The sequence below is a fragment of the Rhinoderma darwinii genome, chromosome 2 (genome assembly GCF_050947455.1).
Source record: "Rhinoderma darwinii isolate aRhiDar2 chromosome 2, aRhiDar2.hap1, whole genome shotgun sequence".
Lineage (NCBI taxonomy): Eukaryota > Metazoa > Chordata > Amphibia > Anura > Rhinodermatidae > Rhinoderma > Rhinoderma darwinii.
In genome coordinates, this window is record NC_134688.1 from 333,278,914 (window position 1) to 333,407,422 (window position 128,509).

The 128,509-nt window shown below is 43.9% G+C and overlaps 2 protein-coding genes across 2 annotated transcripts; both read right to left on the reverse strand.

The window, feature by feature from the left end:
• Window positions 1-43,543: 43,543 nt before the first annotated feature.
• On the reverse strand, window positions 43,544-106,619 carry LOC142741837 (olfactory receptor class A-like protein 1). The gene is made up of 2 exons (XM_075851166.1): window positions 106,428-106,619; window positions 43,544-44,524 (listed from the first exon to the last, which is right to left on the reverse strand). The coding sequence occupies exons 1-2, from the start codon at window positions 106,617-106,619 to the stop codon at window positions 43,544-43,546; spliced, it is 1,173 nt and encodes a 390-aa protein (XP_075707281.1).
• A 17,470-nt stretch (window positions 106,620-124,089) lies between these two features.
• On the reverse strand, window positions 124,090-125,052 carry LOC142741838 (olfactory receptor class A-like protein 1). The gene has a single exon (XM_075851167.1). The coding sequence runs from the start codon at window positions 125,050-125,052 to the stop codon at window positions 124,090-124,092; it is 963 nt and encodes a 320-aa protein (XP_075707282.1).
• Between the last annotated feature and the right edge of the window lie 3,457 nt (window positions 125,053-128,509).

Here is a 128,509-nt window from a genome sequence, read left to right on the forward strand (position 1 = left end):
AAGTCCAATACAAGTAAGATAATAATATAAAAAAAAAAAAAAAACCTAGCTGGGCTTTGAACCAGCAACCTTCCATATGTAAGGCAGACAAGCTGACCACTACACTATAGAAACCATCAGAGTCAATGATTGTGAAACTGTAGTAGTTGAGGGTTTATTCAATAACGACAGGCACTATCAGTCTATCCTGTCTGTCTGCTGCGTGTGGGTGGTGACTGGTCAGAGACTCAGTCAGACTGGCAGCCGCTGCTGCCACATGCAGTGTGCACTGGGAGTGACTGTGAGACTCACCAATCACAGTCCAGCTTGTAGCTTTCCCACGCTAATTAAGCACAGGAAAGCTACAAAGCCGGGAGTATACTGCATGGGGAGGGGTGGTCTGGGCGTTTTACTGACAGCAGAGGGCTCTATAGTTGGGAATTATCCCCCCACCATAGAGCTCTGACTAGTTACTATACTGAAAGGTTAGGGGGGTCTGAGCATCTGACTGACTGCTCTAAAGGGGGGGCAGAATCCCTCCCTATAGAGCTCTCTGCAGTAAGTCAGACAGTCAGACGCTCAGACCCTCCCCCACCCACGCTAATCCTTCCATTATAGTGATGTGAGGGCTCTATGGGGTGGATTATTCCAGCCCCATAGAGCCCTTTGCTGTCGGTAAAATGCCCAGACCCCCCCCTTGCAGTATACTCACGGGTCCCGGTCCCAGCAAGGCAGGAACTTACCTCGTGCTTCTCGTCGCTCGACTGCTCCTCCTGCAGACTTGCTCCTCTCCGGCGGCATGTGCTGCATCAGAGAGGAGGAGGAGTATTTCAGACGTGGATAAAAATGCCGCCCCCCCGTTTGGGTAGGTGGTGCCGCCTAAGGCTGTCGGCTCACCTGGCCTCATGGCAGGTGCGGCACTGGCTGAAGTGCTTGTGTGATTGCTCAGCTGCTTTGTGTCTGTTCGGCTATTTCCGGAAATAAATGTATCGGTATACGGACTCAATAGAAAGTCTATGAGCCTGTACACAGATACATTTATTTCCGAAAAATGCCGAACAGACACGAAGCAGCTGAGCGTTCACACGAGTGCTTCAGCTGCTTCGTTCTATCGATTGGTGGGTGTCTCCGTGCTCGGACCCCCATCAATCCAAACTTCTGACATGTCACTATGACATGTCAGAGGTTTGTCGAACGTTTAGCTACACTTTAAAGGACGAGTGTCGCGGAAAATATTTTTTTTATATCAATTTGCTTTTAGTGTTTTATTCAAGTCTTTTTTATTTATTTGTGTGTTTGTGTTTTACTTTTTTTTATTTTTTCACTTTTTCTTGTCCATGGGGGCTGCCATTTTTTTTACCATCTTTGTATGTGTCGATTAACGACACATACAGACATGGAATACGGCACATACAGTCCCATAGTGAATGCGAACGGGGCCCGTTCCATCCACTATGCTGAACGCCGTCTGTGTGGGAACGGCGCATGCGCCGCTCTCACACAGTCCAAATTGAAGGTCTTCGTCCGAGCGACGTCCGGCGCCATTTTCTTGTGGACCGGAAGCCGCGGCTGGACAGTAAGATTACTACTTCCGGTTGTGGCTTCCGGACTTGTGCACTTGGAGCGGAGGTAGCAGACGGAGCGGACGGACCGGAGTGAGCGGCGGCGGCAGGAGCAGGTAAGTTATTTCTGTGTATGTAAGTGTTTTACTGTGTCTTTACTACTGTATGTTAACCTACTACACTATGTGTTAGCTCAAAAAATGGCGACACACAGTGTAGGAGGTTTGACCGTTCAATCCCCTCCTTTCTCCTGGCACTAGCCAGGATAAAGGAGGGGAGATTCTGTGAGCTCACTAGAGCGAGTGAGTTTTTTTTTTATGTCTCTGTTTTTGAATACTTCATTACCGCCTTAGTAATGGCAGTTGTCTGATTGAGAGCATCCATTACAAAGAAGGGGCTTAGTGTTAGCCAGTAAAAAGGCTATTATTACCCCGCTACCCACCACCACCAGGAGTACCGGGAAGAGCTGAGTACGATCCAGTACCCGACCATCTGAAGTGAAGGGTACTGGGGTGGCCGCAGGCTGGTACTATCAGGCTAGGAAGGGCCAAAAACCATGGTCCTTCCCACCCTGGTAATGCTAGGCTGCTGCTGCTTTACTGTATCTGGCTGGTTATGAAAAATGGAGGGGATCTCACGTAATTTTTTTTGTCAATTTTTTTTTAAAAAATGACGTGGGATTCCCCCTATTTTTCAGAACTAGCCAGATACAATATAGCAGCTGCAGCCTCGCATCACCAGGGTGGGAAGGGCCACGTTTTATTGGCCCTTCCCAGCCTGATAATACCAGCCTGCGGCCTAACCTTCATTTTAGATGGCCAGGTACTGAATCGTACTCGACTCTTCCCGGTATCCCTGGCGGCAGTGGGAACCGGGGTAATAATAGGGGTTAGTGATAGACTTTTTACTGGCTAATGCTAAGCACCAGCCTTAGTAATTGAACCCTGTCAATCAGACAGCAGCCCTAAGGCCATAATAAAGTATTAAAAAAACAGACATAAGAATTTTTTTTATTGAAATCAATACTCCCCCATGCAACCCTTTTTCACAACCTACCAAAAAAAAGTTAGCAGTATAAAATTTAAAAAAACTTACATTTGCCACAATAGAAACCCCTGCTCGGCCGTTTGCTCTTGTAGGCCACAGCCTGGGTAAGGCCTGATGCCTACAAGAGATCGGGAGCACGCTGATGACATCAACTGCCCGGCACGATGACGTCACTGCATCATGCCTTCCACGCCGGGCCCCTGAACGCAGTTAAAAATCATAAGTCAATTAGGTAATAAAAAGGGGGCATAGAAGATGTGTTAAATCATTTTCAGTGTTAATGCTGCATTGCTGATCTATGATACTAAAGTAACTGTTAGGGATCTGCCAGGTACTTCATCTAGCTATACTCCTGGGATTAATCAATCCACACCTGAGGCCAGACCTGTTCGACTGACACCATCTCCCACCAACCAGGGTGGCAGGCTCAGGAGTGGGAGAGCCTATCGCGGCCTGGTCTCTCGGAGTTAGCTCCGCCCCCTGCCCTTTATTACCTGCCCTGTGCTCTCCCTCAGTGCTTGTAATTCCTTTGGATTCCTGGCCCCACTGCTGCTTGCTCCAGCCTGCTTCTGCCGTGCTTCTGCCTTGCTGCAGTTCTGCTTGACCTGCTTTACTTTGCCTCTGGCTTGCTTCTGTCTCCGTGCCCGCTCGGGTGTACTCACTTCGTCCTGGTCCTGACTGTTCGTTCGCCGCCCCGTTTCCTCGTGGCGTTCCGTGGTTACTGCCCCTTCCCTTGCGTGTTCCCTGTTTGTCTTCCTGTGCACTTAGCCAGCGTAGGGACCGCCGCCCAGTTGTACCTCGTCGCCTAGGGCGGGTCGTTGCAAGTAGGCAGGGACAGGGCGGTGGGTAGATTAGGGCTCACTTTCCCTTCACCTCCTTCCTGCCATTACATAATTACAAGCCCTTACCTAGTCTACCATTTCTCCTACGCTGACGCTATCATGGACCCCCTTGAGACCCTGACCCAGCAGATGCAGGGCCTCTCCCTACAGGTCCAGGCCCTGGCCCAAAGGGTCAATCAGGGTGACGCTGCTTTAGTAGTACCCCTCACCTCACCTCTAGAACCTGACCTCAAGCTACCTGACCGGTTTTCAGGGGACCGTAAGACGTTTCTCTCCTTCCGGGAGAGTTGCAGACTGTATTTCCGCCTAAAGCCCCACTCCTCAGGTTCCGAGAACCAGCGGGTGGGTATCATCATATCCCGACTCCAGGAAGGGCCCCAAGAGTGGGCCTTCTCCTTGGCTCCTGACGCCCCTGAACTTTCCTCTGTTGATCGTTTTTTCTCTGCCCTCGGACTCATTTACGACGAGACTGACAGGACTGCTTTAGCCGAGAGTCAGCTGGTGACCTTACGTCAGGGTAGGAGACCGGTTGAGGAATACTGTTCTGATTTTAGGAAGTGGTGCGTAGCTTCTCAGTGGAACGATCCGGCCCTAAGGTGCCAGTTTAGGTTAGGATTATCTGACGCCCTGAAGGATCTGCTGGTTAGCTACCCCTTGCCTGACTCCCTTGACCAGGTTATGGCCCTAGCAGTACGACTTGACCGACGTCTCAGGGAACGTCAGCTAGAACGCTGGTCTCTGCTTCTACTGTGGGGACGACAAGCATCTACTGAACACCTGTCCCAGGCGCAAGAATAAGAAGCCGGAAAACTTCCGCGCCTCAGTGATCATCGGGGAGGTCACTTGGGCGCACAGGTATTTCCCGTTAATGTGAAACGCAATAAAATTTTGCTTCCCTTTCAGGTCTCGTTTGCTGGCCGGTCTGCCACGGGCAGTGCTTTCGTGGATTCTGGCTCATCTGCTAATATCATGTCTGTGGAATTTGCTATGTCTCTAAAGATGCCTTGTATTGATTTACCTTATCCTATCCCTGTAGTAGGAATCGACTCAACCCCCCTTGCTAATGGTTATTTTACTCAGCATACTCCTGTTTTTGAACTCCTGGTTGGCTCCATGCATTTGGAGCAGTGCTCTGTACTGGTGATGCAGGGATTATCGTCTGATCTGGTTTTAGGCCTTCCCTGGTTGCAGTTGCATAATCCCACATTTGATTGGAATACTGGGGATCTCACCAAATGGGGTAATGAATGTCTTATGTCATGTCTTTCTGTTAACTCTATTTCTCCCCGGGAGGAGGTAAACACGCTTCCTGAGTTTGTTCAGGACTTCGCCGATGTGTTTTCTAAGGAGGCCTCCGAGGTGTTGCCCCCCCATAGAGATTACGATTGCGCTATCGATTTGGTGCCTGGTGCCAAGCTTCCTAAGGGTAGGATATTTAATCTTTCATGTCCTGAACGTGAAGCGATGAGGGTGTATATCCAAGAATGCCTGGCCAAGGGTTTCATTCGCCCCTCGACTTCTCCTGTAGGTGCTGGCTTCTTCTTCGTGGGGAAGAAGGATGGTGGTCTTAGGCCGTGCATTGATTATCGTAACCTGAATAAGGTCACCGTAAGGAACCAGTACCCACTTCCTTTGATTCCGGATCTTTTTAATCAGGTTCAGGGAGCCCAATGGTTTTCTAAGTTCGATCTACGGGGGGCATATAACCTTATCCGCATCAAAGAGGGGGATGAGTGGAAAACTGCGTTCAACACACCCGAGGGTCATTTCGAATACCTGGTCATGCCCTTTGGGTTGTGTAATGCCCCTGCTGTCTTCCAGAATTTTATTAATGAAATCCTGAGAGAGTACCTGGGTAATTTTCTTGTTGTGTACCTTGATGACATACTGGTGTTTTCCAAGGACTGGTCCTCCCACGTGGAGCATGTCAGGAAGGTGCTCCAGGTCCTTCGGGAGAATAATCTGTTTGCTAAGACTGAAAAATGTGTCTTTGGGGTACAGGAGATACCATTTTTAGGGCAAATCCTCACTCCTCATGAATTCCGCATGGACCCTGCCAAGGTTCAAGCTGTGGCGGAATGGGTCCAACCTGCCTCCCTTAAAGCGTTACAGTGTTTTTTAGGGTTCGCCAACTATTACAGGAGATTTATTGCCAACTTCTCGGTCGTCGCTAAGCCTCTTACGGACCTTACCCGCAAGGGTGCCGATGTCCTCCATTGGCCCCCTGAGGCCGTCCAGGCCTTTGAGACTCTCAAGAAGTGCTTTATCTCGGCCCCCGTGCTGATTCAGCCCAACCAAGAGGAGCCATTTATTGTGGAGGTTGACGCTTCCGAGGTGGGAGTGGGGGCCGTCTTGTCCCAGGGTACCAGCTCCCTCACCCATCTCCGCCCCTGTGCTTACTTCTCTAGGAAGTTTTCGCCCACGGAGAGTAACTATGATATTGGCAAACGCGAACTTCTAGCCATTAAATGGGCTTTTGAGGAGTGGCGGCACTTCCTGGAGGGGGCCAGACACCAGGTAACGGTCCTTACGGATCACAAGAATCTGGTTTTCCTAGAATCGGCCCGGAGGCTTAATCCTAGACAAGCTCGGTGAGCACTATTCTTTACCAGATTTAATTTCTTGGTTACCTATAGGGCTGGGTCCAAGAATATTAAGGCTGACGCTCTGTCACGTAGTTTCATGGCCAATCCTCCTTCCGAGAAGGATCCTGCTTGTATTTTACCCCCTGGTATAATCGTCTCTGCCACGGATTCTGATTTAGCTTCTGATATCGCGGCTGATCAGGGTGCAGCTCCCGGGAACGTCCCTGGGGACAAACTGTTTGTTCCCCTGCAATACCGGCTGAGGGTACTCAGGGAAAACCATGACTCCGCTCTATCTGGTCATCCTGGCATCTTGGGCACCAAACACCTCATTACCAGAAACTATTGGTGGCCTGGGTTGCCTAAAGATGTTAGGGCTTACGTCGCCGCTTGTGAGGTTTGCGCTAGGTCCAAAACCCCTAGGTCCCGACCTGCGGGCCTACTACGTTCCTTGCCCATCCCCCAGAGACCTTGGACCCATATCTCCATGGATTTTATCACCGATTTGCCTCCATCTCAGGGCAAGTCGGTGGTGTGGGTGGTAGTCGACCGCTTCAGCAAGATGTGCCACTTTGTGCCCCTTAAGAAGCTACCTAACGCCAAGACGTTAGCTTCTTTGTTTGTGAAACACATCCTGCGTCTCCATGGGGCCCCAGTCAATATCGTTTCTGACAGAGGGGTACAATTTGTTTCCTTATTTTGGAGAGCTTTTTGTAAAAAGTTGGAGATTGATCTGTCCTTCTCCTCCGCCTTCCATCCCGAAACTAATGGCCAAACGGAAAGGACCAACCAATCCCTGGAACAATATTTAAGGTGTTTCATCTCTGACTGTCAATTCGATTGGGTCTCATTCCTTCCCCTTGCTGAATTTTCCCTGAATAACCGGGTCAGTAACTCGTCAGGGGTCTCCCCGTTTTTCTGTAATTTCGGGTTTAACCCAAGGTTCTCCTCCATCTCCCCTGGTTGTTCCAATAATCCTGAGGTAGAGGAGGTTCATCGGGAACTGTGCACTGTCTGGGCCCAGGTTCAGAAGAACCTAGAGGCGTCCCAGAGCGCACAAAAGATTCAGGCGGATAGTAGACGTTCTGCTAACCCCCGGTTTGTCATCGGGGATTTGGTCTGGTTGTCGTCCAGGAACTTGCGCCTTAAGGTCCCGTCCAGGAAGTTTGCTCCCCGATTTATTGGACCTTATAAGATCATTGAAGTCCTCAACCCTGTATCCTTCCGTCTGGAGCTCCCCCCATCCTTTCGCATACATGACGTCTTCCATGCCTCCCTCCTTAAACGCTGCTCCCCGTCCTGGTCCCCCTCGAGGATACCTCCTGTTCCCGTTCTCACCCCTGAGGGGGTGGAATTCGAGGTGGCCAAGATTATGGACAGTAGGATGGTCCAGGGCTCCCTCCAGTACCTGGTCCATTGGAGAGGATACGGGCCGGAGGAGAGGACTTGGGTACCTGCCCGTGATGTTCACGCTGGGGTATTGATCAGGAGGTTCCACCTCCTCTTCCCCACTAAACCGGGTCCCCTTAGTAAGGGTCCGGTGGCCCCTCATAAAAGGGGGAGTACTGTTAGGGATCTGCCAGGTACTTCATCTAGCTATACTCCTGGGATTAATCAATCCACACCTGAGGCCAGACCTGTTCGACTGACACCATCTCCCACCAACCAGGGTGGCAGGCTCAGGAGTGGGAGAGCCTATCGCGGCCTGGTCTCTCGGAGTTAGCTCCGCCCCCTGCCCTTTATTACCTGCCCTGTGCTCTCCCTCAGTGCTTGTAATTCCTTTGGATTCCTGGCCCCACTGCTGCTTGCTCCAGCCTGCTTCTGCCGTGCTTCTGCCTTGCTGCAGTTCTGCTTGACCTGCTTTACTTTGCCTCTGGCTTGCTTCTGTCTCCGTGCCCGCTCGGGTGTACTCACTTCGTCCTGGTCCTGACTGTTCGTTCGCCGCCCCGTTTCCTCGTGGCGTTCCGTGGTTACTGCCCCTTCCCTTGCGTGTTCCCTGTTTGTCTTCCTGTGCACTTAGCCAGCGTAGGGACCGCCGCCCAGTTGTACCTCGTCGCCTAGGGCGGGTCGTTGCAAGTAGGCAGGGACAGGGCGGTGGGTAGATTAGGGCTCACTTTCCCTTCACCTCCTTCCTGCCATTACAGTAACACAGTAAGTAGAATTCTTTAAATCTTTTCTATACCTCAAACAGCACTTTAGCAAATAAACAATTTTAAATTTAATTTTTTTTATATATTTTGCGTGTTTGTTGTGTAAAGCTAGTAATGAGAAAACTCTGATAGATTGGTCGGGGTGTCTTTTTATAGTTCTCCTCAGGCAGCAGAGGGGCTAGGTTCACCCCTGGACCTCGCGTCCTGGCTGGAAGCGATATTTATTAACTCTCAAGACACTTCAGTAACGTTAATGTTTGAGTATGTGACTGCACATCATGATCTAGCAAGATCACTATGTGCTCCACAATGCCCACTTGATCAAAAAGTAAAAACACGCCCAGTTGTCTATTAAGAAACTCATTAGCATAAATCTAAAATAGGTCAGAACTCTGTCAAAATTGATAGTTTTTCTAAATAAAAAACACTGCTGTAATCTACATTACAGCGCCGATCACATTATGTAGACGATAGACCACTAATAATGTGGTGACAGAGGCTCTTTAACATGATTACAAGCTAATTCAATAATCTACAACTGTGTTGAAAATTAAGACTGCAAGACCACTCACCAATCAGGAACCTGATGCTTAATTCATGTAAAAAGAATGATGTTGTGTATTCAGTCGATGCCATCATTATTCCTCGTTCGCCGATGTCAAAAGCGCATGTGTCAAACTGATGAAACCGGAAGTGATGTACATGACTCGTTGCCAGGTTACAGGCCGCCTGTAAACATATCTTAACAAAAGAAAAACTGGAGAAAACATGATGTTGCCTCCAGTTATTTATTGAATTAGCTTGTAATCATAATTATTTAATTAGCTTGTAACCATGTTAATTTTCTGCTTGTTATTTCGCTCATATTAATATGTTATATTTTTATATGTCACTTTTCACTTTCTCTATCAATATATAATTTTTTGATACCTTAAGAATAATTTTAACACATTGTAGTGCATTTTATACACTTTTTTTAATTATTATAATGAGATTGATTATCTGTAGTAGATACACGCTATATAAACCGCTATTGATGTATGTATCACCATGCTTGAAAAAGGTCCTAATGTTGTCCTAAAGCACATTTTTTCACCTTCTCTATTGGAGTGCTGCAAGATTTGCTTGGATATATATATATATATATATATATATATATATATATATATATATATATATATCTTCAACCTGGCACTTTTCAATGGAGTTAATTTATATATGATTGGTACTTTCCTTAAAATCCACCTCAAGAAGACCTTTATCTGCCTCCTCCGAACTAACACACTCAACTGTCACTTCTCCCTCCAACTGACGTCAAGACGTTTCTCTCTAACGTCTCTATGCCAGCCCCAGCAGCTTACCCAGTTCAAGGCACCAATCAGTGTTTTGCTAAATGATGCGATCTGGGTTCTCATTGGTCTCTGGCTTCTGCAAGCACCGCGACCGGAGACCGACTAAATCCCTACTTTTCTCTCCACCAGCGAGGTACAAAACCTATGCTATCTAAAACATTAAGATCCCACCTTCCCTATTCTATCAATACAGTGGCTCTTCTCCTACCAACCTGAACAACATGAATAACATAGAGACTTTTCAGGTATGTTAACACAACTTATACAATATATAAATTCTTGCCTTTACAGGATTACACCTTTTTGGCCCTGAAAAGCTCTCTTTTCTGCTGTGCTGCTCCTACCCTTGGCATGTGGACATTATATGATTTGATATGTGAATTGAGGTGGAGTTTCTTTTGGTGCGTCACATACCTTTACAGTGTATTCTATTGTGGATCACTGTATGTATCTTTGATTTGTACTTTTTCGTGTCAATAAAATGTTGCCGCTTTTGATATTATATGGATGTGCCTATCACTTTTTTTTTACATACTCTTTTGGTAGTCACAGGTGTTTAGGTGTTTCTTATAGGTCAAGGACTGTGAACTGTTATGTACTTAGGATGCCCGCCCATCTCTTGTTATTTCTTGTATCAGCCTTAACCCCTTCCCTCTTTGGCCACTTTTGACCTTCCTGTCAGAGCCTCATTTTTCAAATCTGACATCTTTCACTTTATGTGGTAATAACTCCGGAATGCTTTTACCTATCCAAGCAATTCTGAGACTGTTTTCTCGTGACACATTGGACTTTAAGTTACTGGCAAAATTTGCTCGATATGTTCAGTATTTAGTTGTGAAAAACACCAAAATTTAGCGAAAAATTGCAAAAATTAGCATTTTTCTCAATTTAAATGTATCTGCTTGTAAGACAGGCAGTTATACCACACAAAATTGTTCCTAATTAACATCCCCCATATGTCTACTTTAGATTGACATCACTTTTTGAACATCCTTTTATTTTTCTAGGACGTTACAAGGCTTTGAACTTTAGCAGCAATTTCTCACATTTTCAAGAAAATTTCATAAGGCTATTTTTACAGGGGTCAGTTCAGTTGTGAAGTGGCTTTGAGGGCCTTATATATTAGAAACCCCCAAAAAGTCACCCCATTTTAAAAACCTTACTATTCAAAACAGCATTTAGAAAATTTCTTAACCCTTTAGACATTTCACAGGATTTAAAGCAAAGTATAGGTGAAATTTACAAATTTCATATTTTTTTGCAGAAATACATTTTTAATACAATTTTTTTTATAACATAGAAGGTTTTACCAGAGAAATGCAACTCAATGTTTATTGCCGAGGTTCTGCAGTTTTTGGAAATATCCCACATGTGGTCGTAGCATGCTACTGGACTGAAGCACCGGCCTCAGAAGCAAAGGAGTACCTAGAGGATTTTTTTGGGCTTTATTTTTATTAGAATATATTTTAGGCACCATGTCAGGTTTGAAGGGCTCTTGCGGTGCCAAAACAGTAAAAATCCCCCAAAAGTGACCCCATTTGGGAAACTACACACCTCAAGGAAATTATCTAGGGTTATAGGGAGCATTTTGACCGCACAGGTTTTTTACAGAAATTATTGGAAGTAGGCTGTGAAAATTAAAATCTACATTTTTTCAAAAAAAATGTAGGTTTAGTGATTTTTTTTCACATTTTCACAAGGACTAAAGGAGAAAACGCACTGCAAAATCTGTAAAGTAATTTCTCCCAAGTAAAACAATATCCCACATGTGGTAATAAACGTATGTTTGGACACACGCAGGGCTTAGAAATGAAAGAGCACTATTTGGCTTTTGGAGCTCAAATTTAGCAGGAATGGTTTGCGGAGGCCATGTCACATTTACAAAGCCCCTGAGGGGACAAAACAGTGGAAATCCCCCACAAGTGACCCCATTTTGGAAACTACACCCATTGAGGAAATTATCTAGGGGTATATGGAGCGTTTTGACCCCACAGGTTTTTTACAGAAATGATAGGAAGTAGGCCCTGAAAATGATAATCTAAATTTTTTCAAAGAAAATGTAGGTTTAGCTAATTTTTTTCTCATTTCCGCAAGCACTGAAGGAGAAAAAGCACCATAAAATTTGTAAAGCAATTTCTTCCGAATGAAACAATACCCCACATGTGGTAATAAACGGATGTTTGGACACACGGCAGGGCTTAGAAGGGAAAGAGCGCTATTTGGCTTTTGGAGCTCAAATTTAACAGGAATGGTTTGCGGAGGCCATGTCACATTTACAAAGCCCCTGAGAGGACAAAACAGTGGAAACCCCCCGCAAGTGACCGCATTTTGTAAACTACACCCATTGAGGAAATTATCTTGGGGTATAGGGAGCGTTTTGACCCCACAGGTTTTTTGCAGAAATTATTGGAAGTAGGCCCTGAAAATGACAATCTAAATTTTTTCAAAAAAAATGTAGGTTTAGCTAATTTTTTTCTCATTTCCGCAAGCACTGAAGGAGAAAAAGCAACATAAAATTTGTAAAGCAATTTCTCTCGAATAAAACAATACCCCACATGTGGTAATAAATGGATGTTTGGACACACGGCAGGGCTTAGAAGGGAAAGAGTGCTATTTGGCTTTTGGAGCTCAAATTTAGCAGGAATGGTTTGCGGAGGCCATGTCACATTTACAAAGCCCCTGAGGGTACAAAACAGTGGAAACCCGCCACAAGTGAACCCATTTTGGAGACTACACCCATTGAGGAAATTATCTAGTTGTATAGGGAGCGTTTTGACCCCACCGTTTTTTTGCAGAAATTATTTGAAGTAGGCTCTGAAAATAAAAATTTACATTTTTTTCAAAGAAAATGTAGGTTTAGCTAATTTTTCTCATTTCCACAAGGACTAAAGGAGAAAAAGCACTGCAAGATTTGTAAAGCAATTTCTCCCGAGTAAAACAATACCCCACATGTAGTAATAACCGGCTGTTTGGACATACGGCAGGGCTTAGAAGGGAAAGAGCACTATTTGGCTTTTGGAGATCACATTTAGCAGGAATGGTTTGCGGAGGCCAGGTCACATTTGCAGAGCCCCTAAGGGGACAAAACAATGAAAACGCCCAAAAAGTGACTCCATTTAGGAAACTACACCTCTTGAGGAATTCATCTAGGGGTGTAGTAAGCATTTTGACCCCACAGATGTTTCAAAGAATTTATTAGAATTGGGCAGCGAAAATAAAAACAATCCTTTTTCTTCAATAAGGCGTAGCTTTAGTGCAAAATTTTTCATTTTCTCAACAAATAAAGGAAAAAAAGAACCCAACATTTGTAAAGCAATTTCTCCTGAGTACGGCAATACCCCATATGTGGTCATAAACTGCTGTTTGGGCACACGGCAAGGCTCAGAAGGGAAGGAGCGCCATTTGGAGTGCAGATGTTGCTGGATTGGTTTCTGGGCGCCTGTGGGCCCAAAACAGTGGAAACCCCCCAGAAGTGACCCAATTTTGGAAACTACATCCCTCAATGCATTTACCTAGGGGTGTAGTGAGCATTTTAACCCTGCAGATGTTTTGTAGAAATTAGTGTGCACTCGATGTTGCAGAGTGAAAATGGGATTTTTTCCATAGTTATGCCAATATGTGGTGCCCAGCTTGTACCACCATAACAAGACAGCTCTCTAATTATTATGCAGTGTTTCCCGGTTTTAGAAACACCCTACATGGGGCACTAATCTTTGCCTGGATATTCAACCAGGCTCAGGAATGAAAGCGTACCATGTAAAATTGAGTCCTAATTTGGCAATTTACAAAGTATTGGTTCACAACTGCAGAGGCTCAGATGTGAAATAATAAAAAGAAACCCCTAAGAAACGACCCCATTTGGAAACTACACCCCTCAAGGCATTTATTAAGGGGTATAGTGAGCATTTTCACCCCACAGGTCTTTTCCATAAATGATTGCACTGCGGATGGTGCAAATTACAAATTTATATTTTTCCCTAGATATGCCATTTCAGTGACAAATATGTCATGCCCAGCTTATGCCATGGGAGACACACCCCCCAAAAATTGTTAAAAGGGTTCTCCCGGGTATGACGATGCCATATATGTGGAAGGAAACTGCTGTTTGGGCACATTGTAGAGTTCAGAGCGGAGGGAGCGCCATTTGGCCTTTGGAGAGCGGATTTTGCTTGGTAGTAGATTTGTTTGAGTATTGCTGGTGTTTCCATTTATAATGTGGGGTACATGTAAGCGGAGTATATAAGGGGCATAGTCAGGTGGTATAATAATGGGGTAAAAAAACAATAAAATGATCCATAGATGTGTGTTACGCTGTGACACAATCCTTTCTGCACAGACCGGTGTCGCACTGACATATGGCGTTCTTTCTTATGCCCCTTTTGGTCCACACTCCGCATCTTTGCTGTTTGGGGTATTTTGCTGGGAAAGTGTTGTCCTGGTATAATACGCTCACCCTTCCAGCATATATGTTTGGGCCCTCCCCTTCCTGGTTCCCTAATTTTAGGTCATTGATAAATCGCCTCTTGAAACAGAAGAAATATTCCCCTCGGGCCGACACAACTGCATATTTTTTATTTCCTGACTTATTGGAGCCTTAACTAATTTTATTTTTTCTTAGACATAGTGGTATGAGGGCTTTTTTTTTGCGGGACGAGCTGTAGTTATTATTGGTACCATTTTGGGGTACATTCGACTTTTTGATCACCTTTTATCCTACTTTTTGGGAGGCCAGGTAAACAAAAAAACGCAATTCTGCCATAGTTTTTTCTAGGTTTTCTTATATAGCGTTCACCATGCGTTATAAACGACATGTTCACATTATTCTGCAGGTCAGTACGATTCCGGCAATACCTAATTTATAGAACTTTTTTATGTTTTACAACTTTTTGCACAATAAAATTACTTTTCGAAAAATAATGTATTTTTTCTGTCGCCAAGTCGTGAGAGCCATAACTTTTTAATTTTTTTGTCGACAGAGCTGTATGAGGGCTTGTATTTTGCGAGGCAAGCTATAGTTTTTATAGGTACCATTTTTGGATACGTGCGACTTTTTGATCAGCTTTTATTCCAATATTTGTATGGCAAAGTGACCAAAAAACAGAAACTCTGGTATAGTTTTTTACGGGTTTTTTTTACGCTGTTCACTGCGTGAATAAATAATATCATATTTTGATACCTAAGGTCGTTATGGTCGCGGCGATACCAAATACGTATGGTTTATTATTTTTTTTCCAAAATAAAGGACTTGATAAGTGAAAAAGAGCGATTGTGTTTTATTTTATTACTTGAAACTTTTATTGTTTTCAAACTTTTATATTTTTCACTTTTTTTTACACTTTTTTATACATTTCTTTTACACTTTTTTTCAAGTCCCACTAGGGGACTTGAAGTTCCTATTGTCTGATGTTTTTTTTCTAATACATTGCACTACCTACGTAGTGCAATGTATAAGATCTGTCAGTTATTCACTGACAGCAAGCCGATTAGGCTTCGCCTCCTGGCGGGGCCTAATCGGCTTCCGTAATGGCAGAGCAGGAGACCATTGTGTCTCCTGTTGCCATAGCAGCAGTCGCCAGTCCTGATTGCCTGTCAGGGCTGGCGATCTGCTAGTAACCGCTACGATGCAGCAATCGCTTTCGATTTCTGCATCGAAGGGGTTAATGGCAGGGATCGGAGCTAGCTCCAGTTCCTGCCATTACAGGTGGATGTCAGCTGTAACATACAGCTGACTTCCACCGCTGATAACGCCGTGTCAGCTCCTGAGCCATCTTGCCGGCGGCTACGGAAGTCGATCAGGCTCCTCCACCGGGCGGATCTTGACCGGCTTCCGTGCTAGGCAGACCGGGAAGCCAGTATTAGGCGTCCGGTTGCCATTGCAGCCACCGGAACCCCGGCAATTTCATTGCTGAGGTTCCGATGAGCTGCAAACAGCTTAAATGTTCACGTTTGAACGCTGCATTGAAGGGGTTAATGGCGGGGATCTAAGCTAATTTCTATCCCTGCCATTACAGCCGGATCTCAGCTGTAAGAGCCGGTGCCAAACATTTGTCGTAAGTATACGACTTATGCGGGAAGCACTGTCTTTCCATGACGTATACTTACGACAAATGTCGGGAAGGGGTTAAAGGGGCTTTCCAGGAATACATTTTATTTATATTTTAACTTAATGTGACATGTACAATTAACTTTCTAATATAATGTCTGTTTATATCTTGTGCCGTTACTTACTTCTAATGTGTGGTCACGTGACCGCACCAAGAGTACATTTTTCACTTCCTCTGACGTTTTATGTCTTTGCTCAGCCAGCACTTCCGGCAGAGCTGAAGCACGGCGCGTCATCAACTAGGTTTATAGCCAGTGGAACCAGAGGGGGAGCTCTGAAGAGCTCATGAACCATCCAGCCGGCCCGCTGCCTGTAAACCTTGTTGATGACGCGCCGTGTCTCTGCTCTCCCGGAAGTGCTTGCTGATTGCTGAGCATAGACAGGGAATGTCATCTCTGCTAGTACATGGCCCCTCCTCCTCATTCTCAGAGTTCCCGCACTGCCTGCCAGTCTCCTATCTTCGCCCACGACCCCTACCCCCTTGGTGCCCCCCACCCTGCACGGCGCCCTATATGCACAAGCATGTATCTTCATTGATTTTTACCTACAACCTCTTGTGTTGAAGTTACCATCCTATGTGAGGGATTCAAAGAATGTCATTGAACAGCTTCAACATATTTGTTTACCTCCAGGTACTTTGATTTTACATGTGATGTTGAGTCACTGTACCCAAATATTAGACGTCAGGATGGAATGCATGCAGTGGGATATTTCCACAACAGAAAATTGCCAGAAGCAACCACCCATAATGCATTTTTGCTGAGTCTTCGCTACTTCAGTTTACATTATAACTACGTTGTTTTTTTATAGGATTTTCTACCAACATATCTCCAGCACCATGATAGGTGCACGCTGTGCCCCCTTCTATGCCAACCTCTTTCTGGGAGGTGGGAGGAGGAACATTCGTGGTCATTCTGGGAACATGCCATTGGATGGCACTGTTTTATAGATGACATTTTTGTTTTTTAGAGGCATTCATGATGTGTGTGACATTTTCTTGGCCAACTTTAATCTCAATCCATATCATATCTCTTTGACTTCAAAGATCTCTGTTGAATGTGTTGACTTTTTTGATTTGAGAATACAATTGAATGGTACCCAAATTACAACTGATACTATACCGTAAGACCACGGCGACAAATAGCCTATTTCACTTCTCAAGTTTTCTTTCCTCAACAACTGAAACAGGAATTCCAAAAGGTCAGTTTCTAAGACTTTGGTGCAATTGTTCTCGCATGGATGATTTCCAAATAGCTTCTCACAACTTGATATCCAGATTCAGAGCAAAAAGTGATCTTGTCTGTCTTTGAAAAAGCACGTAACTGTGTGTGTGAGAATCTGGTACACCCATTAACACGAACAACTGACAACGAGGTTCGATTTGTAACGAAATACAACAACCAATGGACTAAACTGCATCAGATTTTGAATACCCATTGGCACATCTTACAGACCAAGCTGAAATTATCAGGGTATAAGACTTTAAGACCCCAATTGGTCATCAGGAGAGGTACTGTTTATACCCCTGTGTCCCAGTGGCGAATCATCATAAGGGGGCCGGGGCCAAAAGCTCCCAGTGGCCCATGGCCGCCCAAAGTACATTGTAGTTTTGTAGCGTTTTTTTTGCCACGGATCGCGGAATAAAACGCAGCAGAACTGCATTGTGTATGTCCTGCAAAAGGATCTGCAGACATGTTTGCAGTTCTTGTTAATGTTGAGAGACTTTCAGGTCATATGACCATGTAGGCAGGTCCTAGAACACCTGCAAGACCCCATAGAGAAAACTGTGAGCTGCTATGTAAATATAAGGAGGATTAATTAGGGTTCTGTATTTACGGGGTCTGGTCTGGGGTCTATATTAGTTTAAGGAGTCTGGGCTCTGTATTTATCTGTATTTAGGGGGTCCGGTCTGGGGCCATTATTTAGGGGGTCTGGTCTGTGGTCTGTATTAGTTTAAGTGGTCTGGGGTCTGTATTTAGGGGGTTTTGTCTGGGGTCTGTATTTAGGGGGTCTGGTCTGGGGTCTGTATTAGTTTAAGGGGTCTGGAGTCTGTATTTAAGGGTCTGGTCTGGGGGTCTGCTTTAGTTTAGGAATCTATTTTTAAGCATCTGTATTTAGGGGGTTTAGGGTCTGTATTAGTTTAGGGGGTCTGGTCTGGGTCTGTATTTAGGGGTCTTGGGTCTGTTTCAGTTTAGGGAGTCAGGTCTGGGGTCATTATAAGTTTATTGGGTCACGTCTGGGGTTTATATTTAGGGGTCTGGTCCGAGGTCTGTATTTAGGTGGTTTGGTCTAGGGTCTGTATTTATTTAGGGTGCTTCTTCTGGGGTCTGTATTTGTTCACAGGGTCTGGTCTGGGGACTTCAATAGTTTAGAAGGTCCGGGGTCTGTATGTATTCTAGAATCTGGTCGGGGGTCCAAATTTTTTAGTCTCAGTTAAATGGGTTTTCTGGGCACGGACTGGTTTTTCATACTGATGACCTTCTCACAGGATAAGGTCATCAGTATATGATCAGTGGCAGTCCCCACACCAATCAGCTGCTACGGCTGCCTCCAGGCACCGGATGTCCGTGCCAGAAGCAGATGGTTCCGGTCACAGTATAGTGGTCGAGCTGCAGTACGGCAGCTCTGCCCCTTTTCAAGGGAATAGGAGCAGAGTTGCAGTTCTGCAGCTTGGCCGCTATGCAGTGTACGGAGCCATCTGCTTCCGGCACCTTGGTCACTCAACACTGCATAACATTCGGTGCCCGGAGGCAGCCAGAACAGCTGATCAGTGCGGGGTCCGGGTATTGGACCCCACCGATCATATACTCATGACCTATGCTGTGGATAGGGCATCAGTATGAAAAAACTGTCCGTGCCCGGACAACCCTTTTAATGTATGGGCCTGGGGTCTGAATATGCTTAGGGATTTGGTCTGCTGTATGGAGGAATTTAGGGGGTTTGGTGTCTGAATTTTTGTGTTTCTATAGAGGCTGGAAATGGCTTCAGAAGTGAGGGGCAAAGATGTCTCATTAGGAAACTCTGCAGTCATCAGGAGAAGTCACCATAGCCGTCTGTGTCAGATGGAGAAGAAACGAACAGATAGCTAGGGTAATGGGGCAGTTGCCCACGGCAGCACCGTGAGCAACGAGAGTAGTGAACGAGCCGAGTCAAACCAGAAGTATACGAGGTACCAAACGCAGAGCAGGAGAGTAGTGAACGAGCCGAGTCAAACCAGGAGTGTACGAGGTACCAAACGCAGAGCAGGAGAGTAGTCAGTAAGCCAGGGTCAAAATGAAGCAGAGGACAAATAGTTCAAGCAGAAGCAGAGCCAGGAAACAGGCAGAATCACAGGCACTGGAGGAGCAGGAAGTGAAGGTATAAATAGACAGAGGGCAGGAGCTAGCTGACTGGTAGAAGATGGAGTCACTCTCTCAGACTTAGGAGCAGGTGCAGACTGATTACCCACGGGCGTCGACACAGAAGCTGTGTCTGGCAGATCCTTTACAACTAATAGTCAAATGCGTGTTACCATTCCTCTTGTCAGGAGGATGTGTCCCTGCACAGTTTAATACTGTCAGATACGGTTGGAGACTGTAAATACGTAGGGACACAGTCCTTTGACAAGGGGAATCGTTCGTAATACCCATTTGCCAATGCTCGCACAGAAAGATGTTGCCCACTATAGACATGGCACGGCAGGGCTGCGGTGGAGAAGGAGGGCCCAAGTTTGGGGAACAGCCCAGGGCCTATGGTCTACTTAATCCGCCACTACTGTGGCCGATGCAACGTCTGTCAATATATGATCTCTGACAAACAACTTTTTCATTCACAGAGTGGGGAAATTATCCGATTGAGGCACTACATCAATTGCCGAAGTAGGAATGTGGTATATGCCAGAAAATCTATATTGGACAGACCATGCAAGTGTTACAAAAACATAAGTAGAAACATCTAACAATGATCTCCTTAGCAACTAGAGATATGGCCAAAGACAAAGGTTTAACCTCAAGCATCATCAGAGTAAGTACCAGGGGATGAGGGTGGTTGGCTTTGAGACATGATGCCCCAGTATAAGGGGAGGATAGGAATTCAAGTGGATTTACAAATTAAGCAAGGTCTCTCCGAGTGGAATCAATTTATTTTCACTGGCTTTAACCCATTAGTGACCAGCCTATTTTAGGCCCTAATGACCAAGCTATTTATTTTCGTTTTTCTATCGCATTCAAAGAGCTATAACTTTTTTCTTTTTCCATCGACATAGCTGTATGAGGACTTGTTTTTTTGCGGGATTAGTTGTACTTTTTAATGGCACCATTTTGGGGTGCATATAATTTTTTGATTACATTTTATTAACTTTTTTTGGGGGTAATGAAAAAAACCCTGAAATTCCACCTCACGTCAGTCATTGTGCGGTGTAAATAACACATTAACTTTATTCTACGGGTCAATACATAGTTACATAGTTACATAGTTACATAGTTAGTATGGCTGAAAAAAGACACATGTCCATCAAGTTCAACCAAGGGATGGGAAAGGGGAAGTGGGACGGGAAAAGGGAAGTAAAAAATTACTACACATAGGAGCTAATACTTTTTTGTTCTAGGAAATTATCTAACCCTTTTTTAAAGCCATCTACTGTACCTGCTGTGACCAGCTCCTACGGTAGCCTATATAAAGTACAGTGAAGTTTACCGCTCAGACGGCACTGGTAACAGTCCAATATCATTCAGTATAGACACTCTCTCCCAGAAAAATGCAGTGGACAGTCCGCAATCCAATGAGGGTGTGGATGGTAATTCTTATCCTTGTAGTTCCACCAAGCTCCTTATCGTCTCCCTCCACATTCAAAGAACTCCTGGTAGGAAAAGGATCTTATGTCTCTAATAGATGGAAAAAGGAAGACACATAGTGCAACACCCTCTGAAAAAGATTGCTCCACGCCAAGTTTAATCCATACTCACAGAAGTAACAAGAAATAAAAGCATCAAGGTAAGTAAAAATCTTTAAAATTTCTAGACGGCACGCCAAACACTCTCGCCCGACCCTGGGTTTCGCCCTTCCGGCTTCCTCTGGGGCATGTGTGACGTGTCTAATTAACAGGTTTATATAGCCGCATATCATTTAAATTTACATAAATTTACATACATAAAAAATGGTTAAAAAAAACATATACACCCACAATGAGCTCTGCAATATATAGAGATAATCTGATCTTACCATCATAATCATATACATATATATACACTTTTATTATTTTTATATAAATGCCTAATCTCTTTAAAAAGTAAAAAAATATATATAATATATTATGCTAAACAAGCCTATTTGCCACCTTTATAGTTGGTTAGATTCCACATATCATCCCATATCCATTATATTGATTTATTTATATTTTATCAGTTGTTTTATATTTTTTCTGTCTCTAATTTTCCACTTAGTCTGAACTGTGGCCAATCTCTAAAGCTTCCAGAGCTTCAGTGAGCTGCAGCTAATCAGAACAATTAAGTTCTGCTGAGACAAGATCCCTTGGTCATAATGCTATGTGTGAACAAGTCTCTTACTAATACTATACATAGGGCATTTTTTGGCATAATTGTTTTCATAACATGGAACTACAAATATGGACCAGAATATCTATCAGATGGTATCTCACCAATATTAATAAATACTTGTATAAACAAAACAAAAAAACATTTTTATAAAAAACACTTCAATTCGAAGTCTGAATTGAGTCCTAAGGGCTGAAGCGTTTTTAATTGATAGATCCAAAAACTTTCTTGCTTGCTCATTTTTTTAATAAAATCCTCCCCCCTCCAATGATTATCAATTGTCTCAATACCAAAGAATTTAGTGTCCTTGGGATCTTTATGGTGGAATTTACAATAGTGTGCTGATACACTATGGTCCATCTTGCCTTTTCTACGGTAGCCTATTCCATAGATTCACAGTTCTCACAGTAAAGAAGGCTTGTCGCCTCTGCAGGTTGAACCTTTTTTTCTCCAGACGGAGGGAGTGCCCCCTTGTTTTTTGAGGGGGTTTTACATGGAACAGGATTTCACCATATTTTTTGTATGTGCCATTAATATATTTATATAAATTAATCATGTCCCTCCTTAGTCGTTTTTCAAGGCTAAATAGGTTTAATTCTTTTAATCTTTCCTCATAACTTAAATTCTGCATGCCCCTTATTAGCTTCGTTGCTCTTCTTTGTATTTTTTCCAACTCCAGGGCATCCTTTCTATGAACTGGAGCCCAGAACTGAACTGCATATTCTAGATGAGGCCTCACTAATGCTTTGTAAAGTGGCTCTATTACATCCCTGTCCCGCGAGTCCATGCCTCTTTTAATACACGACAATATCTTGCTGCCCTTTGAAGCAGCTGCTTGACATTGCATGCTGTTATTTAGTTTATGATTTACAAGTACACCCAGATCCTTCTCAACAAGTGACTCCCCCAGTGTAGCTCCCCCTAGGACATATGATGCATGCAGGTTGTTCGTACCCAGGTGCATAACTTTACATTTATCTACATTAAACTTCATCTGCCAAGTGGATGCCCAAACACTTAGTTTGTTTAAATCTGTTTGCAATTCATGAACATCTTCCATAGGCTGAACTATATTACATAGCTTGGTGTCATCTGAAAAAATAGAAATAGTGCTATTAATCCCATCCTCTATATCATTGATAAATAAGTTGAATAATAGTGGTCCCAGCACTGAACCCTGGGGTACACCACTTATAACCGGGGACCGTTCAGAGTAGGAATCATTGACCACAACTCTCTGGATACGGTCCTTGAGCCAATTCTCAATCCAATTACAAACTATATTTTCTAAACCTATAGTCCTTAATTTAGCCATTAGACGTCTATGAGGGACAGTGTCAAATGCCTTTGCAAAGTCCAAAAACACTAAATCCACAGCGGCCCCTCTGTCTAGGCTTCTGCTCACCTCTTCATGAAAACAGATTAGGTTAGTTTGACAACTTCTGTCCTTAGTAAAACCGTGCTGGCTGTCACTTATAATGCTATTTATTGTCACATAATCCTGTATATAGTCCCTCAATAGCCCCTCAAACATTTTCCCCACGATGGATGTTAAGCTTACTGGTCTATAATTACCCGGGGAAGACCTAGAGCCCTTTTTGAAAATAGGCACCACATTTGCCCTGCGCCAGTCCCTTGGCAATACGATTATGGCGATACCACATATGTATAGGTTTTTTATGTTTTACGACTTTTGCAGAATAAAAACTCTTTTGAACTAAAATTATTTGTTTTTGCATCATTGCTTTCCATTTTCCTTCAATGTAGTTATATGAGGGCTTGTGTTTTGCGGGACGAGACATAGTTTTGATTGGTACAGTTTTGGGGTACATGGGACTTATTGATTAACTTTTATTATGACTTTTTTGGGGGCAATGGAAAAAAATAGCAATTTAGCCATTGTTTTTTACATTTTTTTATGGTGTTCACCTTGCGTTTTAAATTACATATTGACTTTATTGTTTGAGATATTGCGGTCACGGCAATACCATATATGTTTATTTTTTTTATTTTTTACACTTTTACTAAATAAAACCACTCTTTATGGAAAAAAATAAATATTTATTTTTTTACTGTAATTTTTATCAATAATTTTTATTTCACATTACTTACTTACTTTTTTAGTCCCACTAGGGGACTTTACTATGAGATATTCAGATCGCTGCTATAATGCTTTGGTATACTTGGTATACCAAAGCATTACTGCCTGTTAGTGTAAATCTGACAGGCAATCTATTAGGACGTGCCTCCTAATAGGCATATGCCTATGGCAGACCTGGAGGCTTTTATCAGGCCCCCAACTGCCATGACCCCCCATCGGAGGCCCGCAATTGCATTTGTGGGCCGCCGATGAGTGACAGAGGGAGCTCGGGTTAAACGGCCATGATCGAAGTAAACTTCGATCGCGGTCTTTGGAGCAGGAGTCCGGCTGTCATAAGACACCCCTGCAGGGCTTAGACTGGGACACCGTGAAAAGGCGTATTGGTGATCACTAAGGGGTTTGATTATTAATGATTTCTTATTTTTCTCCTTTTTTTATTATACACATGACATACATTTCTAATTTTTTCATTCTTTATTTACATGCCATTTCATAAATGTTTATTTACACACTTGTCACTGTGCAACATTATTTATTTCATGTTATGGTTTAATTTTCCTTACTCACTTCACTTTTTGCCCCAGAGTAGAACCTGTTTTTTTTAATACATTTTTATTTTTGTTTTTCTTTGTTGTAGTTTTTGGATACTTTCTTCATTTCTTTACCTCTGGAGTTAATCCCCTTGAACCACATCTTAATAAAAGAAGAGACACCTAAAGTAAAGACCATGAAACAGAAATATAAAGGCCTGAAGAAGAATAACGACAAGACAGATATGTGCTTTTGTTGTCACATGTTTAATGATTTATTCGGTACTTATGCAATTTTTCAACATTTTCTACGATCCCTTTTAGGTCTTATAAATACATTTTTTTAAACTCTTTACACTTTGTACTCGTGTCATCGGCACTCATTAGTATTTTCAGCATATTACACGTTAAATGTTACCTCGCAGCCTATAAATTTTGTTCCTTGACTATTGTATACATTTTTGTATACATAGTATGAATGACATTTCGGATGTCTGCCTAAATAATAGAAATTCATTGGATGTTGGGGGCGTATAAACTTTAAATGGGCTTCTCGTACAAACTACAAGTTTGGTTTTTTTCGATGTAATTGAACCCTTTATTCTATGTGATCTTGTGTCTATACATATGGGAATTATGGCAATATAGAACTGATATGAATTAAAGGGAACCTGTCACCAGCATTTTAGCTATAAAGCCAGCAATACCTGGTGAAAGTGGGTGAAAAATCATTGTCATCTAAGCTATAAATATGTTCTAAGTAAGCTCTGTAGCTTTAGTATTCCATTTTTCAGTGGTCCCACACCGTATGCAAATGAGCAGAAAAGAGTCAAATCTTCATCTGAAAAGAGTCAGGTTTTCATTCCTCCAGCATCTCAGAGTGGACTCCACCTCCTTCTTTTTGATTGACAGCTCCTTAGCCAGTCAGGGCCGGACAGGTGGTGGCAGTGGGCGTGGTTAAGAAGCTGCATCCCAGAGGGAAAAATAATTACCATAAAAGGCAGGAAAAGTTTAAACGACTATATTTACTGACAGAGGAGGACTTCAGGAAAGAAGAGAACAGGAATGAACTCTGGACAGCTGCGGCCATTGAGGGGTCAGGTGAGTTTAACAGGTAAGATGTTGATGACACTATCCCTTTAATGTTTTCCAGATATATATTGTATTGGTCTAATCTTCTCTATGTGACTTACTATGTATGAGTTGCCATTGAGGACATAACAATTACTTAAAAAATACATGACACTGCCAGTCCCCTTTTACGAGTTGGTCTTTTTAATTCATCTGGGTTGGTCAGACCTATTCTGTGAATAGCACCTTCTCGCTTATCCAACCTGGACTATTATCTAAAACAGAAAGAATTTTCAGCAACAGTATAATTTTAATCAGGGCAACCCTTGCTGTCAACCATAAATTAAATGTTTAAATTTTTTTATTTTAAATCTTATTTCCTGCAATAATGGAGATACTCATCCAAAGCAAAAGCAAAAGAGTCAAATACTATCATATATCTAAAAATGCCATATTTTATTAAGTAACCTATCGAACTGACGTTACACTGTATAAAAACACTGATTTATAAAGTGGACTCCAGTACAAAATCACAGATTGATTAACAATGACTCCTGCTGGTTTGTGAATGAACTAGGAAGGGCACAAAAATATGTTCTGCAGACTATTCTATCTATCAGGTATATGTCAACCATCAGCAAAATTCAAAGATACATATCCCCAATAGGGAAATCTAAGTGCCAGAAACTGCCTAGCAGTTCAAAGAATAGGTAAATAATAAAGATGTGCCTTGCACATGATAATAGGTGGTCAGCCAGTCAATCTAGAAACAGTTTGCTCCCCAACGAGCATTTTGCGTGGATGTCTTTTTCAGGGAGTTACTTGTGTCCTAGTTTTACCCTCTTTTATATTCTATGTGGGGAATAGGTGTATGGAATTTAGGGATGGCGCCGATGGTACTCCGACGCATGCGTTTGGTGCGACAAGAATCAATGCATTCCCCACTTTTGTCCCTCTGCGCTGTTGCAAACGCCCGGGTTCCCGACATGTCATAGGAAGCTCAAGCATGCGCAGTGTATTAAAGAGGGTCAAATAACACATGCCCTGCCCCTCAACAATGAGCATGTGTACCCCATCAGTGCACATCAAAGGGCGATTTGTAATACTCATGACATTTATTAACCTTTTATATCCCACTAATCTAGTAACGTTAAGTGTAGGCCTTAAGGGTACTTAGGCTTTGTTCACACGAAAGGGTCCAAGTGTTGGTCAGTTTTGCATCCATTTTGCATCCGTTTCCTGTCCGGTCTGTGTTTCCGTTTTTAATGGCCGACTATGACCCATTTTGCATCCATTTTTTCCCTGTCCATTTTAAAAACAAATGAATTTATTGCCATAAACTGCCCTCTGCAGATAATGCCACACAATGCCCTCTGTAAATAATGCCACACACTGCCCTATGTAGATAATGCCACACACTGCCCTCTGTCAATAATGCCACACACTTCCCTCTGTAGATAGTGCCACGCACTACCCTCTGTAGATAATGCCACACACTGACCTCTGTAGATAATGCCACACCAAGCCCTCTTTAGATAATGCCACACACTGCCCTCTGTAGATAATGCCACACACTTCCCCTGTAGATAATGCCACACGCTGCCCTCTGAGGATAATGCCACACACTGCCCTCTGTAGATAATGCCACACACTGTACTCTGTAGATAAGGCCACACAGCCCCCTGTATATATTGCACACCGCCCCCTTGTAGTTAGTGCCACACAGCCCCCTGTAGGCAGTGCCACACATCCCCCTTGTAGATAGCACCCCCTGTTGATGCCCCCTGTAGATAGTGCCACTGTGCACCCTGTAGGAGCAGAATCCCTCTGGCCGGTGATTCTGCTTCAGGAGTTTCCCCCTGATATCACTTTCCATACTTGGATTGTGAAGTCAGGGGCTCCATCAAGGAGTGGAATCCCTGTCCAAAGGGATTTCACTCATACAGGGAGCTACAATGGTGCTATCTACAGGGAAGGGGTGTGGCATCTACGGGGTGTGCTATCTACAAGGGAGCTGTGGCACTTCCTAAAGCAAAAAACTCTCCTCCTACTCATATGCACTTTGCACTGAGAGGAGGAAGAGCGAGCAAGAGGCCCCATAGCGAGAGGTTTTACATGGCCCCATAGACTTCTATGGGAGCCGTGCACCCTTGACAACGGCCCAAAATAGGGCATGTTCCATTTTTTTACTTGCCAGTATACCGGGCCGTCAAAAAATTGGCCATGTGAATAGCCCCATTTGGGATCTATTGTTTTTACTGTGGCCGGGTGAGGGCCGTTAAATAAATGGCCATCACATGGCCAAATATTCCTGCCATGTGAATAGGGCCTTAGGCTATCACGAAAATGGTGCCATTACTAGTAAATAACAATCTATACTTAACCCCTTAATGACCAGTCTATTTTAAATCTTAATGACCAAGCCATTTTTTACGTTTTTCCATCGTCGTATTCCAAGAGCTATAACCTTTTTATTTTTGCGTCGACATAGCTGTATAAGGTCTTGTTTTTTGCGGGACAAGTTGTATTTTTTAATAGCATCATTTTGGGGGACATATTATTTATTGATTAACTTTTATAAACTTTTTTTTGGGGGGGAATAGAAAAAAACCTGAAATTTCGCCACTCTTTTCTGCGTCCTAAATCTACACCGTTTACCGTGTGGTATAAATAACACAATAACTTTATTCAGCGGGTTGTTACGATTGCAACGATACCAAATTTGTATCGTTTTTGTATGTTTTACTACTTTTACACAGTAAAAACGCATTTTTTTTCAAAATCATTTGTTTTTGTGTCTCCATATTTGAAGAGCCGTAACGTTTATATTTTTTCGCCGATGCGGTTGTATGAGGGCTTTTTTTTGTGGGAAGACTTGTAGTTTTTATTGGTACCATTTTGGAGTAGATGCGACTTTTTGATCACTTTTTATCACATTTTTTTAAAGTCAGGATTCACAGAAAACAGCAATTTTTCCATAGTTTTTTATTACATTTTTTACGGCGTTCACCGTGCGGGTTAAATAATGTAACAGATTTATAGTCGGGGTCGTTACGGACGCGGCGATACCAAATATGTGTTACTTTTTTTCTTTATTTAGTTTTTTTAATAGTAAAGCATTTTGTAAAGGGAAAAGCTGGGTTTTTCATTTTTTTTTCAATTTTTTTTTTTTAATTAACTTTATTAAACTTTTTTTTTACTTTTTTACTATTCCCACTAGGGGACTTTAATATGCGATTCTCCGATCGCTATTATAATACACTGCGGCATGATCTAGCAGGCAGTCGCTCCAGGCAGACCTGGGGGCCTTTATTAGGCCCCCGGCTGCCATTAGAGACACAGACACTCGGCGATCGTATCGTATCGTGTCGTGCACCGCATCGGAGGGGTTAAACGGGTGAGATCGATACTAATATCGATCTCACACGGCAGGGCAGGGACGCCCCCAGCCCTCAGCTGACTCTGGCAGCTGAGAGCAGGCAGATTTGACGCTCCCTGCGTAAAAAGGCATATGCATCAGAATAAAGCCTGTTAGTGGCCGCCGTTAAAAGGCGTATTGGCGGTCACTAACGGGTTAAGGGACAATGTTATGTACTACTTATGTCTCATTAATGGACTGGACTGGTAAATGACATAAGGCTCTTTTACAGGGGCCAATTATTGGGCAAACGATCGTTCATTGAACGCTCATTGTCGATCATTGCCCTGTGTAAACAGGGCAGCAATAAGCAGATGAATGAGGAAACGCTCATCCATCTGTTGTTGATTCAGCCAAAGGCTCCCTTAATTCATCAACCGTAATAAGAGTAGTCAGAGATGCTCTAAATTTATTAAGAGATGTTCGCCTCTTGATAAATTAGGTGCATTTTACTCTGTACTCCAGCGCTCTTCATAGTAAAACTGGCAAATAAAAACCATAAGAAATACTCCTCCATGTTTTAACACAGCCTTAGGATTAGCCAACACAATGTGGGAGATTTATCAATATTGTCAGAAAATGCATCATTTTATGGGTGCCAAGAATGTAACAAATTGCAAAAATGTATCAAAATGGTTGCATTTTTTATAAATGCAGAGTGATGACTGGCATACTTCCACCTTGTATTTTGTGCAAAAAAAATCTAATATTAAATCTGGCGCATAATACAACTCCTCTTAGCCCACGTCCTAGCTACTTTAAAAAATGTGGAGGAAGGTGCAAAAAATACATGATAAATTTGTTGCACGTCATGTAGCCCACTTGTTTGGTAGTATTTGTGCCATAATTGTTTTCAAAATCTTCTTCAGTAAGCCATTGGTTCACAGGAATGATGGTTGCTGATGCTGGGACTTTATATACCTATGTTGCTACTCTGTTAAAAAATCAGTTGTTTCCACATATAAATGGCATTTAAAACATTTTTAGGGCAGGATCACACATGCATTTGTTGATGCAGTTTTTGGTGCAGTTTTTGGTGCAGTTTCTGGCTTAGTTTTTGAGCCCAACACAGGTGAGGACACAAAAGAAAGAAGATGCATCAGTTTTTTGTTTTTTTTACACCTCTACGCCAGGTTCACACGAGAATTGCACATCTCGGATGTGAAAAACATCCGTGCTCTGCGCTGTGGGACACGTAGACTAGAGGAGGGATGCATGAAGCGTGAAAAAATAGGACATATATTTTCTCGTGGACCTTTCACACGGTCCGTTGAAATAATGGCCGTGTGAGGGGAATTATTGAATTAGATAGGTCCGTGTGACGGCCGTTGTTTTAACGGCTGTCACACGGACGTATAACACGTTTGTGTGAATTAGGCCTTACTTCCTTTTCGATCCACTCCTGGCTTTGGCTAAAACAAAACTGAGAAATAAACTGCACCAAAAACTGCATCAAACTTTGTGTGTAATCCCAGTATAACAATGTCTAGATGTTTTTGCGTGATAAATGCATAAAAAAAGTGACAGACACTGTAAATATAAAATCTAAATTCTATAAAACTACGGCGATTCACCCAATAGGTGACAGACCACTGATATCACTGTGTCTGTCACTTCTTTATGCTGCTCTCAGACAGGGCAGCATAAATATATGACAGATGTTTAATGTTCCTTTTTTTTTTTTTTTTTTTTTTTTTAAATAATAGTGAATTCCTTTAAAGAGCATGGTCATTGCTCAGTGATTCTAAACCTTTGAATGATAGTGTTTCAAGCACAGGATAAGGTTTTATTTGTCACTCACTATCACAGTACCAATAGACAATATATGGGTTATTTCTACAAAATAAGCCATTTTGGTTTAGAAGACATACTAGCAGCAAAATGGTCTATTGAAGTGTGTATAAGTGATAACACTGTAATCAGAGACAAAAACGCTTGTTTATTTCAATGGAAAACAGGGAAAAAGCTGCTGCCGGACACCTCTCGCAGCTGCTTATCTCCTATGGAAACAAAGGATTTGGCATGTTGATATCCAACATACCCGATCCTTCTTTCTCCCAACATCTGCTGCTGGGGAAAGTTGGGTGGCACACATAAATATCGGATATTGCACTCGATCTTGTGAAAATAAGCTGGCTTGGCCATGTTTTGTCTTATGTGTATAGGCACCTTAAGCCTTATACATAACATAAACATTTCTGCACTGGAGGGGGCCTGGGCAGAGAGGAGAAGAATGGCATTTTGCAGCAGCAGGGCAGAATGATTTAATATCAATGCAATAGTGCAGTGGGTGCACCTATTATCACTTGTGTTGGGCAGTATATGACTTTAGGGAGGTTTAGTCCATATTTATTGAATTGTGTTTATGCCAAAAGTAATCCTCCTCCCCCACGTCTGGTGCAAAGCTTCTGAGGAGCGACCCCTCCGCACAGTAAATTGTAGAAATAGCAGGAAAGCAGCACTCAAAATATAGACATTTAATTCACCAAATATCAATCACAACGTTTCCCCCTCTCTATGAATGCTTAAAAATGCCCTCATAGAGAGAGTGAAACGTTGTGATTGATATCTGGTGAATTAAATTTCTATTTTTTGAGTGCTGCTTCCCTGCTATTTCTTCTATATACAGCACCAGAACCAAGCTCAGTACATATATACAGCACCAGAACCAAGCTCAGTACATAAATACAGCACCAAAACAAATTATTATTTTTTAAATACTCACCTTAATCCCGTTCCCGCGCCATCCGGTGGCAATGCAGACCTGCCTGCTCTCTTCTGAGCAGGCTGCTGGGGTTGAACGACGCAAGTGTCATTGCGCCGCTTGCATCTATGAAAGGCGCTGATTGGCAGGGCAGAATGACTTGCCCTGTCAATCAGCGCCTTTCAACAACGCAAGCGGCGCATATAAATAATCGTGCCACTTGCGTCGTTGAAAGATGCAGGTACAATTAAAGTATAGGAGGGGGCGGCGGCGGCTGGTTTCAGTGGTGCCGCCCCCCCTCAACAAGACAGCAGGCCGCTGTCATTGATGTTGCAGTCCTGGCGCCCCCCCACCTTCCCTCTTAGTTGCACCAAGGGCACATGCCCCACCTGCCCCCCCTAATCTGCACCCCTTGGCCGGCCACCTGGGATGACGCTTCAGCCAATCACAGGCTGCTAGCGGCGGTTTCCTGGGATGAAATGTCATCCCAGGAGGCCGAACTGCTAGCAGGCTGGCTGGTGCTGCAGTTTTCCACAGTGGACATTCCGGGCGAAAAACTGCACCACAGTTTGGTGCAGTTTGTCGCCCGGAATTCCCTGCGGTGCACAGGACAGATACGCTGCATAAAAGCATCCGTCCCATGTGAACTCAGCCTAAGGCCGGCTTTCCATGTAGCGTAAACACTGCAGAATTTCCGCAATGGAATTCTGTGCGGAAATTGCGCAGAATTTACAGTAGCAGAAAAGTTGATGAGATTTAAAAAATCTCATGCCTATACTGCGAAAAAAAAGCAGCGTAACTCAGTGTAATGGTAGCGTTTTTGTTGCTTTTCCGTTGTGGATTTTCCCCATGGAATTCAATGGGGATGCAAAACCTGCAACAGAAAGCCAAGTTTTGCGGCTTTTGTGGCGCATTCGCAGTGATTACACCACAAAAATCACAGCTACGGAAAAAAAAATTATACTTACCCAGACCACCCTCCTTCTTCCTGCAGTCCGGCCTCCTGAGATGACGTTGTATCCCATGTGACCGCTGCAGTGTCACATGGCCTGCAACGTCATCCAGGGAGGCTGGAGCGGACGTTAGAGGAGGGAGGGGATAACTATGAACAGCTTTCTTCCGCAGCGGATATTCCGTTCGAAAAACCACACCACAATGTGGTGCACTTTTTGGAATTAATGAACTGTGGGTTCCAGGTCGGATATGCTGCGTGATTTTTATGCAGCGTATCCATCCCGTGGGAAACCAGCCTGAATTCCAGTGTGGTACAGTAATAGGATGCCCCCATTGCAACAAGTAAGTTCGTGAAATTTATTTCCTCCCAGATATTCGACGATCAACTACAAGTGGTATTATTGCAAAATTCAAGCATTTAGGAAGCATAGCAACTCAAACAAACAACACAAATTGAAAGACTACATAAAGTTGAAGAGCAGGGTTGCCAAGTGCTGAGGTTCATAGTGCATAAAAGTCACCAACGCTCTCTGCTGACTCAATAACTGCAGAGTTCCAAACCTCCTCTGGCATTAACATCCGCACAAAAACTGTGCCCCAGGAACTTCTTAGCATGGGTTTCCATAGTTGAGCAGCTGCATGCAATAACCTACATAACCAAGCTCAATGCCAAGCGTCAGGTGGAGTCGTGTAAAGCACGCTGCCGCTGGACTCTGGAGCAGTGGAAACCTGTTCTGTGGAGTGACGAATCACCGTTCTCTATCTTGCAACCTGATGGATGAGTCTGGGTTTGGTGAATGCTGTGAGATTGTTACCTGCCTGACTGCATTGTGCCAACTGTAAAGTTTGGTGGAGGAGGGATATTGCTATGGGGTTTTATTTCAAGGGTTGGCCTATTCCCTTTAGTTCTAGTGAAGGAAAAATCTTAATGCTTCAGCATACCAAAACATTTTGGACAACTGTATGTCTCCAACTTTGTGGGGACAGTTTGGGGAAGGCCCTTTTCTGTTCTAGCATAACTGTGCCCCAGTGCACAAAGCAAGGTCCATAAAGGCATGGTTGGGTGAGTTTGGTGTGGAAGAACTTGACTGGCCCGCACAGAGCCCTGATTTCAACCCCATCGAACACCTATGGGATGAACTAGAATGGAGATTGCGAGCTATACCCTCTCGTTCAATACCAGTGTCTGAACTCACAAATGGAGGAATGGGCAAAAATTCCAGTAGACACACTCCTAAATCTTGTAGAAAGCCTTCCCAGAAAAGTGGAAGTTGTTTTAGTGGCAAAGGGGGGGGGGGCAACTCCATATTAATGACTATGGATTAAGAATGGCATTTCATAAATGCTCATATAGGTATAATGTGTAGGTGGCCAAATACTTTTGTCCATAGAGTGTTGTAAGTTTGAAAATCCATAACGTGTCTTAAAATGTATATAGTTTTTTTTACATTAAATGTGAAAAGGATTTTGAAAAAGCTCTTTACCTAAATGATAGGTATTTTTTGGTGCTACACCTCAAAGTCATTATGCCCATTAACCCCTTCCCTCATATTGGCGTAACTGTGAGTCCATTTTAACCGTGCTTTAATGCAAATGGGTGTACAGTTACACCCTGAGGATCAAGCCGGCACAGGAGCTGTTCCCACACCATCCGTAGTGGTTGCCAGCTGTAATATATACATACCTCCCAACTTTTGAATTTTAATTGAAAAGGGACATTTTTAAGCCACGCCCCCCTAACCACGCCCAATATCCCGCATAAGCACATCAAATCCTGGCCAGATCCTTCTTCATATAAAAAGAGCATATTCTCACTGCGGATCTCTAGATTTACAAAACAAAATAAAACTATGGATATCACCAATTTTATGGATCAGGTAATGTCGTCTTTATGTTACTTTTCCTAACTTGGGTATAAAATTTGCTCATCACGGCAGCAGCGGTTGCAGGACAAACCAAAAGGCTGAGAACAATGAAAGTCAAGAGGGAGACCCTGTGGTGGATAACTTTTCAATTGACAGGTAGCAGAGTTGTGTAACTCTGATACCGGTCATGGGAAAAATCATCCGCCAGAGGGAAAAATATTTCCCCATGGCGGAGTACCACAAAAAAACACCTGCGAATCAGACATGATGGGGAAACATTTTTCCCTGTGGTGGATGACTTTTCAGCTGACAGGTAGCAGAGTTACATGAAGGGGAATTATTTTTGATTGATGTCTAGTTTCTATTGCAGCGCAGGGAAGAAGACAGAAGTCGCTGGAGGTGAGGAGAAGTTGTTTTATTCTTCAAACTACTAACTTCATTTTTTTTGTTTTGCAGGTTCCGCTGGGCTGTTTGGACTATGTCGTAGATTCGTTGGACTACTGCAATGATCTACGTTTTTTGTTTAATTAAAATGGTTAGCAAGGATTGTGTGGGGGAGTATTTATTTCAATAAAATATATTTTCTTATGTCTCTGTGTTTTATTTATTTACTTTATTAGCACCTTGGTAATGGCATTTGTCTGATTGACAGCGTCCATTACTAAGGTGGCGCTTAGTGTGATCCGGTAAAAAGGCTGCAACTAACCCCCCATTATTACCCCTTGTAACCACCGCCACCAGAGATGCTGGGAAGAGCCGCGTACGATCCAGTACCCGACCATCTGTAGTGATAGGTGGGCACTGGGGCGGTTGCAGGCTGGTATTATGAGGCTGGGAAAGGCCAAAAACAGTGGCCCTTCCTACCCTTATAATGCTAGGCTGCTGCTGTGTTGCATCCGGCTAGTTATGAAAATGGAGGGGGACGCAATGTAATTTTATTCATTTTTTCTTTTTAAAAATGACGTGGGTCCCCCCCATTTTTCATAACCAGTCAGATACAACATAGCAGCAGCCTAGCATTACCAGGGTGGTAGGGGCCACGATTTTTGGCCCTTTCCAGCCTCATAATACAAGACTGCTGCTGCTCTAGTGCCCGCCCATCACTACAGATGGTCAGGTATTGGCACCCGGCTCTTCCCAGCACCCCTGGTGGCGGTAGGTAATGGGGGTTAGTTGCAGCCTTTTTACTGGCTAACACCAAGCCCGCCTTAATAATGGATGCTGTGAATCAGACAAATGCCATTATCTAGGTGCTATTAAAGTATTAAAAAAACACAGAGACATTAGATTTTTTTTAAATTGAAATAATAACTCCTCCACACAATCCTTGCTAACCATTTTATTTAAAAAAAATGTAGATCATCAAAGTAGGCCAACGAATCTACGGCATAGTCCAAACAGTCCAGCGGAAAATGCAAAACAAAAAAATAAAGTTAGTAATATTTACATGGGGGGGCTGTGTAGATAGCGCCAGACACAGTCTCCCTGTAGATAGCTCCACACACAGCCCCCCTGTAGATAGCACCATACACAGCCCCCCTTGTGGATCACTTCACACACAGCACTCCCTGTAGATAGCGCCTGACACAGCCCCCCTGTAAATCGCTCTACACACAACCCCCTTGTGAATAGAGCCACACAACCCCCCTTGTAAATAGCGCCACACACAGCCTCCCTTGTGAATAGCTTCACACAGCCCCCTTGTAAATAGTGCCACACAGCCCCCCTTGTAAATGCACCACACAGCCCCCCTTGTAAATAGCGCCACACAGCCGCCCTTGTAAATAGCGCCACACAGCCCCCCTTGTAAATAGCACCACACAGCCCCCTTGTAAATAGCACCACATGACCCCCCTTGTAAATAGTGCCACATACAGCCCCCCTTGTAAATAGCGCCACACACCCCCCTGTAGATGGCGCCACACGCAACCTTGTAAATGGCTCTGCACCCCCCCTCTCTTCTCTACCTACGGGGGCATCGCGGCTCCCAGCAGGACATTTTTAACACCGCCCGGGACGGCGGGACAGCGGTGAGAAATCGGGACTATCCCACCGGATCCGGGACGGTTGGGAGCTATGATATATAGCCAACATCCCGCTGCAACAGCGGAGATCAATGGCAACCAGGTAACCTAACAATGGCCTCCTGGTCGGCCATGTACAGAAGCCTATTAGGTATTGCCCTATATTATTGGTGGTTTATTATACAGGGGATCAGAAGGTCAGGCCTTCAAGTCCCCAAGTAAGTGTAAAAAATTTATGTTTTAGAAAAATAAATAAATAAAAGTTTTAAGTAATAAAAACAAGAATATCCGTGTTTCCCTGATCCAGTGCTTTATAATTAGAAATAAATTAAATAATAAAAAAACTATACATAATAGATATTGCCGCGTTTGTAACAGCATGAACTATAAAAATATGATATTATTTATAATGCATGGAGAACACTGTAAAAAAAAAAAAAATGCCTTGGCAGAATTTCCTTTTTTGGTCACCTTGTCTAAAAAAAATGGAATAAATAGTGATCAAAAAGTCGCAAGTACCCAAAAATCGTACCAATAAAAACACGTTTGCCACGCTAGAAACAAGCCCTCACACCGTTCCGTCAACAAAAAAATAAAAAAAGTTATGGCTCTCAGAATATGGTGACACCAAAACATTATTTTATTTAGAAAAAGTGGTTTTATTGTGTAAAAGTAGTAAAACAATTAAAAACTATATCAATTTAGTATCACTGTAATCATATCAAACCATAGAATAAAGTTAATATGTTGTTTATACTGCACAGTGAACAACGTGAAAAATGTATAAGAAACAGTGCCAGAATTGATGTTTTTTGGTCTCCTCACCTCACAAAAAATGTATAAAGTAACTGATCAAAAAATCTAATTTACCCCAAAATGATACTAATAAAAACTACAACCAGTCCCATGAAAATCAAGCCCTGTTTTAGCCTTGTGGACACAGATGATTTTTTCAAATCTGACATGTGTCACTTTATGTGGTAATAACTCCGGAATGCTTTTACCTATCCAAGCGATTCTGAGATTGTTTTCTCGTGACATATTGTACTTTATGTTAGTGCAAAAATTTGGTCGATAAATTCAATATTTATTTGTGAAAAACTTGAAATGTTAGCAAAAATTTGCAAAAACTTGCATTTTTTAAAATTTAAATGTACTTGCTTGCAAAACAGATAGTAATACCACCCAAAATAGTTACTAGTTAACATCCCCCATATGTCCACTTTATGTTTGCATCATTTTTTTTCACGTACTTTTAATTTTCTAGGACGTTACAAGGCTTAGAACTTTAGCAGCAATTTCTCATATTTTCAAGAAAATTTCAATAGGCCATTTTTTCAGGGACCAGTTCAGTTTTGAAGTGGCTTTGAGGGCCTTCTATATTAGAAAGTCCCCATAAGTCACCCCATTTTGAAAACTGCACCGCTCAAGGTATTCAAAACCACATTCAGAAAGTATTTTAACCCTTTAGGCGTTTCACAGGAATTAAGGCAAAGTAGAGGGGAAATTTACAAATTCATTTGTAATAAAAAAAAATCTGTAACACAGAAGGTTTTACCAGAGAAACGCAACTCAATATTTAGTGCCCAGATTCTGCAGATTTTAGAAATATCCAAAATGTGGCCCTAGTGCGCTAATGGACTGAAACACAGGCCTCAGAAGCAAAGGAGCACCTAGTGTATTTTGGGGCCTCCTTTTTTTAGGAATATATTTTAGGCACCATGTCAGGTTTGAAGAGGTCTTGTGGTACCTAAACAGTCGAAACCCCAAAAAAGTGACCCAATTTTGGAAACTACACCCTTCAAGGCATTTTTATAGGGGTATAGTTAGCATTTTGACCCCACAGTTTTTTTGCAGAATTTAGTGGAATTAGTCTGTGAAGATGAAAATCACCTATTTTTCTGTGGAAACATAGAATTTTTTCATTTTTACAAGGAATAAAGGAGAAAAAGCACCCCAACATTTGTAATGCAATTTCTCCCGATTACGGCAATACCCAATATGTGGTCATAAACTGATGTTTGGACCCACAGCAAGGCTCAGGAGGGAAGGAGCGCCTTTTGGATTTTGGAGCGCGGATTTTGCTGGATTGGTTTTCAGTGTCATGTCGGGTTTGCAACGCCCCGGAGGGACCAAAACCGTGGAAACCCCCCAAAAGTGACCCTATTTTGGAATCTACACCCAAGGAATTTTTGTAGGGGTATAGTGAGCATTTTGACCCCACAGGATCTTTTTTAGGGCTAAGGTGACCAAAAAACAGCGATTTTGGCGCTTTAAATTCTTTATTTCTTACAGAGTTCACCGTGCGCAATAAATTAAGTTTTACTTTATTCTGCCGGTCGGTACGATTACGCCGATACCATATGTGTATAGTTTTTTTTACGTTTTGCAGCGTTTGCACAATAAAATTAAGTTTCTATAAAATAATTTATTTTCTGAGACACGCTATTCTGAGCCGTAACTTTTTTATTTTTTCGTCAAAAAAGCTGTGGGAGGTCTTGTTTTATGCAGGACGTGTTGTAGTTTTTATTGGTACCATTTTGGGGTAAATGCGACTTTTTGATCACTTTTTATTTTATATCTTGAGAGGGGTGGTGACCAAAAAATAGCGATGCTCACAGTTTTCCGTTTATTTTGTTTGCGGCGTTCACCGTGCGGAAAAATTAACAATATAATTTCATAGTTTGGGTTGTTATGAACACGGTGATACCAAATATGTGCACTTTTTTTTAACGTTTTCATTTTTTCCCTATAATAAATGACTTATTATAGGAAAACAAAACTTTTATTTTTACACTTTTATAAAACCTTTTTATTAACTTTTTTTTTACTTTTTACATTTTTTTTTTATTTACCTGCAGCTCTGATCGCTGCTAGAATACATAACACTACCTAGGTAGTGTAATGTATTCCAACTGTCAGTGTGACGTCACAGTCACTCTGACAGTTAGTCTACGAGGATCAGCAGAGGCTGATCCTCATAGGCTTCCATACATGGCAGACCCGGAGGCCGTTGCCTGGCCCCCGGGTGCCATCACAAGCATCAGCAGCCCCCACAATTTCATGGGGGCTGCTGATGTGCTACAAACCCCCTACATGCGGAGATCGCAATCGAGCTCCGCATGTAACAGGTTAATTGCCGAAATCAGCGGTGATGAGCCGCTGATCGGCAACACTGGAGTTTCAGCTGTCGGGGACAGCTGATCTCCAAGTTCCCGATGCACACCTTGTCGCCGATAGTGTGCATCGGGAACGACAGTGACTTCCTGTCCCTCTGAGGAAGGTTGGTCCTGATGGGCTTCCGTCCATGGCAGACACGGAAGCCATTGTTTGGCTTCTGTTTGCCATACTAACTATCGGCAAACCCCGCGATTTCGGACCGGGGTCTGCCGATATGTTAGAAACCCCCAAAATTCGGCGATTGCAACCGATCGCCGACTTTAAGGGGTTAATTCGCCGAAATCAGCGGCAAAGGACCGCTGGTCGGCAAGAGTGGAGTGTCAGCTGTCGGCGACAGCTGACCTCCCGGTTCCTGGTGCACACTGTCGCCGACTGTGTGCACCGGGAAAAACTCCCATAACTGTAACCTCCCGCAACGACATACAGTTACTTCCTCGTGCGGGTAGGGGTTAACAGAAAAATAAAGAGTAATAACTCTCGGAACGCAATGATGCAAAACTATGGCCCAGTCTAATTTATATGTCCAGCAGTTCTTCATCTAAAATCCCACGTCATCATTTGCTAGCCACCACTGGTAGACCCTGTAAATGCAACATATATTATGTTGTGTTAGGGTCTTGTTCTGCATATGGGGCTAGTGAAGAAGTCAAAGATTAGGCAATACTGGAGTGCGGCTATTTTGTACAATACCATGGACACCCTTCATAAGTGCGACACCTGCCCCCAAAAAACTTGACTGTATATAAAGGTTTGGTTCAAAGCGTACATCAATATCCATGGATAATTAATTGTATTATTTATTTACTCCATTATTATACCTTCTTATTTTGCGCTGATATGAACCACTAAGCTTACATATGCCCCCACATTATAAACTGAAATACCCGTAAAACCCTAAACAAAACTACTACCAAGCAAAATCCGAACTCCAAAAGCCAAATGGTAGTGCTTCCGAGCCTGGCAGTGTGCCCAAACAGCCGTTTATGACCACATATTGGATATTACTAGGGAGGACCAGCTTAACAATCTTTCGGGTGTGTGACTCCAGTGGTACAAGCTGGGCACAACATATTGGGCACTGAAATAGCATATCTGTGTAATAAATAACAATTTTCAATCTGCAATATCCATTGTGTACTGTTTAGTGCAAAACACGTGTGGGGTCAAAATACTCACTGCCACTCATGATAAATTTCTTAAATGAGCTTTGTTTCCCAAATAGGGTCACTTCTCAGGGGTTTTTACTGTACTGGTACTGCAACATGGTGTCAAAAAAACAATTTAGCAAAATCTTGACTCCAAAAACTAAATTGCGCTATTTCCCTTTAGAGCTTTGCCGTGTGTCCAAATAGCCGTTTACAACCACATATGGGGTATTTCCTTCCTCGGGAGAAATTGTGTAACAAATTTTGGGGTGCCTTTTATCCTGTAGTCCTTGTGAAAATGAAAAATTATGAGCTAAAACTACATATTATACAGGTGAAATAAAAATTTTCATTTTCGCGGCCCAATTCTAATAAAATCTATAAAACACCTGAGGGGTCAAAATGCTCACTACACCCCTAATTTAATTATATGACTGGTATAGTCTCCAAAATGGGATCCCATCTGGGGAATTTCTACTTTACTGGTACTTCAGGGGCTCTGCAAATGCGACATGGCCCACAGAAACCAATTTAACAAAAGCTGCGCTGCAAAAGCCAAATGGCGCTCCTTCCCTTCTGAGCCCATCTGTGTGCCCAAACAGCATTTTATGATCACATATGGGTAATTGCTGTACTCAGGGGAAAATGCTCTGCAAAAATTGGGGTGGTTTTTCTCCTATAGTCCTTGTGAAAATGACAAATTTGAGCTAAAACTACATCTTATTGCCAAAAAAAATAGGAATTTTCCATTTTTCCAGTCCAATCCAAATAAATTCACTGCTTACTACACCCGAGATGGATTACTTAAGGAGTGTAGTTTCCTAAATGGGTTAACTTTTTTGGGGTTTCCACTGCACTAGTACATGAGGGGCTTTGCAAATTCTTTTATGAGCCCTGCCATGTGTCCAAACCTTAGTATATGACCACATATGGGTATCGAAATGCTCATGAGACATTGCCTAACAATTGTTGGGGTGCTTTTTTTTCCTGAATTCCTTGTAAAAATGAAAAATTTTGAGCTAAAACTAGATAATGTTGGAAAAAATTTAAATTCTCATGCCACAATACTATGATAGACCTGTGGGTTCAAAATGCTCAGTACACCCCAAGATGCATTCCTTGAAGGGTGTAGTTTCGAAAATGAGGCCTTTTTTTGGATGTATCTAATGTTTTGTCACTTCACGGCCATTTCAAACATGAAATGCTGCCTGGAAAACATCCTAATCAAAAGGAGGCCCCAAAATCCACTAGGTGCGCCTTCATTTCGGAGGAATCCTTTTCAGTCATGTAGCACACTAGGGCCACATATACAATATTTTTTAAAACAGCAAAATCTGTGTAATAAATATTGAGTTGTGTTTTTTCATTAACACCTGCTATGTTACTGAAATAAATGCATTAAATTGAAAATCTGCCAGAAAAATTCCTATGAAACACCTAAAAGGAGGAGTTTCAATTATAAAGACCGCTCAAAGCCACTTCAAACCTGAAGTGGGGCCTAAAAAAATATGTTTTACAAATTTTGTTGAATATTTGAAAAACTGCTAGTAAACTTAAGCCTTATAACGTCCTGAAAAAACTAAAATGATAGAAAAAAAAATTTGCCTACATAAAAAAGACATAGTAAACCTTATTTATTTACTAATTTGTGTGGTACCTTTATCCATTTTAGATAAAGGATTTCAAATGAAGAAAAATGCACATTTTTCAAAAGTTTCTTTTCATGTTAGGTTTTCTTTTAAAAATAAAGAGTAAAGATATCAACCAAAATTTACCACTAACATAAAGAACAATGTGTTATGAAAAAACTGTCTCTGAATCACTTGTATAAGTAAAACCATTCTAGAATTTTAGGACATAAAGTAACACGTTAGATTTAAAAAATGGGGGTGGTCCTGAAGGCCAAAATAAGCTTGGCCCTGAAGGGGTTAAAGAGTAACTGCTTTTTCATAAAACTTTTGACATGTCATAGTGTATGAGGCCCCCAAAGACAGAGGGGCAGAAGCACTCAGACAAGTGCAGGGCCGTTTTGGCTGTAATAGTATAACTTCGACTCACCAAGTTGAAGAGGGGCTCATAGAAGTCCACGGTCCCGTCTTCAGCTAAGGTTTTGTTCACACTTACATCATGTTTTCCATCTTTAATGGCACTATGACAGATATGACATATCCGTTGTGATCAGTTATGACGGATTTACTTTTTTCTTTCATTGACTTATAATGGATCAGTCATGTTTCTGTCATGTATCAGGTATTGTGTTTTTTTTTTTTTTTTGCTGGATACAACACTGCAGCATGCTACTCTTACCTGACCTTAAAAAAGTAACTAAAGCCTGGCAGAAATGAACTAGCTGAGGTGTAAAGAGAGCCTAACTCCGTCTTTCCGAAAAAAGCTGAAAAAAGCCGAAGTTATACAATTGTAGCCGAAAAAGCACTGCACTGAACGATTTCTCCCTCTCTGTTTCAGCGATTGGCAGGGGTCTCAGAACATGGACTCCCACCGATCAAATCTTCTGACGTGTTTATGACATTTGAAAAGATATATGAAATAGCAGTTACTCTTAAAGCCCTTTTGTGACCTCCTTGCAAAGATGTTGTATACAAAAATAAGTAAAGTCACAAATGTCACAGTGTTGATCTTATGCGGGGGGCCATTCAAAAGCTAACTAGTTACAGAAGATTTAAGAGTAAAGCGAAAAATCCCTCTCCATATCCACCTCTGTGAGTGGCAAGTCTATGATAACAGCTGATCGCCAGGGAATTCTAAAGCTGGTGCTGCATTGATCAGCTGATTGCCAGGCCAGTTTAGTTTGCAAAAGAGTTGTTTCATGAGCCAACCCCTTTCAAGGAAATGTCTCATGTACTGTATTTAATTTTCATTTATTTATTAGATTTAAAGAAGCACTCCCACTTGTAAATGTGCCCCCCCCATTTGTAAATGTGATTGCTTACTTGATACTGCGGTTAAAAATACTTACTGGTGCGTCATCTTCTATTTTCAGCCTCCGCATGGTCCTTTCGTCGGACCACGGTACCCCCAAATCCTACAGTGTCTGCATGGACCAGAAGTCAATCTGTCTATTCCAATGAGAAACTCCATGTGAGTCTCATAAGGATGAACAGATGAATACAGAGGTTGACTTTTGGTCCACACAGCAGATGCTGTAGAATTAGGTTTGTCAAGGCGGGGGTCATGTGGTCCCATGAATGGACCGAATGGAGGTGGAAAAAAGAAGATGAAATGTTAGGTAATTATTTTTATCCGCAGCATCAGATAAGCAATCACAAACAGGGGGCACAACTATTTGCGGGAGTGCTTCTTCAAGTATGTAGAAGAGAAATATTATGTTCATTTTTAAAAATGGAAACTTAATGTTAGAATTTAAACTGTCTCTTAACAACTATTTGCTTACACAAGACACTTGAACATTTCTTTTTGCAATCTTTTGATGATTCCATAGTAGCGAAGTTCTCATTTGAAAGTTTTTGGCATGCTGATGGAGTTTAGGGTTGGTAGAGATAATTACAATGGGACTGAGAGCTGAATAAGAGCAAGCTAGAATTATCCTCGCATCATTCATGTTGGCTGTCACATTGGATAAAGTCAAAGTGTAGATCCACATTGAATTATCAAGTCCAAAAAGTACAACATACAATATAACCATGAAGATGACAGCTCTGGAAGCTATATATTCTACAGACCTTCCTTGGCCTTTATCTGAACTCCGAATTCCCTTTATTAATCTCTTATGACGTTGTAATCTGTACACAATGTAACTGCTTGCTAGGACCATCAGCCCTACAAACAAAAAGTCTCTAAATGCAAATATTGCTCCATTAACAATATAGGTATAATAGGTCAAGTAGTCCATATCACAGTAAATTAAGTGTAATGAGTAAATTGAGGTTGTAGAATTGTAGTTAGACTGCGCATACTCAATAGCAGAGTAATAAAGGACAAGATTGAAGCAGAAGATAGTTATAATAATTGTCAAAACACTGTGTGTTATTTTCTGCTTGAAATATAACCAATATTTGGATGAAGGTGCAATAAGGATACACTGGTGGCAGCTGAGCAGGCTTGTGATGCAGATGGACATGGCTCTGCTTACTCTGTATGTGTATATGAAAAGCTGGCACCTAGTGTCATCCATCAAGTGTTCAAGTCCTATGGCATGAAGGTACTGGGGAATGATCCGAGACAGGACAATTAGGAGATTCATTAAAACTAAAGCCATGAGAATTGTATTTGCTGGTAAAAGTTTCTTCTCGCATAGTCTGATAAGGGTAAACTTCAATAAAATATAGACATTTCCCGGAATCCCAATCACCATCATCATGAAAAAGCCAAAGGCTTTTAGAGCAAGGCGGATGTCCAACATCTACAATTTTAATGAAAAATAGTTAAATACACAACTCATTTTAGCATTAGTGGCACATAAACATTTCTAAGTAAATGGTAATGAGGTTAAAAGGTAGGTTTTTCTAAATATGCTTTTTATTCTAAATAACTAAATTCTTCTTTTATTATTTCGCTACTGAGCAAGGGTGTATCTAAGCAGGCAGCACATGCTGATACTATAGAGACCCTGAGAAAAATGGGCCATTCCAGGTTCTTATCTCCATTGTAATGGGTAGAACCTGTACATGGATGTGGTGCTGCAATGTCAGTGCACAAAGTAGAGAAAAAATATGCTAAAAATAGGATGGATCCTGTCAAAGGTGATTGGGAGTGTGGTAGTGTCAAGCACAACCTAAGTGGTGCCTGTTTTTTATCTATGGTATAGGGTACTTGTCCCGTATATATGGCACTGCTGCTGATTTATGTCAAGCCAAGAAGAGAAGAGGTAAAGAAGTGATGACAACTGCTCTGGTCATATTTCTCACTCAGAAAAAGTTATTTTTGACGGCTTTCCCATAATATTTGAGAGACTCCCGAAAAAAGTTAGGGTATCTAACATTAGCAACAACAGATGCTGTTTTTGGCTCTAAAGGTGTTGTCCACTACCATACAACTGATGACCTATCCACCGGATAGGTCATCAGTATATGATCGTTGGGGTCCGACTACCCAACCCTGCACCGATCAGCTGCTCTGGCTGCCTCCGGGCACTAGACATCCATACCCGAAGCAGATGGCTCCGGCCACGGGATAGTGGCTGAGCTGCAGTACTGCAGCTCTGCTCCTATTCAAGTGAATAGGAGCAGAGCTGCAGCTCGGCAGCACAGCCATTATGCAATGTACGTGGCCAACTGCTTCTGGCTCTGTACATTGCATACTGTGCAATGACATTCAGTGCCCGCAGGCAGCCGGAGCAGCTGATTGGTGTGGAGTCTAGGTGTTGGACACGCATCGATTATATAGTTAGGACCTTTTCGGTGGACAGTTCATCAGTTGTCCGGTAGTGGACAACCCCTTTAAAGAAGCACTCTGGGTTTTTTCTATTCCGCAGTGATGTGTATCAACTTACCTGGTGGTAAGTTTGGGGGAAAACAAACCCAAAGTGCTTCTTTAACCAATGTCACAATCTGTTTACAAGGAAGTTGTTCTTTTGGTATAAAGCAGAGGTCTCAAACTTGGCCCGGTAAATGGTCCACACATAGAAAAAATGTAAAGTTCACATGCCGCATTACTTTCATATTTGATGCAATACAAAATTATTGTTAATCAATGAATTATTTGAACTACTATAACAATACTACATTACTATAATAATACCGCTAGGTTTAAACTTCCCAGAAATGTGCAAGTTTACTCCACGTGCTTATTTTAACAATCCAGTTTTCCAGTTTAAGTGTCGCTAAATGCAGTATGGCTGCTCAGTTGGCAGCGCTTCGCAGACATAAGAATGTTAAGATTGGGAAGCCACTTTTAAGAGTGCCCTCTATAGATAATCCTACAGTGCCCTCTGTAGATATTGCCACAGTGCCATCTGTAGACACTGCCACAGTCCCCTCTATATATAATGCCACAGTGCCCTCTGTAGATAATGATACAGTGCCCTCTGTAGATAGTGCCACAGTATCCCCTTTAGATGGTTCCACAGTGCCCTCTGTAGATAATGCCACAGTGCTCACTGTAGATAATGCCACAATGCACTCTGTAGATAGTGCCACAGTGCCCTCTGTAGATAATGCCCCAGTGCCCTCTATATATAATGCCACAGTGCCCTCTGTAGATAATGATACAGTGCCCTCTGTAGATAGTGCCACAGTATCCCATTTAGATAGTTCCACAGTGCCCTCTGTAGATAATGCCACAGTGCTCACTGTAGATAATGCCACAATGCACTCTGTAGATAGTGCCACAGTGCCCTCTGTAGATAATGCCCCAGTGCCCTCTGTAGATAATGCCACAGTGTCCTCTGTAGATGGTGCCACAGTGCCTTCTGTAGATTATGCCACAGTACCCTTGGGATATGGTCTCACACACCCCTGGCTAATGCCACAGTGCCATCAGTAGATAGTACCTCACACACACCCCCTTGAAGATAGTGCCACACACCCCCTTGTATATAGTGTCACACACACCTCCTATAGATAGTGCCACACACCCCTATAGATAGTGCCACACTAAAAATAAGCTCTCTTGATGGAAAAATAAAACAGTTATGGCTTTTGGAAAGCGGAAGCGGAAAACGAAAATGAAAAAGTAAAAAATTAATCAGTCCTGAAAGTGTTAATTTATTTCAAATAAACAAACATTTATGACCACATGTGGGGTATTGCTGTACTCGGGAGAATTTGCTTTACAATTGTTGGGCGGCTTTTTCTCCTTTATCTCTTGAGAAAATAAAAAATGTTTTTACGTTTTAGTGGAAAAAATGTTCATATTCATTTTCACGGCCTTATTCTAATAAATTCTGCAAAAGACCTGTGGGGTCAGAATGCTCACTATATGCCTAGATAGATTCCTCTAGGGGTGTAGTTTCAAAAATTTGGTCACTTTTTGGGGTGTTTCTACTGTTTTGGTCCCTCAGGGGGTTTGTAATTGCGACATGACACCCGAAAACCATTCCAGCTAAATTTGAGCTCCAAAAGCCAAAGAGTGTTCCTTCCGTTCTAAGCCCTGCCGTTGGTCCAAACAGCAGTTTATGACCACATATGGGGTATTCCCGTAATTGGGAGAAGTTGCTTTACAAATGTTGTAGTTCTTTGTCTCCTTTATTCCTTGCAAAAATTAAAAATGTCTAAATTTTTTCAGAAAAAAACCTGTGGGGTCAAAATGCTAACTATACCCCTAGAAAAATTCCTCGAGGGGTGTAGTATCCAAAATGGGGTCACTTTTGGGGGGTTTCCAGTGTTCTGGTCCCTCCAGGGCATTGCAAATGCGAAATAGCACCGAAAACAATTCCAGCAAAATCTGGGCTCCAAAATCCAAATGGCGCTCCTTTCCTACTGAGCCCTGCCGTGGCTCCAAACAGCAGTTTATTATGACATATGGGGTATTTCCATAATCGGGAGAAATTGCTTTACACACCTTGGGGTGCATTTTCTCCTTTATTCCTTGTACAAATTAAAAATTGATTTTCTTTTTCACAGACTAATTCCAATAAATTTAGCAAAAAACCTGTGTTGTCAAAATGCTCACTATACTGCTAGATAAATTACTTAAGGAAAGTAGTTTCCAAAATGGGTTCACTGTTGGCAGGTTTCCATTGTTTTGGCACCACAAGACCTCTTCAAACCTGACATGGTGCCTAAAATGTATTCTAAAAAAAGGGCACCATAATCCACTAGGAGCTCCTTTGATTCCTATGAGGCCTGTGTTTCAGTCTATTAGTACGCTAGGGCCACATGTGGGATATTTCTAAAGACTGTAGAATCTGGGCAACAAATATTGAGTTGCATTACTCCAGTAAAACCTTTTGTGTTACAAAACAAAAATTATTACGAATTAATTTCGTCAAAAAAATAAAATTTGTAAATTTCACCTCTACTTTGCATTAATTCCTGCATAACGCTTAAAGGGTTAAGAGACTTTCTGATTGCTGTTTTGAATACTTTGAAGGGTTCCGTTTTTAAAATTGGGTGATTTATGGGGACCTTCTAATATATAAGGCCCTCAAAGCCACTTCAGAACTGAACTGGTCCCTGAAAAAATAGCCTTTTAAGGCCCCATGCACACGATCGTAAAAACTCCCGTAATTATGGGCCCATAGACTTCTATTGGCCACGGGTACCTCCCCGTATGCTTACGGGAAGGTGCCCGTGCCGTTGAAAAAGATAGAACATGTCCTATTTCAGGCCGTAATTACGGCACGGGCAGCCCATAGAAGTCTATGGGGCTCCCGTAATTACGGGTGGCTACGTGTGTGCACCCGTAATTACGGGAGTGTTGCTAGGCGACGTCAGTAAATAGTCACTGTCCACGGTGCTGAAAGAGTTAAACGATTGGCTGTAACTGTTTCAGCACCCTGGACAGTGGCTACCGATCACAATATAGATAAAGCTGTAAAAAAAAAAAAGATGTTCATACTTACTCAGAACTTCCTGCTTCTTCCTCCAGTCCGGCCTCTTGGGATGACGTTACAGCCCATGTGACTGCTGCAGCCAATCACAAGCCAATCACTAGCTGCAGCGGTCACATGGACTGCCACGTCATCCAGGGAGGTCGGACTGGATGTCAAGAGAGGGACGCGTCACCAAGACAACGGCCGGGTAAGTATGAATTTCTTTTACTTTTATTACGGAAAGGGGTGTCCCTTCTCTCTATCCTGCACTGATAGAGAGAAGGGCTGCCTATTAGTGCAGTGCAATTTTGCAGCCAAAAACGTGCCCGTAAATACGGGTGGAATACGGGTGACACCGGACCCGTATTTACGGGCACGTGTCTTTAAATATTGGTGCAATATGGGTCGAATACGTGTGACCAAGGACCCGTATTTACGCCAGTATTTACGGGTGGACAAAAATACGGTCGTGTGCATGGGGCCTAAAATTTTCTTGAAAATGTGAGAAATAGCTGCTAAAGTTCTAAGCCTTGTAACGTCCTAGAAAAATAACAGGACGTTCAAAAAAATGATGCAAACATAAAGTAGACATACAGTATGTGAAATGTAAACTTGTAAATATTTTGTGTGATTTTACAAGCAGATACATTTAAATTTTGAGAAATTTTAATTTTTGCAAATTTTCTCTACATTTTCTCTATTTTTTTTGTTTTTCACAAATAAATACTGAATTTATCGAGCAAATTTTTGTTCATTAACATAAAGTACAATATATGTCATGAGAAAACAATCTCAGAAAGTTTTTACCACATAATGTAACACATGTCGGATTTGAAAAAATTAGCTGTGTCATAAAGGCCAGACAGGCTGTATCCTGAAGGGGTTAATAAACTTTGTGCTGCGGTTTCCTTTTGGTATACATTTGCTGTCTACAGTCTATGGGCATATCAGTTTTTAGGTCAGGAGATTTTTTTCAAGGCATACGCGACAGTACATGGCAAGAGTTGTGCGAATTAAGCCTAAAATAGGCTATTAACCCCTTCCCGCTGCGGCCACTTTTGACCTTCCTGACAGAGACTTATTTTCCAAATCTAAAATACCTCACTTTTTGTGGTAATAACTTTGGAATGCTTTTACCTATCCATGCGAGTCTGAGATCGTTTTCTCGATACACATTAGACTTTATGTTACTGGTAAAATTTGGTCGATACATTCAGTATTTCATTATGAAAAACACAAAAATGTCAAAAATTTGCATTTGTATCAATTTACATGTATCTGCTTGTCAGACAAATAGCTATACCACACAAAATCGTTGCTAATTAACATTTTCCATATGTCTACTTTAAGGCTATGTTCACACGGGGTATTTTGCCGAGTTTTTTGACGCGGAAACCGCGTCGCAAAACTCGGCAGAAACGGCCCGAGAACGCCTCCCATTGATTTCAATGGGAGGCGTCGGCGTCTTTTTCCCGCGAGCAGTAAAACTGCCTCGCGGGAAAAAGAAGCGACATGCCCTATCTTCGGGCGCTTCCGCCTCGGACCTCCCATTGACTTCAATGGGAGGCAGGAGAAAGCGTATATCTCGCTGTTTTATGCCCGCGGCGCTCAATGGCCGCGGGCGAAAAACGGCGCGATAATTGCCGCGAAAATCGGCGTGCAGGGAGAGGAATATCTGCCTCAAAGTTCCAAACGGAATTTTGAGGCAGATATTCCTCCCCCAAAATACTCAGTGTGAACATAGCCTAATTTGGCATTGTTTTTTGAACATCCTTTTATTTTTCTAGGACGTTACAAGGCTTAGAACTTTAGCAGAAATTTCTCACATTTTCAAAAAAATTTCAAAAGACTATTTTTTCAGGGACCTGTACAGATCTGAAGTGGCGTTGAGAGGCCCATACAATACAAACCCCTATAAATCACCCTTTTGAAAACTGCACCCCTCAAAGTATTCCAAACAGCATTTAGAAAGTTGTTTTTTAACCCTTTAGGCGTTCCACAAGAATTAAAGCAAAGTAGAGGTAAAATTTACAAATTAGATTTTTTTATGCAGAAATTAATTTTTGATTCATTTTTTTCTGTAACAGAAGATTTTACGAGAAACGCAATGCAATATTTATTGCCCAGATTCTACAGTATTTAGAAATATGCCACGCATTGCCCTAGTGTGCTAATGGACTGAGGCACAGGCCTCAGAAGCAAAGGAGGACCTACTGGATTTTGGGGCCTTCTTTTTATTAGATTATATTTTAGGCATCATGTCAGGTTTAAATAGGTCTTGTGATGACAAAACAATGAAAACACCCCAAAAAAGACCCAATTTTGGAAACTACACCCCACAAGGAATTCATATAGGGTTGTAGTGAGCATTTTAACCCCACAGGTGTTTAGTAGATTTTATTAGAATTTGGAAATAAAAATATATTTTTTTACAATTTTCAAATAAGATGTCGTTTTAGCTAAAAAAAACAAAAAACATTTCCTTAAGGAATAAAGAAGAAAAAGCCACCCAACATTTCTAAAGCAACTTGTCTAGAGTACAGAAATACCTCATATATGGTCATAAACTGCTGTTTGGGCACACGGCATAGCTCAGAAGAGAAGGAACGCCATATGGCTTTTGGAGTACAGATTTTGCTGGATTGGTTTCTTGGCACCATGTCGCTTTTGCAAAGCCCCTGTGGGACCAAAACAGTGTAAACCCCCCAGAAGTGATTCAGAAATGGAAACTACACTCCTCTAGGTATTCACCTAGGGGTGTAGTAAGCATGTTAACCCCGCATGTGTTTTACAGAAATTAGTGTACACTCGATGTTGCAGAGTGAATATGGCAATTTTTCTATAAGGCTGGGTTCACACAGAGTTTTTTGCAGGAGGAAAATCCGCCTCAAAATTCCGTTTTGGAATCTTGAGGCAGATTTTCCTCTGCCTGCACGCCGATTTTTGCTGCGTTTTTCGTGGTATTTTTTGCCCACGGCCATTGAGCGCCGCAGGCATAAAACGCTGCGAAATACGCTTTCTCTGCCTCCCATTGATGTCAATGGGAGGTCAGAGGCGTAAACGCCTGAAGATAGGGCATGTCCCTTCTTTTGCCCGCGAGACGGTTTTTCCGCTCGCAGGAAAAAAATGCCTCCACCTCCCATTGAAATCAATGGGAGGCATTTTCGGCCGTTTTTTGGCGCATTTTGCGGCACGGTTTCCGCGTCAAAAAACTTGTCAAAAAACTCTGTGTGAACTCCCCCTAACAAAAAGAGTAAAAACTCCCCAAAAGGGACTCCATAGTTCTAGTGGTGTAGTGAGCATTTTGACTCCACAGGTGTTTCATAGATTTTTTTTAGAATTGGGCAGTGAAAATAAAAATGTAATTTTTTTCCAATGACGTAGCTTTAACTCCAAATTTTTCATTTTCTCAACAAATAAAAGTTGAAAAAGCACCCCAACATTTGTAAAAAAGATTCTCCCGAGTACAGCAATACCCTATATGTGGTCATAAACTGCTGTTTGGGCACACGGTAGGGCTCAGAAGAGAAGAAGTGCCATTTCGCTTTTGGGGTGCAGATTTTGCTGGACTGGTTTCTGGGAGCTATGTCACATTTGCAAAGCCCCTGTGGGACCATAACAGTGGAAACCCCACAGAAGTGACCCAGAAGTGGAAACTACACTCCTCAAGGTATTCACCTAGGGGTGTAGTGAGCATGTTAACCCTGCATTTGTTTTACAGAAATTAGTGTACACTAGATGTTGCAGAGTGAAAATGGCAATTTTTCCATAGATATGCCAATATGTGGTGCCCAGCTTGTGCCACCATGACAAGACTCTATAATTATTATACTGTGTTTCCTGGTTTTAGAAACACCCTACATCTGGCCTTAATCTTTTGCCTGGACAATCGACAGGGCTCAGGAGTAAAAGAGCACTATGCAAAATTGAGGCCTAATTTGGCGACTTACAATGTATTGGTTCACAATTGCAGAGGTTCTGATGTGAAATAATAAGAGAAGCCCCTGAGAAGTGGCCCTATTTTGGAAACTACACCCCACAAGGCATTCATTAAGGGGTGTAGTGAGCATTTTGACCCCACATGTCTTTTCCATAAATGATTGTGATTGCAATTTTTCACTAGAAATGCCATTACAGTGGCAAATGTGTCGTGCCCAGCTCGTGCCACTGGAGACACACACCCCAAAAATTGTTAAAAGAGTTCTCCCTGGTTTGGTGATGTCATATATGTGGAAGTAAACTGCTGTTAGTGTTCAGAAGGGAGGGAGTGCCATTTGGCTTTTGGAGCATGGATTTTGCTTGGTAGTAGTTTTGTTTGAAGTTTTACTGGTATTTTAGTTTATCATTTTGGGGGCATATGTAAGCTGGACAGAGAACATCAGAGGCAAAGTCAGGTGGTATAATAATGGGGTAAAAATTTAATAAATTGATATTTGTTACAATGTGAAGCAATCTTTTCTGCACAGGCCAGTGTCGCACTGATAAACTGTGTGTCGTTTCTTATCCCCCTTTTGGTCCACACTCAGCAGTTTGGGGAATATTGCTGGGAAAGTGTTATCCTGGTATAATACGGGCCACCCTCGCTTCCAGCAGATATGTTTGAGTCCTCTTCTTCCTGGTTCCCTAATTTTAGGGCCTTGCTAAATCACCACTTGAAACAGAAGAAACGTTCACCTCTGGCCTGCAAAACTGCATATTTTTCTTTCCTGAACGGGAGCCTTAACATATTTTATTTTTTCATAGACTTAGAGGTATGAGGGATGAGCTGTATTTATTTTATTATTTATTACAGTTACTTATATTGCACCAAAATGTTCCACAGCACTGTACAGAGGTCCTCTTTTTTACTGTCCCCATTGGGGCTCACAATTAGAGATGAACGAACTTTTGAAAAGTTTGGTTCAGCTGGTTCGCTGAATTTCACGAAAAAGTTCGATTCGGACCGAACTAGTTCTGTCCGAACCTGTAATTTCCGTGCGCCGAGCATGGTACTGTCCAGGGTGCTGAAAGAGTTAATGGGCTGCACTAACTCTTTCAGCAACCTTGACAGTACCATGCTCGGCACGCGGAAAATAAAATTTTAATGGAATAAAAAATAAAAAAAACATGTTCATACTTACATTCCTCCTGTCCGGCCTCCAGCAATGACGTTTCATCCATGTCGCCGCTGCAGCCAATCACAGGCTGTAGTGGTGGTCACGCATGTCACGTGACCGCCTCTGCAGCCAATCACAGGTTGCCGCGGCCGCTGCAGCCAATCACAGGCCAAAAAAAAAAAATGTCTCTCTTCAGGAAACATACAGAAGTTAGGTTCATGTTTAAAGGTGGGTCATGAGAAATTCATGACCTTGTGGCTAACGCAGTATTGAAACATGTACATGTACACCAGGGGTCTCAAGCACGCGGGCCGCATGCGGCCCCTGGGGCTATCATCTGTGGCCCGCGGGACACAGAGCCGCTAGTATCGGCTCTGCTCCGAGACTCTAGAATTCCCTGACATCGTTGTCCACATATGAACAGCGATGTCTGGGGCTTCCCCAGAGCTGGAGTCCCGGACAGAGCGCTAGTACAGGCTCTGCTCCGGGACTCGGTGGAATTCCCTGACATCGCTGCCCATATATGGACAGTGTGTCAGGATCTTCCCCAGAGCGGAGTCCCGGGCAGAGCGCTATTATCGGCTCTGCTCCGGGACTCTGGGAAAGCCTCTGACATAGCTGTCAATACATCGACAATGATGTCAGGGGCTTCCCCAGAGCAGGAGTCCCAGGCATGTCAGGAGCCCAGCTGGAGTCCCAGGAAGAGCCTACTAGCGCTCTGCCCGGGATTCCGGCTCTGGGGAAGCCCCAGACATTGCTGTTCATATATGGGCAGCTATGTCAGGGAATTCCGCAGCGTCCCGGAGCAGAGCCGATACTAGCGCTCTGCCCGGGACTCCGCTCTGGGGAAGACCCTGACACACTGTCCATATATGGGCAGCTATGTCAGGGAATTCCACCGAGTCCCGGAGCAGAGCCTGTACTAGCGCTCTGCCCGGGACTCCGGCTCTGGGGAAGCCCCAGACATCGCTGTTCGTATGTGGACAACGATGTCAGGGAATTCCAGAGTCTCGGAGCAGAGCCGATACTATCGGCTCTGTGTCCCGCGGGCCGCAGATGACAGCCCCAGGGGCCGCATGCGGCCCGCGGGCCGCGTGCTTGAGACCCCTGATTTAAATGCTGAGAAGGAGAGAAATGGGTGCACAGCACCAAAGCCATTCGTACTCAGGCCAAACTCCCGCCAATCACAGGCTGTCGCGGCCTCTGCAGCCAATCACAGGCTGCCGCGGCCTCTGCAGCCAATCACAGGCGGCCGCGGCCGCTGCAGCCAATCACAGGCTGCAGCGGCCTCTGCAGCCAATCACAGGCTGCCGCGTCAGGAAAGAAGGTCGGACTGGAGGAAGAAGAGGGACTCGTCACCAAGACAATGACCGGGTACGTATGAAATGCTTTTTATTTTATTTTTAATCAGCAGCATATTTTCTCTATCAGTGATTGATAGAGACAAGTGGCTGCCGATTAGTATAATACTTTTGTAATGTTTTTTCTGCCCGCCCGGGTTCGGTCAAAATGTGTTCGGCCGAACCCGGTGAAGTTCGGATTCACTGTGAACCGACCTTTTCACGATTTTTCCCGGTACGCTCATCTCTACTCACAATCTATATTCCCTATTGATAAGATTTTGAGGTGTGGGAGGAAACCAGAGTACCTGGAGGAAACCCACACAAACACAGGGAGAACATACAAATGTTGAGACTCTATGCAGATGTTGTCCCATTTCGGGGTACATGCGCTTTTTGATCACTTTTTATCCTTTTTTTTTTGGGGGGAGGCAAGGTGACCAAAAAACAGCAATTCTGGTATTGTTTTTTTTTTAGTTTTTTTTTTATAGCGTTCACCACACGTTATAAATTACATGTAGACTGTATTCTACATGTCAGTTCGATTCCGGCGATACTAAATTAATAGCACTTTTTTATGTTTTACAACTTTTTGCACAATAAAATTACTAATTTAAAAAGAATGTATTTTTTCTGTCGCCATGTTGTAAGAACCATAACTTTTTCATTTTTTTCGTTGACCGAGCTGTATAAGGGCTTGTTTTTTGCAAGACGAGCTATAGTTTTTATAGGTACCATTTCTAGATACATGCGACTTTTTGATCACTTTTTATAAAAATTTTTGTAGGGCAAAGTGACCAAAAAAACAGCAATTCTGGCAAAGTTTTTTAGGGCTTTTTTTTACAGCGTTTACTGCGCGGGATAAATAAGATATTTTAATAGTTCAGGCTGTTATCGTGGCGATACCAAATATGTATGGTTTTTCAATAATAAATGACTTGATAAGGGAAAAAGGGCGATTTTATTTTATTATTTGAAACTTTTATTTTATTTTTTACAACTTTTATTTTTACACTTATTTTTTTGACCCACTAGGGGACTTGAAGGTCCAACTATTTATTTGCTGTTCTAATACATTGCACTAACTATGTAGTGCAATGTATTAGATCAGTCAGTTGTTCACTGATAGCAAGCCGATTAGGCTCCGCCTCCGGGCATTGCGTAATCGGCTTTCATAATGGCAGACCAGGAGGCCATTGTTATGCTAAGATGTAGCGATCACTTTCGATCACTGCATCTAAGGGGTTAATGGCAGGGATCAGAACTAGCTCAGATCCCTGCCATTAAAGCAGGGTGTCATCTATAACATACAGCTGACAACCACCGCTGATGACGCCGGCTCCGCGCCATCTTGCTGTCTGTACCGGAAGCCTTTCAGGAGGCTTCCATAGCTGGCAGACCGGGTGGCCAGTATTAGGCCTCCGGTTGCCATTGCAGCCACCAGCAGCCCAGCGATCTCATTGCTGGGGTGCCGGTGGCTAAAAAACCCTCAAATGCAGCATCTGAGGGGTTAAGCGGCTGGATCGGAGGCTAGCTCCAGTCCCAGCCATTACAGCAGGGTATCAGCTGTAACATACAGCTGACACCCGGCGGTGATGGTGTGGGCTCAGCTCCTGAGCCAGCACTATCAAAGCAACGTAACTGTACTGTACTGTAACTGTACTGCGCTTTGCGAGAACCCCTGCCCGACAGCGCCGTATATATACTGTGGATGTCGGTAAGGGTTAACATAATCAACACTCATGTAAATAAGAGTTTGGCATAAATATACATTTTCTACTTGACATTAGTTTGCCTCCCTATAATAATTGGAATGTTAAATAACTATTATATAAACTATTATGGCTGCCCGAAGTTCACAGCTTGAACAGTGTTTAACGATGTTTGTAAGGAAGTTTCTATACATTACTTGATTGGAATTCCATTTTGACAATATTACTCATAGTATCCTGGTTGCTTGAAGGTGCTACAAAATTGTCCTTAAATATTTGTGTTTATGCCTACACAAAACATGTAATAAAAAAACACAATGGGCTTGCTACTCCCTACTGACCTCACATCCACCTCATATCCAGAGAACTATGACCCCCTATCTGTCCGAATAGGAAGCGGATCTTCAAATTTTATTTTCTCCAGAGCAGAAACAACGCACACTACTTTACACTCACAAGTCCACCATCGCCAGCAAATACCAAGAGACCAGTTATAAGTTCCTCTCTCGCTGGTACTATGTACCTGAGAGACGGCACTCAATCTGCCCTGCCTACTCTCTTATGTGTTAGCATTGCGGATCTGCCATATGCTCGTCCTTACACATATTTTGGTCCTATACTGCACTTCAAGAATCTGGTCAAAATGTCTATAGGCTTTCTTGTCAGGTCACTGGAATTTCCTTAGCTAGATCCCTGGAAATTTTCCTCTTACACATAAATAACCTCTCTCAGTGCTATTACACCTGGTTTGTCCTTCGCTACCTTGTCAACAAGGGCTGGGCCTGCACCCTAACGCTGGGAGAACACCTCTGCACCGACTATTGTTCAGTGGGTGCGCAGGGTTGACGACATCATGTTGATGGAGGGACTCACTGCATCGCTGCTGAACTCTGAGAACTCTGTCAATACTACTTGGCCCCCTTGGATCCAATTTCAGGCCTCAGACGTCTACAAATCAATGTTAGTACCTATCTCAGGCTCTCACATTTAGTCTTCCCCTAATACTATTGTTAGAGCTATCTCCTACACCCCAATTTTTTTCTCTCTCTCTTTTATATTCTTCCTATTTTTCCCTCCTCTCCCTCTTTCACTTTATTTTATGATTCACAACTTTGAGCACTGTTTAATCTAAAAGAACGTACCTTACCATATTAGGTTGCATAATCTTATTTGTGGCACAGCGACGTTTATTGAAATCTTCATGTTCATTGCAATCTCAATATCTTCTCTCATTTTAGACTATGGTCAAATTCTGACCGAGATTGTATTTTTCTATAAATTTCCGACTAGGTTTGTGCCGGCCTGGTTTGGTCTTAGTTTTCCTTTTTTTCTATGTATATGTGTTTTGTTATCATAGTTTTAACCCCTCAAGGCAACATGACGTGATGGATTTCCTTAAAAGCTGTGCACACTTTTAGTGCAAAATTGTTTAATTTTATTTTATGTATGTATTTTGTGTTTTTTTTTTTAATTGAAATTTGTGTACCGTTATAATACAGAGCAGGTTGCAGAATCACGCTCACAGTAAAATACGACATACTGGCAGTCTGAAAGGCTTAATCTTCAGGGACTCCTGTGATGTCCTGAACACTGTTCTAAGCTGAAGTATAATAACAACCAATTACGAGAATGATTTTTTAGCAAAAAATACATGCATTAAAATAGAAAAAAATATTTTGTTTTAAAGGCATCCATAGGCTTTAACTAAATTCTCCATGTCAAACATATATGTCATCAGGATCATAGGGACATAGCTCCTGTGAATGACAGCCGGGCTCCTGCTCTAACCGCCAGTATTGGAGAAATCTCTGATCCCGGCCGTTATGCCCTTAGATGTCATGGTCAATAGCAACTGAGGCATCTAAGGAGCTTGACAGAGGGACTCCCTCTTTCTGCCCATTAGAGTCCCGCGTCGTGATTGCAAGGTGCCAATGGTTTACCATGATAACTGGGACCCTAAGAAAGGCTAGAGGCATGGCCTAATAGATTGCCTGCCAAGCTGATTATTCGAAAGCATTATACAAGTAATCAAACTTTCACAGCTTCAAATCCCTTAGTGGGACAAACAAAAAGTGAAATAAACTTTAATAAAGTTTAGTAAAAATAAAATTAATGAAAGTTAACTAAACAATTACATGTGCCCAGAAGTAGTGCCTATAAAACCTCTAACTCATCCCGGAAAAAAAAAAAGCCATCATACAACGACGTTTATGTAACAGTATAAAAAAAACTTACGGCTCTTGGAATGCAGCAATTAAATTTTTTTTTAAATTGCTCGGTACGAAAATAGACCTTAAGGGGTACTATTAAAGAAAACTGAATAAAACAAAATAAAAAATTATGTGTTAAATAACTGCAGTGATAATGTTCTTAAATTAGTTTACGATTAGTTTAACCTATGATTTATTCTTTTATAACATACCTGTTTACTCAGCCTCCACTTTAAGTAGTACCATATTTACTGGAATGCATTATATAGTTAACTGAATTCATTATATCACATGGGATCAACTACAATAATAGGGTCAGTTAATTTAGGCAGTCAACGACATACTATTAATGACTTTAACATCTTTTTTTCCCCTCATCAATAGCGGCACCGCCGGCCAAGGGGGGGTTGTCCAGACGTGCGGCAGGGGCAGGGGGCGACACTGCCCTCATGCCCGCTGTCGCCGCTACCAGCCGCTATGGCTGCTAAAACTATAGCGACACCACTGAGTCAAGAGGTGCCCGGGCGGAAAGGCGGCTGCTGAGTCGCTGGGCTTGGGCGCTTCTGAAACAAGCAGGGAAAGGGAGCCAGCGCAGTGCCCCCTTCCACCTGCTGTAGGGATGCACCCTGTGCAATGGCACAGATCGTACACCCCTAAGGCCGGCCCTGTATAAATTTTTATTATTTTAGGTGGGTGTCAGTGTAATTCTGCTCTAATTAAAACCATCCTTGGGCAGGTTGGAGGAGAGCACGACCAAAATGGAGGCAGTGACCCCCCCCCATATAAACAGCGCAAACAAAATGGTTACCTATGTTGATTTTGTGGACTTAGTCCCAAGAGAGAGGTAAGTCTCCTATTATATAGGCATAATGTTTAGTGCAGGGACCCCTTGTATGAGTGGCAGGTGGGCTCGCACAATTTGATCAAACTGAGTGCTAAGAGCCTCACATATAAGTTTAATAAATATATCAGTAATGTAATTAAAAATAATAAAAGTGTATAATAAATATAAAAAGTCTCTCTCTGTCTATTTTTATTTTTTGATATACAGCTGCTTTGTATTCTGTATACAGAGCAGTTGTATCTTACGCTGAATCCTGTACTCGTCAGGTCCGCAGTACTAAGTTTATAACTTAGATGTGATCGATTACAGGTGGATCCTGAATGTCAGAGACACACGGGACCCACTGAAACTGAACCCGTCAGGTCCGCTGGACTGACGTATTCAGTGACTAGCGCTAGATACAGCTGCTCTGTATAGAGAATACAAAGCACCTGTATATCAAAAAGTAAAAACTATTTTTAATAAAAACTCATTATAAAGTTGCACAACATACACTCATAGACATTTTTATATATATATAAAAAAATTAATTTAAAAGATTTATATAGCCTTTAAAACAAGCAGATAAACTAATGTGACAGCTTGTGAGTGTGCACCGGTTTAAAGTGTGCAGGCCCTTAAGTGTGACTTGAGATTCAGTGATTTAGATGGAATTGTTATTTAGTTACTGCTATTTGTGCTGTGCTGTACATTGAATCTTGCTGTTGTAGATACCCATCAGCCACACTGAACTCCAAGGGTAAGTTCACACGTAGAGTAAATACTGCGGCATAATAAAGTAGCAGCAGAGTGGATGAGATTTGAATAAATCTCATCTACATACTGCGTAAATGATGAGCAGAAAAAATGCTCCTAAATTGACCTGCCATGCGTTTTTTTAATCCGCAGTATGTCAATTATATTTGCGTATTCACTGCTGTTTTGTTGCAGGATTTCGCCATTGAATTCAATGCGGAGGTAAAACCCGCAACAAATAGCAGATGTTGCAATTGTTACGGCGCAAAAAAAAAAGCTTATACTTTTACCCAGAATTCTGTGCTTCTTCATCCAGGTCAGCCTTCTGGGATGACGTTTCATCCCAGGAGGCCAGTTTGCAGGACGGCAGAGGGACGCAACGCCATGGCTAAGTAAGTATGAACTTTTTTTATATGTGCAGTTTTCCCGCTGTGGACATTCCGGTCAAAAAACTGCACCCAAATTTGGTGCAGTTTTTTTTATCTGGGAATTCCCTGTTGCGCCTAGGGCGGATATGCTGTGTGCTTTTGCGCTGCGTATCCGCCCTGTGTGAACATAGTCCAAAAGGGCCAATGCTCCCCAGTGTACATCCTACACACCAGTACAACCAGTGTTTTCTCTCCTTGAACAGCTTGCCTTTATTACAATACAAAGCAGGATGCAGAATCCTGTTCAGGGTATGTTCACACGCTGAGCCAAAAACGTCTGAAAATACGGAGCTGTTTTCAAGGGAAAACAGCACCTGATTTTCAGACGTTTTTTGAGCAACTCACGTTTTTCGCTGCGTTTTTCGCGCCGTTTTCGCACCGTTTTTTCGGCCATTTTTGGAGCTGTTTTCAATAGAGTCTATAAGAAAACGGCTCCAAAAACGTCCCAAGAAATGTCCTGCACTTCTTTTGACGAGGCTGTAATTTTACGCATCGTCTTTTGACAGCTGTCAAACGACGACGCGTAAATTACAGGTCGTCGGCACAGTACGTCGGCAAACCCATTCAAATGAATGGGCAGATGTTTGCCTCGTTTACGCCTGCAAATAGGTCGTGTGAACCCAGTCTCACAGTGAAGGCTGACATACTGGCAGCCTGACAGGCTCAATCTCCAGGAACTTCTGTGATGTCCTGGACACTGATCTAAGCTGGAGTGTAATAACAACCAATTAGGGTATGTTCACACGAGGGCGTCCGTTACGGCTGAAATTACGGGGATGTTTCAGCCTGAAAACATCCCCGTAATTTCAGCCGTACCGGCATGTGCAGGCGCTTGAACGCCGCGTCCATTACGGCCGTTATTAGCGCTGCTATTCATTGGAGTCAATGAATAATGGCTCCAATTACGGCCAAAGAAGTGACAGGTCACTTCTTTGACGCGGGCGTCTATTTACGCGCCGTCATTTGACAGCGGCGCGTAAATTTACGCCTCGTGTGAACAGACAAACGTCTGCCCATTGCTTTCAATGGGCAGATGTTTGTCAGCGCTATTGAGGCGCTATTTTCAGAAGTAATTCGGGGCAAAAACGCCCGAATTACGTCCGTAAATAGGCCGTGTGAACATACCCTTACAATAATAATTTTTTTGCAAAAAATACATGCAATAAAATAAAAAAAATGTTTTGTATTAAAGGCGTCCATAGGCTTTAACTCAAGGCTCCATGTCAAACATATATATAATCAGGATCATAGGGACATAGCTCCTGTGATTGATAGCCTGGCTCCTGCTGTGATGGCCGGGAGCGGAGAAATAGTTTACCATGATAACCAGGGGCCTAACATAGGCTCCCACGCCTGTCATAGGTATCTGCCTTTTAGCCTATACCAGAGGCATGGCCTAAGGCTGGGTTCACACGACCTATTTTCAGACGTAAACGAGGCGTATTATGCCTCGTTTTACGTCTGAAAATAGGGCTACAATACGTCGGCAAACATCTGCCCATTCATTTGAATGGGTTTGCCGACGTACTGTGCAGACGACCTGTTATTTACGCGTCGTCGTTTGACAGCTGTCAAACGACGACGCGTAAAAATACAGCCTTGTCAAAAGAAGTGCAGGACACTTCTTTGGACGTTTTTGGAGCTGTTTTCTCATAGACTCCAATGAAAACAGCTCCAAAAGCGGACGTAAAAATCGCCGCGAAAACGGCGCGAAAAACGCAGCGAAAAATGCGAGTTGGTCAAAAAACGTCTGAAAAGCAGGGTCTGTTTTCCCTTGAAAACAGCTCTAGATTTTCAGACGTTTTTGGTCACTACGTGTGCACATACCCTAATAGATTGCCTCTCATGCTGATCATTCGAAAGCATTATACAAGTAATCAAACGATCGCAGCTTCAAATCCCTTAGGGTATGTTCACACGCTGAGCCAAAAACATCTGAAAATACGGAGCTGTTTTCAAGGGAAAACAGCACCTGATTTTCAGAAGTTTTTTGAGCAACTCACGTTTTTCGCGGCGTTTTTTGCCTGTTTTTGGAACTGTTTTCAATAGAGTCTATGAGAAAACGGCTCCAAAAACGTTCCAAGAAGTGTCCTGCACTTCTTTTGACGAGGCTGTAATTTTAGTTGTTTTTTGACAGCTGTCAAACGACGACGCGTAAGTTACAGGTTGTCTGCACAGTACGTCGGCAAACCCATTCAAATGAATGGGCAGATGTTTGCCGACGTATTGGAGCCGTATTTTCAGACGTAAAACAAGGCATAATACGCCTCGTTTAGGGTATGTTCACACGAGGGCGTCCGTTACGGCTGAAATTACGGGGATGTTTCAGCCTGAAAACATTCCTGTAATTTCAGCCGTAACGGCATGTGCAGGCGCTTGAACGCCGCGTCAATTACGGGCGTAATTGGCGCTGCTATTCATTGGAGTCAATGAATAACGGCTCCAATTACGGCCAAAGAAGTGACAGGTCACTTCTTTGACGCGGGCGTCTATTTACGCTCGGTCTTTTGACAGCGGCGCGTAAATTACGCCTCGTGTGAACAGACAAACGTCTGCCCATTGCTTTCAATGGGCAGATGTTTGTCAGCGCTATTGAGGCGCTATTTTCAGAAGTAATTCGGGGCAAAAACGCCCGAATTACGTCCGTAAATAGGCCGTGTGAACATACCCTTACAATAATAATTTTTTTGCAAAAAATACATGCAATAAAATAAAAAAAATGTTTTGTATTAAAGGCGTCCATAGGCTTTAACTCAAGGCTCCATGTCAAACATATATATAATCAGGATCATAGGGACATAGCTCCTGTGATTGATAGCCTGGCTCCTGCTGTGATGGCCGGGAGCGGAGAAATAGTTTACCATGATAACCAGGGGCCTAACATAGGCTCCCACGCCTGTCATAGGTATCTGCCTTTTAGCCTATACCAGAGGCATGGCCTAAGGCTGGGTTCACACGACCTATTTTCAGACGTAAACGAGGCGTATTATGCCTCGTTTTACGTCTGAAAATAGGGCTACAATACGTTGGCAAACATCTGCCCATTCATTTGAATGGGTTTGCCGACGTACTGTGCAGACGACCTGTTATTTACGCGTAGTCGTTTGACAGCTGTCAAACGACGACGCGTAAAAATACAGCCTCGTCAAAAGAAGTGCAGGACACTTCTTTGGACGTTTTTGGAGCTGTTTTCTCATAGACTCCAATGAAAACAGCTCCAAAAACGGACGTAAAAAACGCCGCGAAAACGTCGCGAAAAACGCCGCAAAAAATGCGAGTTGGTCAAAAAACGTCTGAAAAGCAGGGTCTGTTTTCCCTTGAAAACAGCTCTGGATTTTCAGACGTTTTTGGTCACTACGTGTGCACATACCCCAACTCGCGTTTTTCGCTGCATTTTTCGCGGCGTTTTCGCAGCGTTTTTTACGTCCGTTTTTGGAGCGGTTTTCATTGGAGTCTATGAGAAAACAGCTCCAAAAACGTCCAAAGAAGTGTCCTGCACTTCTTTTGACGCGGCTGTATTTTTACGCGTCGTCGTTTGACAGCTGTCAAACGACGACACGTAAATGACAGGTCGTCTGCACAGTACGTCGGCAAACCCATTCAAATGAATGGGCAGATGTTTGCCGACGTAATACGCCTCGTTTACGTCTGAAAATGGGTCGTGTGAACCCAGCCTTACGTCTGAAAATAGGTCGTGTGAACCCAGCCTGAGTGGGACCAATAATATGTAAAAACCAGTTTATTACGGTTTAGTAAAATAAAAAATTAATGAGTTAAGTAAACAATTATATGTTCCCAGAAATCATGCCAATAAAACCTACAACTTATCCTGCAAAAATAAAAGCCATCAAACAGCTACCAGGATGGAACAATATAAAAAAGTTATGGCTCTTGGAATGCAGCAATGAAAAAATACAAATTGGTCAGTACTAAAATAAACCCTAAAGGGCTAAAAATGCTAATAAAAAAACAAAAAAATTTGATAAATAAGTGCAGCAATAATCAGTTTACTCTATAATTAGTTTGACCGATGATTTATTATGTTATAACATACCAGTTTACCCAGCCTCCACTGTTCAAGAAGTACCATATTTACTGCAATGCGTTATATAGTTAACTGAATTCATTATATCACATGGGATTAACTACAATAATAGGGTCAATTAATTTAGGCAGTCGCATACATAATATTAATGTCTTTTTTTTCCCTCGTGGGAAATTGCTACAGATAGTATTTTGATTGTCATCATTTCTACATTTTACAAGCGATATAGTTCTATAATGTAATTAACATAAAAATAAATTACAAGAAAATAAATTAAAGAGGCCACACACAGCCCCCCTTGTAGATAGCGCTACACACAGCCCACTTCCCCCCTAGTAGATAGCGCCACACTCCCACCCCTCGTACTTAGCGCCACACTGTGAACAGACCAGTGATTGGTAGCCTACCGCTACCACTCTCCGCACTGCCTGGTGTGACTTACCGGAGAAGCCGAGGAGGTCATGCGGCGCAGGCAGCGGCGGTGTTCCTTCTGACTAGGGTTGGTGACAGCCAGGGCCGGCCTTCGCTTGGATGGCGCCCTGTGCGGGACTCTCTATTGCCGCCCCCTACACAAACCAAAAATTAACCACATATATGAACACGCTGGAACATATATACTGTACATACATAAAGATAGATATTTAGACATACAGGCAAATATACATACACACATCAGGAATATATACAAACAGGTAAATATATAGACGTACAAACACATATATATATACACACACACACACACACACACACACACACACACACACACACACACACACACACAGATAAATACACAGACAGGAACATATACAAATACATAAAAGGCACAAATATACAAGCACAAAGACACATTCACAAACAGACCCATATATACCCACACAGGCACATATGTACACAGCACAGATAATGTAGTAGATGTTACCTGCAGTCCTATGTAACACCACAGATAACACAGTGATAACTCTCTGAGTACTGATAATGTAGTTGTGTCCCCTGCAGTCCTATGTAACACCACAGATAACACATTGTGCTAAATTACAATCTCAGCTCTGCTACACAGTACAGATAATGTAATAGATGTTACCGGCGGTCCTATGTAACACTACAGATAGAACCAGGGGCGTAACTAGGAAAAACTGGGCCCCATAGCAAACTTTTGACTGGGGCCCCCCTCCCCTAGGTGTCACACAACCCCCCCTTGTAGATAGTGCCTTTTTTACAGCCCCCCTGTAGATATCTACAAAGGGGGCTGTATGGCGTTATCTACAGAGGGGGCTGTATGGCGTTATCTACAGAGGGGGCTGTATGGCGTTATCTACAGGGGGGCTGTATGGCGTTATCTACAGGGGGGACTGTATGGCGTTATCTACAGGGGGGCTGTATGGCGTTATCTACAGGGGGGGCTGTATGGCGTTCTCTACAGGGGGGGGCTGTATGGCGTTCTCTACAGGGGGGGCTGTATGGCGTTCCCTGCAGGGGGGAGGCTGTATGGCGTTCTCTACAGGGGGGGCTGTATGGCGTTCCCTACAGGGGGGGTCAGTATGGCGTTCCCTGCAGGGGGGGCTGTATGGCGTTCCCTACAGGGGGGTGGGCTGTATGGCGTTCTCTACAGGGGGGCTGTATGGCGTTCTCTACAGGGGGGGAGCTGCATGGTGTTCCCTGCAGGGGGGGCTGTATGGTGTTCCCTGCAGGGGGGGGCTGTATGGCGTTATCTACAGGGGGGCTGTATGGCGTTATCTACAGAGGGGGCTGTATGGCGCTAACGCCATACAGCCCCCCTTGTAGAGAACGCCATACAGCCCCCCTGTAGAGAAAGCCATACTGCGTCCCCCCTCCCAAAAAAATCCGACCTACAGTGTGTTCTACAAAAGACATGTATCCCCTCTCCACGGGATAGGGGATACATGTGTGATCGCTGGCATTGATAGGGAGAACGGGGGACTGAAAGTCCCCTGAAGTTCTCCATGACTAACCTCTGACTTCCGGCGTTTGTGTCGGCAGCTCAATAAAAATGAAAGGAGCGCTGGTAACGCATGCGCACGAGCGCGACTGGCACTCCATTCATTTCTACGGAGAAGCCGACACAGACCCTGGAAGTCCGAGGTTTGTGATGGAGAACTTCAGGGGACTTTCAGTCCCCCGTTCTCCCTATCGCTGCCAGCGATCACACATGTATCCCCTGTCCTGTGGATATCCTGTGGATCGGGGATACATGTCTTTTGTTTAATGGCAGAGCAGGGAGATACCTCCCTGCTCTTCCGTAGTGTTCAATGGCGTCGCGCTGTAGCAGCCATAGCGGCAGCTGCCCGTGCCGGCGGGCGACACTGGCCCCCTTATGCCACGGGCACCGTAGCAGCCGCTACGGCGGTAGTTACGCCACTGGATAGCACACTGATAACTCTCTGAGTACTGATAATGTAGTTGTGTCCCCTGCAGTCCTATGTAAAATCACAGATAACACATTGTGCTAAATTACAATCTCAGCTCTGCTACACAGTACAGATAATGTAGTAGATATAAGAGACAAACACATGCAGAGACACAGACAGACAGAGACACACACACACACAGACAGACAGACAGTCAGACACAGACACTCACCATGTCTCCTTGCTGACAGGTGAGGACGGGCTGTGAGCGGAGCTTCCTCTCTGCTTCTCGGCAGAGCACAGATCACAGAGTGGAGGCAGATGCAGGGAGGCTGCAGCATGGGAGTGGACCGGTCCCCTGACCGGAGTTCATCTGACCTCATGTCACTGACGTGAGTTCAGGTGACAGGTCAGGTGACTGGACTGGTCCACTCCTTGGCTGTCACAGATGCCAGTCAGAACGCCCTATATTTCCTGGCTCTTCCTAAGCTGCTGCAGGTGTCCGACATACGGGGCACCTGTCAGCAGCGATCAGCTGCTCTTCGGCGCCACCCCTTCCCTTGCGCCCGGGGCAAATGCCCCGCCTGCCCCCCCTAGCTACGCCCCTGCTTAAACCATCTACATTGACACTGTGTCACTATGTGGGCACTGGCACTTTATATGTGGGCACTGTGGTACTATGTAGGCACTGTGGCACAATCTATAGTGGGCACTGTTACACTATGTGGGCACTGTGGTAGTATGTGGGCACTGGCACCATCTATGTGGGCACTATCTACACTGGGCACTGTGGCACTATCTACAGGGGCGTATTGTGGAACTATGGGGCCTTATACTGGTATGGGGGCATTTGTGTGGGCATTATACTTTATGGAGGCAACTATGTGGGCACTACACTGTATTTGGTCAGCTATGGGGGCATTATGCTGCATGGGGGGATTATACTGTGCGGGGGCAGCTTTCTGTCATTATACTGTGTGGGAGGTACTATGGGGCATTATACTGTGTGGGGGCAGCTATAGTGGCATTATGCTGTGTGGGGGTTCTATGGGGAAATTTTACTGTGACGAGGCACTATGGGAGCATGATACTGTGTGGGCTGATTTATGTTTGTATCGGTGAGTATTGGGCAGGGATAGAGGCGTGGCTTAAAAGTAAAAAAGATTGCTGTGTGCCACATCTGTTGTCCTTCTTTGCAATACTTGAAAGTTGTGAGGTATGCTAGAACCCCCCCCCCCCCTAGCTTACTATACATTACATGCAGACTAGAGAGCCCTCTTCCCCATCACTATATATCACATTCAGGCTAGAGACTCCCCTCCTCTCTTACTATATATTATGTGCAAACTAGAAATGCTTATTATCCATTGCATGTAGACTAGAGAGCCCCTTACTATTTATTATATGCATGCTATAGATATCGCTTACTATATATTAAATGCAGACTAGAGACCCCCTACTCCATGCTATATATAATATGAAGGCTAGAGTCCCCCCTCCTCCCTAACTTTATATCATAAACAGGCTAGAGAACACCTACCTTTGCATATAGCATATCTAGTAAAACTAGAGACCCCCTCCCCCAGTACTATGTATTATACACAGTCTAGAGACCCTCCTGGGAAAAATGAAACCTGTGTCCCCACTTTGACAAGTGATAAATTGTGATATCTAGCCGACATTGTGAACTAAGTCACAGCATCTCCAAAACTGCAAATCTTGTGGGGTTTTCCTTGTATGCAGTGGTTGGAAAAGGTCGGGTCAAGGATTGAAAGAGGGCAATGTGCGCTGCATCAAATTTCACTTTATTTGATCACACCCCTCGCCACTACATTAAATAAGTAAACCCCACCATTGCTGTGGATAAATTTAACGTCAAACAGTTGCTCCAGATTCATCTATATTTATTTTCTTAAGAAAGAGGTTTACAGAGAAATTACATGCGAGTCATTTTGCATTGAAGTAAAAATGGCCAATGCTCCTCTCCATACAATCGGAAGGAGTTTATATAGTATTTTTAGGCTGCACATTTACATATCAGTTACAACATTTTCTCTTGAGTTTGCAAAAACAAAATAACATTACATTCATAATATTTTCTTGGCATTGAAATATTTTCTAGCAATTCATTATCTAGGATTAATTGTATTTTACGTGGTCTTCTCTTCTTATCAACTGTCTTCTGTAACAGGAGGGTGTAGAGGGCATGGTCTTGAGTCCTCTGTTTTTCCTCAGTCATTGTAAAAGTTTTTTATTCTTGTCGAGTCACTTTTTTGTTAATCAGCAAAGATTTCTCCTACACACAGCAGAAACACATTAATAATTTCTCTAAGCACCAATTTTATATTGAAGTTAAAATGGAATTGTAATGGCGGAAGGAGATGAAGGGAACAAGTGAGCCCAAATCTACCCACCGCCCTGTCCCTGCCTACTTGCAACGACCCGCCCTAGGCGACGGGGTACAACTTGGCGGCGGTCCCTACGCTGACTAAGTGCAAGGGGATACAAACAGGGAACAAGCAAGGGAAGGGGCAGTAGCCCACGGAACACTGTGAGGGAACGGAGTGGTGAACGAGCAGTCAGGATAAGGATGTAAAGAAGTATACAAACGCAGAGCACGGAGCAGGAAGCAAGCCGGGGGCAGAGCGAAGCAGGATAAGCGGGAACTGAAGCAAGGCTGAAGCACGGCAGAAGCAGGCTGGAGCAAGGCAGCAGTGGGGCCAGGAAACCAAGAAGAATCACAAGCAATGAGGAAGAGAAAACGGCAGGTATAAATGGACAGGGGGCGGAGCTAACTCCGACTGACCAGGCCGCGATAGGCTCTCCCACTCCTGAGCCTGCCACCCTGATTGGTGGGAGCCGGTGTCAGTCTAAGAGGTCTGGCCTCAGGTGTCGATTGATTAATCCTGGGAGTATCCACAGATGTAGTGCCTGGCAGATCCTTTACAGGAAGATAGAACATCCAGACAAAAGGGTGGAATTGGTTCATTTCTTTCACACCATCAACACAAGAAGGAAAACAAAAGTAGAAGACAGAAAAGCCTAATCACATGTTCAGGGACCGGCATCTCTTTTTCAGTCAGAGATAACAGTACACTACCCAGAGGTCGCACTACGTATTTTCCAGCACGGTAAAAATATTCCTCTTAACATTTTTGAGGAGTATTTTTAGCCAAGGAGGAGAACGTAAATTGTGATAATTCAAATGGATAATGCATAAGGATTAGTGTTGTTGAAAACTCGCTATTTATGCAGAGAAACATTACTAGAGCTTATACCAATGTTTTCATGCAGTAATGTTTAGCGTATAATATAAAATAGGTTTATAATTAATTTAACTCTGAAACCCTACTCTTCTTAAAACACACTCAGGGACCAGGACAGTAGACCATGCGAACGGACAAAATCAACACAATATCATTAAAAGACATCTAGTACTATCTAAATGAGTTTTCCCATAATCAATATTTATCACCTATCCACAGGATAGGTAATAAACATCTGATCGTGGGGATCCAACCGCTGGGAACCGCACCGTTCCAAAAAACGGGTTTACCTGGCCATTCCTTTCTGCTCCATATGAATGGAGCGGTACTGCACATGCACGGTCACCCCTTCATTCATTTTCTAAGAAGCTGCCAGACACTATCTCCTGCAGCCCCATATGAATGGAGAGGTACTGCGCATGCACGATCCCTCTTCATTAATTTTCTATGGAGCTGCCAGACACTATCTTCTGCAGCCCCATAGAAAGTGAATGGAGTCGAGATTTCGCAGCAGTACCATTCATATGGAAAACCCCTGACTGGCCTAAGTAGAGTCATGTGCTAATTAACCATTTAACCTTTTATTCCCCTTTTTCCGCCCCACTCCCAATAAAGACACGTGACAACCGAGGTTGGATGTGAAATGGCCACAGCAGCCGTTTATTATTTGACATTATTTTGAAATGCAATTTAATCCGAAACATTCGGATAACTCCTTTAGGAATTAGACCAGAGAATTCCTACTATAATTCACATGACCCAACATGGGTCAGAATCATAAATAACAATCAACATTTTTTAACACTAAACAGAGCATGGGATGTCCTTGAAGCCATTTTTCCAATTTCCTTTAAATTAGCCATCTGCAAACCACTTCAAAGGGATAACACCCTATGAAGTCTTCAAATGATCTACCTTTTTGGGGGACGCATACCCCCGATGCGACCCCCCCACCATTTTGTACTGACCAACCTCAAGGACTCCCCCCGCAAGCTGCCATGACACCCGGACCTGCTCAAAAGAAATAAAAAACACAAGTTACATAAGCATACATCAAAAGCACAATAAAATAGATAAACCTACAAACCAACCCAGATCCCAAAATTACAACCTAATTCAGGGCGGGTGGGAGCTAACTATTTCACCTGTTGTTCCTCTCGCTGCTTCCGGCTCAATGCCGAAAACAGCGGGAGGAGCAGATACCACACCCCGGCTCCTCCCCTCCCCATCTCTTCCCTCTCCCTGCCTCCACTAACCCTCTTCTCTCCTATGGCTGACCCTCCCTCCTATGGCAGTCATGGAGGCTTACCGTTAAGCCCTCCGTGCTGCCGTCCAGCCTCCCCTTGACTGGTCTAAGTAGAGTCATGTGCTAATTAACCATTTAACCTTTTATTCCCCTTTTTCCGCCCCTTCCCAATAAAGACACGTGACAACCGAGGTTGGATGTGAAATGGCCGCAGCAGCCGTTTATTAATTGACATTATTTTGAAATGCAATTTAATCCGAAACATTCGGATAACTCCTTTAGGAATTCGACCAGAGAATTCCTACTATAATTCACATGACCCAACATGGGTCAGAATCATAAATAACAATCAACATTTTTTAACACTAAACAGAGCAGGGGAAGTCCTTGAAGCCATTTTTCCAATTTCCTTTAAATTAGCCATCTGCAAACCACCACCAACTATTTACCTCCAGCCGTAAACCAGCTCGGAGGCACCGCTCACCCCTGCAGATGGCTCCAACCACCAGAAGACCACTTCAAAGGGATAACACCCTATGAAGTCTTCAAATGATCTACCTTTTTGGGGGACGCATACCCCCGATGCGACCCCCCCACCATTTTGTACTGACCAACCTCAAGGCCTCCCCCCCGCCACAGCGAAACAGGCCTTGACGACCTTAAGCCTGTGAGTCCCTCCAAACCACCACCGCCCTCTAAATTCCTTCTGCTAAGGCCAGGCTCCACAAATCAATTCCAACCTCGGTCAAATGTACCCCATCACTCCTCCAATAATTTCCGACTCCTGACTCCAAGTCCCTGTGTCGAACACAAATGCCCCCATTCTTGGCAATGAAACGTGACACCGCCCGGTTTACCTTAATGCGGGCTTTGTTAACCATCTCGACTGATCTTGCTAAACGCCAAAGCTTCCTCGGAACTATGTCCGACCAAACAATAACTAGGCGTGGATAAGATGCCCATAAACACAATAGATCGTGTTTAATATCCCGCACTAACTCACGAAACGGGCGCACCACCAGATCATTCCCCCCCCCACATGTAACAACCGAACCTCCGGAACCCTATCTAACTGAGAGTATGTTTGAAACTCGGTCAGTACCCAGCTCCATAACATACCTCGGAATCACAAGCAGTGTAAAACCGCATCGTGCCGCGGAATGCAAAGCTGGCGGCCATCTGGGCGAACGTCCACCCGCAATGCCCCCAGTGCACAAAAGAGTGTCCTAAAAGCCACACTAAGCAAGGGTGATAATCTGAAAAGAAAGAACAAGCACCTCACATGTCAAACAATCAAAGCAAAGTTACCCACTCACAACAAATGAGGGCGCACGTAAGTCCGAAACCTATTGGACTCCCACCGGCCAATGCGACGCACACCCTCATCATCCAACTCCCAACGCCCAGCTTCAGTAGCAGCGCTGATCCTGAACGAGTGAGACGAGTAATACCCCTGCCCCGCGCCAACCTCAGCCAAGCATTTTTTAAATACAGCACCAAATTGATACCCGGACAAAAACTAGCCATTCTCATGACGGAGCAATGGCGACTCAGGCACCCCACCCTGTGACTTAAAAGCAACCATACAAGCAACCGGACATATCGCCGACCCCGGGAGGGCAAACAACACTATCCGCTTACCCCGACCCACTTGATCAGTCTTGGACCGCCGCAAAAACAACTCGAGTCTATCCCCATATAGACCCACATCCGCCTGTCGCAATACCCCAGCCCTCGCCGCACTAGGAGAAACCAACTCCCCAATTCTGAGTGCTCCAAAAAACGCGAGGGAAAAAGCCAAACAAAACAACTCTTCCTCATAAGGGGAATTACTAACAGCCCCCAGCGATGCGCCCAACGACCCAAGGAGGGGAAATTAAATGGGTCGCCTCTGATCTGCTTCAGCCCTGCCGCGACGCAAACCTTTTAAAGCTTGCCTTACTAAAAAATGCTTGGACACATCCTGGAAACTTCGTAATTTAAATCCAAACGCCAAACCAGCAACAAAACAATTCACTTTAGCCAGGGAAAACCACACCTCCCAAGCATCCCCCAACCAGTACAACAATGCCACCAACCTGTCCTGCTCCCTGCTGACGTTACCCAACACTCTTACCCACTCCTCCCACTGCTGCCAACAAGCCGAATAAGCGCTCCAAGTCGCACTAGCCAACGACCGTTCAATCAACCGTTCCACGGGACTGAAATCAGATCCCAGAGATGTTCCGGGCAAGCCAAACCGAACAGCTCCGCTCCCGGTGCCAATTGACAAAATCGATCCCACTGCGAGCGAGAAAGAGCATCAGCAATACAATTGGAAACCCCTGGTACATGCACCGCAACTACCCACGTGTTTAAAGACAAGCACACCAATACTAGGTGACGCAACAACTGAACCACAGGTGGAAAAGATGCTGATAAGTTGTTAATTGCTAACACCACCCCCATGTTATCGCAGTGGACACAAACCTTTTTATCCCTGAGCCTGTACCCCCAAATGGTCACCGCAACCACGATGGGGAACAGCTCGAGCAGGGCCAGATTCCGCGTAAGACCACTGATCGACCAGCTGTCCGGCCAGTTCCCCGAACACCATTGACCTCCTGCATACGCACCAAAACCACCGGACCCTGCCGCGTCAGTAAACAGCTCCAACTCACCCATATCCTGTACCGTTAACATCCACAACGATCTACCATTATATTGCCCGAGGAACGCATCCCAGACCTGCAGATCCGCCCTGTGATCCAAACCAATCCTCACAAAATGGTGGGACGCCCGGATACCCGCCGTCGCTGTCGCTGCCGCCAATCGCCTACTAAAAATTCTACCCATTGGCATAATTCTTCAGGCAAAGTTCAACTTCCCCAGCAGCGACTGGAGATCGCGCAAAGTGATCTTCTTCACTCGGCAAGCCCGCCTCACCTCCTGCCGCAATGGCGGTAATTTATCCTCGGGAAGCCTGCACTCCATTGCAACTGAATCAATTTCGATCCCTAAAAAACAGATAGTAGAGACCGGGCCCTCAGTTTTCCAGGCGCCAGAGGGATTCCAAAATCTGTCGCAACCTTCTGCAAGGAATACAATAAGTTACCTCAAACAGGGGAACCGCTAGGGCCAACGCACAAAAATCATCAAGATAATGTATTCATGAATCCACCCCCGCTACGCCCTTCGTCACCCATTCCACGAAACTACTAAATGCCTCGAAGTATGCGCAAGAAAGAGAGCACCCCATTGGAAGACACCTATCGACATAAAACCCCCCATTCCAGAAGCAACCCAACAGCCGTTGGCTCTCTGGATGTACCGGCAGCAAGCGAAAAGCCACCTCAATGTCTGTCTTTGCCAACAACGCCCCGGGCCCCGCCTCCCGCACTAACGCCACCGCTTTGTCAAATGACGTGTAAACAACCGAGCATAAGTCGTGATCTATCCCATCATTCACCGACGATCCCCTGGGAAAAGACAAATGCTGAATCAAACGGAATTTATGAGGCTCCCGCTTTGGCATAACTCCCAAGGGGCATACCACTAGATTCTCAATCGCCAGCTCGGCAAAAGGCCCGGCCTTGCGGCCCAACGACACTTCTTTCAAAAGCTTTTCCGAAACGACCGCCGAGTGCAGATAAGCCGACTTAAGGCTGCGTCGTGTAACCGGAACCTCATATGGAGGAGGGAGGATAACAAAACCAAGCAAAAACCCCTCATAAATTAACTTGGCTGCAACTCTATTCGGATATTCACTTAGATACGGGGCCATCCTTTCCACCCTCACCAGCGACCGCCCCTTGACCAACGGAAGAGGACTGAGGGCCTGACCGCCTCACTTTCCGCATACATTTTGCGGCCCTATGCGAGGACCCGTTGCACTCCGAACAGACATGCTTAAATTTACACGTGGCACCGAACTTACATTGGCCCTCATTGAATTGCCAGCAGAACCCAAGCTTTGACCCCGAGCCCTGTCCGGACTGACTAGACTGACCACCTTGGCCAATGCTCCCGGGAAAGGACTGCTTAACCGGGGCCGTAACCCGTAACCACAGCGCAATATCCTTTTGATCCCACCGGATGGCATCGAAATAACAAAACAATGCCGAGCAATTTTCCGGCGCCTTTTCCCTGATCACACTTGCCAAAATAGCAAAAGCTTGCAACCAATTGACGAACGTCTGCGGGATAAGCCTATACCGCCGACGTTCCTCCTTCTTACTCTCATCCCGCTTGCCCTTATCCAAATTGAATTTAGCAAGTGGCAGAAGAGAAAAAATTTCCACGTACTCATCCTTCCAAATCCGTTCAAGGACCTCCTGCTTAATGTGAACCCCTAAAGGGCCCTCAAAACAGACGTAAACCTCGCCCCGAGCACGATCATCAAGCTGAATCCTATCCCCATCCTTCTGCGCCTCGGTTTGGACAGACACTGCTACAGCTTCTTTGGCCACCCCCGGAACAACACCAACCATGGACCCCGACTGTACCTCACGAGGACCTTCCCAGACCACCACCGGGGACCCCGCCGGAACTACAGGCGCCGCTGTCCTATCTAAGCGCCCGACTAACTCGCGCAAACAACCCACTAAATCCGATAAGCCATCGCGCCCGACACCGCCACTACCGACAGCCGATACCTCCGCGCTCGCTGCCCCACCCCCAACACCCAACATGAAAATTGCTGGATACGGTAAAGTAGGAGTTACACACTCACCAGGCTGCCCAGGCACTGTGTTCCCGCCAGCCGGAAAATTCTGACCGCGTTGCGACTCATCCAGCTCTCCATCTTCCAGATCTTCTCTCGCTGCCTACTGGTACTCGCACCGACATCTCCGACATGGGGATCCCGGCACGCTGGCAGAGGGGCCGACAACCTGCCGCCCGACCGCTGGGACCCAGACTTCCGAGCGGACCTGTTGCCTCGTCGTTGTTGCTGATCTTGGCGTCCTCACCGATGCTCTCGAGGAAGCCTGCCCCCTGGCTGAAATATCACCATGCGGGGCGGCCGTGGACTGCACTCCGAACACTGCGTCTGAAGGCGGAGGCGTGACAGGGAGCCGGGCCCGCCGAGGAGGCGCCCGTCCCAGAAGCTTGGCCTGCAGCGTCCTTAGAAGGGCTCCCCCTGCGACGCCGGGCCCGCGGGGGCCACATCTGGACTCAACCGATCGGTTGGGCGGGAACTCCGGGAGCGGCGGGGTGACCGAGCCTGAGCCACCGCCGCTCCCGCCGACACCCTCTGCTTTATCGGAGCAGGAGCAGGAAGTATCAGCTCTCCCTCCACCGCCATGTCACCAGCGTCTGAGAGGGGGCGGGGGAAGGGAGCGCATCCGTGCGGGCCGCCGACACAGAGCGCCGGGCTCGGCGCGAAGACGGGCCTGCCTGAGGGATCCGGGCCAGCGCCGCCACTGTCTCCTCCAGCCAGCCCGGATCATGGTACACAGCTGCTACCCGCAGCTGATCGAGCAGCATGACCGGAGACGGCATTGCAGGTAAGCAGGAGCAGGGGAACTAACTATTTCACCTGTTGTTACTCCCGCTGCTTCCGGCTGAATGCCGAAAACAGCGGGAGGAACAGATACCACACCCCGGCTCCTCCCCTCCCCATCTCTTCCCTCTCCCTGGCTCCACTAACTCTCTTCTCTCCTATTGGCTGACACTCCCTCCTATCGCAGTCATGGAGGCTTACCGTTAAGCCCTCCGTGCTGCCGTCCAGCCTCCCCTTTAAATTTAATTTTAGTAGTACTACACTGATAATTTTCACCATTTTGTGTAATAAATTGGAAGGATTTTTACCAGCACAATTTTGTTATAAACTGGACCAGATCATAGTCAAAGTAAAAATCCTTCTAATTTAACAAAACTGCTGCTGTTGCTTGTCAATAAAAAATGCTGCTCACTATATACATGAGACTGTCCGGAGCATTCACAAACCAGTCTCACAGCAGAGGCTGTGCAGCAATCACTGCTGCTGCAAATAAGAAAGCTCCTTAATCACAACTGACTGCGAATAAGGAGCTTTCTCATTGGTGCTGCACGCAACTGAACACGCAGTCAACACATCGTGGTCAGATACCAGTTCTACACAGTGCTCTGCAGAGTATTATCACGCTGCAGACGAAACAGTGACTATATAGTGGTCAGATACCAGTTCTACACAGCGCTCGGTAGAGTATTATCACGCTGCAGACAATACAGTGACTATATTGTGGTCAGATACCAGTTCTACACAGCGCTCTGCAGAGTATTATCACCCTGCAGACTATACAGTGACTATATGGTGGTCAGATACCAGTTCTACACAGCGCTCTGCAGAGTGTTATGACGCTGCAGACGATACAGTGACTATATTGTGGTCGGATACCAGTTCTACACAGCGCTCTGCAGAGTGTTATCACGCTGCAGACGATACAGTGACTATATTGTGGTCAGATACCAGTTCTACACAGCGCTCTGCAGAGTATTATCACGCTGCAGACAATACAGTGACTATATTGTGGTCAGATACCAATTCTACACAGCGTTCTGCAGAGTATTATCACGCTACAGACGATACAGTGACTATATTGTGGTCAGATACCAGTTCTACACAGCGCTCTGAAGGGTATTATCACGCTGCAGACTATAAAGTGACTATATTGTGGTCAGATACCAGTTCTACACAGCGCTCTGCAGAGTATTATCACCCTGCAGACTATACAGTGACTATATGGTGGTCAGATACCAGTTCTACACAGCGCTCTGCAGAGTGTTATGACGCTGCAGACGATACAGTGACTATATTGTGGTCGGATACCAGTTCTACACAGCGCTCTGCAGAGTGTTATCATGCTGCAGACGATACAGTGACTATATTGTGGTCAGATACCAGTTCTACACAGCGCTCTGCAGAGTATTATCACGCTGCAGACAATACAGTGACTATATTGTGGTCAGATACCAGTTCTACACAGCGCTCTGCAGAGTATTATCACCCTGCAGACAATACAGTGACTATATAGTGGTCAGATACCAGTTCTACACAGCGCTCTGAAGAGTATTATCACGCTGCAGACTATACAGTGACTATATTGTGGTCAGATACCAGTTCTACACAGCGCTCTGCAGAGTATTATCACGCTGGTTTTGGTATGTAGAACTTTTTGATCAGTTATTCTAAAAAAAAATTTTTTAGAACTATATTGACCAAAAAACAGCGATTTTGGCGTTTTATATTTTTCGTTTTTACAGCATTCACGGTGCACGTTATATAACACTATATTGTAATCGTTCAGACTTTTACCGACGCAGCGATACCAATTTTGTTTACTTTTATTATTTTTCACATTACTTTAGGGGGGAAATGGGAAAAGGTTTTTTTTTTTTACTTTTCATATATTGTTTTTTTTCCACTTTTTTTACACACTTTATTAGCTTTGCTAGGGGACTTGAACCAACAACATTTACATCGCTGGTACAATATATTACAATATGCAGTGTATCGTAATTTTTACAGGCTTCTGTTAAGCCGTGCCACAGGCAAGGCTTAACAGAGGCAGAGTAAAGGCAGTCCTGGGGGCCTGCATTAGGCCCCTGGGCTGCCATAACAACCGTCGTCACCCTCTGATCTCACTGTGGGGGGGGAGCGATGAGCTGTGGGAGATGCCCCCCTCTTTTCAAGGCCTCAGATGCTGCGTTTGCGATTGACCGCAGCATTTGAGGGTTTAAACAGCCAGGAACAGCGCGATCGCTGCTCAGGTGTAAAATATAGCCAACACCTGCAGCATATGAGTGCGCTCCAAACATCACACACAGACGTAATTTGTGAAGGGGTTAAAGAGGATCTGTCACCTCTCCTGACAATTATTTAGTAAATAATTATATTCCCCATGAAAAAACTATTCTGGAGCATCTTTTCTTAGAACTCAGCATTGAGCCGTTCTGCTGTTATTCCCCTGGAAAATGTATGAACAAATTGACAACAGGGTGTTACCATTCCCCTTGTAAAAGAACTGTGTCCCTACACTCTGACAGTGTCCAGTCATCGCTGACAGTATCAGATTGTGTATGGATGCATCCTATTGAAAGGGGAATGATAACACTTAGTTGTCAGTTAGGCCTGGGCTACACAGAGACTTTTTTAAGCATTACGTATGGATTTTAACTATCTAGTGTAGCTCTATAATTAACATAAGTTTGTTGCATCCCAAAAGTCTCAGTGTAGGCCCGTCTTTATTTATACATTTCCAGGAGGAATAATAAATGAATGCCACAATACAGATGCTAGAGTAGATGCTTCAGAATTATTGTCTTGTGGGGAACACAAGTTTTTTTTTGCGTAATAGACATGTCAGTAGTAGTGACAGCTCCACTATAAATTCAGTAACTCACAGGTGATGTCTTCTCTCAGAGTCGTTTGTTTTCTTTTTCTTCTCCAGATAAGACCACTCTACTTTGTTCAACGCTTTTTCAAGAGGCAACAATTCTGGAGCTACCCGACCCTACATTAAACAATATGTTAGTAAATAGCCTTTGGAGCTTAACATCAGTGGCCTTCCCTGGCATGAAACCAGATTGGTCCAGATGAATAAGATGAGAAATAATATTACGCTTCGCCAAAATTTTGGATAGTATTCTAATATCACTATTAACCCCTTCCCAACCACCCCACGTAGATTAACGGGCTGCAGCACTGGTCCTTGTGCCTGCAGTCCGTTAATCTACATGTGCGGTCCCCGCAGCCCGACATCTCCCAGTACAGGCTGCTACTAGCAGCCTAAGTACTGGGGGAAAACATTGGGTCGGATCACAGCGGTGATCCGAACCGATTAACCCCTTAAATGCGGCAGTCAATAGAGACCGCCGCATTTAAGTTAGTATATCAACATCGGCACCCTGCTACGCGATTGCGGGGGCCGATTGTTGCGGGGGGGGGGGTGATTGCTATGGCAACCGGAAGCAAAGTAAAGGCTTCCGTTCTGCCATCTATGAAAGGTGATTAGGATCTTCACGTTTAGTAGGACTAAAAAAAAAAAAGTTACAAAAAGTTACAAAAAAATGTACAAAAGTAAAATGTCAAAGTAATAAAATTAAAAATTCGCCCTTTTTCCGTTATAAAGTCCTTTATTATTAGAAAAAAAATAAATAAACTATGCATAATTAGTATTGCCGCGTCCGTAACAGTCTGAACTATAAAAATATGATGTAATTTATTCCGCACGTTGACCGCCGTAAAAACATAATAAAAAAATTATGCCGGAATCACTATTTTTAGTCACTTCAGCTCCCAAATAATTGCATAAATAGGGATCAAAAAGTTGCATGTACCCAAAAATTGTACCAATAAAAACTACAATTTGTTCCGCAAAAAACAAGCTCTCACACAGCTTTCCAGATAGAAAAATAAAAAAGTTGTGGCTCTTAGAATATGGCGACACAAAAACGAAATATATTTTTTAAAATCGTGATTTTATCGTGCAAACACCGTAAAACATAAAAAACCTATATACATATGGTATCGCCGTAATCTCATCGACCCACAGAATAAATTAAATGTGTAATTTATAGCGCACGGTGAACGCCGCAAAAAAAAAGAATAAAAAACAATAGAAGTTTTGACGTCCTAATTACACTAAATTCAGCAAAAAAACTATGGGATCAAAATGCTCACTATACCCCTAGACAAATTCCTTTTAGGGCTGTAGTTTCCCAAATGGGGTCACTTCCGGGGCTTGTCCACTGTTTTGGTCCCTCAGAGGCTTTGCATCACACCCGAAAACAAATTAAGTAAACTTGAGCTCCAAAAGCCAAATAGTGCTCCTTCCTTTCTGAGCCGTGCCGTGTGTCCAAACAGCCTTTTATTACCACATATGGGGTATTGCTGTAATCAGGAGAATTGCTTTACAAATCCTGGGACGCTTTTTCTTCTTTATTCCTTGTAAAAATTGAAAATTTCTAAGTTTTATTGGAAAAAAATTAGATTTTCATCTTTACGGACTAAATCCACTAAATTCAGCAAAAAACCTGTGGGGTTAAAATGCTCACTATACCCCTTGATAAATTCCTTTAGAGGTGTAGTTTGCCAAATGTCATTTGGGGGTGTTTCCACTGTTTTGGCACTACAAGACCTCTTCAAACCTGACGTGGTGCCTAAAATATATTCTAATAAAAAGGCGGCCCAAAAATTGTCTTGGTGCGCCTTTGCTTCTGAGGTATGTGCTACAGTCCATTACCAAACTAGGACCACATGTTGGATAATTCTAAAAACTGCAGTATCTGGGCAATAAATATTGAGTTGCATTTCTCTGGTAAAACCTTTTGTGATACAGAAAAAAATTGATTAAAATGGATTTTCCGACAAAAAAAAGAAATTTGTAATTTCTCAAATTGCTCCCCCCGACAGCGGCAATGCAGCAGGACAGCTGCCAAGTTGGTAAAGGGCTCCGGGAGAGAGGATTGATGCGGATGATGTTTGCTGCCAGCAGAGCTCTAGAACCATTTCCTCTCCCACCGGAGTTCCCTTTCAATCTCGTTAACCTGTTAACCCCTGGATGCACCAGGATGTTCCTGTACGTCCTGGTGCAGAGGTGACAGTATGGAGTGGGCTCACGAACTGAGCCCGCTCCATACGCTGCAGGTGTCAAGTGTGTATCACAGCTGACACCTCACACTTATGACCAAGCACAAAGAGCGCTCTGATCCTGGCCAATTAACCACTTAGATGCGGCAGTCAATAGCGACCGTGGCATCTAAGCCGTTAGAAAGAAGGGACTGCCTCCTCCAACAGCCACGCGATGATGGGGTGCCGATGGTTGTCATGGCAGCCAAGGAGCCTAATGAAGGCCTACTTTCTCCTCCTGTTAAGAGCTGCCTCTGGCAGGGCTTAACAGTAGCCTGTAGAAATTACAATACATTAGTGTAAAAAGTTTCCAAACTTTTGAACGGTAGTATATATATATATATATATATATATATATATATATATATATGTATGTGTGTGTGTGTGTGTGTGTGTGTGTGTGTATATATACACTACCGTTCAAAAGTTTGGGGTCACCCAGGCAATTTTGTGTTTTCCATCAAAACTCACACTGATATTTATCAAATGAGTTGCAAAATGACTAGAAAATATAGTCAAGACATTGACAAGGTTAGAAATAATGATTTTTATTTGAAATAATAATTTTCTCCTTCAAGCTTTGCTTTCGTCAAAGAATGCTCCATTTGCAGCAATTACAGCATTGCAGACCTTTGGCATTCTAGCTGTTAATTTGCTGAGGTAATCGGGAGAAATTTCACCCCATGCTTCCAGAAGCTCCTCCCACAAGTTGGATTGGCTTGATGGGCACTTCTTGCGTACCATACGGTCAAGCTGCTCCCTCAACAGCTCTATGGGGTTGAGATCTGGTGACTGCGCTGGCCACTCCATTACAGATAGAATACCAGCTGCCTGCTTCTTCCCTAAATAGTTCTTGCATAATTTGGAGGTGTGCTTTGGGTCATTGTCCTGTTGTAGGATGAAATTGGCTCCAATTAAGCGCAGTCCACAGGGTATGGCATGGCGTTGCAAAATGGAGTGATAGGCTTCCTTATTCAAAATCCTTTTTACCTTGTACAAATCACCCACTTTACCAGCACCAAAGCAACCCCAGACCATCACATTACCTCCACAATGCTTGACAGGTGGCGTCAGGCACTCTTCTAGCATCTTTTCAGTTGTTCTGCATCTCACAAATGTTCTTCTGTGTGATCCAAACACCTCAAACTTCGATTCGTCTGTCCATAACACTTTTTTCCAATCTTCCTCTGTCCAATGTCTGTGTGCTTTTGCCCATATTAATCTTTTCCTTTTATTAGCCAGTCTAAGATATGGCTTTTTCTTTGCCACTCTGCCCTGAAGGCCAGCATCCCGGAGTCGCCTGTTCACTGTAGACGTTGACACTGGTGTTTTGCGGGTACTATTTAATGAAGCTGCCAGTTGAGGACCTGTGAGGCGTCTATTTCTCAAACTAGAGACTCTAATGTACTTGTCTTGTTGCTCAGTTGTGCAGCGGGGCCTCCCACTTCTCTTTCTACTCTTGTTAGAGCCTGTTTGTGCTGTACTCTGAAGGGAGTAGTACACACCGTTGTAGGAAATCTTCAGTTTCTTGGCAATTTCTCGCATGGAATAGCCTTCATTTCTAAGAACAAGAATAGACTGTCGAGTTTCACATGAAAGCTCTCTTTTTCTAGCCATTTTGAGAGTTTAATCGAACCCACAAATGTAATGCTCCAGATTCTCAACTAGCTCAAAGGAAGGTCAGTTTTATCGCTCCTCTAAACAGAAAAACTGTTTACAGCGGTGCTAACATAATTGCACAAGGGTTTTCAAGTGTTTTCTAATCATCCATTAGTCTTCTAACACAGTTAGCAAACACAATGTACCTTTAGAACACTGGAGTGATGGTTGCTGGAAATGGGCCTCTATACACCTATGTAGATATTGCATTAAAACCCAGACGTTTGCAGCTAGAATAGTCATTTAGCACATTAACAATGTATAGAGTGCATTTCTGATTAATTTAATGTTATCTTCATTGAAAAAAACTGTGCTTTTCTTTCAAAAATAAGGACATTTCTAAGTGACCCTAAACTTTTGAACGGTAGTGTATATATATATATTAACATGATGCAGGGATCCAGTGATGGCAGCTCTCAGCACTTCTCTGTCTTCACCCTTGCCTTGTAGAAGATATCTGTAGAAATACAATATGCTGGGAGGAGGAAAAAAAGTGAACAAAAATTGGACCAACAGATCGGCGCTGCTAAACTGAATTAAGGATGATCAAGGTACTAAGAAATAATTTATTATAAGGGCTACACATTACGACATCGAACCGATGGCCTGATGAAGATATTGGTTCCACATCGTAACACGTAGCCCTTATAATAAATTATTTCTTATTACCGTGATCATCCTTAATTCAGTTTAGCAGCGCCGTTCTGTTGGTCTAATTTTTGTTCCCTTCTTTTCCTCCTTTCTCTGGCGGTAACATCATCTGTTTCCCGGATCGGACCTTGGCAGCAGCTTACATCTGGCTCTTCTTAATTAAACCCATGCATACATCAGAGTTGTGTCTGACCTATAACAACTCTGATGTATGCATGGGTGTAATTAAGGAGAGCCAGATGTAAGCTGCTGCAAAGGTCCGATCCGGTAAACAGAAGATGTTACCGCCAGAGAAAGGAGTAAAAAAAGTGTACAAAAATTAGACCAGCAGAACGGCGCTGCTAAACTAAATTAAGGATGATCAAGGTAATAAATAATTTATTATAAGGGCTACGTGTCTTCATCAGGTCATCAGTTCGATGTCGTAACGTGTAGCCCTTATATTATTTATTATTACCTTGATCATCCTTAATTCAGTTTAGCAGCGCTAATCTGTTGGTCCAATTTTTGTTCACTTTTTCCTCCTCCCAGCATATAGTATTTCCACAGATATATTCTACAAGGCAAGTGTGAAGACAGACACATAATCATCAGCTACCTTTTTATACTGTATATCAGTTTTTACCTGCACTATGGCGGCGCCGTGCATTCTCCCCTTTTTCTACAACACAGATTACTATATGCTGGGGAGATATTGCAGCAGGAGATTCTGCGACCTGATTGGTTAAACTGCTGTGCTAGTTCATGAGATGAAAGCTCATCATCATGGGATATAAGGGCATAGCTCTGGCTTCAGTTCCCTTAGCTGATGTCACACTTAGGAAGTGCCCGTCCATTTGATGAAGAAGCAATAGAAGATTTCACATGTCGTCTCTGACACATGTATAACGGCTGTGTTAAAAAAACACAATTAAAAATCCAGGAGGCATCTAGCCATGCATCCCATAACTGCATATGTGCCAGTGCCTTCAGCACCTACTGAACATGCGTTAAAACCAGTCAGCCAAAAGAAACCGTGTCTCCATCTTCTTGCAACCATAGTCAAAGGACCATCGCCTTGGTGACCAGTAAAACCCTCACAAACAATCGCTGCATGGGGATGTGAAATATGAATACAGTAAACTTACAAGAAGAACCAGTTAGAGTCGATCCACCTAGAGGACCTCCCATTAAACAATCTTTTTAACGTCACTCACTATTGGTCAATCTCAGATGGACAAGACCTGATCTGATATAAATACTATGTAATTATAAACATTATATAAGTGAGTTTGTCTGCTAAAGAAGAGTACAGTGTCACTATGTTGCGTACAATAGACAATTTGCTCGAGTAACCATCTCGTGACTTGGGTCACTGGTCATATTTTTCCTTTAGGGTCTGCACCAAAGGACTAACCACCATTCTATAAATAGCACTGTGTAAGGTGATCACCATTTAGGGGACCAAGCCACATGTGTGAATGGCTTGATCCCAATCATTTTAACCTTTCAGAAGCAATGAACAATTTGTGTATTCTTCTGACAATTTTTTTTAAAAAGAGTTTTCTAAGTTTTGCTTACTGCCTATGTTGGTGTACTAATTGTGTGGGTTTTTCCCATGTGACAAATTTGTTACACATTTCATCTAATTGCTGTTCAACTTTCTTATCGTTGCTCACTATCCTCCTTAGTCGGAGCATTTGACCCCAATGCAAGGAGTCTACCATCTTTCTGCGGTTGTTACTCTGGTACAAAAGAATGTTGTTGCTATCAGTCATTGCACAAACATGTGAGTTTTCAATTTGTCCCCTCCCCTTTACACTACATTAAATTGGATTTTGACTTCAGAGTAAGTGTAAATTGTAACTCTGGATATATCCCATTAAGCTAATCTTGAAACCTAAATTAATCCTCTATACTGCCTTCCCAAACCTTAAAATTATCATCAATATATCTCCCATAGCTACAAACCTGTCCCTAGAAGGCTACATGCAACCTGGATCATTATTTGGGTTCTTTAACACAAAGTCAGTGTTTTAATTTATAATAGGACACTATTTATTGCACACAAAATATGTTTACATTGTTTATGCAATTATCGATTAAGATATATGCTGTTAACACACAGTCTCCCTTGGCCATGGCTGACGTAACGGGTGCAGAGTGGTCCGGTGAACAATAGGTTAGGGTAGGCAGCAGAGATTTGTTGCTGTAAATGTAGTTAAAGGTCATGGCAGTCGGCAGGCACGGATGGTCAAAAACAGGCTACGGTCGGTACACAGAAATTCAAACCCAAGACAGCAGGCATAATCTTGGACCACACAAGCAAAACATGGAGGAAGTGTGTGGCAGTGTGGACAAGGACGCCGGGGACCTGTAGGTATAGAGCGACGGGAAGCAGGGGCCATTACAAGGGGTGGTTGAATCGCCATGATTCGTGCACTAATTATTGCTTTTTTTACCTATATATATATATATATATATATATATATATATATATATATATATATATCCTGTATCTGATCACATTGATAGGCTTAACAGAAGGAAACACATGCAACATAGTTTTTTCAAGATATATTTTACTCTCATGGATTCATTCAATATTTCAACTGTTTAAAATTTTAGGAGTTCACGCTTACAATAGTATAAAGCAGTGTAACAACGAGGGAAGCTTACGTAAGCATTCTCTCAAACCCTCAGAGGGCAGGCAGCAACATTTTGATCGTCTTCCCCTTTCCTCAAGCGTTGGTATGCTTGACAAAGTCCTCTGTAAGGGTCTAAACATTTGATGATGGAAGAATAAAAATGTAATGATGTCTGCACCTATGTTTTATAGGTGATAAATGCTAATCTGAGACCCTTGTATATTAGGTAATGTGATTGATTTTTAACATAGTTCCGTGAAAAAATATTTGCATTTAAATATCCCATATCATTGCATATGTGTCATATTGTATAGTAAATACAGACTGACAGGATTATCTTTCTGATGCCACCCAGTCATCCAATTCAACAAGATGGTTAAAGCAGCTTACAGTAATCCCTGATTTATCTTTCAGGCCTCCTGATCTAGTAAACTGGCAGTATTATGTACATGCCGGTACTTAAAGTGAACAGATCTAATGGCATAGCATTCTTATCGATTAAACATACAGTGAAGGAAATAAGTATTTGATCCCTTGCTGATTTTGTAAGTTTGCCCAATGTCAAAGACATGAACAGTCTAGAATTTTTAGGCTAGGTTAATTTTACCAGTGAGAGATAGATTATATTAAAAAAAAAAAAAAGAAAATCACAAAATTATATATATTTATTTGCATTGTGCACAGAGAAATAAGTATTTGATCCCCTACCAAACATTAACCCCTTCGCGCTCAGGTCAGTAATAGTACGTCCTGCTAAGTAGAACGTTCGCGCTCAGGTCAGTACTATTACTGACCTGAGTAAACACGGCGCCATCTTTCCCCGGCGCGTGTCTGAGCTGTGATACCTGCTGTTTCCGACAGCAGGCTATCACAGCTTAGTGTGCAGGGACCGATCGCGGTGGTCCCCGCCGATTAACCCCTTAGAAGCCGCGTTCAATAGCGATCGCGGCTTCTTAGGGGTTAAGCTGCCATCGCCGGCCTGCTACACGATAGCGGGCCGTGATGGCTACTATGGCAACCAGAATCCTAACAATGGACTCTGGCTACGCCATCGACGGAAGCCTAGTGGGTCCCGACAAAATCAGGACCCACTACGCCTGCTGTCAGCGAACAGCTGACAGCTCTAATACACTGCACTACGCATGTAGTGCAGTGTATTAGAATAGCGATCAGAGCCTCCTGCCCTCATGTCCCCTAGTGGGACAAAGTAAAAAAAGTAAAAAAAAGTTGTGTAAAAATAAGAAAATAAAAGATTTAAAAGTAATAAAAGTAAAAGTCCCCCTTTTTCCCTTATCAGTTCTTTATTATTAATAAAAATATATAAATAAACAAATAAACTATACATAATTGGTATCGCCGCGTCCGTAACGTCCTGAACTACAAAACGATGTCGTTATTTATCCCGCGCGGTGAACGCCGTAAGAGAAAATAATAATAAACCGTACCACAATCACAATTGTTTGGTCACTTCACCTCCCAAAAAATGGAATAAAAACAGATCAAAAAGTCGCATGTACCTAAAAATGGTCCTGATCGAAACTACAGTTCGTTACGCAAAAAATAAGTCCTCGCACGACTTTCCTGATGGAAAAATAAAACAGTTATGGCTCTTAGAATAAGGGAACACAAAAAGTAAATTATACTTTACAAAATGTATTTTATTGTCCAAACTCCATAAGACATAAAAAAAAACTATAAACATCTGGTATCGCCGTAATCGTATCACCCCGCAGAATAAAGTGAATATGTCATTTATAGCGCACGGTGAACGCTGTAAAAAAAATTGAATAAAAAACAATAGTAAAATTGCTGTTTTTTTAGTCACCACGCCACCTAAAAATAGAATAAAAACTGATCAAAAAGCCGCATGCACCCCAAGAAAACTACAATGGATTCCTCAAGGGGTCTAGTTTCCAAAAAGGGGTCACTTTTGGGGGGTTTCCACTGTTTTAGCACCACAAGACCTCCTCAAACCGGATATGGTGCCTAATAAATTAAATTAAATTAATTAAATGTCACCTCTACTTTGCTCTAAATTCCTGTGAAACGCCTAAAGGGTTAATAAACTTTTTAAATGCTGTTGTGAATACTTTGAGGGGTCTAGTTTCTGAAATGGGGTGTTTGATAAGGGTGTCTAATATATGGGCCCCTCAAAGCAACTTCAGAACTGAGCTGGAAACTAAAAAATAAAATAAAAATGAGGCAATACTTCGCTTCTTACATTATACTGATAATGAGCCGTGCCCACCCCGAGATGACCCCAGTTTTGACCGTTTGTATAAACGGAGACCCCTATTAGACCGTTTCAGTGCCCGGTTTTCCCAGCATTCACCCCCGAGAAGTGTATTGAAAGGGAGGCTTCAATTCCGCCAGTACCTGCCGGGTAAGAGGGCAAGGTATGGCGTGAAGATGTATAAGCTGTGCGAGAGTGCATCCGGGTATACCTACAAATTTAGGATATATGAAGGGAAGGACACCAGTTCTCAGCCCCCAGAATGCCCCCCCTTACTGGGAGTTAATACAAAAATTGTGTGGGATTTGGTGCACCCACTGCTGGACCAGGGTTACCACCTCTACCTGGATAATTTTTATACCAGCGTCCCACTCTTCAACTGCCTCGCTTCCAGAAGTCCTGCGGCATGCGGCACTGCTAGAAGAAACCTGAGAGGCCTCCCTACGACTCTGCTTGGGCAAACACTCAGAAGGGGTGAGAGCAGGGCACAATCTAGCAGCAACATATTGTGTGTCAAGTACAAGACCAGGGAGATGCCACACCAGTACCCATGTACCTGTACGAGGTACCAGTACAGGGACCCCCAAACTAGACTGCATCCTGGACTACAATAGGTACATGGGAGGGGTGGACTTGTCAGATCAAGTCCTGAAGCCTTACAGTACTTCTGGAAGCGGGGCCACAGGCATCGTACCAGGGCAACACTTTTTAGGAGAAGTTCCCCAAACTGGCAAGAAGGGAAAAAGTCAAAAGAGGTGCAGAGTCTGCTATAAGAGGGGGATAAGGAAGGACACAATATATCAATGTGACGCGTGTCCCGAAAAACCAGAGCTCTGTATGAAAGAGTGTTTTCAAATTTATCATCCATCCCTTTATTTTTAATTTACCCCAGTTTTACTCGCTCTGATCCACTTCGCACAGCTTACCCCTCCTCATCTTTCCCCTCTGAGCCCTGCTGTGTGCCCAGGCAGCTGATAACAGCCACATGTAGGGTATTGCCGTACCCGGGAGAGCCAACATTACAGTTTATGGGGTGTAGGTCTCCGGTGGCACATGCTGGGCACAATATATCGGACACTGACATGGCATATATATAGAAAATTGCAAATCTCACTCTGCACCAACTGCTGCACATTATCTTTTACACAATACCTGTGGGGTCAAAATGCTCACTACACCTCTAGATGAATTCCTTAAGGGGTGTCGTTTTTAAAACGGGGTCACTTCTCGGGGGTTTCAACTGTACTGATACCTCAGGGGCTTCTGCACACACGACTTAGCACCAGAAAATTCCCAGTAGGCCACATGGTGGTCCTTTCCTTCTGAGCCCTCCCATGGGCCCAAACGGCAGTTTATCACCACAAATAGGGTATTGCCACACTCAGGACAAATTGGGCAACAAAATGCGGTATTTTATTCCTTGTGAAAATAAGAAATTTTGAGCCAAAACTACCTCTTATTGGAAAAAATAAATTGTTTTTTAATTCACAGCCCAATTCAAATAAATTCTGTGAAAAAACTGTGGGGTCTAAATGGTCACAACACCCATAAATAAATTCTTTGAGGGGTGTAGTTTCCAAAATGGGGTGACTTCTGGTGGGTTTCCATTGCTTTGATACCTTTGGGGCTCTGCAAATGCGACATGGCACCCGAAAACCAATCCAGCAAAATCTGGGCTCCAAAGAACACATAGCGCTCCTTTCCTTCTGAGGCCTCCCATGGGCCCAAACGGCAGTTTATCACCACAAATGGGGTATTGCCGCACTCAGGACAAATTGGGCAACAAATTGGGGTATTTTATTCCTTGTGAAAATAAGAAATTTTGAGCCAAAACTACCTCTTATTGGAAAAAAATTCATTTTTTTGAATTCACAGCCCAATTCAAATAAATTCTGTGAAAAAACTGTGGGGTCTAAATGGTCACAACACCCATAAATGAATTCCTTGAGGGGTGTAGTTTCCAAAATGGGGTCACTTCTGGTGGGTTTCCATTGCTTTGATACCTTTGGGGCTCTGCAAATGCGACATGGCACCCGAAAACCAATCCAGCAAAATCTGTGCTCCAAAGAACACATAGCGCTCCTTTCCTTCTAATACCTCCCATGGGCCCAAACGGCAGTTTATGGCCACAAATAGGGTATTGCCGCACTCAGGACAAATTTGGCAACAAAATGGGGTATTTTATTCGTTGTGAAAATAAGACATTTTGAGCCAAAACTACATCTTATTGGAAAAAAGTTTTTCTTTTTAAATTCACAGCCCAATTCAAATAAGTTCTGTGAAAAAACTGTGGGGTCTAAATGGTCACAACACCCATAAATAAATTCCTTGAGGGGTTTTGTTTCCAAAATGGGGTCACTTTTGGTGGGTTTCCATTGCTTTGATACCTCTGAGGCTCTGCAAATGCGACATGGCACCCGAAAACCAATCCAGTAAAATCTGGACTCCAACAAACACATAGCGCTCCTTTCCTTCTGAGGCCTCCCATGGGCCCAAACAGCAGTTTATCACCACAAATGGGGTATTGCCGCACTCAGGACAAATTGGGCAACAAAATGGGGCATTTTGTTCCCTGTGAAAATAAGAAATTCTGATCAAAAATGACATCTTATTGGAAAAATTGTCATTCTTTTAATTTCACAGCCCAATTCAAATACGCGCTGTGAAAAAACTACGGGGTCAAAATGGTAACAATAACCATAAATTAATTCCTTGAGGGGTGTAGTTTCCAAAATGGGGTCAGTTTTTGGGGATTCCTACTGTTTTGGCACCTCAACACCTCTCCAAACCTGGCATGCTGCCTAAAATATATGCTAATAAAAAAGCACCACCAAAATGAACTAGGTGCTTCTTTGCTTCTGGGGCTTGTGTTTTATTCCACGAGCGCACTAGAGCCACATGTGGGACATTTCTAAAAACTGAAGAATCTGGACAATACATATTTAGTTGTGTTTCTCTGGTAAAACCTTCTTTGTTACAGAAAAAAAATAGAATAAAATTGAAATTCAGAAATAAAAACGAAATTTGCAAATTTCACCTCCACTTTGCTTTAATTCCTGTGAAATGCCTGAAGGGTTAAAAAACTTTCTAAATGCTGTTTTGAATACTTTGAGGGGTCTAGTTTTTAAAATGGGGTGCTTTATGGGGGTTTCTAATACATAGGCCCCTCAAAGCCACTTCAGAACTGAACAGGTACCTTAAAAAAAAGGCTTTTGAAATTTTCTTAAAAATATGAGAAATTGCTGTTTATGTTCTAAGCCTTGTAACGTCCAAGAAAAATAAAATAATGTTCTAAAAACGATGCCAATCTAAAGTAGACATATGGGAAATGTGAACTAGTGACTATTGTGGGTGGTATAACCGTCTGTTTTTCAAGCAGATGCATTTAAATTCTGAAAAATGCTATTTTTTCTAAATTTTCTCTAAATTTTGCAATTTTTCTCAAATAAAGACTGAATATATCGACCAAATTTTACCACGAACATGAAGCCCAAAGTGTCACGAGAAAACAATCTCGGAATCGCTTGGATAGGTTTAAGCATTCCGACGTTATTACCACATAAAGTGAAATATGTCAGATTTGAAAAATGGGCTCTGAGCCTTAAGGCCCAAACTAGGCTGCGTCCTTAAGGGGTTAAGAGTTCAGCCTCCTCCAGACCAGTTACACGCTCCAAATCAACTTGGTGCCTGCATTAAAGACAGCTGTCTTAAATGGTCACCTGTATAAAAGACTCCTGTCCACAGACTCAATTAATCAGTCTGACTCTAACCTCTACAACATGGGCAAGACCAAAGAGCTTTCTAAGGATGTCAGGGACAAGATCATTGACCTGCACAAGGCTGGAATGGGCTACAAAACCATAAGTAAGACGCTGGGTGAGAAGGAGACAACTGTTGGTGCAATAGTAAGAAAATGGAAGACATACAAAATGACTGTCAATCGACAACGATCTGGGGCTCCATGCAAAATCTCACCTCGTGGGGTATCCTTGATCCTGAGGAAGGTGAGAGCTCAGCCGAAAACTACACGGGGGAACTTGTTAATGATCTCAAGGCAGCTGGGACCACAGTCACCAAGAAAACCATTGGTAACATATTACGCCGTAATGGATTAAAATCCTGCAGTGCCCGCAAGGTCCCCCTGCTCAAGAACGCACATGTATAGGCCCGTCTAAAGTTTGCAAATGAACATCTGGATGATTCTGAGAGTGATTGGGAGAAGGTGCGGTGGTCAGATGAGACTAAAATTGAGCTCTTTGGCATTAACTCAACTCGCCGTGTTTGGAGGAAGAGAAATGCTGCCTATGACCCAAAGAACACTGTCCCCACTGTCAAGCATGGAGGTGGAAACATTATAATTTGGGAGTGTTTCTCTGCTAAGGGCACAGGACTACTTCACCGCATCAATGGGAGAATGGATGGAGCCATGTACCGTCAAATCCTGAGGGACAACCTCCTTCCCTCCACCCTGACATTAAAAATGGCTCGTGGCTGGGTCTTCCAGCACGACAATGACCCGAAACATACAGCCAAGGCAACAAAGGAGTGGCTCAAAAAGAAGCACATTAACGTCATGGAGTGGCCTAGCCAGTCTCCAGACCTTAATCCCATCAAAAACTTATGGAGGGAGCTGAATATCCGAGTTGCCAAGCGACAGCCTCGAAATCTTAATGATTTACAGATGATCTGCAAAGAGGAGTGGGCCAAAATTCCAACAAGGGTTTTGCCACCAAGTATTAAGTCTTGTTTGCCAAAGGGATCAAATACTTATTTCTCTGTGCAAAATGCAAATAAATATATATAATTTTGACTATGTGATTTTCTATTTTTTTTTTTTATATAATCTATCTCTCACTGGTAAAATTAACCTAGCCTAAAAATTCTAGACTGTTCATGTCTTTGACAGTGGGCAAACTTACAAAATCAGCAAGGTATCAAATACTTATTTCCTTCACTGTATATCTTATTTAAACTTCTTGCCTTGGATTGAATCCTTCCACAACATTTGGACAGCGCTGGAGAATTTTATCCTCCTTTTTTTCTCGATTTATCCAGATCTAATGGCAGGCATATTTTAAATGCAGCCAATTATTGGTAAACAAAATAGATTTCCTATGTACCCAAATCTTTAAGAGGGGCGATATATGTGCTATATTATTTTAATAAGCGTTAAAGGGGTTATCTGGAACTTTAAAAAATCTTTACTAGGGCAGGGAATGCTATATAATAATAAACTATCCGGTACTCACCAATGAAATGCTGCCATGCTACAGCGCAGAGGCATAAGTTGAAGCTCTTAAGCCCCAATGCAAAAACCGCACCAGGGCCCGCATCTACCATGTGCCATTTATAATACTGGTATTTTCTTATGTGGCAGAAGGGACTTTAGGCCTCCTGAAGCACCAGAGCCCAGGTGTGACTGCTACCTCTGCACTCCCTGTAGCTTTGCCCCTGCTACAGCACAACTTCTGGTCCTGGAAGTTCCTGCAGTGATCACGCGCAGTCTCAGTCACGTGCTACTGCATCCAATCACCAGCCTAAGCGGTCACGTGGCCGATGATCCACACGTGAGAGCTATGGGAGTCAGGAGTGGTGGAGCAGTGAGGAACAGGCCGCTGTGCTGGAGTGGGAGGGCATTTTTTAGGAATGAGTACATTCCCTGTCCTAGTAAAGATTTTTAAAAGTCCTGGATAACTAATTTAAAAAGGTTTTCACACAATAATCTTTTTTCTGGAATTTCAATTTGTTATGCCAAAAGTTTGATTGGTTTCAGGTTTCATAGGAAAAAAGAGAGTGCCCTATTCCCACCCGAGATTATGCCACATGTTTGTGATCACTATTGATCTCCAGCATGTTGTGGCTGTTTCCATATCTCCCATAAATTTCAATGTACTGTAGAATGACTGTGCACATGTGGCAAACTCTCTGCTGTGAAAGTAGCACCATGTGCCCTAGATTTCTTGGTATCGGTTAGGGTATTAAACTGATATGTAATCAATGTTTATTGCGGGAACACCCTTTTGTCTTCTTAAATAGAGTGTCACGATCTGTGGGTTTGAGGACCCACTGGGCCGTACCGCCGTAGCGGGATAGCAGGTGGCCAAAAAGGGTACCTCGACAAAGTCTATAGTCCGAGCACAAGGGTACCTGTGGTATTTCAGACAGTAGTAATGGCTAGGCTCAGATGGGAACTTGGCAGCAGACACCAGGTGCGGTGTAACACAGCAGTTGGACGCAAGCAGCACACGACTCCAATACTTCAAGGACACAAAACCAGGTATAGCACGGGATACAGGATACAAGTAGCAGGGCACAGGAACACTGGGAACAGGAAAACACTATGGGATCATTTGCAAAACTAACACGGGTAAACTCAACAACGCTCAGGCAATGAGTGAAAGGGCAGAGCCTTTTTTATAGTCCAGGGAAATTATGGGTTAATGACAGATTTCTGACATGTGCATGTACTGGCCCTTTAAGGCTCTATGGGAGCCAGTACAGTGATGCGGAAGTGAGTGCCGGCATCTCTCAGGAGGGAGATGCCGCCCAGCACTCACTCGTCCATGGCCGCGGCCATCAGGGGGTAAGTTAGAACGACGATCCGCGGCTTTGGATGTTACAGTATCACTGCTCTTACTTGGGGCCAGGGCGTGAGAGAAACTTCTTAATGAGGGTAGGAGCATTGAGATTCTCTTCTGGCTCCCAGGACCTATCTTCTGGACCAAACCCCTTCCAATCCACCAAATAAAAAACCTTTCCTCTTATGCTCTTGAAGTCAAAGATCTCCTTGACCCCGAATACCTCTGGTGAGCAGCTGGGGGCAACTGCAGGACTAGGAGTCTTGGTGTAGCGGTTCAGGACCACAGGCTTCAGGAGGGAAACATGAAAGGAGTTGGGGATCCTGAGTGTGGGGGGGCAGCAGAAGCTTGTAGGACACAGGGTTGATCTGTTGTAGGATCTCAAAGGGTCCAAGGAACCTGGGAGCAAACTTATATGATGGCACCTTCAGCCGGATATTCCTAGAGGACAGCCAGACCTTGGTACCCGGAAGAAACTGAGGCGGCTTTTGCCTTTTGTGTCTGCCTTTTGCTTCATGCGACCGCCAGAAGAATAGAGGATCGGGTTTTCTGCCAGATCTGCAGGAAGTCCCTGAATGCAGAGTCAGCTGCGGGCACTTGGGACGTAGCTGACACCGGGAGAGGAATTTGTGGATGGTGGCCATAAACAATGAAGAACGGTGTGGCAGCCAGGGCCGGACTGGGACTTAAAATCAGCCCTGGCATTTTTAAGCACACAGGCCATACGCAGCCGCCAGTGCTGGGCTGGGACCACCTTTCAGCTATAAAAGACTTGGGGAGATTTATTAAAACAGGTGTAAATGAAAAGAGGAATAGTCCTTGATAAATCCAATTCCAACGAATCCACTTCTTTTCCACGAGAATAATGTACAGTACATGCTCGTTATTCTAAAGGATTTTTTTTTGTATATAGTGTCCCACATATAGCGCCCCCCTTTAGATGGTGCCCCACATATAGACCCCCTGTATATGGTGTCCCACATATGGCCCCCCCCCTGTAGATATTGCCTCACATATAGCCTCTCCTGTAGATTGTGGCCCACATATAGCTCCCCTGTATATAGTGCCCCACATATAGCTCCCCCCGTAGATAATGCCGCTCACACTTTTAAGTGGAATAAAAGACCGAAAAAAAACAATTTTACATACTCACCCCGATCCCTTTCCTATGTCAATGCAGGCCTGCTTTCTTCTGAGCAGGTCTGCTGGGGCTGAACGACGGCGATTGGCAGGGCAGAATGACTTGAGCTAATCAATCAGTGCCTTTCAACAACAGAAGAGGTTGAAAGGCGCTGATTGGCGGGGCAAGTCTTTCTGCCCTGCCAATCAGCGTCATTGTAAGGGCTTATTCAGACGAACGTTGCGTTTCTGCGCGTGCAACAAACGCTGCATTTTGCGCGCGTGTCAGCAGCGTGTGGCATGCGTATTTGGGCCATGTGTGCGTGTATTACGCGCTTAAGACATGCATTTTTCCTGCGCGTGTAAAGAACGCAAGCAGGTGTTCTGTTTTCGCCAGCCTACAAAAAGTGTAAGCTACAAGAATTTGTGAGCTTTTGGTGCAACAGAGTGTTCGAACGAGTATTTGCGGTTACTTTGTATGCCCCACTGCATTGATGCCACCTAGCTCTCTGGCCCGTGTCCTCTTAGCATGGATGGTTTGCCGGAGGTTTGGCCAACGCCGTAGCATGCTACTGCCACACCGGCGGAGATCAGGTAGGATGTGGGTTCACCCAATAGTGGCACAACGCACCTCTAAAGGGCATTTTCATACCCTGTATGCTGACCTCCATCGTCACCCAGATAAATTTCGCTGCTTTTGCCGCCTGTCTGTGCCTGTCTTTGATATGTTGCTGGAGCTGGTTCGGCCAGGACACCAACATGCAGCGCTGCATTTCCCCAGAGGAGCGTCTCCTTGTCACCTTACGGTATGTGCTGTTTCTTAATCCAGGTTACACATTGTTTTATGTGCTTCATGTCCTACCTAACATGTTGGCTTTGTGGTTTGTGTTCCTGATTTCCTGTAGATTTTTGGCGACAGGCAATAGCTACCATTCCCTTCATTTCGAATTCCTTCTTGGAGTGTCCACTATTTCCGGCATTGTCCCATCAACCTGTGTGGTCCTGTGGCTGAGATTGAAGAGCAGCGTGATGCCTCAGCCTACGGCCCAACACTGGCTTCAAATAGCCCAGCAGTTTGAAACCAGCACTCAATTTCCCCACTGTATTGGTGCACTCGATGTGAAGCACATCCGTGTCCAGAAACCCCCCCACTCTGGGTCTCGATACTTCAACTACAAGCAGTTTTTTTTCCATAGTCTTGCTGGCCTTGTCGGACTGTAATTTGTGCTTTACCATCGTCTACATCGGGTCCTATGGAAGCTCTGCGGATGCCCGCATATTTCGCTCGTCCAGAATGGGCCAGCGTCTAATGTCTAACCAACTTGATGTTCCCGTGCCTAACATCCTCCCTGGCACCAGCGGTCCACCCGTTCCTTATGTTATGGTTGCAGATGAGGGTTTTGCCCTCAGCAGACAAGTCATGCGTCCATATGCGCGGAGGGGCATGGATAACCGTAGGCGCATTTTCAATAACCGGCTAGGCAGAGCACGGAAAGTGGTGGAATGCGCCTTTGGCATCATGTGCAGCAAGTGGAGGGTCCTGATGACAGCAATGCAAATGTCGCCGGCCAATGTGACATCTGTGATCAAAGCCTGTGTTGTGCTGCACAACTTTACCCGCATCCATGATGCCGCTCATGATGGGGAATATATGTTAACAACTGCACCCACCACCAGCATCGCCCAGCCTGCTCGGCCAGGGCGGCCACCGACATCTGGCCTGCGAGTGCGCCAGCAATTTGCAGAGTATTTTGACAGCCAGCCTGGAGATGTACCCTGGCAGAACGTAGCCATTTGAGGTGTGGTGAAGTTAGTATTCTTTTGTCGAACGTCTATTTATCCCTCTAGTCCTTTTTTAGTTTGAGGGGGATGGGGTAGGGTTAGGGACTTGCAAAACTTGAGGCCCCTTGACGTGGGTTGCAAGCTTAAACCTCGGGAGGGGTTTGGAATTTCCTTTTTTTAAGCCACCAATTTCTTGACATAACATCCTCTTGTGTAGACAAAGGATTTCCTGCCCTATGTCAGCTCCCCTTTCTGCGTGAGTGGAGCTAGGTATGGCTAAACAATAACTATTCTAATAACACCTCAGTTCCTGGTATTCCAAACCCCTTCCGATCAACGAAGACCTCAACGATGTGGTGGAGAAATGTCATACCGTCCAAACCTCTTACACCATGGCACCTCATAGCGGTAGAGGCTATAGAAATCGGTGAGCTATGTAACAGAAGGATTGTCCACACGGGAGTGAAATATATAACTTTGGCGTTTATGTTATTTGCACATACACTCCATAACACAAAAAAACAGACGGGGGATTACATACCCCAACAAAAATTGGCACCAACATGATGCATTGCAGATAGTTACCAGGAATGATTACAAGGCTGTCATGGCTTTTGGACATTTGGCCTTAGTATACACGCGCCCCTACAGATGGTGATAGGCATGTGGCGGCGATGTATATGCAGACATATCAGCACCACTATGCTGTCCCCGGGCCTGATGAGGATGTTCCTGAGCAGCATAGTGGTGCTGATACTGTGGCTGGTAGCCGTGAGGCTGGATGGAAGCCTGAAAACTTGGGGCAGGTAGGGAGTAGGGAGGGAAGTGATGGACAGGGCCAGCCATTGGGCCAGGGGAGAGGTATCTTGGCCCTGGAGGATATTGCGGCATCTGCGATATGGCAGGGGCAGGTTGTGAGTGCCCTGGCAAATGGACCCCCGCGGAGGGCATAAACACACTACGCCACTGCTCGATAGCAGTGAAGCACCGCCCTGGACTAAGCGGGGGTGTAGCACTGCCGAGGAGCGACAGCATGTTCGATTGCAGGCGCGCCAGCCTATGCTCTGGTACCCGGCGCATTAAAGGTGCCATGCTGCGACAAAAGTAGTCGCAGTTTTCCTCATCAGCTGCACGCCGCAGGTACTCCAGAACACGCGCGTCCACCTGTGTACCTGTGGACGGGTTCACAGGGCGTCTGCGGCGGGGTGCTGCATGGGTAGGTGCCACTTGGTCCGGTGGGCCCGGTTCTGGCGCTGAGGCGACTGGGACAGGGTCCTCTCTAGTGGGGTCCGGGGTTAGGGTGACCAGGGGAGCGGCGGCTTCGGATGCCTGGGTAGACTCGGCCCGTGCCTCCTCTTCCGACGTGTCAAGATTGTCGCTAGTTCTAGAACATAGGGGAGACGTCAGTTGAGGAACACAATTTACTGTTCAAACACAAAGCATCTTTGGCGTATATGACATTTTTGGGAGGTCACGTTTGCAAAAAGGGCCAACAACGAGTACTTACGGTCGCATGTCCATTATTTCCCGCAGGAACAACAGCTGATCATAATATATATAGCGACGCTTCCAGGTGCCACCTTCTCCGCTGCGGCCGCTGGAACCATATTCTCTCCGGAACTGGTCCCTGGAACTTCGCCACCGTCTCTTTACATCGTCCATTGTATAAATAATAAAGAACACATCATTCAAGCAACACACCAGATGTTACTGCGCACACAGATACTGCATATAAATGACAGTACGACACCTCCACACAAGAACAGACCTTACTTTCAGCTACTATAAAGATGCCACTGAACCGAAACGTTGCCCATGACAGGCATTGTTTCAACAGGGACGCAATAGGCAATATGGATGGCATTATACATGTATATGTCGACACACATATATACACACACCAATGCGTTGGCGGTCACGGGAGCGGCTGTCGGCCCACTCCTGCTCGAACAGCGCCTCGGCAATATGTTCCCATGCAGCCTCTTTGAGTGTGCGGTCATGGTATGACTCCGCATGGGTGTTCCTTACCTCCGGCCGCTCCTGAACTAATGTGATTAGCTTAGCAACATCCATCTGGCAAGGCATGGCTGCAAGCTGCTTGTGGTGCAGGAGTAAACGGTTTGGCCTCTTTTTGAAAACCTGGTCTCTAAGCTACTTCCTGCTTTTCTGCTGGTTTCGACTAGTTAGCTCAAACTCCTTAGCATAGAGACAACGTGTCCTGCGTGAAAAACGCGCGTTCCACGCAGGTGCCTCCGTATGACATGCGTGATTTTCACGCACCCATTGACTTCAATGGGTGCGTGATGCGCGAAATACGCAGAGATATTGAACTTGTCGCGTTTTGTACGCAGCGAACAAGCGCTGCACAAAAATCACGGACTGTCTGTACTGCCCCATTGACTTCTATTGGCCTGTGCGTGGCGCGCGAAAACAACGCTCCATGCACGGACGCAAATCACGCTCGTGTGAATATGCCCTAAGGCAGATACACTTAGTGCATGAGGGGGTTTCGGCAGCTGGTTTCAATTGCGCCACCGCCCAGGGCCAATTCTAGCTTTTCTGCTGCCTGAGGTGAAAATTGAAATGGCGCCCACCAGATCTTGATTGGCATACCCCTGACTGTTCTACATTACTATCAGCCTTCTCCTTTGCCTTGTTCTCCCCTGGCATGCGCGGTCAGTGATGAAGCCAGGCAGAGTACAACTCGCTGAACGGTGCGTGTTCATGGGGTACAAGGCAATGGTGCATCCAAGAAAGTTGGAGGAGATTGGTAGTGATGTAGAACAACCAGGGAGATGTCAACCAAGCACGGAAAGGTGGACTTGCAGTTAGGAGTGTATGACTCTACAGGATAGCGGCACCGATCCATGACCCTTTATATAGTAATTAGCATATAGCCTGGACTATTTTAAAAGTTGATTTTAAAGATTTGCATCTGAAACAAACATAGAGTGGAATGTTTGGAAATATTGTCAGGTCATGTATTACTGCATGGTGGCGGTTCAAGGGGTTAAAATAGCAGACAGGTTCTGATTAAACATACAATGAATTGCAACAATACCATCTGCTCTACACCAGAACCAAGCTAAGTACATATATACAGCACCAGAACAAAGCTCAGTACATGTATACAGAACCAGAACCAAGCTAAGTACATATATACAGCACCAGAACAAAGCTCAGTACATGTATGCAGCTCCAGAACCAAGCTCAGTACATATATACAGCACCAGAACAAAGCTCAGTACATATATACAACACAAGAACAAAGCTCAGTACATCTATACAGCACCAAAACCAATTTCAGTACATATATACAGCACCAGAACAAACCTCAGTACATATATAAAGTACAAAATCCAAGCTCAGTACATATATACAGCACCAGAACCAAGCTCAGTACAGAGATCATATGCTAAGTCAGGTTAGCAGCTTCCAGTATGACCTGAACAACGGTAATGATATATTGGGAGTTGCGTACACCCCAAAAAATAGTACCCTCCATCATCTGTACAGATCATGCAGTAACAATTAGGCTTCATTCTCACCTGCGTCGGGGTTCCGCGCATGGTTTCCATCAGGCCTTTCCGTCAGGGGAACCCACGAATGGAAACCAAACAGAAACCATAGCTTTCCGTTACCATTACCATTGATTTCAATGGTAGCTAATGGTTTCCGTTTGTCTCTGTTTCGCAAGGTTTCCGTTTTTTTTGGGCGGAATCAATAGAGTAGCCGACTGTATACATGTGTAATCGACCACATTTAAGTAACTTAGATGTGATCTATTATATGTGGATCCTGCGTGTCAGAGACACACAGGACATTCTGACACTGAACCCGTCAGTCCCACGCACCTGACGTGTTCAGGATTCAGCGTAAGATACAGCTGCTCTGTATACAGGATACAGAGCAGCTGTATCTCAAAAAGTAAAAGGATTTTTTAATAAAAACTAATTATAGAGTTGCACAAAACACACTGACTGACATTTTATTTAAAAAAAAATCCACTTCAAAAGGGTACACAGCCTTTAATGCAAACAATCAGATTGTAACAACAACAACCATCGTCCAGTACAACACGTAGCACACTCAGTTTTGCATATAGTGTGTTTGAAAGTCAAAGGCTTTCCGCTGTGGCAAAAACGCACCATTTCCTGCGGTGTTTGCGACAGAAAATGGTGCATAAATTGCTGTGTTCTTCTCAATGTTAGAAGATGGAGAGATCTCCTATGAAAAATGCAGCAATTCTGCCCACTTTCCGAAGCAGGAATTGACATGCTGCGGTCTGTAGATTACGCACGGCTGGTCAATTTCGGCTCAGAAATTTCACACAGCGTGTGGAGGAGATTTTTTTAATTTCATCCACTATGCTGCTACTATATTCTGCTGCGTTTTTTCCAGACAAATTTCCTGACGGAAAAAACGCAGCAATTCAGGAGTGTGTGAACGAGCCCTTGCCACAACAAAATCCATTGGTAAAATCTGCAGTTTTTAAACTACGAGTGAAATACATACAGTACAACAGCTATAGCGCTCTCCACTTATATATATATATATACACACACACACACACACATGCACATCAAACACACTATATGCACACACTCACACACTATATATACACACGCACACATCGCGCACTACATATACTCACATGAATACATCACACACTATATATATACACATGAACACATCACACACTATATATACACACATGTACACATCACATACACTATATATACACACACATGTACACATCACATACATTATATATATACACACACACACACACACACACACACACACATCACACACTATATATACACACACATGAACACATCACACACTTTATATACACACACACATGTACACATCACAGACACACAAATATGCATATTACATGCACACATTATACACATATAAAGTACACATTGTAAACACACATGCACTTACTTTTATGTAGGATATTTGTGGAGGGAGTTCAGCAGGTTGATGCTGTGATGGTCTTCTCTCCAGCACTTCTCCTGGTTACAGCCCAACACAGAGCGTGCTGACAGTCTCCCCTCCCCTTCCCTTATGTCCCGACTGCTAACAGCAGCAGGAGGAGGAGAGGTTGTGTGAAGAGCAGGGAAGGGGAGCCGGAGGGGGAGATTTTAAAGCAGCACAGGGAGATTTAGTAATAGCAGCACAGACCACGGCTGCTATTACAGTCGGATGACAGTTTTTAGCTGCTGTGCCGGCTGCCCCCTTACAAATGCTGTACCCTGCTGCCTGAGCGGACACTGATTGTTCAGACAGCCAGCAGGAGGCCCACTGTTCAGCGGCCCATCTAGCATTTGCCAGAACTGCCCGATGGTCAGTCCGGCCCTGGTGGCAGCAGTGGACTCACTTGTGTGGTTGTTATAAGAGAACTGGGCCAAGGAAGAAGCTGCACCCAGTCATCATGCTGCCTTGATAGTTTTTCATGATTTGGTTGATCCTCTCGACTGACCATTGGACTGGGGATGGTAGGCAGAAGAAAGGTTCAACTTTACATCAAGGAGTTTACAGAGGGCTCTCCAGAACTTTGAGGTAAACTCAACCCCCTAATCAGACATGATAAGCAGGGGTAAGCCATGCAGGCAGAAGATGAGTTGGATGAAGAGGTTGACCAGTCCAGAAGCAGAAGGTGGGCCGGTCAGCGGAACAAAATGAGCCATTTTCGAGAATCGGTCCACCACCACCCAGACCGTACTGCATCCAGCAGAGGGAGGCAGGTCCGTGACAAAGTCCATTACTATATGCTGCCAGGGAGCATTGGTCACAGGCAGCGGTTGGAGAATACCAGCAAGCTTGGAGTGAGCAGCCTTGTTAGCAGCGCACACCGTGCAGGACTAGACAAAGTCTCCGATGTTTTTGGGCAGCATGGGCCACCAGAAATTAAGGGCAATCAAATCTCGGGTTTTGCGTGACCCGCCTGTTTGGAGCTGTGTCATCATCGAAGAATTCTCCTTCTGACTGCCAGGCGCACAAAAGTCCTCCCTGGAGGGATGTCTCTAACTTGCAGAGGATTGACAGAAATAATGCAGGATGGATCAATGATATTTTGCAGAGATTCCATGGTGTACTCTGTCTCGAACGACCGGGACAGTGCATCGGTCTCCACATTTTTGTTGGCAGGGCGGTAGTGGAGCTCAAACTGGAATCGGGCAAAAAAACAGCGACCACCTGGCTTGACGGGGGTTCAGCCGTTGGGCTGACTGAAGATAGGTGAGGTTCTTGTGGTCGGTAAATATCAGAATGGGATGAGCCGTGCCGTCTAGTATATGTCTCCACTCCTCCAGGGCCAATTTGATGGCTAGTAACTCTCGATTCCCAATCGAGTAATTGCGTTCCGCAGAAGAAAAAAGTTTAGAATAATAGCCCTCTCTTTGGGACCTCTCTGGAGCAGAAGTGCGCCTGCACCAACAGAGGAGGCGTCCATCTCCAATGAAAACTGTCGAGATACATCAGGATGGTGGAGGGTTGAGGCTGATGTGAAGGCACTTTTAAGGCTATTAAATGCAGATTCTGTCCCTCGAGTCCACATCTTGGCATTCATGACGTTTTTGGTGATTAACTGCCGGTAGAAGTTGGCGAATCCCAAAAAAACGCTGTATGGACATTAAGCCTTGAGGGTGTTGCCACTCCAGGATGGACTTTACCTTCTCAGGATCCATCTTGAGGCCTTGATCCGAGATGATGTAGCCCAGGAAGAGTACAGAGTTTTTCTCAAACACGATACTTCTCAAGCTTGGCATACAGGTGATTCTACCTTAATCACAGCAGAACTTGATGGACATGTCTCTCTTGAGTCATCGGATCTGGAGAATAATGTCATCGAGATAGAGCACGACGCAGACATAGAGGAGATCTTGGAAGATGTCATTGACGAACACTTGTAAGACCGCGGGAGCGTTACACAGGCCGAAGGGCATTACCAGGTATTCATAGTGCCCATCTCAGGTGTTGAATGGAGTCTTCCATTCATCACCCCGGGCGGATCCGGTTTAAGTTGTAAGCCCCACGCAGGTCTAGCTTGGAAAACATCTTGGCTCCTCGTATGCAGTCCAACAGTTCAGAAATTAGCCACAACGGATATCTGTTCTTGACTGTGATTTGATTGAGGCCTCTGTAGTCGATGCAAGGTCGAAGAGATACATCTTTCTTTTAGACAAAGAAGAACCCGGCCCCGGCCGGGGAGGATAGTTTTCGTATGAAACCCCTCTCTAATTCTCCTTGATGTAAGCGGACATAGACTGAGTCTCAGGCAAGTAGAGGTATACCCGTCCACGAGGGAGGGAGGCATCAGGAACCAGTTCAATAGGACAGTCATACGCCCGGTCTGGGGGCAGCTCCTCAGCCTCCTTCTTGCTGAAGACATCGGCAAACTGTGAGTAGGCTGGGCTGGATGGATCTGCCCCAGACAGCGGTTGAGACACTTGCCTCACCGGAATTCCATTCCAGAATTGGGGCATAAAGTCGAAGCCAAGTCTGGCCCAGCAGCACAGTGTTGACGGCTTTGGGCAGGATGAGGAAAGAAATTAACTCCGAATGAAGGGCTCCAACCTGGAGCTTCAGCGGTTTAGTCACAGATACGACTGGATCAGGCAGAGGGAGTCCATGTACTGAGGCAACAGCCAAAGATGTCTCCAGGGGGACTGTGGGCAACTGGAGAAGATCCACTAGGTCTTTTTGGATAAAATTAGCTGCGGATCAAGAGTCCAGATAGGCAGAGACCCAGTGCATCTTCTCGCCGGATACTATCGTCACGGGGATGGATAGTTTTGAGGAGAGTTTTTAATCCAGCGCTGTATCACCTAGGGTTGTCTCCCCAACCAATCCTAGGCATTGGAGTTTTTTGGCTTTTGAGGGAACAAACGCACCACATGGCCTCCGAGGCTGCAATACAGATAAACGCCCGAATTGCGTCTGCGATGTTTCTCCTGGTTTCGAAAATTTGAGCCGGTTCACTTTCATAGGCTCCTCCAGTGGAACCACTGGTGAGGGCGACAGGGATTGCTGGAAAGTAGGAGCCAGTTTAGGGAATCTTCTCTCCCCGATTAACCTCTTGGGATCGCTCCCGGATCCTCATGTCAATGACTAAAAGAATGAAGTCATCCAGGGTAGATGGCAGATTACGTGCGGCAAGTTCGTCTTTGATCTCGGAAGACAGCCCCTTCCAGAATTTAGCCACCAAGGCTTCGTTGTTCCAAGACAGCTCTCCCGCCAGTGTGCGGAACTTGAATGGCGTATTCGCCCACGGAGGTGTCTCTCTGTTGAAGGGCCAATAAGGAGGCAGCTGCTGACGAGGCTCGTCCAGGCTCCTCAAATACCATGCAAAATATCCATAGGAAACCCTGGAAGTCACGGGTCTCTGGTCCATGACGTTCCCAGATAGGATTTGCCCATGCTAGGGCCTTGCTAGTAAGCAGAGAGATAATGAAAGCGATCCTTGCGCCATCAGAAGGGAACGCTCTGGCATGTAGCGTGAAGTGGATCTGGCACTGGTTCAGAAATCCCCTGCAGGTACTCCGTCGTAACGAGGCAGTAGTGGCAGCGAGAATCGAGGATCAGCACTAGTAATGACAGGAGGTGTAGCAGGAGGAACAGCCGGGGTAACAGGAACAGCAGCTGTGGAGACTGCAGCTTGCGCATCTAGCCGATGTGCAATGGTGTTCACAGCCAGGAGGAGTTGATCCAGTCGTGACCGAAGGTCTCGCAGATCCACTTGCATGGCTTGCAACGTTGTCAGGGTCTTGGGTTGACTAGTGGGGTCCATGGCCTGAGCGCACTGTCACGATCTGTGGGTTTGTGTACCTACTGGGCCGTATCTCTGTAGTGGGATAGCAGCTGGCCAAACAGGGTACCACGCCAAAGTCTATAGTCCGAGCACAAGGGTACCTGTGGTAGTTCAGACAGTAGTAACGGCTAGGCTCAGATGGGACCTTGGCAGCAGACACTAGGCGCGGTATAACACGGCAGTTGGATGCAAGCAGCACACGACTCCAACACTTCAAGGACAGGAAACCAGGTATCGCACGGGATACAGGTAGCAGGGCACAGGAACTCTGGGAACAGGAAAACACTAATGGACAATATGCAAGACTAACACGGGAAACACAACAATGCTCAGGCAATGAGTGAAAGGGCAGAGCCCTTTTTATAGTCCAGGGGAATTATGGGTTAATTACAGATTTCTGACATGTGCATGTACTGGCCCTTTTGGGAGGGGCGTGCACGCACACCCTTCGGGAGCCAGTACAATGATGCGGAAGTGAGTGCCGGCTTCTCTCGGGAGGGAGATGCCACCCTGCACTCACTCGTCCATGGCTGCGGCCGTCGGGGGGTAAGTTAGAACGACGGTCCGCGGCTGTGGACGTTACATAGAGTATATTGGCACTTGTATGGAAAAGTGTATCACAATTTTTAATAAATACATTTTATACTGGTATTCTCTGTTTTCATCCAGTTATTCGAATAGTGTATCTTTTAAAATGGGTTAATTACGTGGGACGGCTGATTCTTTTTGAAAGTGGAGCTGAATTGGAGTGTTTCATTTAGAGTAAAACATGAGGTGAATTTCAATGGGTTCATCAAATGTCCAACCTTTAATAAGGAGAACTGGTTAACAATGGAATTGCCAATATCATTAGTATCCTTTGATAGAACAGTTACAATACTATGGATAGCTGGCAGGCATTTCGTTTTTTCAGACTGTAATAGAAAATCATTTTGTCAGGGAAGCGCAGTTTTGAGTCAGTTTACAGGTAACATATTTTTGAAAAGTTTTGATGTTGCTTTTTTTAAATATAATTTTGCGTTGTGCTTCATGGCCATTAGCATGACATGAATTTAGCTTGACTAAAAGCCATAAAAGATATGAAATGTGTATAATGAAAAATGTATCCACTTATAAAAGTGCTGCAAACGAAGGAAAGCAATTTTAACTAAATTGTATGCTTCACTCATTCAAGTACATAATAGAGGTCATTTTCCTTTCCACATCTTGCATCATTGATATACCTAAGGACAGCTCTCAAAAAGCTTTAAAATTTTACGGTTTCTTAATATGGGCTATAACAGCATCTTTGGTTCCATTCAAAAGCATTGAAAATACCATAATCCATGGATTGTTGCTGTCTGAGATGGAATCAGTGCAAGTTTAATTATTTCTGTAACAAGGCCTTCACATGCCTAAATAAAAATTGGAGCCATTTATGTTGCATCTAAACCTCACATACTTTGAACATTACCATGATGTGCGTGTATATATAAATATATATATATATATATATATATATATATATACTGTGTATATATACACTACCATTCAGAAGTTTAGGGTCACTTAGAAATGTCCTTATTTTTGAAAGAAAAGCACAGTTTTTTTCAATGAAGATAACATTAAATTAATCAGAAATACACTCTATACCAGGGGTCTCAAGCACGCGGCCCGCGGGCCGCATGCGGCCCCTGGGGCTGTCATCTGCGGCCCGCGGGACACAGAGCCGCTAGTATAGGCTCTGCTCCGAGACTCTGGAATTCCCTGACATCGCTGTCCACATATGAACAGCAATGTCTGGGGCTTCCCCAGAGCCGGAGTCCCGGGCAGAGCGCTAGTACAGGCTCTGCTCCGGTACTCTGTGGAATTTCCTGACATCGCTGCCCATATATGGACAGTGTGTCAGGGTCTTGCCCAGAGCGGAGCAGAGCGCTGGTGTCGGCTCTGCTCCTGGACTCTGTGGAATTCCCTGACATCGCTGTCCACATATGAACAGCGATGTCTGGGGCTTCCCCAGAGCCGGAGTCCCGAGCAGAGCGCTGGTGTCGGCTCTGCTCCGGGACTCTGTGGAATTCCCTGACATCGCTGCCCATATATGGACAGTGTGTCAGGGTCTTTCCCAGAGCGGAGCAGAGCGCTGGTGTCGGCTCTGCTCCTGGACTCTGTGGAATTCCATGACATCGCTGTCCACATATGAACAGCGATGTCTGGGGCTTCCCCAGAGCCGGAGTCCCGAGCAGAGCGCTGGTGTCGGCTCTGCTCCGGGACTCTGTGGCATTCCCTGACATCGCTGTCCACATATGAACAGCGATGTCAGGGGCTTCCCCAGAGCCGGAGTCCCGGGCAGAGCGCTAGTACAGGCTCTGCTCCGGGACGATGCGGAATTCCCTGACATATCTGCCCATATATGGACAGTGTGTTAGGGTCTTCCCCAGAGCGGAGTCCCGGGCAGAGTGCTATTATCGGCTCTGCTCCGGGACTCTGGGGAAGCCTCTGACATCGCTGTCCATACATCGACAATGATGTCAGGGGCTTCCCCAGAGCCGGAGTCCCAGTGATATCAGGAGCACAGCTGGAGTACCAGGAAGAGCCTACTAGCGCTCTGCCTGGGACTCCAGCTCTGGGCAAGCCCCTGAGGGGCAGTCTCTACAGAGGGCACTGGGGCAGCCTCTACAGAGGGCACTGGGGCAGCCTGTACAGAGGGCACTGGGGCAGCCTCTACAGAAGGCACTGGGGCAGCCTCTACAGAGGGCACTGTGGCAGCCTCTACAGAGGGCACTGTGGCAGCCTCTACAGAGGGCACTGTGGCAGCCTCTACAGAGGGCACTGTGGCAGCCTCTACAGAGGGCACTGTGGCGTTATCTACAAGTGGGTGTGTGACAGTATCTGAAGAGGACACTGGCATTATCTAAGGGTGTGTTGCATTATCTACAGAGGGCACAGTGGCCTTATCTACAGAGGGCACTGTGGCCTTATCTACAGAGGGCACTGTGACCTTATCTACAGAGGGCACTGTGGCCTTATCTACAGAGGGCACTGTGGCCTTATCTACAGAGGGCACTGTGGCCTTATCTACATAGGGCACTGTGGCCTTATCTAGGGGTGTGTTACATTATCCACAGAGGGCACTGCGGCAGCATCCACAGAGGGCACTGCGGCACTATCTAAAAAGGGGCTGCCCAATCTTGACATGTGTGCTAACTGAGCCGCCGGACTGCATTTAGCGACACTTAAACTGGAAAGCTGGATTGTTGAAATAAGCACGTGGAGAAATAACTCAAATTTTAAACCTAGCACTATTATTATAGTAATGTAGTATTATTATTCTAGTAATATAGTGTTATTGTAGTTCAAATAACTAATTGATTAACAATAATTTTGTATTGTATCAAGTAATGCGGCCCGTCAACTTCCCATTTTTTCTATATGCGGCCCACTTACCCGGCCGAGTTTGAGACCCCTGCTCTATACATTGTTAATGTGCTAAATGACTATTCTAGCTGCAAACGTCTGGTTTTTAATGCAATATCTACATAGGTGTATAGAGGCCCATTTTCAGCAACCATCACTCCAGTGTTCTAATGGTACTTTGTGTTTGCTAACTGTGTTAGAAGGCTAATGGATGATTAGAAAACACTTGAAAACCCTTGTGCAATTATGTTAGCACCGCTGTAAACAGTTTTGCTGTTTAGAGGAGCTATAAAACTGACCTTCCTTTGAGCTAGTTGAGAATCTGGAGCATTACATTTGTTGGTTGGATTAAACTCTCAAAATGGCTAGAAAAAGAGATCTTTCATGTGAAACTCGACAGACTATTCTTGTTCTTAGAAATGAAGGCTATTCCATGCGAGAAATTGCCAAGAAACTGAAGATTTCCTACAACGGTGTGTACTACTCACTTCAGAGGACAGCACAAACAGGCTCTTTCCAGAGTAGAAAGAGAAGTGGGAGGCCCCGCTGCACAACTGAGCAACAAGACAAGTACATTAGAGTCTCTATTTTGAGAAATAGACGCCTCACAGGTCCTCAACTGGCAGCTTCATTAAATAGTACCCGCAAAACGCCAGTGTCAACGTCTACAGTGAACAGGCAACTCCGGGATGCTGGCCTTCAGGGCAGAGTGGCAAAGAAAAAGCCATATCTGAGACTGGCTAATAAAAGGAAAAGATTAATATGGGCAAAAGCACACAGACATTGGACAGAGGAAGATTGGAAAGAAGTGTTATGGACAGACGAATCGAAGTTTGAGGTGTTTGGATCACACAGAAGAACATTTGTGAGATGCAGAACAACTGAAAAGATGCTGGAAGAGTACTTGACGCCATCTGTCAAGCATGTTGGAGGTAATGTGATGGTCTGGGGTTGCTTTGGTGCTGGTAAAGTGGGAGATTTGTACAAGGTAAAAGGGATTTTGAATAAGGAAGGCTTTCACTCCATTTTGCAACGCCATGCCATACCCTGTGGACAGCGCTTGATTGGAGCCAATTTCATCCTACAACAGGACAATGACCCAAAGCACACCTCCAAATTATGCAAGAACTATTTAGGGAAGAAGCAGGCAGCTTGTATTCTATCTGTAATGGAGTGGCCAGCGCAGTCACCAGATCTCAACCCCATAGAGCTGTTGTGGGAGCAGCTTGACCATATGGTACGTAAGAAGTGCCCATCAAGCCAATCCAACTTGTGGGAGGGCCTTCTGGAAGCATGGGGTGAAATTTCTCCCGATTACCTCAGCAAATTAACAGCTAGAATGCCAAAGGTCTGCAATGCTGTAATTGCTGCAAATGGAGCATTCTTTGATGAAAGCAAAGTTTGAAGGAGAAAATTATTATTTCAAATAAAAATCATTATTTCTAACCTTGTCAATGTCTTGACTATATTTTCTAGTCATTTTGCAACTCATTTGATAAATATAAGTGTGATTTTTCATGGAAACACAAAATTGTCTGGGTGACCCCAAACTTTTGAACGGTAGTATATATATATATATATATATATATATATATATATATATATATATATATATATAATATATAATATATATATATATATATATAATATATATATATATATATATATATATATATATATATATATATACATACATACATACATACATACATACAGTACATACATACAATGCTACAATCATATTAAATTGTAGAAACGATTGGAAAAAGTTCTGGTGTTGCCCTTATTGTAATATTACTGCATTTAACCCTTTCATGCCGACAATCTATACATACACATCCTTTTTGCACATACCCCGTGCTGCCAGGTCGTGTATATACAGATCTCTGTTCCAGCTGGCATAGCGCTGTGAAAAGCGCTCGGATGCCGGCTGTGTCAGTGTCCGCGTCTCCCCAGCAACCTGTTCTCCGATTGGTTGGGCTGCAGAGAATACGATCACCGTCATTAACCGTTTCCTGACCGCCCACAGTAAATTCACGTCAGCGCTTGCTGGGCTCTGTGCAGCGTCGGCTTGAATTCACAGTGGGTGTTAAAAGCGCGATCCGGGTGTCTCAGAGTAGCACTAACACCCGGATCGCACTGTTATCCCCTGCCTCTGGTCCTGGAGACATGACCTGGACCTGAGTGGTTCAGGTACCGATCATTTGATCTCAGGGGAAGTTTGTTGTAGAAAAGGACCGATTGCGGGTGCTGCCGTCGGTTGCATGGCAAAACCGGAGGCTATACAACGGCCTCCGGTCTGCCATGCACGGAAGCCTATGAGGACCAGCTGGTCCTCATAGGCTTCCTGTCAGTGTGACTGTCATCAGTGCTGCAGGTCTTCAAGTAAAAAAAAAAAGTAATACAAATGTTTTATAAAAGTGTAAAAACAAAAAATGCTTTTTTTCCTATAATAAGTCTTTTATTATAATAAAAAAAATGAAAACGTTAAAAAAGTACACATATTTGGTATCAACGCGTTCGTAACGACCCCAACTATAAAACTATTATATTACTTTTCCCGCACGGTGAACACGGCAAAAAATAATTAAAAAACCATACTAGCAGTTTTTTTGGTCATCAACCCTCTCAAAATATAGAATAAAAAGTGATCAAAAATTCGCATAATACCAATAAAAACTACAACCCGTCCCGCAAAAAACAATCCCTCACACAGCTTTTTTGACTGAAAAATAAAAAAATGATGGCTCTCAGAATATGGTGACATAAAAAATAAATCATTTTATAGAAAAGTGATTTTATTGTGCAAATGTCACAAAACATAAAAAACATAAAAAAACTATATACATATGGTATCGCCGTAATCGTACCGACCTGCAGAATAAAGTAAAATGTCATTAATAGCGCACAGTGATTACTGTAAAAAAAAAAAGGACAAAAACATTGTCAAAATGTATGTTTTTTTTGTCACTTTGCTTGCCAAAAAATCTAATAAAAAGTGATCAAAAAATCACATGTACCCTAAAATGGTACCAATGAAAACTCCAGATTGTAACGTAAGACCTCACACAGCTCGGGTGGAGAAAACAAAAAAAGTTCTGCCGCTCAGAATATAGCGACAGAAATTGTGCAGAGTGTCCAAAAGTGGATAAGATTGGGCACCATTTATCAGTGTGACACCAGTCACACATCTATGAATTATTTATTTACCCCCTTATTATACCCTCTTATTATGCCCTGATGTACTCCGCACAGCTTACATATACCCCCACATTATAAACTGAAATACCAGCAAAACCCCAAACAGCACTATTACCAAGTAAAATCTGCGCTCCAAAAGCCAAATGGCAATCCCTCACTTCTGAGCTCTGCTGTGGGTCCAAACAGCAGTTTATTACCACATATGGGGTATTGACGTAATCGTGAGAAGTAGCTTTACAAGTTTTGGGGTGCTTTTTATTTTTTATTCCTTGTAAAAATTAATTTTTTTTATATTTTTTCAGAGAAAAAGTAGATTTTCATTTTCACAGACATATTCCAATAAATATAGCAAAATAACTGTGGGGGTCAAGATGCTAACTATACCCCTAGATAAATTCCTTGAGGTGTGTAGCTTCCAAAACCACTTTTGGGGAGATTCCACTGTTTTGGCACCACAAGACCTCTTCAAACCTGACATGGTGCCTAAAATATATTCTAAAAAAGGAGACCGCAAAATACTTTAGGTGCTCCTTTGCTTCTGAGGCCGGTGCTTCAATCCATTACCACTCTAGGGCCACATGTGGGATATTACTAAAAACTGCAGAATCTTGGCAATAAATATTGAGTTGCATTTCTCTGGTAAAACCTTCTGTGTTACAGAAGAAAATGTATTACAAATTAATTTCGGCAAAAAAAATTAAATTTGTAAATTTCACCTTTACTTTGCTTTAATTCCTGTGAAACGCCTAAAGGGTTAATAACCTTTCTGACTGCTGTTTTGAATACTTTGAGGGGTGCAGTTTTTAAAATGGGGTGATTTATGGGGTCTATCTAGTACGTAAGGCCCTCAAAGCCACTTCAGAACTGAACTGGTCCTTGAGAAAAATAGCCTTTTGAAATTTTCTTGAAAATGTGAGAAATTGCTGCTAAAGTTCTAAGCCTTGTAACGTCCTAGAAAAATAAAATAATGTTCAAAAAACAATGCAAATATAAAGTAGACATATGGGGGATGTTAATTAGCAACAATTTTGTGTGGTATTACTATCTGTTTTACAAGTAGATTACATTTAAAATTAGAAAAATTATAATTTTTGCAAATTGTCTTAAAACTTTGATGTTTTTCACAAATAAGCTATGAATTTATTGACAATATTTTTTCACTACCATAAAGTATAATATGTCACGACAAAACAATCTCTGAATCGCTTGGATAGGCAAAAGCATTCCAGAGTTATTACCACATAAAATGACACGTCAGATTTGAAAAAATGGGACTGGTCATTGTGGCATCGATGACCCTTGGTTCTGAAAGGGTTAATCACATACATTGCTGTAAAAGCTTTTGCCCCCTTCCTAATTTATTCTATTTTTGCATTTTTGTCACACCTTAATGTTGAGATCATCAAAATGCTTTTAATAGTACACAAAGATAACCCAAGTAAACATAAAATGCTATTTATAAATGATGATTTAATTTATTAAAGGAAAAATGTTGTTCAGCCTTACCCGGCCCTATGTGTAAAAAGTAATAGGTAATATATCAGCCAGTTAACTAATATAATTTGACAATTGGGTTTAATTTCACAAGCTACACCCAGACATGATTACTGTCAGGCCTGTTGAATTTAAACTTCACATAAATAGAACCTATCTGGCGACGTAAAGCAGATTAGAAGGTCTCTGTAATGTCGGGGTAGGGAAACAGACAAGTGAGCCCTAATCTACCCGCCACTCAGTCCCTGCCTACTTGCAACGACCCGCCCTAGACGACGGGGTACAACTTGGTGACGGTCCCTACACTCAATAGGTGCACGACAGACAAACAGACAAGGGTACAAAGAAGCCAGGGAAATGGGGAAGTTGCCCACGGGAACACCGTGAGCAACAAGCGAGGTGAACGAGCCGAGTCAAAACGGGAGATGAGCGAGGTACAAAAACGCAGAGCAGAAGAGTGGTCAGAAAAGCCAAGGTCAATCACAAGCAGAGGATCAGTAGTTCAAGAAGCTGCAGCAGGGCCAGGAAACCAACAGAGAAGAATCACAAGCAAAGGAGGAACAGGAAAGGCAGGTATAAATAGACAGAGGGCGGGAGCTAGCTCCGTCTGGCCAGGCTGTGATAGGCTCTCCCACTCCTAAGCCTGCCATCCTGGGTTGTGGAAGATGGAGTCAGTCTCACAGACATAGAAGCAGGTGCAGACTGATTACCTATGGGCGTCGACACAGAAGTTGTGTCTGGTAGATCCTTTACAGTACCCCCCCTTTTATGAGGGGCTACCGGACCCTTTCTAGGTGGACCTGGTTTATTGGGGAAACGAAGGTGGAACCTCCTGAGCAATACCCCAGCGTGAACATCCCGGACGGGTACCCAAGTCCTCTCCTCAGGCCCGTATCCGCTCCAATGGACCAGGTACTGGAGGGAGCCTTGGACCATCCTGCTGTCCACAATCTTGGCCACCTCGAATTCTACCACCTCAGGGGTGAGAACAGGGACCGGAGGTTTCCTCGAGGGAGCCAAGGACGGGGAGCAGCGTTTAAGGAGGGAGGCATGAAACACGTCATGTACTCGAAAGGACGGGGGCAATTCCAGTCGGAAGGAGACAGGGTTAAGGACTTCAATGACCATGTATGGCCCTATAAACCGGGGAGCAAACTTCTTGGACGCGACTTTAAGGTGCAAATTTTTTGACGATAGCCACACCAGATCCCCGACCACAAACAAGGGGTTAGCAGAACGTCTTCTATCTTCCTGAGTCTTTTGTATGCTCTGGGACGCCTCTAGGTTCTTCTGAAGCTGGGCTCAGACCGTGCACAATTCCCGATGAACGACATCTACCTCGGGATTGTTTGAACTACCAGGTGAAACGGAGGAGAACCGTGGATTAAACCCAAAATTACAGAAAAAGGGGGAGACCCCTGACGAGTTACTGACCCGGTTATTAAGGGAAAATTCGGCGAGGGGAATGAATGAGACCCAATCATATTGACAGTCAGAGATAAAACACCTTAAATATTGTTCAAGAGACTGATTAGTCCTCTCAGTTTGGCCATTAGTTTCAGGATGGAAGGCAGAGGAGAAGGACAGATCAATCTCCAACTTTTTACAGAAGGCCCTCCAAAATAATGAAACAAATTGTACCCCTCTGTCAGAAACAATATTGACAGGGACCCCATGGAGACACAGGATGTGTTTGACAAACATGGTAGCTAACGTCTTAGCATTGGGTAGTTTCTTGAGGGGCACAAAGTGGCACATCTTACTGAAGCGGTCTACTACAACCCACACCACCGACTTGCCTTGAGATGGAGGCAAATCGGTGATGAAATCCATGGAGATACAGGTCCAAGGTCTCTGGGGAATGGGCAAAGAACATAGTAAGCCCGCTGGTCGGGACCTGAGAGTCTTGGACCTAGCAAAAACTACACAAGCAGCGACGTAGGCCTTAACGTCTTTGAGCAACCCAGGCCACCAATAGTTTCTGGCGATGAGGTGCTTGGTACCCAGGATGCCTGGATGGCCAGATAGTGCAGAGTCATGATTTTCCCTAAGTACCCTTAGCCGGAATTGCAGGGGAACAAACAGCTTGTTCTCAAGAAGGTTCCCGGAAGCTGAACCTTGATCAGCCACAATTTCAGAGACTAAATCAGAATCAATAGAGGAAATGATTATACCTGGAGGCAAAACACAAGCAGGATCTTCCTCCGAAGGAGGGCTGGCCATGAAGCTACGCGACAGTGCATCAGCCTTAATATTTTTAGAACCAGCCCTATAGGCGACCAAAAAGTTGAATCTGGTAAAAAATAATGCCCATCGAGCTTGTCTCGGGTTTAGCCTCCTGGCAGATTCTAGGAAAACCAGATTCTTGTGGTCGGTAAGGACCGTTACCTGGTGCCTAGCCCCCTCCAGGAAGTGGCGCCACTCTTCAAATGCCCATTTAATGGCTAAGAGTTCACGGTTGCCAATATCATAGTTACTCTCAGTGGGCGAAAACTTCCTGGAGAAGTAGGCACAGGGGCGGAGATGGGTGATGGACCTGGTACCCTGGGACAAGACAGCCCCCACTCCCACCTCGGACGCGTCAACCTCCACGATAAATGGCTCCATGTGGTTGGGCTGAACCAGCACTGGGGCCGAGATAAAGCACTTCTTAAGGACCTCAAAAGCCTGGACAGCCTCAGGAGGCCAGTGTAGGAGATCAGCACCTTTGCGAGTGAGATCCGTAAGAGGCTTAGTGATGACCGAGAAGTTAGCAATAAATCTCCTGTAATAATTAGCGAACCCCAGGAAGCACTGTAATGCCTTCAGGGAGGCAGGTTGGACCCATTCCGCCACAGCCTGGACCTTGGCGGGGTCCATGCGGAATTCATGAGGAGTGAGGATTTGACCCAAAAACGGTATCTCCTGCACCCCAAACACACATTTTTCGGTCTTAGCAAACAGTTTGTTTTCCCGAAGCGCCTGGAGCACCTTCCTGACATGCTCAATGTGGGAGGACCAGTCCTTGGAAAACACAAGTATGTCATCAAGGTACACTACAAGAAATACCCCCAGGAAGTCTCTTAAAATCTCATTTATGAAATTCTGGAATACCGCGGGAGCATTACACAAGCCAAAGGGCATGACGAGGTATTCGATATGACCTTCGGGCATGTTAAACGCAGTCTTCCACTCATCCCCCTCTTTGATGCGGATAAGGTTATAAGCCCCCCGTAGATCAAACTTAGAGAACCATTGGGCCCCCTGAACCTGATTGAAGAGATCAGGAATCAAAGGAAGGGGATACTGGTTCCTTACAGTGACCTTATTCAAGTTTCGGTAGTCAATGCATGGCCTAAGACCACCATCCTTCTTCCCTACGAAGAAGAAGCCAGCACCTATCGGAGAAGTAGAGGGGCGAATGTAACCCTTGGCCAGGCATTCCTGGATATACTCTCTCATGGCTTCACGTTCGGGACAAGAGAGATTAAATATCCTACCCTTAGGGAGCATAGCTCCTGGTACCAAATCAATTGCGCAATCGTATTCTCTATGAGGTGGTAACACTTCGGAGGCCTCTTTAGAGAAAACATCAGCGAAGTCCTGAACAAACTCAGGTAGAGTGTTCACCTCCTCAGGGAGAGAAATATAATTAACAGGAAAACATGACGTCATGCATTCATTACCCCATTTGGTAAGATCCCCAGTATTCCAGTCAAAAGTGTGATTATGCAACTGCAACCAGGGAAGGCCTAAAACCAAATCGGACGATAATCCCTGGATCACCAGTACAGAGCACTGCTCCAAATGCATGGAGCCAACAAGGAGTTCAAAAACAGGGGTATGCTGTGTAAAATAACCATTAGCAAGAGGAGTGGAGTCGATACCCACTACCGGGACAGGTTTAGGCAAATCAATCAATGGCATAGCTAGAGACAAAGCAAATTCCACAGACATAATATTAGCAGAAGACCCTGAATCCACGAAGGCTCTGCCGGTAGCAGACCTACCACCAAAAGAGACCTGAAAGGGAAGCAAGATTTTATTACGTTTCATATTTACGGGAAATACCTGTGCGCCCAAGTGACCTACCCGATGGTCACTTAGGCGCGGAAGTTCTTCCGGCTGCTTATTCTTACGCCTAGCTTGTCATCCCCACAGTAGAAGCAGAGACCATTCTTCCTGCGGAACTCTCTACGTTGTTGGGGGGACACGGAGGCCCCGAGTTGCATAGGTACCTCCGAGTCTTCCGTGGAAGAACGAAGCAACGGAACCTCGGGAGGCATCATGGGGGAGTAAGAGGAGAAAACACAAACATGTTCAAGTCGTCGTTCCCTGAGACGTCGGTCAAGTCGTACCGCTAAAGCCATAACCTGATCTAGGGAGTCTGAAGAGGGATAGCTAACTAGCAGGTCTTTCTGGGCGTTCGACAGACCCAATCTAAACTGGCACCTTAAGGCAGGGTCATTCCACCGAGAAGCTACGCACCACTTCCTAAAGTCAGAACAATACTCCTCAACAGGTCTCTTACCCTGACGTAAGGTCATCAGCTGACTCTCGGCAAAGGCAGTCTTGTCAGTCTCGTCATAAATGATCCCGAGAGCAGAAAAGCAAGATCAACGGAGGAAAGTTCAGGGGCGTCAGGAGCCAAGGAGAAGGCCCGTTCTTGGGGCCCGTCCTGGAGCCGGGACATAATTATACCCACCCGCTGGCTCTCAGAACCAGAGGAGTGGGGCTTTAAGCGAAAATAGAGCCTACAACTCTCCCGAAAGGAGAAAAAAGTCTTCCGGTCCCCTGAGAACCGGTCAGGCAACTTGAGGTGGGGTTCAAGAGGTGAGGTGAGGGGCACTACCAGGGTAGCATCAGGCTGGTTGTCCCTCTGAGCCAGGGCCTGGACCTGTAGGGAGAGGCCCTGCATTTGCTGAGCCAGGGTCTCAAGGGGGTCCATGGTAGTGTCAGGGACCAGGGTAGACTAGGTATATGGGCTTGTGATTTAGTAATGTCGGGGTAGGGAAACAGACAAGTGAACCCTAATCTACCCGCCACTTAGTCCCTGCCTACTTGCAACGACCCGCCCTAGACGACGGGGTACAACTTGGTGACGGTCCCTACACTCAATAGGTGCACGACAGACAAACAGACAAGGGTACAAAGAAGCCAGGGAAATGGGGAAGTTGCCCACGGGAACACCGTGAGCAACAAGCGAGGTGAACGAGCCGAGTCAAACCAGGAGATGAGCGAGGTACAAAAACGCAGAGCAGAAGAGTGGTCAGAAAAGCCAAGGTCAATCACAAGCAGAGGATCAGTAGTTCAAGAAGCTGCAGCAGGGCCAGGAAACCAACAGAGAAGAAGCACAAGCAAAGGAGGAACAGGAAAGGCAGGTATAAATAGACAGAGGGCGGGAGCTAGCTCCGTCTGGCCAGGCTGTGATAGGCTCTCCCACTCCTAAGCCTGCCATCCTGGGTGGTGGAAGATGGAGTCAGTCTCACAGACATAGAAGCAGGTGCAGACTGATTACTTATGGGCGTCGACACAGAAGTCTCAAAACGAAGAATGTAATGCCACGATCTAAAGGGATTAAAATACAGATGCCAAATATTGTCATTAAATTCTATCAGTCTGGAAAGGGTTACAAAGGCATTGCTAAGGCTCTAGGACACCAGCAAACCACTGGTGAGAGCCATTATACACAAATGGAGAAAGCTTGGAACCTTCCCAGATGTGGCTAACATCAGCAACTCATCCAGGAGGTCATGAAAAAAACCCCAGATGAACATCTAAAGGCCTGCAGAACCTCACTTGCTTCAGTTAAGGTCAATGTACATGATTCCACCATAAGAAAGACACTTGCCAAAAATAGCATTCATGGGAGAGTAGTAAGGCGCAAACCACTTCTGAATAAAAATAACAAAATAACTTGCCTCAAATTTGCTAAAAAAACAAACAAACATCTAGCTGACCCTCAAGACTTTTGGGATAATATTCTATGGACTGATGAGTCAAAGGTGGAACGTCTTAGAAGACAGGCGGCTTGTTACATTTGGTTGAAAGCTAACAACTCATTCCACAATAAGAACAACATACCAATAGTCAAACATGGTGATGAGGCTGCATTACTTTTGCAGAATCTGGACAACTTGTCATAATTGATGGAACCATGAATTGTTCTCTCTAACAGAAACCTGAAGGAGTATGTGATTCCGTCAGTTTGTGAACTATAGTTCAAGCGCAGTTAGGTTATGCAGCAAGACAAGTTATCCAACACTTATATAACTAAACCATGCAAAAAGTAATTGCTACCTTAAACTTAGAAACACACATCTGCCATGGATTTCTGCTAAAATTTCCTTCATGATCCTATAAGGGCAGTTGAATAAGTTTCTTCATTTTAATTAACACTGCCCGTCCCCCTTATTAGTCATGATAAAAAATTATATCCCTATCTCAAATTCTTATATTGTTCTTGAGGTCAGGCATTTCAGAGCTTGACTAATACTACTCTTAACTGTAAAGCAGGGGTGAGACAGGCTCTCTTGGCGGTCAAGCAGGTGGTTTCAGAATGCGTCCTACTAGTCTCGGTCCCTGAACTTTAGAATTAAAATTGTAAGATGGACAATCATTCATTTAATTTTCCATTGTTGCACCTTTTCCCACCAATCCCTAGAATTTTTATTTATACAGGTAAAACACTGATTGATAAACATTTAAAAGCAGAGCTTTTTTTAAACTATAAATTGCGCCCCCCTTCATCAATGGCGCCCTAGGTGACTGTCTACTCCACCTACCCCCCATTCTGCCTTTGCTATAAAGAATAATTTGCGATGGAGAGCCTGTCCTGCACACATACATGATGTATTGATTGCTCCTATTACCCTGCTTTGTCTGGAGGAAAACAGGAACAGGGCCAGAGCTGAGTTGTATAGTAAAAAAACCATGTACCACCCCATACTGCAAGTTCTCATAATTTTAAGGAGGTAGAGACAGAATCTCGTCGCCAGGTCCGAAAAGCCTGCTTATGCCTATGGCTATGCCGTTCCAAGACGTCTCTTTTTGAAGATCATGTCGCACACCGTAGTTCAGTAAATTTCCAGACCATTTCCAGTCTAAAACCCTTCCTTTCATTCTAATCTCTTAAGGATTTTCTTTTGGTTATGGCATAGTGTTCTTGTCGAAACTTTAGAGTTAGAGGGAAAAGGTTAGCCCACTTGCTCGCCACATACGAACATGGCCACATTTCCAGTAATTCTCTGCCTGGATGCGACGGCAAGCAGTTGCATCACCAGGCGGGATGGGGGTCGGGTAGACCTAGCTCTGGAGATACTGGTACCCGCATCTATGAGACATTTATGACATATCCTATGGATGTGCCATACATATATGTCTGAGTTGGGAATACCCCTTTAAATTCTAAATTATAATTTCTAAGTGCCTGATGATCCCTGTGTCATTGCCGTCAGTACATATAGCAGAATATTAGTAGATTAAGCACTAAAAAATTCATCTGTCATGCAGCTACTATATCCTAAATACTTAAGCCTGTTTTTTTCAGATTAGGATTATGGATGTGGTATATATGGTATATATTAACATAAGCAGCAAAAAAAGGGTGACAATGACAGATGATTTACATTTTTAATATTTCTCCCATTTAATACAGACCATTTATTGTACATGGGTACATAAGAGAATGAATCTGAGGTCCTCCGGCTATTTATGAGAAACTTGTGACTAACTCCAGTGTCCAAAGGGCTTTGTAACTCAGTCAAGCTTTACTTTGTTCAGCAAAGTATCATTCTTTAATTATTATTTTTTTATTCATGTTCATGTATCTCTATACAACACCATCAATTTACGTGGATTAATATAAACAAATTACAATGTCAATACTGAGTTATACAAAAAAATGATTCAAACATTAGGCCACTTTGCCAGGTTAGTAATACATTGGGAGAAAAAAAAACACACATAAAAAAACAAGGGTCTCTTTAACATAAGAATGCATAGTAATTGCACATCTATATGATCTAGAATGTTAACAAAGCATTAACCAGATATCAATGTGATTTTTTTTATTAAAGCTATCTACTAACATGCTTCAAATTAAGACCAGTTAAGGATGTTTGCTGAATATGGCTTTTCTTCCAAAATCGAAATATCGATCGGTACTGTAATTTTGGATTAGTTACAATAATGACAATGGGGCTCAGTGCAGAATAGGCACACGCTAGCACAATCCTGGCATCATTCATATCTGTTTTTACATTAGAGAGAGTCAGTGTATAAATCCACATAGCATTGTCCAGTCCAAGGAATATGACATAGCAGAGAACAAGCAAAATAACAGCTCTAGAAGCTTTGTGCTCAATGGATTTAGTCTGGAACTTATCAGAGCTCCTTATATCTTTTAATGTTCTTGCATGTCTTAGTAACACAAGGACAATATAAAAACTTGCAAGAGCCATAGCAGCAACAAAAAGGAAATCCCTAGATGCAAAAACAATTCCATTGGCAATGTAAGAGACATACGTTTCAAAGTCTGTGTCACAGTACACCAAGTGAAGTGTAAAAGGTGAAGTAAAATTCTTCTTTGCATTGGCATACACAAAACTGGTACGGTATAGAATAAGATTCATCAATAGAATTAAAAGAATGATAACAGATATATTGTGGGTCACTTTTTGCTTTAAATATACCCAGATTTTAGTAGATGGAGCAATGAGGATGCACTGATGACAGCTAAGTAAGCTGGTTGTGCAAATAGACATTGCTCTGCTCACCCTGTAGGTGTATCCAAAGAATTTGCAGTGTCCATCATTCATTAAATCTTCTAGTCCTATGGCATGTAGTGATTGAGGGATAACGCGAGAGAAAATAATTAAAAGCTTTGCTAAAGCCACGACCAACAGAATTACATTTGTCTGCAGTAGTTTCTTCTCTACAAGCCTGATGAGGACAAACTTCAAGACAATATAGAGGTTTCCTGGGGTACCAATCACTGTTATTAAAATGAAGATGAAAGCTTTCAGATTGCGAATGTCCATTTCTACTAAACAATAAGAAAAAAATATCTGACATTTTGACCAAGAAAGCATTGGAAATATAAGAAATTTTAGGGGATATTTTTTAACGGTTATGTCCAGTTAAAGAATAAACTGGTTTTCCGTTAACTGGATGTATGCTTCTAGATGCTTACAGACGGCGTGGACTGCTAGTGACATCATCGCTGGTACAGTGACATCATATAATGCATAATGACTGACGATTTCATTTGAGGCCCATTGATAGTTTCCTCTGTGTGGGGATAAATGGGGGTCTGGGATTCCTTGCAGTTGTTGGACTTTCTGGCACTTACTGATTGACTGAATTATTTCTTTCCCTCTTGATTTGTAATTTATGTACTAAATTAAGTCATATGTATAACTTTTTGAGCTTTTCCTCATGAAAATCTATTAATTTAAAGTGGTTGTCTCCACTTGCACTGTATGAGAAATGTAATATTAAATGCTGGCCATTTAAATGAATAAGCGATCATGCAATACATGGTAGAGCCGGGTCCACCAGAGCAACTCTGGTGAATTCTACACTCTAGCTAATAGAGCTCTATGTTGGCCATAATAAGGCATATGGAAAGTGGTTGTCGTCATAAGACAAGCACTATAATAGGTATGCTTTACATATGCTCAGAAAATACTCTCAGATAATTTATGCTAGTCAATTCATTAAATTCTTTCCAGCCAAAATCTCAAACTCAAAATGCTGATATAAGCATAAGCATCAAATAGCTGGGTATGTTGAATGAGGTTATTGCACGTGGATTTGGTTGGCATGCTTTAAGTTGATTAAATATATGTAAACAACTATCTGTTCATGCCTATATATTCCTTACCTCCTAATCTTTTCCTGCTAAGAGCCTTTTTACTTATACAGTATTTATATTCATAGCTTTCTGACATCATTGCACAGGGGAATAAAACATAGGCAATTAATATCTCCGTTGAAGCATATACTTATTGATGTACGGAGTTCAATAAATGTGTTTGGTTAAATTTTAACTTGTCTGGGTCTTGATTATATGATATTTTTTTCCAAAAGTCACAAAAATGTATTATAGCATTAATACTAAACTATGCATGAATAAGAGTCACCCGTCATTGCAGGCAGTCAAAGAAACATAAAGGGATTGGTGCCTAACACAACAGTGTTTCTAGTATTTCTATTGCTTATAATATAAGTTTTGCAGAGGTATTTCAGTTACACATGAAATATAAATGTAAAAAAAAGTCTGTGTCACAGTACACCAAGTAAAGTCTATATACTGCAGTAAAATTCTTCCTTGCATTGCCATGTATTTTTTGACATGGGCATTGCTGGATAGAGTACAGCAACCAGAATGTGCATTTGAGCATGAAACAGGCTATTTCCCTAGTATGTGCCTTCTGGCGGACCTGGGACAAGGGTCTAGTTGCTGGTTTGGGGGAAAAAATGGGCCACTCCATCAGTACAGGTCAGATGGGTGCAAATTAGCAACAGGTCTGTAATCCCTTAAAGCGTAAAACAAAGTTCCATAATTTCCCCCATCCCTTCCCTTTCTCTAATCCCTTGGTTGAACATGATGGACATATGTATTTATTTATTCATCCATATTATGTATATAACTATAGGCTCTTTAATTCTCAGTTTTCCCTGAGCTAGTAGGGGGAGTCTTACTGCTATCATGTCTGCCATACATTGCACATATAGGGAAGATGCTCCCCTATTTCTCTGTAGCGTGCGTTCAAAAATAGCAGCATTGAGGAGATTATACAGCAGTAATTAGCAGTGTAGATGTAAATCCAGCACTGAGGTAAGATCTAACATTTACTAGAAGCAGCAGCAGCGTCTGTGTGTCTCAGTCTGTCTTTCTCTCACTTTGCTCCTGCTCCCTCCTCCCCCTCTCCTATCTATAGACTTCTATGGCAAATGTAAGTTGACCCTTCTATGAGCTGATAGTCCTTTTCGTCTTGAGTATATGGATTTAGCAGTAGATTCAGAGTGAGTGAACAGTTAGGCCTCATGCACACTACAGTTATTTTCTTTAGGGTGCTATCCGTTTTTTTAACTAATAGCACCCTGACACATTCATTTCTATGGGGCCATGAACACTTCAGTTGTCTTGACGGTTCCGTTCATCCGTTCTGTCAAAAGAAGTGCATGTCCTAGTTTTGTCTGTCGTTCAGTGACCGTGGGGCCCATTGAAGTCTATGGGCCCATTCAAAAAAACAGACGGAACATGGACGGCATCCGTGTGCCATCCGGTTTTCACGGGTCCGTTGCTAAGCAACGCTAGGGTGTGCCAAATTTCCCTGCATTCAACACACAAGATGGATTTTAATGGACCATTTAAAATGGAAGACAAGCGGAATCACAGCATCCGTTTAAAACAGAACAACGGAATATAGATAGTGCCACATACTCCCCCTGTAGATAAAGATCCCCCACCCACCTCACTGTAAATAGCCCCCACCCTGTCCCTGTAGGTAGAGCCAGAGTGTCTCCCTCTATGAGCAGAATCCCCAGCCAGGCATTGGCAATTCTCTGGCCGGAGATTCCGGCGCTCCAGCAGGTGCCCCTGACTTCATTGTCCATATATGGACAGTGACATTGTCAGTGGCTCCCTCTATGAGCGGAATCCCCGGCCAGGCGTCGGCAATGCTCTGCCCGGTGATTCCGCTGCAGGAGGTGCCCCTGACGTCACTGCCCTTATATGGACAGTGAAGTCATGGGCTACTCCTGTTGCACCGGAATCCCCGGCCAAAGTGTTGTTAATGCCCACATTGGCAATTCTGCTCACAGAGAGAGCCCTGACTTCACTGTCCATATAAGGGCAGTGATGTCAGTGGCACCTCCTGCAGCAGAATCCCCGGCCGGGGCGTCGGCAACGCTTTGGCCAGGGACTTTCCTACAGGAGAAGTAAATGGCAGAGCAGGAAGCGGATAGTTTCCTACTCTCCCACAGTATTTAATTGTATCTGCGTCCTGAGGACACAGATACAATTGAATTTGCAAGAACTGTCTCTGTAAATTTGGGACAGTCCCGGCAAATTCGTGACAGTTGGCAAGTATGAACATGTAGCCCCTATCCACAGGATAGGGGATACATGTGTTTTGTGGGACAACACCATTAATGGCAGAGCGGGGAGATACCTCCCTGCTCTTTCGTAGTGTTCAATAGTGGGGGCATTTCTACCCCTGTAGCAGCCAAAGCAGCTGCTAGTGGCACCACCGGGCATGGGGGGCCCGTGATGGTGGGTGGCACGGGCTCCCTCATGCCACGGGCCCGGTAGCAGCCGCTATGGCTGCTACAGCAGTAGTTATGCCACTGCACAGACTGTAGGGAAGGACAGAATGGGGAGCATATTTTTTGGGCTAACAGCACCTGACAATGTGCCAAGTACTTCTTGACCTCTAACTCCAGATGCTTCCCATGCAATGGTTTTCTTACAAGAAAACCACCAGGGGG

Coding starts and splice junctions, on each gene's coding strand:
- LOC142741837 (XM_075851166.1), bottom strand. CDS start 106,619: ATGCCCCAATTCTGGAATGGAATTCCGGTGAGGCAAGTGTCTCAACCG. Junction 44,525..106,427: donor CCTCCCTCCCTCGTGGACGG/GTATACCTCTAC, acceptor TTAAAATTGTAG/ATGTTGGACATCCGCCTTGC.
- LOC142741838 (XM_075851167.1), bottom strand. CDS start 125,052: ATGGACATTCGCAATCTGAAAGCTTTCATCTTCATTTTAATAACAGTG.